This window comes from Sus scrofa, chromosome 14 (genome assembly GCF_054392235.1).
Source record: "Sus scrofa isolate SSC_HxYL_T2T_F1_AM1 chromosome 14, Sscrofa_HxYL_maternal_Yorkshire_Landrace_v2.0, whole genome shotgun sequence".
Lineage (NCBI taxonomy): Eukaryota > Metazoa > Chordata > Mammalia > Artiodactyla > Suidae > Sus > Sus scrofa.
The window spans coordinates 96285793-96418771 of NC_139396.1; the positions used below are offsets into that span (position 1 = coordinate 96285793).

Sequence of the window (132979 nt, forward strand, 5' to 3'; positions counted from 1 at the left end):
CTTCACTGTACCTCCCCTGCCTGTCCCCTACAGGAAGCCCTCTGAGAGCAGAATCTGTGTGTTTCTGTTTCGCCTCCTCCCTATCCAATCCCAGCAGGTTTCTGGCCCGGGTGCTGCCTACATGGCAGTAATGACCACTTGAGGCATTCATCCCATCCCATCAGCCTTGGCTTAGAATGTGCTTTCCTAGCTTTCCACGCCAATATCACACCTGCTTCCCGAACCACTAAAAAGTGTGGTGGGGAGAGGGAGGGAAAGAGGCTATTAGCAGCCCCATTTTACAGGTGAGGAAACTGATTAGCAAATGAGGTGTGGAATTAGAACTAAATACACTGTGACTGTGCCGTCCATAGGGGTGGGTTGTGGGACGCTCCCTGCCTGTTTGAGCATGAGAACTGAAAGGCAGGTCCTGCCTGGGTGGATGGGGGTTGCTGAGGTCTGGCCTGACCACAGGGCTTCAGAGAGGCAGCTCAGCGAGATGGGTAGAGCTGGCCTCCCGCTCCAACATCCCCTCTCGTCTCCTCCGTGGCCAGCCCTGCTCTCCTCCTGAGCCGCCGGGGGTCCTGTGGCCGGGAGGACCGGTGAGCAGGCTCTTGGCCAGGACCCAGCTCTGCATACATTAGGAGTAACACGATTGCGCAGAGAGCTGTAGAACATTATTGCCTGTGCATTATTGATAGTTATCGTAGCCAGCAAGCCATACATTATTGACGGGGCCGAGAGACTGGAGAGGCGGGGGGCTGCGGCCTGGGCCAAGGGGAGGGGGCTGGAACCAGAGCATGCAGGACATCTGCCAGGGACAGGGGCGGTGAGTTTGGGCAGGAGGACTCAAGCCGAGCAGGAGGGAACGCTATGCTCACCCACCCCCGGCCAGAGAGCGAGACCAGTGTTTCTCTTGCTCGCTCACCAGTCCTCAGTCTTTCCTCAACATCCTGCTCCCTAAAGGCCACTATTTCTTCTCTCCACCCCCTCCTTCCCCTTCCTCCTCCTGCTCTCTGACCCAGAAGAGGACCTCCTGGAGGACTGGTTTATCCAAAAGAGGTGTCAAGGGTGACTCAAGGGCCGACTGCCCAAGTGCTGGGGGTGCCATGTCCTGAGACAGGGGAAGCCAGGGGACAGACATTGGGTGGGGTGGACCCAAAAGTCCTGCTTTAAACCCGGGCAAATTGGAGAAAACTGTCCATCATCCAGGTGAAGGTGGGTAGGGTATTTTTTTTTTTTTTTTAAATCTAAACCGTGGCTAACATTCGGTGGGCACGCTCTGTGTGCCAAGAAATTTAGGCATGTTCATGTTGTCCTCACGACCATGCTAGGAGAGGAGTCCAGAGCGGTCAAGGCACTTGTCCAAGATCACACAGCTGGTTTTAGTGGCAGAATCATGATTCAAGCCCAGGTAGCTGGGCGCCCAGCTGGGGCTCTTAACCATCACACAGGGTGTGAGAGTGACCGTCCCTGAATGGGGAGATTAGGAGGGGTTTTATTTGCTTTTGGCACTTATCTCTCTTTTCCAAATTTTCTACAATGAATATGCATTGCCTTTGTAATCAGAAAAAACACACACAACAAATTACTTTTTTAATAGCATTTCCCCCGTCCCAGGTCCCTAGATGCATCTAACCCATCCCCTCCCCGACCTCTTGGTGGTCCCAGTGCCGTCCTCCAAGCCAGAGGGAGCCAGAGGAAGCCAAAGGGAGAAGGCATCCAGCCCCCTACATACACCCTCCTGCAGGCATCTGGGTGATGCCAACAAGGCTCTGCCTCTGCCGTCTACCTCGTCCACGTTCAGAGCTGTGACCACAGGCACGAGTGTGGGGCTCCCTCTGGCCTCTCTGCCCAGCCTGGCAGCTTCTCCTTTGGCTCCTCAGGACGGTGGGGGGGGGGGGTCGGCACCAAGCCATCCCCCACCTCAGCTCTATCTGCCCACAGCAGCTGGGCTGGCAACTGGGCCCAAGGCCAGGTCAGCACCCTGGAAGGGACCTTTCCACAAGCCATTCCCAGCCCTGCCTGTGCCTCCCGGAACACATCTCCATTCTTGGTCCCAAGTTCCCCTGGATTAATTAGTGTTTCCAGACTGGGCCTGCAGGGACACTGCTTTACTTTTTTCCCCATGGCTCTAGGTGAGAGCTTCTCCCATGGCTCTGCCCCTCGTGGCTCTGCCCTGCAAAGACTGGGGGGATCTAGGAAGGAGTCAGAGCCTGTGATACAAGCAGAGACTCAGGAGAAAGACTGGGGGCTGCCACAGTTCCACACCTTCCCAGCAGTGGGCAGAAGCCACCACACCCTCCACACTCCCACCACGCCCCAGCACCCCTGGAACTTATAACACCCATTCACAAGGCTGGTGGCAGGGAGATCAAGTGCAGCCAAGAGATGGCAGTTCCTGTCTTTCGAGGTCAACTGGCCTAGGTGGTCTCAAAGCATCATTTTTGTGCATGTGCACGCACAAATGCGCACACACACACACACACACACACACACACACCCCTACCTCTGAAAACAACTCAAGTGGCTATTGATGGATGGACCACAGGCTGACCAAATTATGATGCATCCATTTTTTTCTTTTTTTTTTTTTTTAGGGACACACCCGCAGCATATGGAGGTTCCCAGGCTAGGGGTTTAATTGGAGCTGTAGTTGCTGGCCTACACCACAGCCACAGCAATGCAGGATCCAAACCGTGTCTGCAACCTAAACCACAGCTCATGGCAACATCAGATCCTTAACGCACTGAGTAAGGGATTGAACCTACGTCCTCATAGATCATATTCAGATTCATTTCCACTGAGCCACGACGGAAACTCCAAGATGCATCCATTCTACAAGACACCATGTAAGCACAGAGGAGAGCGTTGGAGATCCTGGTGTGTTGACCACCAATAGCATCACAGGGATGTTTAAGGGAAAAGCAAGTTGCACCTCACAAAAAAACATAGAGTCCATTTTGTTTTTAAAATAGATATTTTAGCCAAGCTTATATAAACTGACATGTCTGTGTAATCTTAGGACCTGATGGAGACGTGCATCCTGAAGATTGTTAACAGAAATTAGGAGGTTGGTTAACTGTGGTGACTGGGTAAAGGTAGCCAGGAGGAAACTATCACATCTTATTGCCATAGTCCGAAAGAAGTGATGACATATGGGTTAATTTTTCCTACCCACAGTAAATAAATGTGGTGGGCACATTCAGACTCTAGCAACAACTAGCAATCCTGTGGCTGGAGAATAAGGGCCCTGGTGTTCCTGCTGAGAGCAGGGTCCCTCTCTAGGGAGTGTTGGGCACACCTTTGGTAACTGCTAGCCAGTGGTCACCATGGATAGGTAGCTCTGAGCTTATTTGCAGGACTGGCCTCGGCTCTGGGAAGATCCAATCGCTCAGTCACCTCCTATGTGCCAGGATCCTCCTATCCTGGATCCTTCTATCACATTTCCACCCCATGCCCTAAAGGATCCAGCTGACAAGGGTGACCTCTGACCCACTCAGCAGGGACTAAGTCTATATGTTCTTTCAACTCATCAAGCACCTGAGATGTGGCAGGTACTATGCTAAGTGCCTCCGTCTCCCCATCTTGATGTAATTGTATAATTATTGTCTGGGAGGAATTATGGGACGGATCTAAGAACAGCCAGGGACAGGGTAGACCTGTCCAATTTGGAAATGCATATGTTAACATAGCTACCGTTTTTGCAAACCAACTACAGAAAGTTAGGTCCAAAGAGATCTTGGCTGGTGGGAGCCATGGGAGACAGAGAGAAAGTGTGTGTGCTTCCTTGAAAGGGTTGGAGACCCCAATCCATTCAAAGTTTGGAGCTTGCAGGACACTAGCCAAGCTCATTGGCCAGAATGGGGCAAAGGTGTCCCAAGGGGAAGACACTGAGGGTCAGAGAGAGGTGGTTCTTCTTTGGATGGGAAATTGACAGTGGAGGAGCCAGCAGTGATATGGGGGCTCATGTGAAATAGGGGGCCTTGGATCCCATGTAGATTGAACGTGGCATCAATAGGAATAGGTGCTGGGCATGGCTGAGCAAAGCCTCAGGTGTCAATGGAGGCAGCCACAGGTGTGTGCTGGATTTGATGAGCCCACCCTGTTGTCCCCCTAGAGGTCACCATCTTCAAAGAATGAGGAGATCCCATTGGGCAGAGGAAAAAACTGCGGCTCTGAGAAGCAGGTGGACCCAGAGTGAGAATCAAGGCAGGAGCTGTCCTGGAATAACTACCCCTCCCTCCCTGACTGAGCCTCAGTGCCACGTGTGACCTCCATCTCCAACCCGAACTGCCCCTCTCCATGCTCCCAAGTTCAGCCTTCTGAGGAAGGGGAGCTAGGCTGTGTGGGCCCTCCCCATCCCACTAGCAAGGCCTCAGAGAAGGGAGCCAGTGAGGGCACAGAGCATCCTGGCTGCCTCTGCCTCCCTGCAGGGCTGGACCAGCTCCAGGAGGATGAGGGAGAAGGTGTGTGGGAAGAGAACTAGGAAAGGGGAAGGGTGAGTCTTGGTCCCAGCTCTGCAGCCAGCTTTCCATGGGGTGATAGATGGCCCCACAAGCTGTAGGGACAGGGAAAGAAAAGACCACAGTGAGAGTCAGGGACAATGGGGGGTGAGCCAGGTGGGGTCTGGGGAGGGGGCGGGGCTTAGAGGTGTGGGCAGGAGGAGAGCACACCTATGTGAATGGACCGAAAGGCACATAACCCGGTGAGTTCAGGAGCAGCCAGAGGGACAGGGCACGTGAGCATGAGGCTGGGGAGACATTCAAGACGTCATCTCTATCTGTGCTGTCCTGTGTGGTAGCCACGGGCCCCAAGTGCCCACGGAGTGCTTGACATGTGGCTGGAGTGACTAAGGAACTGAACGTTCTGTTTTGATTTTTACATTTTAATTCATTACAAGTTTTCATTTTAATTCATTTAAATTGAAAATTAAATTTTAATTTTAAAAGGGATATTTGACTCACTTATTGGAAAAACAGCGCGTTTAGAACAATATGAGTACTTTTCTGCCGTAAATTTTATGAAATGTAAATACTGATCAAGCATCTCTGATGAACATGTAGCTTCCCAGTTGAGATGTGCTTTCAATGTAAAATACACACCAGATTTTGAAGAATTAGGATTTTAAAAAAAGGAACATAATAACTACTAATAAATTTTATATTGATTACAAGGTTACATGTTGACATTATTTGGGGCATATTCAGTTAAATATAGTATATCAAAATTAATTCCACCTTTTTAAGCTTATGAATAGATTTTATTTTACTGATGTATAGTTGATTTAGAATGTGTTAATTTCTACTGTACGGCAAAGTGATTGTTACATATATACAGCAATAAATATGCATACATACACACATATATATATACATACACTCTTTTTCATATTCTTTTCCATTATGGTTTATCACCTTTTTTTTTTTTACTTTTTTAATGTAGCCGCTAGAAAATTTTAAATTACATATGTGACTTGAGTTATATTTCAACTAGACAGAGCTGAAGGTCTTGAACGCTGGCCTAAATTTAGCTTCAGAATATGCATTATCCATTAGGTGGCTCTGATGTCAGTGGCCCTGGGAAGTCTTCCTTGCTGCCCCGGAGTGAGCAGGGCCTCTTCTGTGTGCTTTCTGAGCACCCCGTGTTCATTTCAACATAAAAGAAAACCCTATGACTCCAAGGCTTTATGAATGTATTTTATTCAAGAGGCCCAGAGCTTGTGACTGGGGTGTGTGAGTTGGGGTTCGGCTTCTAGGTTCTGGTGCCCCCCACCTCCACCCTGAGCTGTCAGCCGGCCAGCGCCCAGAGTGTCCAAAATCCAGCCAGGCATGAAAGCAAGCCTCGCCTACCCCTCCCCGCTCCCTGCCATCAGCCTCATCGAAGCACAGACAGGCCCAGGGCAAGCGTTGTCAGCCCAGGCCTCTGCGGGCTTCCAGTGGCCAGAAGCTGGCAGAGGGCTCCCAGAGGGAGCACATTGCAATGTAAGTCAGACCTGTCAGCTCTGATGCTACAGAAGGGATAAGCAGACCAGTGAAATATGACCCCAGATGCTGCCTTGCATTGTCTGGGCTTGGGCCACCTGCACTGCACACAGGGCCCTCCCAGGCCTGCCAGAAACTCCCTAGCTGGAGGGAAAAGGAGGCTGGGGTCACATCCTCCCCAGGCCAGGAGGAACCCGATTAGCAGGTCTGGCCTGTTACTTTTCTCTCTCTTCTTTGTCACCTGCAAATTTTTTATAGGCAGATTGTCACCCAGTCCTTGAAATCACCTTCCACCTGATCTTCATCACAGGGAGAGAATTCTAGGGGCCAAAATTCCAGACAAAGCAGTTTCTAGGGGCCACTATGATAGATTGGAATTGCTGTGCTGCCTGGTTGAGGGTTACTTTGCTTCTCTGTGCTTGTTTGTCCAAGTGGGAAGACCCTGCTAGAATTCCCTCTGATGTCCCATGCCTGACATCAATCAAACCTTTGGGAGGGAAGGAGAGCTGGGACAAGTCCTATGTGAGCAAGCACACATAGCTAGCAGATCCAATCACAGACCCTGTCCCCACAAGGAAGTGGCTGCCCTGCAGAGAGTTGGGTTTGCAAGTCAGCTTCTTAAGTAAAGGCTGCAAACATCCTGCTTCTCCTTTCTCTTTGACAACTCCTTTCTCTCTGAACACTTAGGACAACTTACCTGCCTCTCTATAGAGGAATAGGCCCAATGTGTTCATTTATTCAGTCACCAAACCCCAAGTTAATATCTCTCATGAAGAATGCCTGGCACAACACTAAAACCCCACTGAAACATATTATCATTATTTTTTATTATTATCATTATTGTCTTTTTATAGCAGCACTCGCAGCATATGGAGGTTCCCAGGCTAGTGGTTGAATCGGAGCTACAGCCACTGGCCTACGCCACAGCCACAGCCACAGCAATGTGGGATCCCAGCCGTGTCTGCAACCTACACCGCAGCTCACAGCAACGCTGGATCTTTAACCCACTGAGCGAGTCCAGGGATCGAACCTGCATCCTCATGGATACTAGTCAGATTCTCATTTCCGCTGAGCTGCAATAGGACCTCCCTTATAATTATTTATTATAATCATCCTCCTCACCTTCCTCTATGCCAGGTGTTGAGCAGGTTCTTTCCCATAGACCAAGTTCTCCCCTGGGGACTATCACCTGCTGAATAGTCTCTCCCTGGACCAAACCATCCCAGAGGTGATGCAGGTGATGTCTGCACAGTCTCACGGTGGGGGGGGGGGTCTCCACTTCCTCCTCCATCTTTTCAAAATCTCCACCCACTCACACCCCTTACCCAGGATCACTGTGATTTCCAAACTTGTTTTCTTTCAGTAGTTAAACCTCTCCTTTAGACAGAAACCCAATGTGCACACCAGCTGCACTGGAGTTCCCGATGTGGTATAGTGGGTTAATGATCCAGCTTATCTCTGTGGACACACTGGTCCAATCCCTGACCCCGGCTCAGTGGGTTAATGATCCAGCCTTTCTGTGGTGTAGGTCACAACTCTGACCGGATTCCATCCCTGGCCTGGGAACTTCCATATGTGGCTGAAAAACAAAAATAAATACATGTGTACATACACATAAATACAAATAAATACAGCTACTACACTGAAGGAGCGGGGTGGAACTGTGTGAATCCTACTCAAAAGCCCTTCTGCCTCCTCATCCCACTCTGTGGCAGCCTCTTAGATGTCCACACAGAACCATGGGACTCCCTGGAGCACAGACTGAAAATCACCAAGGTGGAGAAAAGACTAGAAGTCGGCAGCATTGGGCTCTGAAGCACAGGCTGTTGTCTTGCTGTGTGACTTCAGGTGAGTTACTACTGTCTCTGGGCTTCAGATCCATTTTGGTTGAATGAGGGGAGTGAGATGGGCAAGATGGCCACAACCCTACATGGGGAGAAGGGGGAGGTCAGCATGAGCATAGGTGAGACAGTGGCTTACCCACCCCAAAAGAGGCAATCTGGGAGCAGCCACTTCTCTTCAGGTGGCAGTTTCCCTCTGGAGTAAGTCACTGCACACCAAGAAGGTTCTTAGGTCCTGCAAAGATGCTGACTGATCTCAAAATATGTCCCCACTAGTCTTTCACAATGTTAAAAATTCCACCATTAGCAATTCATTCCTTTGGATCCCCAGTACTTTATGTTCCACTCAGATCTCATGGAAATATAGGGATCTATATATGGGAAAGAGAAACAGCTCATCAGATAGACCATGGGGGAAGAGTTCCTGTCATGGCTCAGTGGTTAACAAATCTACTAGCACCCATAAGGATGCAGGTTCGATCCCTGGCCTTGCTCAGTGGGTTAAGAAACTGGCGTCACCATGAGCTGTGGTCTTGGTCACAGATGCAGCTTGGATCCTTGCTTGCTGTGGCTGTGGCTGTGGCTGTGGCCGGCAGCCATAGCTCCGATTTGACCCCTAGCCTGGGAACCTCCATATGCTGTGGTGAGGCCTTAAAAAGAAAGAGAAAAAGAAAAAGGCCGTGGGGCAATGAGCTGACATCTGGTAGGGGTGGGCTTGGGATGATAGTCAAAGGGGCCCAAGAACCAAAAACCAACTTCACCAGTGTCATCATTTTCACCCACAGATAGTCGGTAAATCAAGCTTGAGGGTTTAATTGAGTGCAGGACCAACCCAGCCCAACCAAGCTTCCCTGCAATCTCACCTTCCACCCAGCCCCATTTCTGCCTCACAACCAGCCGCCCTTCTGTGCCGGTTCAACTCCATCCACAGCCACTGCTTGAGCACCTATCATGCACTCTTCTCTGTGCTGGGACTCAGCCATGAGAGGACAGACCGGGTCTTTGCCCTCAGAGGAAGACACACAATAAACAAGAAAACAAGTCCCTAGCGGACTCTGCAAGTGGTATGATCTGACTTATGCTTTTAAAGGGTCACCGACTGCTGGATGGAGAAGGGATTTTTAGGGAAACAAGAATGAAGCCATTTGCCCAGGAAGCTGGAGAAAGGCCTAATAACCACCAGTCCAATCCTTCATTTCATAATTGGGAAAACTGGGACCAAGAAGGGCAAGTGGCAGCAGCGTGCTCTAGTGAGGACAATCCGGGCTGACGGGCCTCTCCTTAAACCCCAGCTTTGACTTTGGTCAGTGGGTGGCCTCATCAGAGTTTCTCAGTCTCTCAAGCCTCACCTCCCACATCCACTAGTGCAGACCCCATCCTGCCTTGTATAGGCCTATGAATGTGGATGAAATGACTTGTGCAAAGAGCCCAGAGCATAGTAGGTGTTCAGTAAACAGAGCCATTATTATTGCTGCCAACATTGGGGTGACCCAACTCCAAGTCACACAAGAAGCAAGCAGAGAAGCCACGAGCAGACCCCAGGCCTCCCACTGCCCTGTGCACCCCAGCTACCAATGCAGTTTTCAGGCCAACTGATGGAGGCTGGAAAAAATTAGTAGGGTATTATGAATTGACTAACATCAGACGTGATTTAAAAAAAAAAAAAAAAAAAAGGAAGGAAAATGCCTAAGAGGACATGCTGTCTTCACAAGCTGCTCTTCTGTTTCCTGGCATGTTTTTCCTTGAGGTGAGCCCAGCGGGAAACACAATAAATTAATGTTGAGTAGGAAAGATCACCCCAGCCCGGGGAAGCCCTTCTGCCCAACCAGAGTCGTGAGGAAGGGAACTTGCTTCTCTAGCGAGAATCCCCGAAGACTTCTGGGAGTCCTTCAGCCACCTGGCCAGGAGACCCTCAGGGAGGACAGAGGACCAGTGCAAAGAGGCAGGCTCTGCAGTGACCACTGGGCCTGATTCCTGACATACCCTCCCCCAGAGTCGGCTTTTTCCAGCGTTTTCCCAACTGCTACGAGCCTCGGACAGCACAGGGGCTCAGACAGCGCAGGGGCTGGCAGCGTCCTTCTGGTGGAGGCGGGGCTGCAAGAATCCCACAGGACCAGGAGCACAGGAGGGACATGAGATGCATTTGCCTCCCTCTGGGTCCAGATCCCTCCCCACTTTGGAGAGCAAGAGGAGAGGTGGCTCCTGGAAGATGGGAGCAGAGGCGGGAACTAGTAGCTTCTTTTCTGGGGGGGCAGGGGCAGTGGCAGCCCAGAGCCCCCCTTAGGAGGGATTCAGGAAAGGAACTCAGCTATTGAGGATGCTGGGAGAGGGGCAGAGGGAACACACTTGATTGTACACTAGGGTCGATTAAGGGTGCGTATTCATTTCCTAAGGCTGTGACGACAAAGTGCGGCAAACTCTGTTGGTTTCAGGCAACAGGCATTTGTTGTCTCATGGTTCCGGAGGCTAGAATGCTGAGAGGAGGGGTCAGCGGGCCCGGCTTCCTCTGAGACAGGGTAGAATCCCTCCTCGCCTCTTAGCTTCTTGGCTAGCAACCCTTGCATTTTTTGGCTTGCAGCTGCCTCACTCCTATCCTCCCTATGTATCTTCATGTGTCTTCCTCCTGTGTGTGTCTGTGTCCAAAGGTCCCCTTCTTGTAAGGACACCAGTCATACTGGGTTAGGGCGCACTTGAATGACGTAATCTGAGTATATTCTATGAGTTTTACTCATAGACATTTATTTATTTATTTATTTATTTTATGCCTGCACTTCATATGGAAGTTCCCAGGCTAGGGGTCCAATTGGAGCTGCAGCTGCCAGCCTACACCACAGCCATGGCAATGCAGGATCTGAGCCACCTCTGCAAGCTCCACTGCAGCTCAAGACGATGCTGATCCTTAACCCATTGAGCAAGACCAGGGATTGAAGCCGTATGCTCGTGGACACTATGTCAAGTTCTTAACCTGTTGAGCCACCATGGGAACTCCTGACTCACAGATTTTAAATCTGTGAATACCTCATTTCCAAATAAGGTCACATTCTAGGGTATTGGAAGTTAAGGTCTCAAAACATATTTGGGAGAGGGGGTAGGAGGACATAATCCAACCCAAACAATACTCTTAGACATACTTATATATGAGCTTGAGAAAAAATGCCAATTGTCCATATCAAGCAATATTATTTTAGGTGATAGCTTGGAGGAAGGAGAGATGGCAATCACAGGGAAACTAAAGCCCCTCCAAGGCCCCTTTTGCTATTACCACTGGTAAAAAATGGAGCTAAGGTAGCCCCTCCAGGGGACATAAGTACTCTGCCCTCAGACTGGAATAATGAAGGCTGAAAAGCAGGTCCTGGGCATCAGCACAGTCCTATTCACACCACTAGCTCCTCTAATTTCCTCCTCCCAACAACCCCAGGAGGACTCTTTTCCCAGATAGGAACTGAGGGTTAGACAGGCTAGGGGGTCATGTTCAAATTCACACAACTGCCAAGGAGAGGCACTCAGATCCCAGTCTTAGCAGTCTGACTCCACTGCCTCTGGCTTTCACCAGTAAGCTACATTTCCAGAGAGAGAGAGAGAGAGAGAGGGAATCATGTGGTGTGATGCCTTCCCTCAGCCCTTGAATTCCAAGGCCCTGCCAGAATAGAATCCAAAGGTCAACCAGAAGACCATCTGAAATTATAGCCAAACCCTTTCCCAGCTCAATAACAAGACTGAAAAACTGCTCACTGCACTTGAGGTTGCAGAGAGAGCTAATCATAGGTGACCTGATCTAATTAAAGCTGAAGCCCAACACTAATCAACTCAATCCAGGAAGAATCTGATTGATCTGCTCCTTACCACAAACAGAGGAAAGTGTTGTTACTCTCCATGAAAGACATAAGCAAAGAAAGCAGAATGACATTTCAGTCCTCATATTTTTTTCTAGATAGTAATCATGAAAATAAATTATACATACGAGGAAGGAGGAAAATGTGCAGTGGTGTGCTGGAGCTAGCTCTGGTCATGAGAGCCAATTGTGCACATCTGTTTATAATTCTGTGTTCAGTTATGTTATATTATGTTGGTAACTTGAACTCAGCTCCAGTGGGAGTATTTACACAATGGAAAGTGGCATACAGTACAAATCAAGGCCATTGCTGTTGCTGCTTCCTTTGCTTTCCTCTTCCCCTTCTTCTCTTCCTGCTCCTAGTTGTTAAACATTTATGACATATCACGACAAATATGACCCATAACCAAGAAAAAAGTCACTAGAAGCGGATCCATAGATGACCTAGTTATTAGAATAAGCAGAATGAGATGTTAAAAAAAGAACTGTTATAAATTCATTTCAGAGACTATATACAGGAAAAGATGGGCATAAAAGATGAAGAGATGGAGTATTTCAGGAAAGAAATAGTAACTCTAAAAGGAACTGAACAGAAATAATAGAAAAGGAAAAAGGATTATGTGAAATAAAGAATTCACTTATATGAAGTTCCCGTCATGGCTCAGCAGTTAGCCAACCCCTCATCTCCATGAAGATGAGGGTTTCATCCCTGGCCTCACTCAGTGGGTTGAGGATCCAGCATTGCCGTGAGCTGTGTTGTAGGTCGCAGATGTGGCTCAGATCCCACATTTCTGTGGCTGTGGTATAGGCTGGTGGCTACAGCTCGAATTGGACCCCTAGCCTGGGAACTCCACGTGCCACTGGAGTGGCCCTAAAAAGACAAAAAGACTTTAAAAAAAAAAGAATTTACTTGTGGACTTAACATTGGAAAAGAAGGCATAAGTGAAACTTGAAGGTAAGTCAATACAGTACCTAAGCAAGAGCAGAGGGATAAAATTTATATAAAAATAATAAATAGAGCATCGGTAACCTGTGGAATAATATTAAGCTGTCTGACATGTATTTGGAGTCCCAGAAGGAAATAGATAGATAGATAGACAGATAACGGGGCAATAAAATTTTTTGAAGAAATAATAACTAAATGATGAGAAATATTAACACAAAGATCTAAGATGTCAATGAATCCTAAGCAGAATAAGTATACAAATAAATAAAAAACTAAACTTCTACAACCTAGATATGCCATAGTCAAATTAATAAAAATTAAAATTGAAAAGTATGATAGTTTTATAACATGTCTACAGATTCTTTGATACCCTTTCCTTCAAGAGTTTACACCTAGTTTCCCTCCCCTTGAATGTAGGCTGGACCTAGTGCCTCCCTTCTAATGAAGAATATGATAGAAGGGACAGTGCATCTGTTAGGACTAAGTCATAAGAGGTGACACTCACTCACAGATCACTCCCTCTGGGGGAAGTCAGAGGTCATGCCATGAGGAGACTGCAGCAGACCCACAGTGAGGTCTCCATGGTGAGAAACTGGGGCCTCCTGCCAACAAGCAATAAGGAACGGTTTGCTCCTGCTAGTGGCCATGTGAGTGAAGCATCTTGGAAGTGTATCTTTGAATTTCAATCAAACCTTTAGATGACTGTAGCTCTAGTCAACATCTTGACTGTGACCTCATGAGAATTCTAAAGCAAAAACCATGAAATGAAGTTGCTCTCAAATTCCTGAGCCACAGAAGTTGTGAAATAACTACTGTTCAATGCTGTAAAACAGTAAGTTTGGGGGTAATTTGCTACATAGCAACAAATAATGGCAAAAATAATGCAAAAAGAAAATCTTAGAGCAGATGAAGAAAAATGACACATTATATTCAGAAGAACCATAACAACATTGACTTCTAAAAAGAAACAATGAAAGCTAGAGGATAATGGAACAAGATTTTGCTATGATTGAAAAAAAAATCCTGTCAACACCGAAGTCTATATTCAACAAAAATAGTCTTCAGAAATTACAGCAAAATAAAGCTTTTTCCAGATAAATAACATCTTAAAGAAGTTATAGCCTCTATATGCACACTAAAAGAAGTAGTAAGAGGACACTCTTTAGACTAATGGAAATGATGGTAGAAGGAAAGGCATTTGTACAAGAAATGAATCTATAAAAAGAAATGTAGAGATGTGAGTAAATATAAAATACTGGTTTTATTTTTTAATTAAAGAAATTAAGAGAAGTTTATAAATCCTATAAAATTTATAAATTTATAAATTCTTTCTTAAGAGAAAGTTGTAAATGCCGTTTTTAGGTTGAAGTAACAGGGGATGAATATATCCTCCCATGTGAAATAACAATAAACTAGTCATCAAATATAAGAAATATGGTTTTCAAGACATTGGACATCAAAAAATGGACAGTGATCCCTGAGATATGGGAAACAAAGGAGGTATAGCCAATGACTTCCCAGCTTACTGAGCTGAAAAAGTTTCTAGGATACCATGTGAGGAGGAGGGTTTCAGGTAGATCCTGGAAGATACCCTAAGTTGAGGTCACCCAGCTGAGAGTTCAGGGAGATCAAGTCTTCTAGAATTCACAAGACAGAGTGAGGAGAAGACGGTACAAAGTAAGAATTCCAGAAATCTGCAGAGTGCCCCTTGAGTATTCAGCAGAGTACTGATCAGCAAACTCATTTGAAGAAACTACCTGAGGCCAGGTAGTTTCAAGAGGATTGTGCCTAGATTTCACACAAGGCTGAGATCAGGAACAGGACAAGGGTGCCAATTCTCATCACTTGAATTTAACATTGTACTGAAAGTCCTAACCAGAGCAATCAGGTAAGAAAAAGAAATACAGGCAACCAAATCAGAAAGAAGTAAAATTGTCTTTGTTTGCAGATAAATATAACTTTCTATATAGAAAATCCTAAAGACTCCACCCAAAAAGAGTGGGTTTTTTGTTTATTTTTGTTTTGTTTTAGGGCTGCACCTGCAGCATGTGAAAATTCCCAGGCTAGGGGTGAAATCAGAGCTATAGCTACCGGCCTATGATACAGCCACAACAACACCATATCCAAGTAGCATTTGCAACCTACACCACAGCTCATAGAAGTGCTGGATCTTTAACCCACTGAGCAGAGCCAGGGATTGAACCCATATTCTCAGGGCTACTAATCAGTTTTGTTACTGCTGAGTCACAACAGAAACTCCCCCCAAAATAGTGTTAGAACTAAACAATGAATTCAGTAAAATTGCAGGATACAAAATCAACATACAGAAAACAGTTGCATTTCTGTGAACTAGTAATGAAATATCTGAAAAAGAACTAAACAATCCTATACACAATAGCATCTAAAACAATAAAATATTAGGAATAAACTTAGCCAAGGAGGTGAAAAATCTGTACGCTGGAAACTTGAAGACCTTGATGAAAGAAACTGAAGAAGACACAGACGAATAGAAAGATATCCCAAGTTCATGGATTGGAAGAATTAATATTGCTGAAATGCCTATACTTCCCAAAGCCATCTATAGGTTTAATGCAATCCCTACCAAAATTCTAACAACATTTTTCACAGAAATAGGAAGAGCAATCTAAAATTTGTACGAAGTCACAAACGATCCTGAATAGTCAAAGCGATCTTGAGAAAGAACAAAGCTGGAGGAATCACATTTCCTAATTTCAAACTATACTGCAAACCTCTAGTAATCAAAACAGCATAGTACTGACATAAAAACAGACCTATAGACGAAGGCAATAGAATCCCACAGCCCAGAAATAATCCTTACATCTATGGTCAACTGATATCTGATAAGGGAACCAAGAATACTCAATGGGGAAAGGACAGCTTCTTCAATAAATGGTTTTGGGAAAACTAGATAACTGTATGCAGAAGAATGAAATTAGACCTCTATCTTATACTACTCACAAAAATTATCTCAAAATGGATTAACACTTAAGAACCCAAACTGTAGAACTTCTAGAAGGAAACAGGGGAAGAGCTCCCTGGCATTGGTCTTGGCAATGATTTTTAGTTTATGACACCAAAAGCACAAGCAACAAAAACAAAAATTATAAGTGGGACTACATCAAATACATCAAACTAAAAATCTTCTGCTCAGCAAGAGAAATAACCAGCAAGCTAAATGAAAAGGCAACTTATGAAATGGGAGAACATATTTTTATTTTTTTATTTTTTTTAAAAGATACCTAATTTATTCATTTATTTATTTATTTTTATTTTTATTTTTTTTTTGTCTTTTTGCCATTTCTTGGGCCGCTCCTGCGGCATATGGAGTTTCCCAGGCTAGGGGTCTAATCGGAGCTGTAGCTGCCAGCCTATGCCAGAGCCACAGCAACGCGGGATCCGAGCCGCGTCTGCAACCTACACCACAGCTCACGGCAATGCCGGATTGTTAACCCACTGAGCAAGGGCAGGGATCGAACCCGCAACCTCATGGTTCCTAGTCGGATTCATTAACCACTGCGCCACGATGGGAACTCCAGAACATATTTTTAAGTCATACACCTGACAAGGGGTTAATATCCAAAATTTAAAAAGAACTCACACAACTCAATACAAAAAAAAAAAAAAATTCAAATTAAAAATGGGCAGAGGACCTGAATAGATAGTTTTCCAAAGACATACAAATGGTCAACATGTACCTAAAAAAAGTGTTCAAGATCTCTAATTATCAAGGAAATGCAAGTTAAAACACAAGGAGCTATCTATCACCCTACAGCTGTTAGAATGGCTATTACCAAAAAGACAAGATAACAAGTGCTGGCGATGATGTGGAGAAAAAGGAAATCTGTGTGTGTGTGTGTGTGTGTGTGTGTGTGTGTGTGTGTGTGAGAGAGAGAGAGAGAGAGAGAGAGAGAGAGAGAGAGATGGAATATTATTCAGCCTGAGAGGAAGGAAATCCTGGCATTTATGACAACATGGGTAAACCTTAAGAGCATTATGCTAAGTGAAATAAGACAAAGATAAATATTGTATGCTATCACTTATATGCGGAAACTTAAAAAGGCAAATTCATAGGAACAAAGTAGAGTGGTGGTTACCACAGGGTGTGGGGAAATAGGGAGATGATGGTCAAAGGGTACAATCTTCCAGTTATAAGATGAACAAGTTCTGGGGATCTAATACTATATTATATACTTGAAAGTTGCGAAGAAAGTGGTTTTAAAGGATCTTACCACATAAAAGAAATGGTAATTATGTGACACAATGGAGATAGTAATTATCTTGTAATATATAAATGTATCAAATCACTATGTTTTACAGCTTAAACTCATACAATGTTATGGATCAGTTATAACTTAATAAAGCTTGATGGGGAAAACATCACACAGGCTGTTGCCAGTACAATTAGGCAAGCAAAAAAAAAGGGGAATAAAATTGTCAAGCAATAAATAAAACTGTTTATTTGCAAACAACATGATGGTCTATGTAAAAAATCTGATAGCATCTCCAAAAATGCTAGAAGACTTGATAATTAACAAAGCTGGAGGATATTAGACCAACATAAAAAAAAAAATCAGTTGTATTCCTATATATAGACAATGAACAATAATAAATTGGCATTTTTAAAAATATTACTTACAATAGTATAAAAAATTAAATAATCAGGGATAAATATGATAAAATATGTGAAACACCTGAATATCAAAAATTGCAAAATGTGGCCAAGAGAAATTAAAGAAAAGCTAATGTTGTTAACACGGAATTTCTCCACAAATTGGTGTGTAGAGTCAATGAAATTCTAATCAAAATCCCAGCAGGGTTTTTAGTTGAAATTCACAAGCTGATTCTAAAATTTATACAGACATGCAAAGGACTTAAAATAGTAAGAACTCTTGTGAAAAACAAAAACAAAGTTGGAGAGCTAACATTACCTGATATCAAGAATTGTTATCAAGCTGGGCCAATCAGAACAATGTGGTCTTGATATAAAGAATAGATTTTTAAAACTCCAAAAATAAACCCACACGTAGATGGATAACTGATTTTTCACTAAAGTACAAGGGAAAATCAAGGGACACAACAAATGGTACTAGACAAATTTGATATCCATATGCAAAAAAAAAAAAAAAGAGAGAGAGAGTAAATGGACTTGGATCCCTACCCATTCCATGTTAAAAAAAAAAAAAAAACCCTCAAAATGGATCATAGACCTAAATGTAAAACCTAAAACTATAAAACTTCCAGAGGAAAACATGGAGGAAATTCTTTATAAAAAAGAAGCAAAGAAATTTTTTGATACACCACCCAAAACATAACCCATAAAATAACAAACTGATAAACTGGATTTTATCAAAATGAAAAACTCACACTCTTTAAAAGACACTGCTAAGAGACTGAAAACACAAGTCAGAGACTGGAGGGAAATATGTTCAAAGTGTATATCTGATAAAGGACTTTATCTAGAATATCAAATCTCAAAGATAAGAAATAAACAACTTAAAAATGGACAGAAGATTTAAACAGGTGCTTCATCAAAGAAGACACAAAAAGTACATGAAAAGATGCCCGACATCATTTGTCATCAGGGAAATGCCAATTAGACCCACAGGGGCCAAAATTCAAAAGACTGACCATACCAAACATCGGCAAGAACGTGGAGGAACTGGGACTCCCACGCACTACTGGTGGGAATGCAAAATGGTACAATCACTTTGGAAAACAGTTTGTCACTATTTTAAAAGTTTAAATATACATCTATTATATAACCCAGGTATTCTATTCCTAGATATTTACCCAAGAGAAATAAAAGTGTATATCCATATAAAGACTGGGACACAAATGTTCATTGCAATTTGTAATTATCCAAAACTGGAAATAGTCCAAGTGCCCATCCACAGGTGACTGGATAAATAATGTGTGGTAAATCCACACAGTACAGACCTCAGCAATAAAAAAGAATAAACTATTAACATACTCAACGACATGGATGAATCTTAAATATGTGGAGGGAAATAAACCAGATGATAGAAGAGTACATATTGTATGATTCCATGTTTATAAAACTGTAGACACCTCATCCTAACATGCAGTGACAGAAAGCAGATGAGTGTTTGCTTGGCAGGGATGGGGAGGACAGGGCGGGGTGGGGGAGAGAGATTACAAAGTCACATAAGAAAACTTTCAGGAATGATGAATGTGGTCACAATCTTGATTATTGTAAAGGTTGTATATATATACACATATGTGTGTGTATATACCCATACACATATATCTCCAAATTTATATTATATGTGTTAAATATATGCAGTTGGGTTTTTTTGTTTGTTTGTTTTTTTGGTTTTTTTGTCTTTTTTGCCATTTCTTGGGCCGCTCCTGCGGCACATGGAGGTTCCCAGGCTAGGGGTCTAATCGGAGCTATAGCCGCCGGCCTACGCCAGAGCCACAGCAACGCTATGCAGTTTTTTAAAATATAAAGTTTATTCTGTTAACTACTTTCCAGAAAAGCTGTCTAAATTTTTTAAAGTATATGCCAAGTTCTACAGATACAATAAATGTGTTCATATTGATTTATTTGATAGACTTATTTGCCTTTAATCTTATTGCTCAAATGTAACTATATTTTTATTATCGGATTTTTGCTATAACATATAGAACAAGTTTTTCATAATATCAGACTAGTAGCTTTCAAGACAAAAAAGTAGTTCCAGTGATGAAGAGGGATATTCTCTCATGATACATGGAAAATTCACCCAGAAGACTTGGTGTTCCTAAATGTCTGTGTTCTGAATAATGGAGCTTTGAAACACGTGAAGCAAATATTTACAAAGTTAAAGGAAGAAGTAGAGAAATTATATTAGACTATTTTAATACTATTCTATCAGCATTTGAAAGAATAAGTAGACTAAAAATTTAGAAGAATCAGCCAAAACTATCACTTTAAAAATTTTTTTATTAGAGTATAGTAGATTTACAATTTTGTGCCAATTTCTTCTGTACAGCAAAGTGACCCAGTCATACATATACATACATTCCCTTTCTTATCTTCCATCATGGTCTAGCCCAAGAGACTGGATATGGTTCCCTGTGCTGTACAGTAAAACAAAACTATCACTTTGCTAGCCATTTTCAACAAACAAACCACCGACACTTGTAAAATATTACACTTAAGATACAGGATATGCATTATTTTCATATGCATATAGAATGTTCATCAAGATAGAGCATATATGTTCATCCAGAAAACAAATTCTAATACATTTTAAAGAGTTGAAATTATGAAATTCGTTCTGTGACCACTCTTTGGTAAACTAAACATGAGTAACAGAAAGGTACCTGGAAAATGCCATGTATTTGGAAATTAAACCACACCCTTATGAATAATTCATGAGTCAAAGAATAATCCCATGGGAAATTAGACAATATTTTGAACTAAATGAAATTGATTCGAGATCCATTTTTTTTCCAAAACAAATATTCAGTGTTATAAATTTCCCTCTCAGCTCGGTTTAAGCTGAATTACACAAATTTATGTTGTATTTTCATTCTCACTTAGTTACAAGTATTTTAAAATTTCTTTTTGAAACTTCCTGATTGACTTAATTATTTAACTTCCAAGTATTAGGAGATTTTCCTGTTACTGATTTCCAGTCTGACTCCATTCATTGTCAGAGTACATACCCTTTAGGATTTTAATTCTTTTAATTAAGATTAATTTTTGTAGTCCAGGGTATGGCATATTTTTGTAAATTTCCCATAAACACTTGAAAGAATATGTATTCTGCTATTTGGGGTGGGGCATTTATAAGTATCTATCAGATCCTATTGGCTGATGGAATTATTATGATCTTGCTGATTTTCTGTCTAGTTCTCTTTTCAGTTTTATCAGGTTTTGCTTCTTATATTTTGAAACTCTGTTGTTTGGTGTATACACATGTAAGATTTCTATGTCTTCCCGTTTTTTGTCCCTTTTATAAATATTTATTGTCCCCCTTTGTCCCTGGTAATTATCTTTGCTCTGAAGTCTACTATATCTGGTATTATAGCCACTCCTGCTTTTATGAAATTAGTGTTTGCATGGTATATTTTTCCCTCTTTTCACTTTCAATCTACCTATATTGCTATATGTGAGATGAGTTTCTTAAAGACAGCACATAATTACTTTTATTCACTCTGCCAATCTCTGTCTTTTAATTGATGTATTTTGATTACTTGTATTTAAAGTAATTATTGATATACCATGGCTTAAGTCTGCCATTTTATTGTTTGTTGTGTCTGTTTATTCTGTTTTTTATTCCTTTGTTTCCTACTTTTTTTTGCCTTACTTGAATGAACAAAATATCAAAATGTATGGGATGCAACTAAAGTACTGCTAAAAAGAAAGCAGAGTTTTTGATGCTTACATTAGGAATAAAGACTTAACCTCAATGATCTAAGCATCTACATTAAAAAGTACAAAAAAGAAGGGTAAATTAACTCCACAGGAAGTAGAAGAAAAGAATTAATAAATAGTGGAAAACAATAATATAGAAAATAGAGAGGTAATAGAAAAATTCAGCAAAGACAAATTTTGTTGTTCGAAAGACTAATAAAATTGACAAAACTTTAGCTGGATTGAATAATAAAAAAGAAAGCACAAAACTCAAATTACCAACATCAGAAACAAAAGAGGGGATATTACTATAAGTTCCACAGACATATTAAAACCTTGTACAGGAGTTCCCGTCGTGGCATAGAGGGAACAAATCCGACTAGGAACTATGAGGTTGCAGGTTCAATCCCTGGCCTCAGTCAGTGGGTTAAGGATCCGGCATTGCCATGAGCTGTGATGTAGGTCTCAGATGTGGCTCAGATCTGATGCTGCTGTGGCTGTGACCTAAGCTGGCAGCTGTAGCTCTGATTGGACACCTAGCCTGGGAGCCTCCATGTGCCACAAGTGCAGCCCTAAAAAGCAAAAAAAAAAAAAAAAAAAAAAAACCACCACATACAAATAAATATCACAACTTCGACGAAACAGACAAATCTCATCAAAGTACAACTTATCAAACCTGGCCCAAGAAGAAATAGAAAATATTAAAAGTCCTAAGTGTGTCAAAGAATTGATCATTAAAACTCCTCAAGAATACATTAGTTACAAGTGGCTTCACTTGTAAATTCTATCGAATATGTAAGAAAGAAATAATACCAGTTTTACACAAACTCTTTTCAAAACTGGAAAAGGAGGCATTCCCACCATGGCACAATGGGTTAAGAATCCAACTGCAGGGGCTCAGGTTGCTGCAGAGGTGAGGGTTCGATTCCTGGCCCAGCACAACAGGTTAAGGATCTGGTGCTGCTCCAGCTGTGGCTTGGATTCAATCTCTGGCCCAGGAACTTCCATATGTCATGGGCACGGCCTTAAAAAAAAAAAAAAAAAAAACTGAAAAAGGAGGTAACACTTCTCTACTCATTGTGTGATACCGGCAGACCCTACATTTTAGCCTCAATAAAATATTACAAAATTTAAAATTAGAGACTAACATCCCTCAGGAATATCGGTGCAAACACACTTAACAAAATATTAGTAAACCAAATCCAGAAATATGTAAAAAGGATAATATACCATGACCACGTGTTGTTTCTTCCAGGAATAAAGGCTAGTTTCAGACTTGAAAATAAATCTACATAATTCACCACATTAAGAGAAAAAATATATGATCATCTCCATAAATGCAGAAAAAGCACTTGACAAAATCCAATACCCATTTATGATATTAAAAAAAAACCCTTAGTGAAGCAGGAATAGAAGAGAGTTCCCTCAATATGATAACAGATAACTATGAAAATCTGACAGTTAACATCATACTTAATGGTGAACTATGAATGCTTTCTCCCTAAGATCAAGAACAGGGGAAGAATGCCCATCTCACCACTTCTGTTCATCACTAAACTGCAGATTTTAGCCAGTACAATGAGGCAGGAGAAATAAATACAATTCATAACAATCGGAAAGAATGAGTAAAACATATTTTCCTCATAGACAATGTCTGTGTATCTATGGAATCCAAAGGAGCTGAGAATAAAACAACCAGTACCAATGACTGAATTCAGTAAGAAAAGAGGTCAATATACAATATTTATCTGAACAATTAGAATATGAAATAAAAATACCTTGGATAGTATAAAAACCCATGCAATGTATAGGAAGAAATTTAATAAAAATGTACAAGACCTCTACACTGAAAACTACAAAACAATGCTGAAAGAAATAAAGAAAACGGAGAGAGACATGCCTATTTGAGGATTGGAAAAGGCAGTTTCAAGTATCAAGATATCGGGAGTTTCCGTCGTGGCGCAGTGGAAACGAATCCAACTAGGAACCACGAGGTTACAGGTTCGATCCCTGGCCTCGCTCAGTGGGTTAGGGATCTGGTGTTGCTGTGGCTGTGGTGTAGGCCAGCAATCATAGCTCCAATTTGGCCCCTAGTCTGGGAACCTCCATATGCCACAGGTGTGGCCCTAAAGAAAGAAAAAAAAAATCAAGATATCAATTCTCCCTAAACTGATCTATACATTCAATGCCATCTTGTCAAAATCCCAATGGTTTTTGTGTGGAAATTAGCAAGACGGTTCTAAAGGTAATAGAACTGCGAATGACCTAGGAGATCCAAAATCGTATTGGAAAAGATGAACAGGGGTAGAGGGCTTAAAGATTAACTACAAACCTGTAGTAATAAAGACGGTTGGTATCAGGGGTAAGAATAGACTAATAGATTAATGACACAGAATAGAGTTTCCAAAAATAGATCCACACTTACACAATCCATTGATTTTGATAAAGGGGACAAAGCAATTCAATGAGGAAAAGAAAATCTTTTCAAAAAGATGGTGCTGGAACAACTGCATAGTCATATGGGAAAGAAAAAAGAACCCCAATCTTTACCTCACATCATACATTTTGAAAAATTGGAGATGGGTAGACTTAAACCTAAAGGCTAATTATTATAAAACTTCTGAAAGGAGATAGGACTTTTTTTTTTTTTTTTTTGCTTTTAAGGCCACACCCGTAGCATATGGAGGTTCCCAGGCTAGGGGTCCAGTCGGAGCTACAGCTAGAGCTTAGGCCACAGCCACAACAATGCCAGATCCGAACCGTGTCTGAGACCTACACCACAGCTCATGGCAATGCCAGATCCTTAACCCACTGAGCAAAGCCAGGCATCAAACCCATGACCTCATGGCTCCTAGTCAGATTCGTTTCTGCTGCACCATGATGGGAACTCCTGGAAACAGAACATCCTTATGACACAAAATGCCATAACCATAAAAGAAAAAAAACTATAGAATTGATCTTTATCAATTTAAAACACTGATTCTTTGAAACACATTTAACAAAATGAAAAAGCAAACTATAGTCTGGGGAAAAGTATTTACAACACATAGGTCTGACAAAGGGTGTGTCTTGAGAAAGTATGGGACTCTGACACATCAGTAATAAAAAGACAAAGAGCTCAATAAAAATTGGGCAAGAGGTTTGAACAGATCCTTCATGAAAGAGGATATCCAAATAGCTAGGAAGCCCATGAAGAGGTCATTATTAGCATTACTTGTCATCAGGGAAGTGCCAATTAAAACTAAACTGAAATAGCACTTCACACCCACTGGCTAACATGAAAAGGACAGTATCAAATGTTGGCGAAGAACAGCTGGAACTCTCATCCACGGAAGGCTGGGAGTATAAAATGTTATAATATCTTTGGCAAACGGCTTTGGCAGTTTTGTACGAAATGAAATGTATACCTACCTACCTGATGATCCAACAATTTCACTCCTATACATGTATTGCTGAAAAATGAAAACATGTCCACGAGAAAATTGTTTAAGAATATCTCTAGCAGCTCTACTCATCCTAGACCAAAACGGGAAACAATCCACATGTCCATCATAAGTGAATGGATAAACAAATTACAGAGTATTCAAATAATTACTCCTCTCCAACAATCACAAGGAATGAGTTTCCATTAGCACAACCACACACTGCACCCAGGAATGAATCTCAGTCATTATGCTGAGAGAAAGAAGCCAGTCACAGAAGATTACAATTATCTGATTCCACGTATGCGGCATGCAGTAATAAGCAAAGCTCATCTCCAGTGTCAGAAATCAGACCAGTGCCTGCCTCTGCAGGGTGAGGACTGACTGGAAAGGAACAGAAGTTTCTGAGATGATGGAAGTGTTGGTATCTTAACTGGGATCCTGGTTATGAGAGGTTTGGAACTATGTCATGGAATTTTATGCTTAAGACCTGCACCTTTTGCTGTATGTGAATTACACTTCGATAAAAAATTTTAAAAGGGAGGGGAGTTCTTGTTGTGGCTCAGCAGAAACAAATCTGACTGCTATCCATAAGGATGCAGGTTCAAGCCCAGGCCTCGATCAGTGAGTTAAGGAACCAGCATTGCCGTCAGCTGTGGTGTGGGTCGCAGATGTGGCCCAGATCCAAGTTGCTGTGGCTGTGGTACAGGCCAGCAGCTACAGCTCCTATTTGATTCATAGCCTGGGAACCTCCATATGCCGCGGGTGCAGCCCTAAAAAGACAAAAGGACAAAAAAAAAATTTTTTTTTTAACGGGAGAGAGAGAAGAGGAAGCACTGGGCAGGAACACGACTATGCTGGTTATTTACCTTTCTTTCCTGAAACTTGACCTTCTCCACCACTGGAGAAGTGGTTCCAGCAAGTGACCCCAGCCAGGTGACAGCTGTCTAAGTGCTGATTTCTGCACATCTTTGGGCTATGATATTCTGGGCAACAGCCATTGGAATTTTGGGATTTTCTTTTTTTTCTTTTTTTTTTTTTTTGGCCATGCCTTTGGCATGTGGAAGTTCCCGGGCCAGGGATCAAAACTGCCACAGCATCAACCTGAGCCACTGCAGGGACAATGCCAGATCCTTAACCCACTGAGCCACCATGGAGTTCCTGGACTTTTTTATAGCCTTTTTAATTTGGAGTTTTCAGTTGTTTAAAAATCTCTCACCATGCAACTTAACCAAACTCCTTGAAAGAAAAGGTAAAATTCTCCCAAAGCTCAGCCATGTTAAGAGACTATATATATCTGTGTATCCAGTCATACTGGTAGTCTCAAGTCCTGCAGAAAAAATGCCAGCAACGATAAAGAGGCATCAGGAATGGCAGCTCTAGGAGCAAGTAATGAAAAGCTAAATAGGTCCAACTCCCTGGTTCAGAGTGGAATTGATTTAATAGCAAAAATGCGAAACAGAGAACTAGATGAGTTGATGGCTGATAGTGCAGAAAGACAGAGCAGAGAATCAAAAGGTCTGACAAGGAGTGCTTCTGGAAAGGTCTTTGCTATCCCTCCCCTTACACTCTCTCTCTCTCTCTCTCTCTCTCTCTCTCTCTCTCTCTCTCTCTCTCTCTCTTTTTACTTTGGGGGTTATTTCCATTGCCTCTTCCTCCAATTAATATCTTTCTTGCTGATGCATCTAAGGAGACAGAGTTCAACAACTGAGGGACCTCTTCTTCCTTCTGCTTTGGCAGGAAGCTTGTATGATCAGCCTCAAGAACCCTTTCCACTGAAGGGTTTCTTTGACACATATCCTGAAAACAATCGTGAGTTATCTTCAGTGTCGACTCAGGCTTCAAAGGAACCTGCTCCTGAAAATCCAGAACATGACAAGAAACATGGGAATTCTGTCTCTCTTCCAAGTTAATTTTTAATTCTCTATAAGCCTTAATTTAAGGAACTGCTATAACCGAAGTCATCAGACTTTTGCCCAAATGAACGCTTTACAGAATTATAATTATCAAGATAGTGTTTTGTAATTAAAGTTGATTTAAATATTAATCTCAGTGAGTGAATTGTTCATATTATCTTGTACTCTCTGGATAGTTTACCTATTGTGTTTGATTAACTGTCCATTACTACATGAGCAATACTGGAAATGTCACATGAGCAATTCTGAAATTAGATGTGTTTGAAATGGCAAAAGGCATCTTTATATACCAAGTGCTGTATCACTGCCGTTTCAAGGCAAATATGAAGGGCTTTGATGTTTTTCTTACACAAAGTAACTTGAAGTTTACCTGAATACATTTAAATTGGATTGTTTATAATGACAGAGTATGAGAAAGTTCAAAAGGTCTGTCTTGGAGTTCCCATTGTGGCTCAGCTAGATAAGTACCCAACATAGTGTCTGTGAGGATGCCGGTTCGATCCCCGGCCTTGCTCACTGAGTTAAGGATCTGGCATTGCCAAAAGCTGTGGCGTAGGTTGCAGATGTGGCTCGGATCCAGTGTGGCTGTGGCTGTGACACAGGCCGGCAGCTACAGCTCCAGTTTGACCCCTAGCCTGGGAACTCCCGTATGCTGCAGGTGAAGCCATTGAAAAAAAGGGGGTCTATCTTTCTGGTTTAGAGTCTCCCTGTTAGGCTATATCCTCTCCTCTTCCTCTTAGCTCTGCACAGATGATTCCCCACTCAATTCCAGATGGGACCTGGAAGAGGCTGGTAGTGTGTACTTGTCATAAGAATGTAGGTATAAAGGTCACACTCAGTCCTCAACGGCGGTGCTTAGACAGATCCCTTTCCCCCTTGGAGCCTCCGTTTCTATTTTCATGGGTCCATGAAAAATGGAACTGAACAACCGGAAGTCACATTGTTAAGATAAAAAAAACTACACCCTAGGATATTTATCGGACATGCAGGCCCTGACACCAGGCTGCCTGAGCTTGAATCTGGCCTCTGTCTTTAGATAAGCAGGGAAACTTCAGTCACAGTTTTTCCATTTTTAAGATGGGGATGGAGTTCCCTGGTGGCCTAATGGGTTAAGGATCTGGCTGGCCCAGAAACGTCCGCATGCAGCAGGCATGGCCAAAATAAAAGGGAGGGGGGATAAATCATAGCATCCATTTCATTGTTTTGTTTTGTTTTGTTTTTTTTGCTCTTTTAGGGCCACACCCGTGGCATATGGAGGTTCCCAGGCTAGGGGTCGAATCGGAGCTGTAGCCACTGGCCTATACCACAACCACAGCAACACCAGATCTGAGCTGCATCTGCGACCTACACTACAGCTCACAGCAATGCGGGATCCTAGCCTTGTCTGCAACCTACACTACAGCTCACAGCAACGCCAGATCCTTAACCCACTGAGCGAGGCCAGGGATCGAACCTGCAACCTCATGGTTCCTAGTTGGGTTTGTTAACCACTGAGCCTCGAAGGGAATGCCTCCATTTCACTGTTTATCATGGAGACTGAAGAAGCTAATTCATGCAGGGACCTTGGCATGGGATCTGGCTTGCTGCAATGGTTTCATATACATTAGCTGGCTTTGTTATTTTTTAAAACGGTGACCACTCCTCTAAGCACTGGTCAGAACTGCGTTCACAGCTGTGAGCTGGGAAGTCCACAGGTCCCCCTGACTCACCATGTCAGAGCTGCCCGAAACCACGCCATCCACATTTCTGACCCTAGGCCATCCTCACAAAGTTCCCTCTGCCTGGAATGCAGTCCTCTTTCCTGTTTACAGTTTCCTTCTCACCTCTCGGTTTAGCCCCCAGTGCTCCCCCTTCAGAGCACTAAATAGCCCCTTCCCCCAGTGCAGGTAGGACTGAGGCATGGTGGCCCCCGTCTGCAGTCTGTCCCAACCCTGTCTCTGCATTTGCTGTGTCCCCTAACCCACAAGCAGGACCTGCTACATTATTTATGGGGCCTGGGGTAAAGTTATTTGAACTAGGGCTCCTTGTTCAAAAATTGTTAAGAACTTCAATTCAGACAAATCCCAGTTGAGGGTCATTCTACAAAATACCTGATGAATAATCTTCAGAACTTCCAAGATCACCCAAAACAAAGTCTGAGAAACTGTCAGAGCCAACAGAAGCCCTTAGAGTCCTGATTACTCGGTATAATGTGGGATCCTGGGACAGAAGAAAAACATTAGGTAAAAACAAAGGAAATCTGAGTGAATTTTAGTTCATAATAATATATCAATACTGGTTCATTAATTGTAGCAAATGCAGCACACTAATGTAAGATAATAATAGAGGAAATGGGGGTGAGGGGTATGTGAGAACTTTCTATATTATATTTGTGATTTTTCCATAAATCTAAAACTCTTCTAGGGAGTTCCCATCGTAGCTCAGGGGAAATGAGTCTGACTAGTATCCATGAGGACACACACAGTGTCCTCTCTCAGTGGGCTGAGGATATGGTGTTGCCCTGAGCTGTGGTGTAGGTCAAAGATGCAGTTCAGATCCCGCATTGCTGTGGCAGTGGCATAGGCCAGTGATTATAGCTCCGATTGGACCCCTGGCCTGGGAACCTCCATATGCCGTGGGTGCGGCGTGAAAAAGAGAAAAAAAAAAAAAACCTGTTCTAAAATTAGAAGTTTTTTAAAAATTAATAACAAAATTTGAAGGCAACAGTAGAGTGAATTGTCCAAGACAGAGCCAGGATTTGAACCCAGATCTGCCTGACCCCAAAGCTTTGGTGAATGACTGCTTATATGCTTTGAACCCGGGGAAGAAGGCCCTCCCCTGGGGGGGAGGAAAAAGATGTGAATGGGTGTGGGAGGAGGTGGAGGCTTGTCACAGTATTTAGTAGAGAGGTTGAGAGCACAATCTTGATGACTCAGGCCACATAGTGTGTGATTCCATTTATATGAAATTCCCAGAATAGGCAAATCCATAGAGACAGAAAGGAGATTCCTGGTTGCCAAGGGCAGGGCGAGGTGGGATGAGGGGGGGAGAATGGGGAGTGACTGCTTTACAGTATGAGGTTTCTTTTGGGGGTGATGAAATGTTACTGAATTAGTGTTGATGGTTGCACAAAACGTGACAATACTAAAAAAAACACTGCATTGTACACTTTTGAATAGTTAAAACTGTAAATTTTATGTTATGTGAATTTTATCTCAATTTTTAAAAAATGAGTACAAGCTTGAGATCCACTCTGCCTGGATTCGAATCTCCAGGGCACCGTTTACTAGCTGTATGTGACCTTGGGCAAGCTACCTCTCTGTGCCTCAGTTCCCTATCTGGTAAATTGGGAAGTAACAGCACCTATCTCATAACGTTGTTCTCAGCAAGGTCCAAACGTTTGGGGTCCATCCTGGAGTGGATGGGTAAAGGAAGGGATTATGAATTCTTCCCCAAACCTTCCCACCCAAGGATCCTGCACACCAAGTGATCCGAGAGTCCTCTCCCCGACAGCGTGGAGTAGAGACCCATTCCTGGCGCCCCCCAGGTGGAAGCCTGGGAGCGCTTCTTTTTTCGGAGCCACAGCTGTAAGACGCCGGCTGAAGCGGCCTCAGAGGAGGCGGGAGCTGCAGCGCGCCGCCTAGTGGCCCCTTCGAGCACACCAGTGTCGGCCGCCTGGGGAAGCGCCCACCAAAGCTGCCAGCCGCTCTGGGAATTCCAGCGGCACCTTGTTATACAATAGGTGGCTTGCATTCAGCCAGATTAGGGACTTTGTATATCCTTTAAAATCCTCCGAGCTAGTTATTGCTCCCATTTGACAACTGAGGAAACTGATGCTTGGAGGGGCTCAGCAGCCAGCAGGGAAGAGCAGCCCCAGGTCTGGTCAGCCATCAGTTCAACCCCAGATTCCGGCATTCTGTCTCCCACGCACTCTTCCGATTTGGGATAAATGAGGGTAGACCATGGAAGCACTGCCACCCCACGAAGGGTCAGAACTGTCTCTGAGACTGATTTCAAAGCAGCTATATTGCACAAAGCCTGCCCCATTTCCACCCCCTAGGAAATGGAGGGGAGGTGGGAGGCTCATCCTCTTTCCTAACTCACAGCAGGAGCGCTTTGCTGTGAGCCCGATGGCAATGGGTTTGGAAACACCCTAGTAAGTCTTAATCCAGCTATCCCAGTGCATCATTCATTCCCAGGCCAGGGCCTTACCCATCCTTTACCTATTCTGGGCAAAGGGGTGGGTTCAAGGCTGTCTGACCCCTTTTGAAGCCCTCTCCCTGGTCCCAGCAGGGGACTGGCACTTGGTGATGCCCAGGCTGGAGGGCAACCACAGCTGCAGTGGGGGGTGCTTAGCTGCAGGTGACTGGGGAAGGGGCATTCTTCCAGACACTGGGATGGCAGGGGAGGGGGTGCAGGGGAGTTATTCAGGGAGGGGCCCCTATGTGGTAAATCTCCCACCAGGATGTGGAAGGGGGGCAAACAGGGTCCAGGATTTCTCATGGGTGTATTTTTAGGGTGGAGGTTGGGGGATGAGACAGGGACCAGCAGAAGAGGGGAAATGGCCACTCTCCTTTTGCTTGCCTGCCTCTCTGTCCCCCTGTCAGGACTTAAAGTCATGAAACTTGACACCAGGACAAGAAGGGCCTACTCTGGAGCAATTACTGCCTAAACAGCAAAGTCCTGAGCACGGGAATTTTTTGGAAATATTTCCAATATCCCACCAGCCTTATGATGGAGAGAGGGAGTTGGAGGGAGGGAGAGAGAGAGAGAGAGAGAAAGAGCCTGCCCTGTGCTCCCACAAGCTGAATCTCTACCGAGGTCCCTGCTGAGTTATCCAGCCTAATGCCTTTGACCATGTGCCTCTGCCAGAAGTTGACAGTCAGGTGCTGGGCCTTGGTAACGTGTCCCTGTGTGTGTTTCCTGGAGACAGTTAAGTATCTAAATGTCTATTTGTCTTTGGCGTCATCTGCCTTAAACTGTTTTTGTGCTTTTGGATGTGTGTGCCCGTGTGTGTGTGTGTGTGTGTGTGTGTGTGTTGGTGTCTGTGAAGAGATGTATGTGTGCACTATTCTAAATCCTGTGTCTTAAGTAGGTGGGTGTCTCTCTGATGTTTCTGGGAGGGTCATTTTGCACCCATATATTTTTGTTGTATGTTTGCTCGTGTGTACCTTTATAGGTGTGTCTAGGGGTGGGTGTGTGTCTCTGTGCTCTTAGTTCTGTGGCTGGGTGGGGCTGGCTGGGGTGATGCACTGTGGACTCCCTCACCCACTGCTCTGGCCTGGGCGGGCCTGGGCCAAGCTAAAAATAACCCACCTATCTTTGTCCACAGGGGCCTTCCTCCATTGACCTAAGTCCTTTCCAGGAAGTCCTACTCACCCACATCTACCCTCCGGATCCTGGGTGCCCTGACAGAGAGGACTGAGGAGGTGGACCTTCTTTATGCATCCCCCCAACATGTTCCAGACCTCAGCCTGTGGGGGGAGTGTGTGTGGAGGGGGCTCCTGGGCAGTCGTGCCTTTCTCGCTCCCCTAGGGAACCGGCTGGGGCAGGGCAGACCCTCCTTGCTTCTCTGCCCGCTCCAGGAACCTTTCCAGCCTGCAGGTCTGGCCCCCAAGTCTTTTATCCACCAATCAAGGAAGCATCCCTGGGGACACTTGATCCTATTCCAGCCTATCCCCTTCTGGCTTCTGGCCCTGGCTGGACCTCTCTCTGCCTTCCTTTATCCCTTGCTGAATCAGCCATTGCATCGGTGCTTGAGAAGTGATCCTAGATCCCAGTTCTGGAAAAACCCCGAGTAGTGAACAGATCAGGGCTAGGGGAGGAGGCATCCTTGCTGGCTGCCAGTCCTTGCTCACCTGCCAGCCCCAGAGATGCTGTGAGGGTGGAGGCTCCCCAGGTCAGAGGGCTTCTTTCCAATCCTATCTCTCCTGCCCCTTTCACTCACCCACTCTTTCACCAAAGCTATGTGATCGTGGGCAGATGACTTCATGTCTCTGTGACTCAGTTCCTTCATCTGTGTAACAGGGATACAAACAGTACTTACCTCAGAGAGTTGCTGTGAGGATTAACTGAGGTGATGCGTATAAAGTGCCTTACTCCGTGCCTGGCACATAGAAGGACATCAGCAGTGTTAGCTGATCTGCAATGTCTGATGTCACTGGGTTTCAGTCTCAAGATACAGCGTGCCCCCAACTCCACCTGGTTCCATATGCTCTTTGGCTCACCCTTGGGTGGTGACGTTTTTCTACCAGGAATCAGATTGGCGGAGAGAGGAGATTTTAGAAAGCGAGATTACTGACATTTGTGCTGTAGTTTCCATACTTACTTTTAAAATCCAATTCTATACTCCCTTATAAAATTATTATTATCATCTTTGTCCATTTTGCAGATGATGACGAAGGGAGCATCATAATGGTTAAGTAATTTGTTCAAGGTCACGTAGCAAGTAAGGGGCAGAGCCCAAATTTACACCAAACCAAAAATGGCTACCCTCTACCCTGTGCCCCAGAGTCACTAGTTGGGGGCGGGGGACGACATCCTAGGACCTACCTGGGTGCTACAGGAGGTTCAGAGGGGTCTGATCAAACAGTTTTGCCCAAGGTTATACCGAAAAGTAGAGCCAACCAGTATAATCCGAATCTATACCCAAGTTCACAGAGAAGTAAGCCCCAGCTTGACCAGCACTTGAGTATTTGAGATTTTTCTCATTTGAGGAGCTATTTTTGGGAAAGACCCCCACATGTAAGAAGCAGAGAACATAGTTCAGACCAGGGAGCCAAAAATGACAGAGTCCTGAGTTTAATCAGAGGAGAATGGTGACACAGCCAAGCCGAAAGAAAGTACCAAAATACATTTCCTTAGTTTCTGGAAACGCAAATTGGGCAGACTCCGCTTCCAGCTACGATCCGGCTACCGCGTTTTCCAGCACGCCGTGCCCAGCGTCTCGCGAGGTCCCCCCTGAGGGGTCCCCAGCTCCGCCGAGACCGCGCCCAGATGGCCGTCGGTTCCCCCCCTAGAAAGGCCCTCCGCCGGCTCCGCCCTTGCCCGCCCAGGCCACGCCCCGGCTGCGCGCGGTCGCCCTCCGCTCGGGGACTCACTAGGGCGAACGAGCGGCAGCGCTTGGCATTGTAGAAGGCAGCGGTGGCCGGCGAGGGCGCCGGAGCCGCGGGCAGTGGCAGGGCGCGGGGAGGCACGCACCAAAGCTTGGATTGCGCGGCGTCCGCCGCTGCGAGCGCACTCACATTTAGTCGCGCAACTTCGGTGACTGGACGCCGGAGCCCGGAGAGCACTCGAGCCCAGGAGCCTGAGGAGCGCAGAGAGGGGCGCACCAAAGCCTGGCCGGAGAGGGGGCGCCGGGCACCCATCGCGCTTCGAGCGTCGGGCAGCCCTCTGCGAAGCGTGGCTGCCTCTGCCCCCACGGAGGGCACGGGCTGGCGCGGCCGGGCGCCGGGGAGGACGGCGAGGAGGAGGCGGCGGCGGCGGAGACGGCGGCGGCGAGACTGGGGCCAGGGAGAGAGCCCCGGGGGAGAGGCGCCTGAGCCGGGCCGCGGGAGCATGTGGACCCGGAGTGGAGCGCGAGGCGCGCTGTTGCTGGCGCTGCTGCTCTGCTGGGACCTGAGGCTGAGCCAAGCAGGTGAGGAACGAATGGGCCTGGGGGAGGGAGGGAGGACGAGGGGACCCTGGCGCCTCACTCTGCCCCAGAGTTGTGATGGTCCATCGCTCTGTCTGTGCGCGCAGGGAACCCGGCAAGGGCGCTCAAGTTAGAAGGTTGATTTCTGCCCCATCAAAGTGGGCGATGGCGCAGCCATCTCGGGGCGGGGGGTGGGGTGGGGTGCGGGGGGAGGGCGAGCAGGCTCTCTTGCTCCTGCCTGGAAGGGATCTCCTCCTTTCCCTGGGGTGCTGTACAAGTCCGGGTCTGCGCCTCCCGAAGGACCGACCTCCAGGAGACCCCTGATTCCGCGCGCGCCTCTCGGCGGTGCGGAAAAAACAGTCGCTGCACCGGCCAGGTGTGCGCTCTCTTACCGTTCGCGAGCAACTTCCTAGTAAAGATCCCGGCTTGTCCAGGCTCCTAGCGTTGACCCACCCGAATCTGCAGACGAGAGGGAGAGAGCGAGAAATCTGGGGAGCACGGGAAGCGTGGATCTGCTCCGCTAGCCAGATGTGGCTGGGGTGCATGCAGGGTTTTGGCTATCAAACGGGATAAGGCTGTCTTGTACGTACAGCTTTCCCCCAGATCTTGGGACCCGCAGGTCTGGAAGAATTCTTTTCTGGGTGTTGGTGTTGGGAGATGGGATGAGGGGAGGCGTATGTAGTGATTCTGCCGAGTTTCCTTTTAAATGAGTCACTGACATTCTCCCTATCCGGGAAGCCGACTAGGTGCTCTCGCCACCCTCCTGTTCTGGACCCAGCGAGATGCCTTAAGGGAGTTGGCGAGCTCCTAAAATAAAGTCCCTATTCTGCCTCTCCTGCCATAGATGTGTGTATGTCTCTGGTCTGTCGCTGACGGGGCTGCGTCTTCCTGGGTAGCGGGTGGACTCACGAGAGCCAACCAACCTCTTTCTGCCGCCGGAACCCGAGCAGGTGGGCTGGCCGCCGGATGCCGGGCTTCGAGGCGGGATGGGGGTGGGGCGCATCCTGCATCGAGTCCTCCGAGTTGAGGCTGAGAATGGGGCAGGAAAACTGGTGCAGAAAGTGGACGAGATGACGCAGCCCTCCCCGCTCCACCTTCCGCTGAGATGTTGACATCCGCCGTCCTCCTCCCCCTCACCTTCCCACGCCCCCCCCCCCCCCCGCACCGCCACAATTTATAGCCAGAGATTCCTCACTCTGGAACGAATGATTCCCACGGCCCCGGAGTGAGGGCTTGGTTTTAGCACAACCCCCACTTTTTTTTTTTTTTTTTTTGCCAGCCCTGTGTTGTAAAGTTACGACAGAATCATTTGATCCAAGTTAATTATGATTTGGGCAGACTCTGGTATTTAAAGCAGTGTTTTGAAGTTGGAAGGTAATGATGGGGGAGGGGGCAGGCTGCTGAATGACCAACTTTGTTTTAAAGAGTGCAGTTGGATGTGGGAGGTGCTGGGCCCTGGTGTTGGTTTCTGGTTTGGGAGTGTTTTGAGGGGAGGTGATTGAAGGGTTGGATGAAGTCTCTGTAACTGGCACTTTGGCAGGGTTGGGTCCTGGGAAGCTGTTTTTGGACCAACAGGGTAAGGGAATCAGGAGTCAATACTGAGATTACTGGGGTTGGGAGTAGGCAGGGGAAAGACAAGAAGGGTAAGCCTATCGTTCTCCAGAGCTGCAGAGTAGGCTCGGCTGGGGAGGCTGGGGGTGGCCTGCTTTGCCTGCTTAACAAAGCATCCGGCCCCCACCTTCCCCAGAAGAAACCCCAGGCCCAGGGCTTTGATGGATTTGGGCATGATCAGTGCCCAGCCAGAAATGGCCTCTAATACCGGGCTTTGGTTTCTCACCAGCGAGCAGAACTGGCGTTGGAATTGCGCTCATTACTTAGCACAGCAGGGGTTGTCTGCCCACCAGCCTGAAGAGGGGCCAACTGGTGGGGTCAGCCTGCTGCCTTCCCTTTGCCCTTAGAAACCTGCCTTCAGGAGAGAAAACATGCCCTTTCCTCCTACACAGCCCCCGTACTCTAATGCCACAGCCACAGAGCAGCTTTCAGAATGTTGTTTAGGTCTTCCTCAGCAGCTCCCTCAGGAACTCCATTGCACAGATGGGGAAAACCAAGGCCGGAGTGTTGGCTTTCCACCAGTCTTGGCTTCACTTAACTGCAGGTTTCAGATTTGTATCCAAGGCTCCTGTCCAGTAACTGGGCTGACTCACTTTGGTCTCGTCCACCCCTCTGTCATGAGCCTCATAGCAAGCTAAGACAGAGAAGGCTGTCCCCTCAGAGGGAGGGGGGCTCTTTCTTGGTGGCGTCCAAGCTCTCCTCAAGGAGCAGGCATCTCTCTCCTTTCCCCCACTCCTGTCCCCAGTGAATATGTAAATGAGTTCCCTTCACAGCTCGGAGAACCTTTTTTTTTTTTTTTTTTTTTTTAAGCCGTAAACTGTGAGAGTGGAGAAATCAAAAACGGGAACCATAAAACCCCAGACTCTTAGAAGATATCAGCAAGTGACTGGCCAGGAGAGAGACTTCAAAAGCCCAGAGAGAGACTGGCCCTGGGAATCTCCTCCCACCCACCCCTCAGCCTTTCCTAGAGTTTTAATGAGTCTTTCCTTGGCCTCTGGCTGGGACAGTTGAGAAGGACCCAAGGTGTTATGATAACACTTCTTTTTAAGGTGCAATTAAAACCAGGGTTTTCTGAGTGTCTCTGCTGTGTGTGTGTGTGTGTGTGTGTGTGTGTGTGTGTGTGTGTTCCTGTCCCTGTCTTCCCCTACTCTATAGCAAATGCCCACTTCATTTAAACAAATGGAAAATCAAGAGTGTCTTAATGGGTTTTCTCATTAAAGTGAAAGTACCACTGCAGAGGAGGAATTTCATATGTAATTTCTCTCCTCCCTCCTCTCCCCACCCCACAAACTGGGAATTCTGGAGGACAAAACAGTTCCCCACTCTTCCAAACCATTTATTAATTTAACTTTGGGACAGACCCTGACTTGCCCAGGACTACACTGGGACTTGGGGATAGAGCTGAGATTTGAACTCAGGCCTCAACTAACCTCATTCTACTCATGGCTCTTTTGTTCCACCCAGGCTGCACACTTAGCCTCCTGGGCCTGGGATTGAGATTCTAAAATCAGGGCCCCAGCTGAGGCAGGCATTTAAGATGAGGTTGGCCTGATAGCTGAGTTAGACTGGGACTTGTAGTGAGAGGGGGGAAAGGTGCTGGGAGCACGGACTGGGGAGAGGTGGGACAGGGCCGGGCCAAAGGTCAAGGTGAGATCCTGAGAGCAGGCAAATGCCCGAAGGTAGCTTCTCCCCTGGCCTTCCAACACTGATCCTCTCAGCTAAAGCCCCACCTGCCCTAGCTAGGCTCCCTTGGGCTGCAGGGCTACACCTTAGCATCTTAGAGTTCTATACCCATTTGTAGAGTTGGGGGCAGAATAGGTTTTTATTCTATTAAATGAATTCTGTGAAGCTTTGGGGAGCTCATCTCCTGCACCCGCTTTGTCGTTGAGTTTCTCCTGGACTGAGGTACTAGGGCCTGCTCCTGGCTGACAGTCCAAGCTGCCTCCGCCTACCACTTTCACCAGCTTTGTCTTCTAAGGAGGATCTGGGCTGCCTAGGACTGTGGGGATGAGGCTGGAGGGGAGGTGGACCTCTTAACACTCCAAGTCTTTAGAGAGCAAGGTTCGGGATTATGAATGGCCCGTTCTGGAACCTCCTCCTCCCGGGCCTGCTGGCTGAACGCACGGTCCTTTGAACCTTAGCGCTGGGGTCGGGGTACCCAGGAGGCACCTTGGAGCCCACAGAGGCCTAGAGGAAAGGAAGGAGAGGCGGGTCAGAGTTGGGATTGAGGGGTTGCCCCCGTGGGGTTGGGGAGGAGAAAAGCTGCTGCCTGGGCAGGATGGCCCCCAGCAGGAGAGGAGTCAGCGGGGCAGCTGAGGCCGGAGCTGGTACTTCTGGCCTCCTCCTCCTCCTCCCCAGTTTCCTAAACAGCTTCCACAAATGGAATCATTAAAGCTGTGAAGGCAAAATGAAACCAAACAAGTGCGTTCCGTGCTTTTCTGTTTCTTTCCTTTTTTTTTTTTTTTAAAGGAAAATTTGAAATACCGTAATTAGGGTAATACGAGGGAGGGCAGTTTCAGGAGGATGGAATGCGTGCCCTCCACCCTTCTGATTTGCTTCTGAAGTTGGGGCTGGGGCGCCACCTCCTGCCCCCTGAGGGCCTGTGCTCAGCCGCTTAGCGGGAGCCTCGAGACCTCGGGGAGTTTGTTCTCACCAGGCATTTTGGTGATCCAGGGCGTGAGTCCCTCCTCCTCTGGGCTTGGAGGAGACGCCTAGCCTCAGCTCCTTTCTGGGCAGTGGGTGGGTGCTCTGGTTCGAACTCCAGCCACATTGCCCTATCTGCTGGGCCTCGGCAGGGCAGGTGAGCCCTGCCAAGTCCCAGCCACAGGTCCCCGGGGCACCCCTTTCTCTCTGGTCCTCGGCTTCAGAGAGGCTAATGGCAGCCAAAACATTTGCTGAAGTGCTGGCATAAATCAGCCACCTCCCTGATGGCAGCCCTACCCCCTACCCCTTTTGTTTCATCTTCCTTCTCTCCCAAAGCCCTGGGTTGCTGGAAGCTCCTGAATCTACCCTTGCAGACAAAACGGCCTCATTAGCATCTCTGCCACTGGTGGGGCTGGTTTGGTGCGGGTACCTGAGGACTGCGTGCACCTTCGCACCCAGGCGCCTCAGCACTGGCAATGCCTGCTCCCCTTCCCTTCCTCTCCTGGGTCCCCTGGGCCCCCTTGCCAGCCCGCCCACCCTCTCACCTGCCAAGCTAAATCAGTTTGCAGGAGCCCGGAGCTCTCGTGCCACTGTTTAGGGGGTGAGCTCGCCCAGCCTCCCTCCCTCTCACCTCCCAGAACTGGCTGCTCCCAGCGCCTCACAACTTCCCTGCCACGGCACAGCCCTTTTCTCGAGGCAGGCAGGCTGTGGGTGTGAGAGCACGCGTGAAGGAGTGGGTGGGGTGGGGGTGAGACTGTACAGAGGAGCTGGGCGGAGGTGGGAGTGCTGCAGTGGGAGGCTAGGGTAGGTGTGGTGCTCGGCGTGTGCGGAGGTGATGTGTGTGGGAGGAATGGATGTGTGTGTTGAGTTGTGCCTTTTGCCTACGGGGTGTGTGATGTGGCTGGCTGGGTGTGTGTCTGGTCTGGGCATATGGGGGTGTGCAGTGTGCACATGTGTGGCTGTGGCGTGTTTGTGTATAAATAGGTAAGCGTCGTGTGGGGACCATGAGTCACCACTAGGCATGGGGAGCTCATCCGTTGTATTCTCTTAGGGGATGCCTGTTTGAGAGGGGGACCCAGGCAAGCAAGATTTCATCTGTTTATTCTGTATGCAGGTTGGCAGAGAGGGTAGGCAACTGGCTCTAGGACACACAGCCCGATGCTGATGGGCCTGGGATCCTCAGTGGATGCCATTGAAGGAGGACGTGCACACGCAGACACACACATGAGCCCTGGACCCCATTGCTCCTCCTTCCCTTGGTCACAAGGGCTTTCCGAGTCCCCTAGCCATCCTTAACTCTCGGATAAGGTGTGTTCTTTGGGGAGCAGAGAGACCTACAGGAAAATCACAGTCCCACTCGTGCATGTATTTTATGGAATGTAAAACCCTCTTATATGTAAGACCTTACTCTGTCCTTGTAAGAACCCCAGTGGGGAGGTGAATGCCACTTAGGAAGGCCACCTGGGACCTGGGTCAGAGTCAGAGCAGCCCTGGCCCCAGCCCTCAAGGTGGCCACCGTCTGTGAAGGATGCTGAGGTCCACTGCAAAAAAATGGTAAGTGACATCCCAAGAGCCACTGTGGCAAATGAGGGCAGTGACACCACAGGTTACCTTTGAGCAATGCAGGGGTTAGGGACGCCAACTCCCTAGAAGTTGAAAATCTTCTGTCTGCTACCTCGGCCTCAAAAATAGAGCAGTTGGTAAATTTACCCAGGGGCAGGAAGTGGAAATGGTTTGATGGAATTGGGACTCAAACCCTAGTGCCTTTGATTCCACATATTGTGATCTCTAATCAAATATAAACTCATTCCCACACTTAATTAGTTTGAAAGATCTGTAAAATGAAAATACTGGTATTATATGTATTGAAACAAATCTGCCTATAAGTGGACCCACAGAGTTCCAGACTGGTTGCTCAAGGGTCACTCTTCTATTCAGGGAAGAGTAGGGAACTCTAAGTCTTGGGGTTTCCTGGAGGGGGTGATGTGGGCCAGACCTTGACTCTCCTTTTCAGGTCTTTCTAAGAGCATTCCCCAAGAGAAGACGAGTTGGGGCAGGGTCGCTGGGCCCGAGGCTTCTCCCACTCTCGGGAAGCTGGCCCTGCCAGCATCTGCAAGGACCGTCCTGCATGGGCACCATTCCTTGGTGAGCCAGCCTTCAGCTGCATTCCCGATGCTGACCCTTTCAGGCTCAGCTGGAGGCCTGTGCGCCAGGGACCCACCCCTCTCAGCTACTTCTGAGGAGCTGGGACCTGGGCCTGGCACTTGAGAGGAACAGATTTCATATTCTTTGATTTGCTCTCTGCGGTTCTTGAAGATGGAGTGAGCACAGAAAGCACTCTCTAAGCAACGGAGGGGATTCTGTTGAGGATGGAGGCATGGGGTGTGTGTGTATGTCTTTGCCTTCTGCCATGCCCCCAGCAGAGAACACAGGGTGGGGAAGAAGGAAGGATGGAATTCTCCACTCAGCTACTCCCATGAGCCAGTTGGAGGAGGCAGGCCCACTTGTCATCACCGCCGCTAGGAGCCCCCCAGCCCCTCTACCCCCCAACACAGGGGCCCCTCCCCAGCTGCGGGTGCAGGGGGTGCCTGGCTTGGCCAACTGGGATCTTGAGGAGGTTAGTGTAGCCCCCCAGCATTGCCACTTATGAGCTCCATGGCCTTCAGCAGCTCACTGTGCTACACCTCGGTCTCCTCATCTATAAAATGGGCATGATAATAAGATTGTCCTCACGGGGTTGTTTTGAGGATCACGTGACCAGATAGATGATAAAGCACTTAGCACAGTGCCTGGCACACAGCTCAGGGAGCACTCAGGCACAGCCTCCTCAGGAGAGAGCCCTGCAGTGCCAAGGATGTCATCCTCCAGGGGAATCGGGGAAGTAGGAAGCAGGGAGGCTCCGGGCCTGGGGCCCCAGCAGCTCCTGGCTTGGGAGTTAAGAGACCCTGGTTTTTGTACTTTCTTTGCTGTGTGATCTTAACCAAGTACCTTTCCCTCTCTGGGTCCCATGTGTAAATGTGGGATGGAGGAAGGGTGGAAGGATGATCCTTAAGGGCTCTGGGTTTTTTGTCTGGCTCCTCTGAAGAGGCTCCAGTGGCCAGCAAGAGTCAGAGGTAACCACCTCCCAGAACCACTGTGTTTACACAGGCCCCTTCAGAAAGTCAATATATTGACTAGAATGCCCTTGTGAGCATAGTTATGCGGCCCTGGGTTGGTCTCTCTCTCTCTCTCTAGCTCTGAAGCTATAAATCACCCTCTGGGACCTTGGTCCCTTTTTCCTGTTCCATAAGCATCTCCTGCCTCACAGACTGAGAGGCCCAGGTGCCCACCAGGGCCTGGAAGGCAGAGAAGGACCCCATTGGCCAAGGCAGCCTGGGCGTGTGAGCCAAGAGGCACTTGCTCCCTCGACCCTGCCACCCTCACTAGGCTTAGGGTGGTCTGGTGGAGGGTGTGGTAGGACCACGCTGCCCAGACCTGACCATTCCATTCCCTGTTTCATTTCTCCAGGGTGGAGGGTGGTGAGCTTGGGCTGGGCCATGAGGGCTTCTGTCCCCACATCAGGTGTTGGAACACACCCAGCTCTCAGACTTGGTGCACATGGATATTCATTCAGTCTGAGCAAGTACTGGGCTCTGCGGTCAGAGGTGGGCAAGGCACCAGCCTGAACTTGATTTGTGCCACCTCTTGAAGCATGAGCCATGCGCCAGGCCTGTGATGCTGGGGCATAATGGGAGCGCATAATGGGCAACAGAGAGGAACCCTTTCAAGGATAAGCCAGGACGTGTTTGTATTGGGAGGGAATCTGAGGAGGTGCTTAGAGGGCCGGCGATGCTGTTGGACTACTTGGGTTCAAATCCTGCCTATGTCCACATCTGGCTGTGTGTCCTAGAGCAAGGTGCTTACCCTCTCTGAGCTTTATTTTCTTCATTTGTGAAGGGGAAATGGTAATAGCACCAATCTCATCGGATCCTTGTGGGGATGCATGAGATGATACCTCAAGTGCTCTGCACATTCTGAAGTGCTCAGTACCACTCGCCATCCTCCTCCTTGTCATTGTTATTGGTGCCAAGTTTGGGGTGGTACAACAAAAAATCCTTCAGCCATTGAGAGAAGGCTCCTGGGGGCCTGGGTGGTTGGTCAGGGAAGGCTTCCTAGAGGAGGGAAGGTTGGTGCTTGACTAGCCTTTGAAGGATGAGCACGGTTTGGGTGAACAGAAAGGACGTTCCTGGTAGGGGGTGTGTATGTGAAGGTGGGAGAGGTGGGAGTATCTGACCCAGCTGCCCAGGAACGGATTCAGAATTCAGCCATCTGATCATCTGGTACAAGTAGACTTTTGGAGCCAGGGGTCCCTTCTTTGTGCAAAGCGCCAAGTCTTTGGAATTGAAAGGCTTTGACTCTTATGAATGCCTGAGCCAGGTGGCTCAACCTCTCTCTCTCTACCTTACATCTCCATCTGTGGGGTGGGGGCGACCCCACTGCCTTCACCAGATGCTGATGTGATGGGCGATAGACATGTGCTCCTGGCACAGAGTAGGTTCCCTGGATTCCTACTGGCCTCCCTCCTGCCTGCCTCTCCCCCGCCTGCAGCCTGGCTGACCTCTGGCTGGGGCTGGGTCCTGCTTCTATCCCTGTACCTCTGGGAGTAGGAAGACAGGGGGACAGAGAGCTCCTGGTGGACCAGACAGCCAGGGAGAGGGGCATAAAGAAGATGGCTGCCTTTTCTGGCCTCTGATGCCCACCTGAGCCTGGCGGATACCAGGAGGTCCAGGAGGAACATCTTCTGCTGAGATTGCCCAGGAGCCTGCAACCCCCAGAGGCCCTGAGCAGCGTCTGGAGGCATTACTAGCGTGAGGAGACAGAGCCAAAGGCAGGCAGCTCTGTAATGCGATCAGAGGCGCCCGCCTGCTCAGCCTGGGGCTTGGGCACCCATGCAGGATGCAGAGCTTACAAGAAGTTGAGGTGGAAATTCCAGGAATATTGTTCCTGGCCCCCTCCCCCATCCCACCTTTGGTCCCTCCATGATGCAGCAGGACAGAGCGTGACTGATACAGAGTGAGCAGTGACCTGGGGTGGCCTGGAGCATGTCTTATGGAGCAGCTTCTATAAGACCCTTTTCTTCTCTTTCCTTCTCACCCTTCTCTTTCCTTCTCACCCAAGCCAGGGCCCTGAGCAGGGTCAGCAGGTGGAGACAGGATGGGATTGAAACAACTAGAAGACCAGAGAGCGTGACACTTGGTGACTAGGGAGACTGGGTTGGATGGTCCGATTTTGCTCACTCCTGTGTCCCTGGTGACCAGCACTGTACCTGGCACACAGAGGGTGCTTGATAAACACCTGTAGAATGGATGAATGATGAATTCACCATCAGGCCTTCCTCACCCAAGAGGTTGGCTGTGGCTCACTGCCTGCCATGCTTTGCACTTATGGCCATAGATGCCTAACCAAAGAGTTAGAAGATTCTCATTGCTTAGCTTACAGCTGCCACCCCTCCCCTGCTTTGCCTCCCTCTCTCCTTCATTCTCTCTGCTTTCTGTCCTTGATCTCTTGCTGTGCACTGGGTGCCATGGAAGGCACAGCCAAGTCTTCAGTGGTCAGAGACCCTGGGTAGCAAGGAATCCAGTGGAGCCACGAAGAATGAATCAAGGACTGCAGTCAAGTGCCCTCTGCCCTTTTGGGCAGAGAAGGCAGACTGGCAGACAGTTGCTGGGCTGGTCTTTGTACTTAATCTGCATGGTGGCCTTTTCAAAGCATAGCTGGTCCAAGCCCATTAAAGATGTTTGCTTCCTACCTGAGTCCCAAGTCCATTGATCCTTCCCCTCCACCTCGCCTTCTCGTGGCTCAAGAGAATGTCCACTGCAGGGACCCCGACCCTGAGGCCGGGGAGCAGGTCTGAGCTGAGAAGGTATGTCTGAAGGCTCACAGGCAGGGTCTGATCAAATGCCTCAGCCCTCCAGAGCAGTTGCCACCAGTGTCCTGGCAAGAGCTGGGTTTAAGGCAGGGGAGCAGTTTTGGCTGCAGAGTCTGGCTAAGCCAGGCTCTCCCTGGCACTTGTGTCCGCTATTAACATTCAGGGAGCATCCTTGGGAGATTAAACACCCCCAGGCCCTTAGCCGAGGCAGCAGTAGTCCTGGCCGCACTGTCAGCCCCCCACCTGGGCCCTCGCTGGCCCTTGCCAGGAGCCCCTAACACAGGCTGGTCTGGAACTCCTGCCTGGAAGCCCGAGACAGCCAGGGTTGATGGGCACAGCAGCCCCTGCTGCCAGTCTGATCTGGCTCCACATTTTCCTGTTAGTGCACCCCACTCTGTGCAGGCACCCCCCCCCACACACACACACAACCCACAAGACAACAGCAGAAAGAGCCCTGAGCTGAGGATCAAGAACCCTGGATTCTAATCCTAGCCATGCAGCTCATCTGCTGTGTGGTATTGAGCTAGTCCCTTTCCCTCTCTGGGCTCTAGTGTTCTCGTCTGTCCATTGGATCTGCCCTAGAATCAGGAAACCGGGTTCAAGTCCTGGCTCTGTCACTAACTGTAAACCCTTAGCTTGTTTCACCTCGTCAGAAAATGGAGGCCCTGATTAGTTGCAAGGGAGAAGGAACGAGATGGGACATGGTCAGTAAAGGTCAGCTCTCTTTTCTTTCTACCTTTGAGGAAATCAATCTGCAAATCTCTGGTTGCATCCCTTCTTTGTTTCCAATAATCCACTCTTGACCTGGGGAGTATTAGACATAGATTCAGGATGCCCATGGGGTGACTTGGTGACCTGCCTGGGGGTTCCATCAAGAGGAAAAGCCTGCATTGTCAAACACATTTGGAAAGAGCACTGGAGTAGGAGTCTAGAAGCTTCTGTGCTAAGGCCAATTCTATCTTTGTGTAATGAGCAACTCACTCCTCTTCTCTGAGCCTCGGTTTACCCATCAGCAAAAGGAAGAAGAGAAGCTGAAAGCTAGGTTGGGCCCAGGGAGGAGACGCCTGGATCAATGCTTTGGAAACTTTTCCAGACCCCAGGGGCCTCTGATCTGAGGAGGAAGGAGGCTGGCACCAGAGGGTCTATTCCCCCAGAGGCTGTGCAGGGCGTCCTGAGAGCTGCTGGCTGTGGGGTGGGGAGGGGAGGGCCCGCATTTCCGTTTCCCTGGCTGGACCTCTCTCTGGCAGGTGGGCCCTGGCTTGTCCCCGTTGCCTGGCCAGCCATGGCTGAGCTAGATGACAAGAGTTTGGGTCGCTTCCCATCCCCCTCGGCTCCACACCCCAGAGCAGAGGAGGCCCGGGGTGCCACGTCAGGGAAGGTTAGCGTCCGTGCTGGGTTGGAAGTGTCCGAGCCAGCACACCATCTGCCGTGCCCACCAGAAGTTACATAATCCCTCGGCTGGCTGCCCGTTCTTAGAAAACGGGGCCGGCAGGACCAGCTGGGAGTGGAGCTTTGGGTTTTCTTGCCTGCGCTTTGTTCCCTCCGAGCCCATCATCTCCCTGGACCCGTCTTGGTTCTCTGAGTTGTGCCTGCACTGTCCGGGGTCTGAGCCACAGATGCGGGGATTAAGCAGGGCTGAGATTATGAGGAGATGCCTCAGGCCTCCAGGATTGCTTGCTGCCTGGCCTTGGGGCATCCCATAGGCTGCTGGCTGACAGCACACTTGGTCGGCAGCCCTCACCAGCCCTTCCCATCCTTCCTCTGCTGAGCTCGGGTGGCATAGGCTGAGGAGGGCAGCTCAGGGTTCTGGAAAGTCAGGACAGACTCTCCACCCCTTCGAATACCTTATCCAATAATAAACATTTTTAGTATACCTGAATAACAGCTAAAGAATGCTGCCTATGTATTACTAAGGCCTTTGGAATCACTGAGACCCAGGATCCCATCCTGTTATTGGCCAGCCTGCTTCACCATTGTTAGTCTCAGTTTCCTCATCTGTGAAATGGGAATGATAAAGCCTGCTTCCTGTAGGTATCTTGAGGATTTAATCAGACCTTAATGCATGTGGAGGACAGAGAAAGTGTTCAGTCAAGGGTAGCTGTCATCATTGGTACCCAATTCCATCCCCCCCCTTTTTTGAAGAAAATAATATGTAGTGTCTAAATCGTATTTATTCTAGAAGAGCAAGGTTGGTTCACAATTAATCCATTAATATTACTGACCTATGCCAAATTAATGTCACATACCATATCAATGTATCTAAGGAAACAAAACCATGAAATTATATCTATAAGTGCTGAAAAAGTTTCAGACAAAATTCAATACATATTCATGGTATAAACATTTAAGAAAATGGGAATTAAGAAATACTTTTTAGTATGATAATATGCACACACACACACACACACACACACACACACACCCTGGTCCTAAAGCTAGTATCTTATTTAACAAGGAAACGGCTAAAGGCATTTCCATTAAGGTCGGTAATAAAGCACAGACACCCACCATCTCTCCTACCACCCAACACTGTGCCGGAAGCATTAGCCACTGTAATTAAATAAGAGAGCTCAATTAGAGGCACAGGAATGGGTAAAGAAGAAGTAAAACTATCCCCAGATATTAAAACATACTATAACGCTTCTATAATTAAGATAATGTGGAGCTGGTGCCTGAATTGGCTGATAGACCTGTTGATGATAAGACAAAGCCCAGAATCAGCCCCAAAGGCATGTGGAACTGCAGTATATGCAAGGGTGCTCTCCCAAATCACTGAAATAAAGACAGCCTTTCTAATAAACGGTGCCGGGACATCTGAGTAGCTATTTGGAAAATGATAGACTTTGATTCATATTTCACACCAAACAGAAAAATAAACTGTAAATGGATTAGGGACCTAAATGTAAACAGTGATGCCACGCAAGTAGAACTAGGTGGAAACTTGGGTGACTTTCTCTTTAATGTTGGGGTAGGGAGAGGCTTTCTAACTATGATTCAAAATTGTGAGACAATAAAATTAAGAGCAGATCCTTTTCATTACATAAAAACTTTACAGGAGTTCCCGGTGTGGCTCAGTGGGTTAAGAACCCACCACAGTGTCCGTGAGGATCCCTGGCCTCACTCAGTGGTTTAAGGATCCGTCATTGCTGCAGGCTGCTTCAGAGGTCACAGATGCGGTTCAGATCTGGCATTGCTGTGGCTGTGGTGTAGGCCGGCAGTGGAAGCTCGGATTCACCCCCTAACCTGGGAGCTTTCATAGGCCACAGGTGTGGCCTGAAAAAGAAAAAGAAATTTACATTCAGGCACCCTAAAGAAAGTCAAAAAGACAAAATATTTGACAAACTAGTAGAAAATGTTCATAACGTATGCCATAGACACAAGACTAATATCCCTAATACATAAAGTCCTATAAAATAGTGAAGGACAAAGGACCAAAAAAACCTGATTAAAAAGTGGGAAAAAGATATTAGCAGCCAATTCACAAAATAAGCTATAACAGTGACCCTCGAACACATGCAACAAATGTTAAAACTCACTCATAATTAGAAAGATGCAAATTAAAACAACTCTGAGATACCATTTCTCCCAAGACTAGAAAAAAATTAAAAATTGTGACCACACATTCCATTGGGGAGGCTATGGGGAACAGGCCCTTTCAGACACTGCTAATAGAAATGCAAATTGGCACAATCCTTTGGAGAGATAATATGACTCTACTGAACAAAACTGCATATACACTTTCTTTTTGGCCCAACAATCCTACTTCTAGAAATCTACCTTTAAGATATACTTTTAGGCTTTCCCGTTATGGCTCAGCAGTTAATGAACCTGACTAGCATTCATGAGGACTTGGGTTCGATCCCTGGCCTTGCTCACTGGGTTAAGAATCCTGCTTTGCCGTGAGCTGTGGTGTAGGTCGCAGATGTGGCTGGGATCCCGCATCGCTATGGCTCTGGCATAGGCTGGTGGCTACAGCTCTGATTGGACGCCTAGCCTGGGAACCTCAATGTGCTGCAGATGGACAAAAGACAAAAAGACCTGAAAAGACCAAAAAAAAAAAAAAAAAAGATATACTTTTACCCATACAAAAATGCTCTGCAGGTGGTGATTCATTGCAGCATTATTTGTAATTGCAAAATATTAGCAACAACCTGAATGCGCCAGTAGAATTGCGGAATAAATTATGATGCAGCCACACACTGGAGTACCATGCAGCTCTAAAAAGGATGCTAGGACTCTTCAAGAACTGATACAGTGAGGTTCCCCGGACATACTAACAAGTAGAAGCAGCAAAGCACAAAGTAGTACTATAGGATGCTATCTTTCATGGAAGAAAGAAATGGGTTTGAGACCAGGCTAGACTCAGACTTCTCCCTCTGTCTTCACAGCCTCTTGAATACCTTCTGCTTCCTCATCAGATGCCCTGTCCCACTCTGCTTATAGCTCCAATATCAGTGAGCCCTGTATGGGGGGATAGATTCCCTGTGCTGCCCCAAGGAAGATGGAGGGGAGAGGGGCAGGACCCACAAGTGCCATCCCTGCCCCGGCTTGAAGTGTGGCTCCTGCAGCCTCCTGGGCTTCGCTTTCCTCTTCAGTCAGATGGGGGACTATGAATCCCACACCAGTGGGCACACGGACAGGAGGTGGGACCAATGTCATAATTAGTCCATGTGCGCAAAGGACTTTGCATGCTATGGAATGTTATTTATTTTTGGCTTACAGGTGCTGCACATTGCTCCTTAGGGCTCAGCTAGGTCTTGGATCCTCCTTTTCCAGTTCTTTGCGATACACACATGTGCACACACACATGTGCGTGCGCACACACACACACACACACACTCTGTTCTCTACAGAGCTATGGAAGATGCTGAGGGGGTTGCTTCATTTGCTGTCTTCTTGACCTGCGAGGGCCCCATCCATATGCACTCCACCTACATGCCAGGCGAGTTACAGGCCCTCTGAGCTCCTGGCCTCCCTTCCTCGCTGGGCCTGTTCTCGTGCCCATTCTGGCCAATTTGTGTGTTGTATGTGTGTGTTTTAAGGTTTTTGAAGTATAGTTGATTTACAAGGTCGTGATCATTTCTGCTGTACAACAAAGTGATTCAGTCAGACATACACACATATCCATTCTCTTGCAGATTCGTTTCCCACATAGATTATCACAGAATATTGGGTAGAGTTCTGTGCTGTACAGCGGGTCACTGTGGGCCACTGCATTGGCCAGTTTTTTTTGTTTGTTTGTTTGTTTTTTTGTCTTTTTAGGGCTGCACCCACGGTATATGGAGGTTCCCAGACTAGGGGTCCAATCGGCGCTGTAGCCACCGGCCTACACCACAGCCACAGCAATGCCAGATCCGAGCCTTGTCTGCAACCTACACCACAGCTCACAGCAACGCTGGATCCCTAACCCACTGAGCGAGGCCAGGGATCGAACCCTCAACCTCATGGTTCCTAGTCGGATTCATTAACCACTGAGCCATCATGGGAACTCCATGCACTGGCCAGTTTTGAACACATTATCTCATTTAGTCTTTGTCGTGACTCTGGGAGGAAGGTCCTAGCCAAGGAGCAAAGTGGGGCTCTGGGAAATGAAGTGACCCCCTCTAACATCCCGGGGTCTAATTTAGGTATAACCCTGGCCTCTGGACTCCAGATTCATTGCTCCTTCTGGGAGCTCGCTTTACATCCACTCCCCGGGGCTGGGACCAGGTTTATCCCCTGTGTACTTCCCTGATGGCCCAGTAAGCACTGGCTGCTTGGTGATGATGCGTGGAATGATTGCATGGTGAGTGAACAGAGCCTGGAGCTGCTTTGTAAAATGCAGGATCCCCCACCGATGTGATTCTGGCCTCAATAAAGAGCTGTTGATTGTCGGCCAGAACTGGGCTTTTCCCACAGGCCCGTCACGGCCAGCGTCATCAGCCAGCTCCTCCCTGGCCTGTGCCAGTTTAAGGATTGGTCCGAGAGGGTGTGTGTTCTGGGGTGTGTGTTCCCACAGGCGCATGGGGAAGGACATTAGCAGCTGCAGGGGGTTGTCTGCCCCCCTCAGGCCCCCGCAGGTCCAGTGGTCTGGAGGGAAGGGGCTGGGCCAGACCTCAGTCTCCAAAGAGCGGGAGGGGCCTTGGGCAGGCGGTGGAGGGCATAATTGCTGGAAGGTCATGCTCCAGGCCCTGAGAACTCTTCTTGCCCGTCAATAAGTCATTTATTACACCCTTGACAGCATCCTCCTCTGCCCCACCCGGGCTCCTCGCAGCCTGCAGAGGGAAGGGCAGGGCCAGCTGAGGGGCTAGCCTCTCCAGGGAGAGGGGCCCCTGGGAGCCCAGAGGAAGCCATCCTCCCGGCCTCCATCACGGGCCGCCAGACCAGAGTGATGGCCCAAGCCTGCGGGGCCCTGACTCCTGCTAAAAAGAGCCGGCCAAACAGACCTTCCCAGGTGCTTGGGCATCTCTATGTCACTGTCCTGGTTTCCTTTCCAAGGCTCCACCAGGGAATCGTGGAGCTTGCTGGGGAGGGCATGGTCCTCAGGACCCACAGCCTGGCACACCTCATAAAGGGGCACATGAGAGCCCACGTCCCCTTCGCTTGAGTGAGAGCTGGTGCTGAGACTCAGCCCCCCTGCTGTTTCCGGCTCTCCCACCCACCACGCGTCAAGGTGGTGCCCATCACACTCAGGCAGGGAGCACTTCAGGCAAAATCACCTTCACGAGGGAAGCAGAGCTTCTTGGCAGCCCCAGGACATCGTCCGGCTGAGCGCTTGCACGCCCCTCTTACAGATGGGGACCCGAGGCAGGGGAGGGTGTTGGCTTGCCCACTGTCATCTCCAGACTTTGTCGCTGCCTGGTTTTCCATCCTTACCGGCCCCTCCGCTCTCACATGGCTGAGACAGACAGAGGAAGCATTCTAGGCTCTTCTAGATTGTCCTTCCAGGGCACTCTGTCTCACCTCCAGGTTTTACCCCAGGACACTCAGCGGGAGGTTAAGAGAAGCAGGCAGGGAGGGCTTTAGCTCTCACTGATCCCAGGGTAGGGGGTACACCTGTTGAGGGGACAGGAGCTCTCCTCACTCCATGGAAAGCTGCTGACCCTGGAACAAACAGCCTCCAGATCATGGTCAAAGGTCAAAATCAGGACTGGGCAGGAGCTGGCAGTGGCCCCTCTTGGTGGTCTGTCCACAGGGTGACCCGGTGACCCAGCTTGCCTCTCCTGGGCAGGGATATTCCTGAGTCAGCCAGCCACCTTTCTGCTCACTCTGCCCTCCCCTCCACATCAGGCCTCTGACCCTGGTACCTCTCCCCTCCCCGGAATGTGCCATACCTTCCCTCATGCTCACTGTGGGTGGACAGCCAGAACCAGCCTTCCACAAAAGGGAAATTCCAGATCCCACTAGATTCCAAATTCCACAGCCTTATCTGCCATCATTCTTTCTGACCTTTGATGGGCTTCCCAGTGTGGGAGGAAGGGCCACCCCACCTTCAGAGTGACACAGTGGGGAGGCCCCACTTTCCCACCACCCAAGCCCCCTGGGTGTGGCATGGCCTGGGAGCGGACCATGGCTGGAACACACAGGTTGTTGATTCAGAGAGAAAGGGCAGCGGGGATTCGGGGGGGAAGGGTGGACACTGGACCTGATAGTGACTCACAGTGGAGTCATGGTCCTGTTTAACCCTTTCAGAACTGAGGCGCCACTTCAAAGCGAATCACTGCCTCTTGCTGCACCTCAGTTTCCCCATCTGTTAACTGAGGCGGGTGGACCCAGGAAGTCAGAGGTCCCCGCCAGCTTTCAGGCGGACGCTTTCTAAAATGCCTTTAGTCCAGCTGCCTGTTGAGTTTCCTGAGGGCCCACAGGGCAATTGTGACACCACTGGCCTGTCCTCAGCATTTCCTGTCTAGCCAGGAACTGTAAACAGGGGGTTTTGACCAGAGTGTGGGTCTGCAGCTGACAGAAGGCCGTGGTTCCCGACAGTAAACACGTCTCTGTGCATGGTGCTCCCAGCTCTGACCTTGACGTGGCTGCCTCTTCCTGTCACCCCCGTCCTGGCTCACATGGCCCTTGCTGAGAGAGCCCTTCCCCGATCCCACTGCCTCGCTGACTTTTCTTCTAGCACTTGTTACCATCTGGAATCATGACTTGTGTATGTACTAACATGCTTGCTGGTTTACCGTCTGTCACCCCTCTAGCAGGACAGCTCCACAAGGGCAGGGCCATGTCACTCACCCAGTGACACCCCCCCCCCAGGTCTGGAACAGTGTCCAGCACACACTGGGCCCTCAATACACAGGTGCTCAGTGTATGAATAACCAGAGTCATGCATAAGATTCGCCTAGAGTTTTTTTTTCAGAATCCGCATGCCTGGCCTTTGTCCCTAGAGGCTCTGATTTGGGAAGTCTGGGCATCTGAATTTTGACAGAGCACCCCCAGGGATTCAGATACACACCTTTTGTTAAAAAGAGAAGAGCTTATAATGCCATTTGCAGCAACGTGAATGGAACTAGAGACTCTCATGCTGAGTGACATGTCAGAAAAAGAAAGACAAATATTATATGGTATCACTGATACCTGGAATCTAATGTATGGCACAGGAAAGAAACTCATGGGCTTAGCAAACAGACTTGTGGTTGCCAAGGGGGAGTGGGAGGGAGTGGGATGGACTGGGAATCTGGGGTTCATAGATGCAAACTATTGCCTCTGGAGTGGATAAGCAGTGAGATCCTGCCGTATAGCACTGGGAACTGTATCTAGTCACTTATGATGGAGCATGATCATGTGAGAAAAAAGAATGTATGCATGTATGTGTGACTGGGTCACCTTGCTGTACAGTAGAAAATTGACAGAACACTGTAAACCAGCTATAATGGAAAAAATAAAAAGGAGAGAAGAGCTTGGTGGTTCTCAGCCTTGGCTGGTCAGTGGGACCACCTCTGCCTGGGTCCCATCCTGAGATTCTGATTTAACCGGGCTTAAGGTCTGGCGGGGCCACTGGGAGTTTTACAAGCAACTCAGGTGGGTTTTTTTTGTGCCGCTAAGGTAGAGGCCCCAGGACCCAACCTCCCCACGGTCCAAAGGTCTGCCTTTCTTGGAAAGCCCTGCAAGGTTAAGCCACTTTCTGTTCCAGACCTCCAGCGGGGGTCAGTTCCTTGCCCTCGCCTCCTGCACAGATAGGGAAAGTGATACCCTGTTCGACCCTAGGTGAGCTGGGAGCATTGCCCAGGGCCCCGCAGCCCATCTCTGGTGACTTCCCAGGAGTGGCTGATGGCTCCCTGCGCTGGCCCAGCACCCCCTTTTCCTGGCAGGGCAACTGAGCTGTGTTGGAACCTGTCTCTTCCTCTCCCCTGATAGCACACAGTTTTAAATAAGATCTTCATTTACCAGAAGTTCACACCACAGCTTATGTGTTATATGAGAAGCAGCAATCTTGTGTTCGCGGGGGAGATGCTCTGGGACGAGATTGGGGGGGCGGGGGCTGGAGGAGAAGTGACAGCAGAGGAGGTACGGGAGGAAGGAGGAACCCACAGAATCCGAGCTGGCGCCCGCCCCGGCCCTGGCAGTGCCATGCTCCTCTTGGCTCAGCGAGTGGTGGATGGGGGAGGTGCCACCGCTCTGCAAGCTGACCTCACAGCTACTAGAAGCCTTGGAGCTGGGGGCAGCGGGGACGACGGTAAGGTCCACACCCTCTGAGCCAACTTGTGTCCGAGTGCTGCTCCAGCTCATTAACACGTCTTTAGTTGGTTAAGTGGGTGCTCTGGCTCTTGATCTGTCCATTGCCTTGCCCCAGAGGTTGGGGTAAGAAAAGGGTTTGGTGGCCAGGGACAGACACCACCCCTCCCCCACGGCCATCCTGCCTCCCTTCTTCCCACCGCAGCCTATGCAGCATCTAAATCAATAAGCAAATTCCAGTTGTACAGCATTTGCCCATGTCCAGGATTTTTTTCCAGCCACTCTGTGAGGTGGGTCTGATCACCTCGCTCATACAGAGGAAGAAACTAAGGCTCAGCGGTGGGGAGAGGGGAGGAGAGGTTGAGTAGCTTGTAAAAGCCTCCTGTGGCAAAGCTGCGACCTCGTGCCAAGATTCCTCTGCTCTGCCTGCACCTGGTCGGGGACTAGAGGGCAGGTCGCTGTCGCATCTCACTCTGTGGTCTGCGGTATTTTTACTCCAGCAGCGTTTGTCTGTTCTGGTGGCCTGTAAACTGAGGGATCAGGGATCAGGTTCCAGGGCACCCCGTGACCTTGAGCAAGGCTGCTTCTCCCTCTGGCCTCAGTTTCCCCGAAGTGAATCAAGAAAGTCGGGCTAGGTGGTCTTTCGGAAAGGCGTTGCCTCCCAGCTCCTCCTTGCAGATGTTCAAATGCCCTGGCAGGGAGGAGATGGTGGGAGAGGGTCCTGCGGTGGCCCTGTCACGGGGTCTGTGGTACAAGGCCAGTGTGCTTGTAATAAATATTGAGCTGACAGATGCTAAGCTGCATCCCCAGCCTCTGAATAAATAAAAAGTTGCCCAGAATAACAGCCCGGAAAATGCTAGGGCTCCAGCCAGCTCTCACCTTCGCCCCTCCCACTGGCCATGCCTTTGCGCCTCCTCCTCCCCCTCCCTCCCCTCCCTCCCATTCCCGTCCCCCTCCCCTGTCCATCACTCACTCCAGCCCCAGAGGCGGGCACTGTCCCAGACTAGCTTTAGTTCATGGCTGCCTCCGACCTCCCCAACTGCCTTAGCAGCTATTAAGGACTAGACCCTGCAGACAACAGCTGGGGGACAGGCCAGCCAGGCCCTTGTGGACTGGGCAAGGGGGCGGGGGAAGGGTGGCAAAGGGGAGCATGACTTGCATCCCCAGTGCCAGCCAGAGCCTTTCTTTGTGGACGCTCCCTGGCATTTCCGGCCCCCTCCCTAGGAAATGAACTAGCCCAAACCCAGCAGGAGGCTGGGCCACTCTGACTTTTCCTGGGGGAGGCTACCAGGAAATTCGGACCAAGGTACACATAGGTGGCCCCAGGGTGTTACCAGATAGAGCTCACACTTAGCTTGATGTTTCTCTGATGTGTGGATGGGAGTGTGTTTCCTGGGCCCCAACTGTTCGGTCAAGGGTGAAGTCACAGAATGTCAGAGCAGAAAAGACATCTCCCTCATTTTTCAGAGAAGGAAATTGAGGCCCCAGGGTGGGGATAGGGGGCCCCAGAGTCCCCCAGCCAGAAAGCGGCAGAGCCTGGATTTGCACCCACATCTAGGCCCTGTGTCTTTAACCCCAACTGACATCACCTTTCTCTGGGGGCCTTTTTTGGAGCACCACAAAGATGATCCCTCATCCTTGGGGTTTAGCCCAGCCCCAGAGGAGAAGGCCAGGCCAGGGCATCAAGTCTCCTTGGTCCTATTCTTGGGAAAATATGGTACCATCAGAGAACCTGCTTTCCACTCTGTGAGAGGGACCACTGCACTTGGGGGGGGCCAGTGCCAAGGAGCAAAACCCTCGCATGGTCTTCCTTCCAAGCTGGTGATAACCAGCGGGGAGGCCTCCTGAGCAGGGAGCACTGGGCAGAATACAGCTCCCACTTGCATGGCCCTTGCTGGTTTCCACAGACATCTCTATGGAGGATCCTAGTAGTTCAGTGCAGGAGGAGTGGGGTTGTAATCCCCATTGTACATGTGTGAGCTCTGAGGCATGGCCAGTGAGGACCTTGCCAGAGTCTTTGTGGCCCAAACAGTTCAGGGCCGCAGGGTCCAGGGTCTCACCTCGGCCTCCCTCGCCCATTCTCTTGGGGAGGTCCCAGGGCCAGCCTGAACAAATAGGGGGAGATTTGGTGTCTAGGCCCCCCTCCTAGGCCAGGCCAGATTCCCATTGGTCCTCAGGCTCCGCTGGCCCAGAACAGACCATCCAGGCCCCTTCCCTCCCCAGTGCCCAGGGCCAGTCCCCTCCCCCTCCCCCTCCGGGCTGCAGATACAGGGCCTCTCCTACAGCAGGACTCCTGCCCTGCTGCCGCTGTCTCTGACATTCCGCCCCAGGAGATAAGGATCCTGTCTGGCGCCTGAGTGCTTTTTTTTCTCCTACTTTCTGAATCTGTTCCCTGATTATCTGCAGACAGACCCTCACTGGGGGGGCCCCTGGGGAGGGGGCTCAAAGCACAGAGAAAGGCATGGGGGGGTACCAGGAGGCTGGCAGTCACCCATCTGGGGTCTCGACGGCCATTTACTAAGCTCCCACTGCAGCTTGAGCCCCCAGCTCATCAGAGAGTGCTTCCCAGGTGGACTGACCCACATCAGTGAGAAGGAGCCTATGGATTGGGGACTGGGGTGGGGGACAGAGGGTGGGGTCACTTCCGTGGTCAGCGTCCCTCAGCATTGGCCTGGACAGTGCCCAGAGGGGATGTGGTAGAGGCTGCAGCCAGCCAGACGGCCACATCCTGTGGGAGACATTGGCCCTTCCCAGGCCAGACAGAGGCTGAGGACACTTTGGGACAGGGGTGGGGGTGCTCGAAGGCTCCCAGAGCCCCGACTGCAGCTCTGGGGACTGGTCTCAGAGGATGGCCAGGGCTCGTATGGCCTCCTGGCCTCAGTCTGAAAAGGAAGGGCATCCCCACCACCCAGGCCAGGACTAGACACTGTCCTAGAACCCTGGCCTTAGCTACCCCAAGAGAGCGCGTGGTCACATTCAGGCAGAGGACAGACAAGGAGCCCATTCATAATGAGAAGGGGTCATGCCCATCTCACCCGCTTGTGCTTGCGGGGCAGATGCTCTTCCATCCTCCGGGGTTAGGGGTCTGCGTCATGGGCCCTACTTAACAGGGAGTTGGGAGCCCTAGATTCAAGTCTGTGCTTTACCACTAACATACTGTGTGACTTTGGGCACAGTCCTATCCCTCTCTGGGCTTTACAGTCTTCAGCTGTTAACTTGGGAGGCAGCCCACATAGAATGAGGACACACAACCTTCTGTCAGCAGGGCAGAAGGGAGCAGTAGAGACCTGAGCCATGACAGATGCCACCTTTCCAAACCTTTTCAGACCTCCCAGGGTTGTGGTGAAGATTAAAGATTAGGAGATATCACCCTGGCTTGGAGCAGGTGTGTCATAAATATAGGGTGGCCCACTGTTAGCAGCATGGACTAGGGACCCCAAGACTGGCAAAGCTGCTGCAGGAACCTGGGCAGCAGAGTGTCAGGAGGCTGAGTGGAGGCCCGGGAAAAGGCCTTACACCTTCCCTGCCCCAAGCCTCCCATTGCCATCCCCTCCCCCACAGTCCTAAACCATTTGGGGGAAGGGAAGCTAGGCAAGATCATTTTTTATGGCTTCCTGGCCCCGGAGCCAGAGGCCTGAAGATCGGGTGGTGTGGGCTGGATTCCTGAGCCTCCCCCTCAGAGCCTTCAGCTCATAAATATGAAGCCTGGGCTGGGAGGAGCTGGCCTTTAAGCTGTCAGCAAAGCGCCCACTTAGAAAGTCATAAAGCGTTTCTTGGAGCTTCTCGGAGCTGGGCCCAGGGCTCTCCCACCTTACCCTGACTGGCCACTGGCCACTGGCCCCCTCGTTCATGTGTGCTGGGCTCCCTCTACCCAAGCCAGTCCCTCGTGCATCCATTGCATTCCCACCGCCATGCCTTGGTTTCTCCTCTGCAGAGCAAGTCTGGGGGAATGGATGCCAAGGCCCAAGTTCAGGGGTGTCTGGAGCTCTTTGAAGGCCAGCAGAGGTTTCAAGAGGCCACAGAGGGACCTGTCCCTGGGTTTCTCCTCCTGGGAGCAGTGAAGGCCCATGTTAGTTCTGATTCACTTTTCTTTTCTTTTTTTTTTTCCCTTTTTTTTAGGACCACACTCTTGGCATATGGAGGTTCTAGGGGTCCAATCGGAGCTACAGCCGTCAGCCTACACCTAAGCCACAGCAACGCGGGATCTGAGCTGTGTCTGCAACCTACACCACAGCTCATGGTATTGCCAGATCCTTAACCCACTGAGCGAGGTCAGGGATCGAACCCTCATCCTCGTGGATACCAGTCAGGTTCATTTCCACTGTGCCACAACGGGAACTCCCTGATTCACTTTTCTATGCCTCACCTAAGGGGACCCAGACCCTGCCCCGAGAAGCTCACAAATTTGTGTTTAGGAAGAGAAGATGCATGCTTCTGAAGAGAGAGCTCACACTTTCTAGCTCGGAGGAGAGGGGCTCTCCAGGCTGGGATGAAGGAAGGCTTCCTGGAGGAGGCCGGAATGTGGGGGCAGGTGGGCCTGCCTGGGGTGGAAGACAGCTTGGAACTCAGGGTGGGTATGGAGTGGCAGAGGCCAAAGAGCCAGGACCTGAACTTGGGGGCTGTGAGAGCCTCAGGGACTTCTGTCTCTACGTCACCTAGACTCTTGCTTATGTGGACAGACTCTGGCAACAGACCAGGTTCAAATGCCACCTTCCCCACTCCTTAGCCATGTGTCCTGCAACAAGTTAGCCTCTCGGAGACTATCTTCAACCTCGGGATGGAATTCATAGCAATCCACCCCATACCACCCATGGTCCTTCAGTTTAAATGAGAGCATGTAGACGAGGGAATACCACTTTGTGGTTTGGGGGTCTTTGGACTCTGATCCAAACATGTGACCTTGGGTGGTTCTTTGACCTCTCAAGGGCCCAGTTCTCTCATCTGTAAGATGGGGGGAAGAGTAGTGAACACTCGATGTTAGCTATTAACTTGTGACTTGCACTCATATGTGAGGCTGGCCCCGAGCAGGTGCAGGGTCAAGTGTGTCTTAGGAGGCTCCTGATTCCACCCTCACCCAGCCCGTGGCCTCTGTAGGTTGGGGAAGGGGCAGCTTTATCGGGAGCCTTGATCATCTTTATTAGGGCTTCTTAAGTCCTTTCTCTGTCTTAAGAAACATTTAGTGCTTACTCTCAGGCAAGTGAAAACAGTAAACCTCCAGCCAGTCCATTTTCCTCCTCTGTGGAGAGCCAGTGGGTTGTGGGGGAGGGCCGGTAACCTGAGCTGGGCAGGCTGAGGAAGGTGGGGCGAGGCCCCTGGCCCACAGGTAATTGGGGATGGAGGGGCCTCCTCTGTCTTCTCACAGGGGGGTGGGAGAGAGGGGGTGTCCACTGCACTGTCGCCTCATTAACTTCACCACAAATAGCCTGACTGCCTGAAACTCCCTCAGGCAGAAATCAGGGGCCCTTCAGAAACGAAATACATAGGAGTGTGATCATTAAAAATAAGACAGCACTGGTGGCCCCTACCCCAGGTGGAAGGTCTGCTTCCTGCTGGAAACACCAGTCTCAGGTGAAGGGACTGCTCAGGGCCCCCCAGGGGTAGGCTGTTCTGGAGAGTTCTGACTGCTACTGAAGGGGGTGGACCCCTCCCTGCCCAGGGTCAAGGGTTCCTTCCTCGGGGTTACTCTTGTCTTCTTTGGGCTTCCAGAGACCCGAGCTTTGCAGCTCTTGAGTAGAGCTGGTCCCCTGTCCTCACCACCTGCCTCCACCTTGCTGCTCCTGTGCCTTGTGGAGCCCTGTGCTCCCCGCCCCACTGCATCTGCAGTCTCTCCTGCTGGGCCTCCTCCGGCTCAGACTTAGAAACTGGTACCAGGAGTTCCTGTTGTGGCTCAGCAGAAACGAATCTGACTAGCATCCATGAGGACATAGGTTCAATCCCTGGCCTTGCTCAGTAGGTTAAGGATCCAGGGTTGCTGTGAGCTGTGGTGTAGGTCACAGACCCCGCATTGCTGTGGCTGTGCTGTGGGCCAGCAGCTACAGTTCCAATTTGACCCCTAGCCTGGGAACCTCATATGCCACGGGTGCGGCCCTAAAAAGACCAAAAAAAAAAAGAGAGAGAGAAAGAGAGAAAGAAAGAAAGGGAAAGAAACTGGTACCTGATAACTTATTTCCCTGTCCTTGAGCACCTTGGATGGTGGATGGTGGGGGAAGGGGTGGGTTCAGGTTTGAGTGGCCTGTTCTCCCACCACCCCAACCCCCCACCTCTGTCCCAGGGTACCTGTGGTCCAGGAGAGGCTGACTTACCTCCCCCATGCACCTTGCAGTCCCCTAGCATTCCAGGCTTCACATGGCAGTGATGACTCTGGGGGCAAGGAGGTGGGTTTTAGCAGCAGCCTGGGAAGGCGAACTATCTTCCATAATGTGGGATCTACAGAGACCCCTTCCCCAGGGGACCCTGGTCATGAGGAAGGGGGTGGCTGAAGCAGCAGCAGGTGCAGGGAACAAACAAGGCTGACAGTAGCCATCTCATTAGTGGGGGTGGGTGGGACAAAGGATGCAGACTGTGGTTCCCCATCCTGAGGAGCAGTCAGGAGCCCCCCTCCACTGCCGTACGTCAGGGGGCTGCCCTATGCTCTGTTTCACCTGTGTTCTGTTTTCCCCTCACCCCTTTTCCTACTGCATGGGAGGCTGTGAGGGTCCATTGTGGGACCCCCAAGAAGTGTCCGGCTCAGGGCTGGTAAATTGTTAGTGCCTCTCCCTCTGCTAATATTAGTATTTGGTGCTAAGCTGGACACCACCCCACCCCATCCCCATTCTCTGTTCAGCAGTGCCAGAGCAGAGCGTCCCCAGGTGGGCAGCAGGCCCCTGGGCCGTGAGTGGCAGCCAGTACTGGAGGGTTCCTGGCTGAGCCCGAAGCCCAGATTTCTCAGGTCAGCTTGATAGGGTTCTGTCCTGTATCTGCAGGTGCACCCTTTACATAGAAACCACCAGGCCTGCCCTCAGGGAGCTGCCTGCTCTGTGGAGAGACCAGCCTTGGGCTCCTGGAGAAATAGACAGGTGTTCCCTGTGGGGTACATGGAGGTGGGAAGGACTGGGCTCTGGGGGCTTCAGACAAGGTGAGAGAGCAGCACAGTAGATGCTGGCCCTGCCTCCCTGCCCCCACCTCCTTCCCCAAGGTCTCTCCTACCCCCGAGAACCTTTGCCCCCAAAGAGCCCCAGAGCTTGTGGGCCATCCTTCTCACAAGCCAACCTCTGCTCCTCACCCCGAGTGGCCCTGTCCTTCTGTGCCAGCAGCCTGCACCATTTGGGGCTGACTTGGACAGCTGTTGATATCCAGCCTACATCGGCCTTCTCTGACTCCCACCACTGGCCCTGGGCCAGCCACTTGCCACTAAGGAAACAGCAATTCCTCTGCTGATGCAACCTCCTGAGTCTTAATGTCACCTTCCCGCAGGACCCCAATAACCCCAGAAAGGAAAGAAGGCTCGTAAGGCATGGGCAGTACCCCCATGCACCGGCCATGGAGGTGAGGGGGATGCGTGTGGCCTGCCTCTGGTCAGCTCCAGCGTGGGTGGCAAGGCCTGGAAGTTCCAGTCTCCATCCCTCGTCCTGCCTTCTGCTCTCTCAGACTCCAGCCTTCCCAGGGGTCCACGCAATCACTTCCTGTCAGGGTCACAGCTAAGCAGAGGCCAGCAGCAATGATTTCCTCCCTGCCAGCCAGATGCCTCCCTGCCTCCTCTCTGACCAAGACAGAGCCCTGCCCCCACCCGACCCTCTGAACATCCCCCACTACCCCTCCAGTGGCAGAGGAAAGCAGAAGGCATATTTTATACTTTTGGCCGTTCTTCTAACCTGAGGACACCTGTGACTGAGGAAACTGAAGAAGGTTCCTTTGACAGCCCTTAGAAATGAGAAGAGGCAGCTCTTTGGTACCAGTCCCCAAGGGCCAGAGGAGACTTTAGCGGGAATTCCTGCCTGGAGGGAAGTTCAGGATGGCCTGCCTACAGCTTCTTTTCATTTAACAGCCCGGGAGTCCAGGATTCTTTGATTTCTTTCTTTCTTTTTTTTTTTTTTTGTTTTTTCCTCCCTTTTTTTGGCTTTTGGGCTTCATTTTTCTAAAAGTCCTTCATCATGGTGGCCTCCATGTATGCCAGGAACTGTTCTGGGCACTCTGTGTAGATTGACCCTCTTAATCCCGAAAGCCTCCCCAGGCAGGAACGCTATCCCCGTCTTCCAGAGAAGCCAGGCAACTAGCTGGGGTGTCATACGCTGGCTGTGCACCTCTTACCTCCACAGCCACGATCACGCGCTCCTACCATCGCCTCCAGTGTGCCTGGCTGGCTTTTACAGCTTTCAGGCTTAGATGGTGAGGCTTGGGGGAGAGGTTACCTAGGCATCCCTGAGAAGCCTGGAGGGGGTCACAGATGCTCCAGGGGCCCCTAGAGAGACAAACAACAACATGGCTGTAGGAGGAGCTTCCCACACATGGCCTAGACGTTGCCTTGCAGAGGCATTCAAAGGCTTCCTGAGACACTTCACGTCTGGACTGCAGCTCAGCCCTCTGGAGTCAAAGACCCAAGTGGCGTCATGGAAGCAGGTGACTGACCATATCCAAGGTTCATGCTGGCTCCAGTGGCCCTGGTCTGCTCAGGGAATGAACCAAAGGCCACAGTGGGTGCGTGAGCCCTAGGGCCGAGAGGTACCCTTCAGAATGGCCTTGCTGTCCTTCCCCACCCCCCACTGTCCCCTGCTGAGTGCTGCACAGGTAGCCCTGTGTTATCTGAGTTGGGGGAGGGTCGGGAGGGAGGGGAAATGTGCTTATGGGGCATAGCTCGCTTTGTCCCTGGGAGCATAGGCTGGACCCGAACAATAACAGCAGTAACTGGCACCAAGACAGAAGGCTCGTCTTTTTCTTGGCCTGGCACTTCCCCAGGAGATCTCTATCTTTAAATCACAGGCTGTCAGAGCTGGAAGAAGCCTCCCATTCCCATTGCCCAAGTCCAGACCCAGAGCCTCTAAGTGCCGCCCAAGGACACAAGTCATCAGGGTGCTCCCGGGCCGTTAGAGTGGGTGAAGGCCAGGCTCATCTTAATAATAAACTTCTAACAAGAGGGCTAATCGCAGCCCAGGCTGCCCTGTTATCCTGTCATCACCCCTGATGAGTGGTGATGTGGGGCTGGCTTGGAGTCCCAGAGCGAGGAGGTGAGGGTGTGCCTGGGAGTCCTGGCATTCAGGAAATGCTCGCACGTGGCCTGGTGCTCTAAGATGCTGCCAAGAGGCACATTCGTGCTTATCTGCTGTGCTGGGCCTAGGGCCCTTCTTTCCCGGCCGTGCCGTAGAAAGTGGGAAGGGGGCGGGGAAGGGGGAGTGGGGTTCAGGAGCCCTCGCTGTCTCCCTGCCTGTATGGCCTCCCACCCACAGGCCAGGCCCTGTGCTTGGTGCTAACACACAGGAGCTCACCTGATCCTGCCACGGGTGAGGTGATCGCCTTCATGCCGATGAGGAAGCAGAGGCTCTGGTGCTCAAAGCGACAAGGCTGGAGAGGAATGAGGTTGATGGAGAGGTGCCCTGAGGTCCCCCCAAAGAGGGAAGCCCACTGAGGGAGGGGGAGGCTGCCTTGGGCTCCTGAGGGGCAGCAGTGCCTTCCATGGGGGCTATCGGCTGCCTTTCCAAACTTCTGAGAGCAGAAGCCTGGGCACCAACTTTCTAGGAGGAACACTTGGCAGCTGGAATGTGGCGAGGCTACTGCTCAGGTCCTTTGTATCATTCTCTCCTGTGAGATTCGGCTGTCCCTGCAGAGGGTTGGGGTCTTAGGCTGCAGGGGAAGAGCACCCACTGCCCCTCATGCTGTGTCTCTTCCCTGCAGACCCCTGGGTCTGAGTTCTTGGTGGGGGGCTCCCAGAATCTCACATACTCACACACACGCACACACACAAGCCTGTAGGAGGCACCTCAGTGAGGCGTGGGGGAGGGAGAGCTGGCCACGCATGCCACCCACTGTGTCCTGAGCCTGGCCTTGCCAGCATCAGAGCAGCAGGTGGGACCGTGGAACCCATGATGAGGACGCAGTCTTTCTACTGAGGAGCTTTGGGGCCGAGTAGAAAGAGCCGGGGCTGCAGGCTAGGTTGCCCCCATCCATGCTGGGGGTCATCGCTCGCTCCTCTGGAGCAGCGCTGTCCCGTATGGGAGCACTAGCGGTGTGTGGCCACTGAGCACTGAAAATAAGGTTATGCACCTATTCATTTTAATTAATTCAAGATTAAATAGCCACATGTGGCTAGTGGCAACCGTGTTGGACAGCACAGCTCTGAAGCTTCTGGGAAGATGCCATCCATCACGTGGCCAGCAGTAGGCCCTCAGCCAGGGCTAGTCCATGTCTCTGCTCCCTCAAGGGACTCCTCGCAGACCACCCTCCAGGCCACCCCACCCGAATGGCCAAGGCAAGAGGACCAGAGAGTCCAGGGCTGGCAGGCTCTCTGCATGTCTCAAGGTCTCTTCTGCAACACAGAAGAAAATAACAACTATAGCAGCACTAATCTCACACAGCGGCAACTGCTTTTAAAATCCCTCCTGTGCCTTGGAATGATAACATTTGCTGAGTGCTAACCAAGCACCAGGCACTGTGTGAAGAGCCTGACATGTCACGCTCCCTAATCCTTGGAGCTAAGCCTTATTCTCCCCAGTCCAGAGTTGAGGTCACCGAGGCCCAGAGAGGTGAAGCTCCTTGCCCAAGGTCACCCAGCTAGTGCAACCAGGATCTGCACCCAGGTGTGTCTGTCTCCAGAGTCTGTGCCCTTTTCACAACTCCGTGTTTATTTACATTCTGTCTCTTCTGTTGTGGTCAGTACTAGGCCAGGCACCTTTGGGAACATGGAATTGCACAGGCAAGGTCCCCGCCCTCCAATTCTCCTTCACACAGCTCTCCCCATACAGAAATGGTAAAGGGGACCCCAGTGCCCCATGTCTCTGAGCCCCAGCCTTCACAGCATGCAGCAGGTCCATCCCTGCAGCCTGGCTTCCCGCCCTGGGACCACTCAAGCATTATTGCTACACCCTAAACCTGGATGCTGAGGTTTGACTCATAATCTCTTAAAACGACACCCAGCACCTGGCAGTTTTCTGGCACTGCAGAAGGCGTGCAGTAAATATCAGCTGGATGGCTGTTCTCCAGGCTTCATTCTCCAGTAAGCCAGGAAGGAGACTCACATCTCGCTTTTCAGAGGAGGAGACTGAGACCTCGGAGGCGCCCCAAGAGGCTTCCCAGATCATTCTCGGGCTTCCCACCCCAGGGCTCTGACCCCTGCTCCAGGGCTCTCTCTGCTTCCCCATGGCTGCTTTTCTAGGATAACTAGGGAGCAGGTGGAAGGAAAACACTCAGCTTGCGTACTCAGAGGGGCAAGTCATAAATAACATCCAAGAGGAGGGGAAGGAGGAGGGGAGGCGGATGCTGAGAGCAAGGATGTCCGCTTCCGAGAACCTGTGTTCTCCAGCCCCACTGTGAGCAAAGATGCTGCCAGGGCCCTGGGACTGCCCGAGCAGGCGCGTGCGCGTGTGGGCACGTGCATGCTCCACACTGGCTGGCGGGCGTGGGGCTTGCCGCCGTGGCAGCGCACGTCTGTGAGTGACCACGGCACTTGGGGCCGTCTCCAGCTCCCTCGGCCCTCCCCAGCCCGCTTCCCCATTCTCCAGCAGCCAGATGTCTCCCAGATGTTTCTCACTTCCTGCCTGGCTCCGTGCAGTGCGTGCGTGTGTTTATTTTGGACGGGCCACTAAATAATAACCATTTTAAGAAAAGCTTTTCATAACCCCGTTCCCACGAGGAGTCAGAGTTCAGGAAATAATCCCAACTCTATTCACTATTGTCCCCAGGCTCTCTTCTTGCTGACCTCCACTCCCCCCGCCCTTGGCGACCCCTTTTGAAAAGATTTCTTTCTATCCTGCATGACGTGTCCTCTCTCCTTGATGCTGGCTCTCTGGGAAGCTGGGGCTGGGTGTTTTTGAAGAGCAGGGTGAATGCAGCTGGAGCTGAGCAGGAAACCCGTTAGAGCTCTGCCACTCAGAGTGTGGTCCCCGGATCAGCATCGCCTGGTAGCTTGTTAGAAAAGTAAGGTCTCAGAGTTCCCTTCGTGGTGCAGTGGTTAATGAATCCAACTAGGAAACATGAGGTTGCGGGTTCGATCCCTGGCCTTGCTCATTGGGTTAAGGATCCAGCATTGCCGTGAGCTGTGGTGTAGGTTGCAGACACAGCTCGGATCCCACATTGCTATGTCTCTAGGGTAAGCTGGTGGCTAGAGCTCCGATTCGACCCCTAGCCTGGGAACCTCCATTTGCCGCGAGAGCGGCCCTAGAAAAGGTAAAAAGATAAAAAAGACAAAAAAAGAAAAAGTAAAGTCTCAGCCCTACCCCAAAGCTCCTGCATCAGAGTCTCCATTTCCACAAGATCCCAGCTGATTCATACCTACTTCAGGGTTGAGAAGTGCTGATCTGGGCCTAGATCTGCCCATTGATGAGGAATGAGGGCTGACTCTGGGGGTGGAGGCCCTGCCAGCAGGCCTTCCTTAGCAGAACCCAGGTAGGGTCTGGTGGGATGGATCAAGAGGCCCTGAACCCCCAGTGGCTGGAGCCTGGGTGGGCTGGGGGAAGAGGCAGCCCAGTGAGCCCGCAGTGGGGAGGGCCAAGGACATAGACTCATCCTCCAAATGTCATCCCAGCCCTGGCAGCCAGTAGGGCAGCAGGCGAAGTGCACAGGAAAGAGGTTTATGGCCAGCCCTACCTTCTGCTTCTTGGGTCCTTATTCATCCCTGCTCTGTCCCCAGGTGACCTGGACTCTCAGGTGGGGTGCCACAGAGTTTGTGGTCTCCTGTCCCCATGTGACCCAGCCTGTGGTCCTGCCTTCTACGAACACAGCGAGTAAGGTCAGCTCTGCTCACCTCACGGGGACCTGCGGAGCCTGGCCCTGTGACTGCCCCATAACCCTTCAGACCTGCCCCCTGCCCCCGGGGTTTATGTCCCCCCTCCACTCCCTTTCAGCAAGGGTTTGTAGAAGGCATGGCACACCTGGCTCAGGGTGGACTCAGTAGATGCCCAGAGGCCTGAGACCCAGGCTTGGGCTTGGCCTCGGCTGGTTATAATACTCCCCTTTTTGGAAGGTTAAGGAAAAATCAGACGTGAGGGTAGGGGACCGCCAGCCAGCAAAGGACAGAGCTCTTCAAGCAAGGACAGAGCTGACAGGGGTTCCTCACAGATGAGGTGGAGAGGGGGTGCTGCAGGCTCGGGGCTGGGGGTAAGATTCTGAGGGGGGTGAGGGGACAGGGAGAGGTCCCAGCAAGGTGAGGACGCCAGGGGGAAAGGATCCCAGAGGCCTGAGGATTCCCTGAGGAATGGTTCTGTGGGTCTCCAAGCAGAGAAGGTCCTCATGGGGTGGGGGTCGGGGTGGTAGAAGAGCCCTCCCCAAGGGAAGTGGAGTCCAGGCAGGGAATGCCCTCGTGGGTGCTCAACTCCTTTGCTACGGAAGGTGACCACGTCACATGTCAGAGTAGGTATACAATAAATATTTCCTCACTGGCAATCCGTAGATGAATGCTTAGGCGAGTGACAGGATGGAGTGAGGGAGGGAGGGGAGAGGGGAGGGGTGGGTGGGTGGCTAGATGGATAGATGGAGTGAATACAACCATCCTATCATAATGCATGTGTCAAAACCCTTTCACATCCAGCACGCTTTTGATCCCACACTTGCCTTCCAAGGGAGAAAAAGCCACATGTATTAATACTGGGACCCAGACCCAGAGAGGGGAGGCCAGCAGCCAGCCGACCAGCAGCGGCCTCCCAGGAAGAGGGCCTCCTTCCACTCCCGTTTGCCCACGCTCCCCGCAGCAGGGCAGGCTTGGCACCGACTCACCACACTCCCTTGCCTATTCCCTGTGCCACCAGGGACCCACCCTGCAGGCCATCCAGGACCCGTCTGATCATGCCCCTGCTGCTTGGAGCACGCTGGCACCAGCCTTTGCCCAGATGCCAGCACAAACCAAATGAGAAAGTTGATGGCCCCGATGGTCCACCCGAGGCATGTCCGGGCCCAGCGGGGCTGTCCGGGAATCTCTTCGCTGCACATTTCTTGAGCAGCAGCTTTTGGGCGGTGATTCCTTGAGACAGGAAGGACGCTAAAGGTCTGTCTGTTCCTACGGCAGAGGTGTGCGTGGTCCCTGAGAACAGAGAGGTCACGCACAGGTGGTGCAGCTCAGGCTGTGACGTGAATGTCCCTGGCACATTGGAAAGGCTTCTGGGAGCTGGGCCCGACAGAGGGTGGGGCCCCGTGGAGAAGGCAGTGTCCCAGCTGGCCAGCCCATCCCGCGGTTCCCCCCAACCCCAGATGAGGAGAGGAAAGGAGAGGCCTGGCCTTACGCACTGAGGGCTCCGCTCCTGGATGAGCTCTCAGACATTGCCGACACTGTCAGCTGGGAGACTCGCCCTCTGATCCCCCCAGACCCGAGCCTCTGCACGTCTCCCCTGATCCCTGCTCCACAGCCCAGTGAGACTGTTTCGGGGACCTGAGCCCAGGCCTTCCTCCCCTCTGCATCCCAGCTTCCCAGGCCCTGGCAAGTGTGAGCAATGCCCACATTCCCGCAGCTGGAACCAGGGCAGGTCAGGAGTTCTGTGCCCAGGGGTCTGTGGAAAACCAGGCAGCAAAGTCCATAGATGTCAGACAGACATGCTGCCTTTGGTGTGCCCTGGAATCTGGTGCCAGGGGAAGTGAGGCTTCCTAATGATTTGAGGACTGACATAGCTGGGAGACCCCTTCCAAGACCTTAGGGAATAGGAGAAGGGACAGGGAACACCTCCTATGCTGTTGCCTAGCCATGATTGCCCTCCTCCTCCATGGCTTTATCTTCCTCCTCTGTGAGATGAGGGGTGGACTCAGTGACCTCCCCACCACCACCTAAGCCCTTTTCTAGTGCTTCCTTGCCACCTGTGTCACATCTCAGGGATGGAGATGCTGGCTTCACCCCGGGAACTTGTCTGAGGGTCCCAGGTCCCTGGCTCAGTTCGCATTCTTGATAGCAGAGCCTTTGAGAAGCAGAACATCGTTAGGCTCCCCCAGCCACTCGCCTTGGGCAGGCAGCCTTGCTGCTGGCCTCAGCAGTGCTTACCCAGCAGGAATGCCCTGGGAGGCTGCAGCTGGAGGGGAGGGACATGAGGGAGGCAGACAGTACAGACAGAGCCCAGGAAGAGGAGTCCTAGAGCAGGGAGGGGGGGGCCCCCCTGCTCCGCTCCCCTTCCGGGGCTCCTTCCAGGGCTCCTCCTAGGGGGGGGCGCAGCCTCACCCCCATCCAGGAGGGGCAAAGCTGCGGTAGTCCTCTCCCTCTTCCCCGGAGGGGGCACTTTTTCCTCTGGGCGTTAAACTTAGCTCTTCCTTTTTCTCCCATTCCTGACTGCCTGTTAAATAATTTAAATATTTGGGCCTAAAGGGCTTCAATTATCCTTTAATTTACATTAGTAATTTATGTATTAGGCGGAATGGACACGCGGTTAGCGTAACAGCCCCCAGTGGACCGGCTAGGATCTGCTGCACTCGCTGTTCTTAAGAATCTCATCATTTTCCTTTGCAACCCAGGGTCTTTGTTTCAAAGTAGCTGCTGTACATGTGCGTTTACAGAGACCTGTGCACAAGCACGTGCACACGGGAGGATGCCTGAACTCATGGACATGCCCCCTCTTACTCACATGCGCACCGAGGCAGAGGACACAGGTTTTACACACCTGCGTGCACAGAAAGGTGTAAAACCCATACCCAGTTGACCTGCTGTCTCCACGCCCACCTATACACCTTTCCTTATCCCTCCAGGCAGTGCCGTATGCATAGGTCTGTATATGCCGGGTGGTCCCTAACATAGCTCCTTCTGGCAGAGAGGCTGAGGCACCACAGATGGCGTTCAGGTGAGCCATTCTGTGTCCTGGTTTTCTGTCCCCCCATGTGTAGCCCTGCACAGGTGCCTGAGTGACCCCGGGGTGGAGCACACACACAAGGACATGACCGTGGCCACGTCTTCAGCCCACTAACGTGCCACAGGCTGGCACCAGCTCCAGTCTCCTCCTGGGCATCTGAGGCTTGCTGCCCACCCGGCCTTGGCACCAGAGCCTGGCAGCATGGGCACCGGCAGCCTGAGCTCTTGCCCTGACACAGCCAGGCTGCCAAGGGGAGCCCATTCAGGATCGCCAGCTCCCAGCTGCCCTCGAATCCCGACCCAGCTGCCCAGTACCAGCTTGCAAGGGCTGAGGGCTTCCTAGGGAGTGGGGACAGTAGTGACAGAGAGTGATATTCCTGTATTCAGTGGTAGCTGAGATGGATCCCTAGCCCCTTAGGAAGGCACCCTGCAGCTCGGCAGAGATCATGATTTCCAGGCCAGGCGCTGGAATTCAGAGCTGTCCTTGAGGATGTGGCTTCTCAGTTGTCATCCCTACCTCCAGGCGAGCCCCAAGGCAGGGGGCCTGGCCCCTCTCTTTTTATCACCCTTCCTGTCTCCCCCAGGGCCCCCGGAGCACAAGGTGGCTAGGAGGCGGGTAGCCGGTAGGCACTGCACACATAGAGTTGGTGGAATAGCTCATTATGCAGAGGTAGAAGCCAAGGCTTCAGGAGGTGAGGCTGCAGGACAGAAGATTTAGAAAGGCCTCTGCAAGGGTCCCTCACCAGATACTGGCCACATATCACAGTGGGGCCTTTTGGAGCCTGGGTTTCTTTCTTTGCACCCTGGCACTCAGGCTGTGGCCCTGCTGCTGGAAGGGAAGTGGTTCCAAACCTTCCTTGAGCACCTGTCCAGGCTCAGAAGAACAGATTCCCAGGGAAGCGAGGCAGAAAATGTGTGGGCCACAGGTTTCCATCTCCCTGCCCCCTCAGGTGTCTACCATGGCCTAAGCACCTCCACGCCTGAGCAAGGCAGGGCCACTGGGAGCCCTCTCTGCACCCCACAGGGCCAGGGCCTCCTGGCTATAGAAGACCTCTTACCATGTGAGGGTCCAGGCCCTGCTCCCCAGGGTGCCTTTAATCAGGGGGCAGTGCCAGTGAGGCAGATTCCAGAGCCCCTTTTACCTGGTCCCCAGGGATGATCCTCACCCTCCAGCTGTTCTACTGGATGCAGACAGGATGCTCCCTGCCTTGGCCGGCATACTCTTGAGTCCTCCAGGAATCCCTGCCATGGCCCCTCTCCCAGCTCTAGCCTCTCCCTCTTCCTCAGTCTGGTCTTGCGTGGATGTTTGGGTGCTTCCTCAAGTCCCAGTTTAATTCTTCCCTCTCCCAAGAATGTCTTCCCTGAGGGAGTTCCCTGGTGGCTCAGTGGGTTAAGGATCTGGCATTGTCACTGCTGTGACATGGGTTCAAACCTTGGCTTGGGAATGTCTGCATTTCGAGGGTGCAGCGGGGGGAAAAAAAAGAAGCCTTCCCTGATAACCGCAGCCTCCTATATGGCCCGTGTTTCAAAATCTAGGGCAGCAGTAGCAAAAACGAACACAGTGGTTCTTCTCAGGTGGCTGTTTTGAAAGCCTGAGGGTGACTACCTGGTGTGTTACATTGAATTCTGGGGCCACATCTGGACTCATTTATGAAGGGCAACATCAGTCAGTAAAGTCTACTGTGGGCCCAGGGTTGAAATGTGGTGGCACTTATGCCAGGTATTTGCCATCTCTGACCCACAGCTAAATCCCAAAGTCTTGTTATCGCTCTCTAGAGGTTTCACAAAGAGTTATCCCCCTCCTGACTCCCAGCACCCCAGTATAGATTATAACTTCATGTGAGCAGAACTTACTGTATTTCCCACAGATTCTAACATAGGTCCAGAGACCTATGGAAACAGAAGAAGGGAGTACTTACAGCATTGTAGGGGTGGATGCAACTCCAGAGTCCATCAAGTTCAGGGCCGGTAAATAGGTCTCCTCTTGCCTACCAACTCTGAACAAGCAGTAATGACTTCCAGGAGCTGTGCTGGTTCACAGACAAAGATCAGGCTCCATCGAAAGTGTGCAATCATCAATTGGTGATGTCTGTCATGAACTCAGCCGTGGCAGCGGTCATACCACAGTATTGCTGTCTCTGTTTGTTTTTTTTGTTTTGTTTTGTTTTGTTTTTTCGGTCTTTCAAATATATTGATGTGGAAACTAGGGCCCAGAGAGGGATAATCTGTCATTTCATTGCTTGATGGAATGATTAGGGAATCCTGGCTCCTACTAAGGGAGTCAAGGTAAGGAAAGCAGGAACTTTTCCAGCACGTGCTCATCAATTTCCATTTGTGCTTCCATACTCACACTGTCCCTGAAACACATACGCTCACATACACACATACTCCCAAGTGTATAGACATCCGTATACAGAAACACATACAAATACACACATACGCACTCTGTCTTCTCCCCTGGCAGGCCTCATCCTTTTTCGGCTGGTGAGTGGGACACAGGGACAGCTCAAGGAAGTCTGGACAGACAGCCTGGACACAGGTGTGTGTCTCTCTGAGGCCAGTCCCTACAACTGCAGACATAAGTCTTTCTGCAATTTTTAGACTTTTGAACTTTTCCCTTTTCTCCCTTAAGATCGTAGGTGATTGGTGTGATAGAAGCACTCTGTAAATGACATTTAAAGGTGAATTGGATTTTCATCTGGCAGTTGCCCTGGGCTTCAGACTCACGAGCCACTGAGTCCCTCCCTATATGCGAGAGCGATTTTCTGTTTGCCCTGCGATGGGAATGAGACTCTGTCATGTGCCAGGCTGTGGTGAGGGGGGTCTACCCTTTAAGAAGTTTGCTTTTAAATATTGTCTGTCTCTCCAGATTGTTGCATTCATGCCCACAAAGTGATTGAAGCTGCACAGTATGCATAGTCTCTATACCAGCTCCATCCCCATCTGAACCCACTGCCCCACAGCCAGTCCTGGGCATATAAGGGAATGAATGAACCAATAAACAACTCCTGTCTGGGGAGAGTCTCACAGCTGCACACTGGTACACAGGCAGGGGGGAAGTGGGGGCTCTTCTTCTTTAAGGTTTTTCTTTTCTTTTCTAAAAAATCCACAGGCGAGGGATGTATATTTCAGGCCAGCAATTTCATTTGCTCTCAGATTGTCCTTACTTTCTGAGACTTTGCATCTTTAAGATACCAGGTGTACCAGTTTTATAAGTGAAGGGAGATGTGGTGCTTTTTTTTTTTTCCTCCTTCAACAAAAAAGTGACATCAGATCTGAGTTAAAGTAAGTATCATATATGTTACAATATTTTTCCAGTGTCTGTACTCTCTAATGCTCTCTTCAGTGGTGTCTGAACCTTGAGTTTCATCTCTCTGGGTCTAGTTCCTTCGGAGTTGCTCACTGACTGTGCTGTGTGACTGTAGGCTGGTCTGTTGCCCTCTCTGGGCCTCAGTTTTTTGTATCCATCCAGTGGACGTCTTTGCACTTGGGGCAGCAGAGATGGTGATAGAACACCAGACTACAGCAGGCAACTCCCTTTTGTGGCTCTGTACCAGGGCAGGGCAGGGTTTGACCTACTGCCTACAAGGTGTCCAGCATCAGTCTCAGAAGGCTGATAACAGCAGCTTCACGCCCACGGCCTCACCCAGTCCTATTTACAGAGTGTATTCATGTCTGTCATCTCTTCCTTCCTTCCTTCTTTCTCTTTTTCCCTTTCTTTCTTTCTTTCCCTATGCCCATGGCATGCAGAAGTTCCCAGACTAGGGATCAAGCCTGCATCACAGCAGCAACTCAAGTCACAGCAATGACAGCTGCCTGATCCTTAACCCACTAAGCCACCAGGGAACTCCTCCTATCTCTTTCTAATCTCACAATCCTGCTGTGAAGTTGGGAATTGTATCACATTGTACCAAAGAGGAAACCAAGGCTCCAAGAGGTTGCTAATAATAACAATCACTAGCAATTTTCCAGCTCTTATTATGTGCCCGGCACTGTGCTGAGCTTGTATTAAGTTGCCTCCATTTAATCCTCAGAACAATGCAAGAGGTAGGCGTCATCTTTCCCATTTTGCAGTGGAGGAAACAGGCTCAGGGGGGTGAAGTGACTTGCCTGAGGCCAGACCCCTTCATGGTGACTTGCCTCAATAGACAGCACCTGTGGGCACTGGCGGCTTTAAAGGACACCCAGAGAGGGGAGGAAGTGGCTGAGGGCTCTAGAGACAACCAGCAGTCTGTTCTGCCCAAGGGAGTAGCGGGCAGCTGGGGAAGGGGGTGGGGTCGGGGGAGCAGAGAGGGTTTTTCTGGAGATGTCAGAAGGGGGAGAGGAGGGCAGGGCACAAGCTCCAGGGCCCCAGGGTCTAAGCCAACCCTGCCCCCCTCAGCTCTTGGCTGCTCAGAACTCTAACCCCTCCCCTGTCCCCTCCCCACCTATCCCTCATCAACTGGGCTCTGGGCCTGTGCCCTCTGCTCACTGGATTCCAGCCTTGCAGGACCCCCAAAGGCCCAGCCGTCCCCAGCACTGAGTATCAGAAGGACGACCCTCCCACCCCCACCCCCAGTGTGGCCATACTAGACACCAACCGCGCAAGGCCAGGCACCAGAATACATGGTTCCCTGAGTTTCGGCGTCCTGCCCTTCCCCAGAGATCCTGATGCAAGGAGAAGCAATGGCTGAGCTTCCCAGGAATGAGGTTTTCTTGCCACCACCTCTTTTCCATCGGCCAGGAAATACCTGCGGCAGGTGGACAGGCTTGCAGGGAAGGCCAGGGTGGCAGATGTCAGGAGTAGCACTGTTTTGGTCCAGGCTCCAGGGGTGGCAGTGGCGTATGTGTGTGTGTTCCTGTGTTCTGAGAGCCCTCAGTCCCTGGACAGCCTGGCACTTTGCCTCCCTCTCCCTGGGGCCCTGCCTAGCTCCCTGGCACCTGGCTCAAAGCATTTCCAGAGTGTCAGAAGCTCTTGGCTTCCCAAAGGATGCCAAGGGGAGAAGGGGGAGGAGAGCTGGGCTGGGCCATGAGCAGGTTCCCTCTCCAGCGACCCCTCAGCCTGGGAATGGAGGGGGTAGAAGGGTGAGCAGGAGGCCAGAGCAGCTGCCTCAGGGATGTCTTTCAGGTATTCGGGGAGCACCTGTCCTAGGTAGGGGTCCCTGCTACGGAAAGGGAGGTCCCAGGGATCTCCTCCCACCACCCCATGACAGGCATGTGTGTCCTTTCAGCCCACCATGCCCCGTCAACTTACAGACAAGCAGTGGAGCCCCCAGTTTAGCAGATGGGAGACTGATGCCTGGAGAGGACAGGAATTTGTTCAAGGTCACATTGAGTCCATAGTAGTGTTGGGACTAGACTCCACATTTCTGACTCTTGGTTCAATGCTCTTTCCACTATAGCAGGTGGTTATGCAAATTAATGTAAATTATATGTAAATGCCCGTGGCTCTCTACACCTAGCATGGGGGGGTGCATAGCCTGGGGAGCTGATGGGATCTCCTCTCTTCACCGACAATCAGATCTGATAAGGCCCAAGGAGATCATCTTACTCGCCCCAAGGCCTGGGACCCAGTGGGCTGGGGTGGTAGGGGAGGTGTGCAGGTGGGCCCTGGGACTGTGGGCGCCTGGTATTCTCTGACTGTGGGGCTGACAACGCCAGGAAACAGCCAGAGGACGCCTCCAGGATGGGCCCCCAGAGTCTGCAAGATGCCGTGGGGCTCAGCCCAGGGAAGTTTTCTCATGTATCCTGGGAAGGCGGTTCCCTCTCCCCAGGCCCCCTGGGTCCCCATCGATAAAGCAGCCTGAATGGAGAGGCTGGGTTGTGGGAGCAGATTTATTTCCTGGCTTTGGAACCAGCCATTCTCCCTGCCCCCCACCTTCTTCCTGGTCAGAGAACAATGGGGCATCCCCAGAGAGGCCTTCCTGGGGCGACAGGTGCACCGAGCAGGGTGGATAGCCAGCAGCCTCCACAAGCTCCCACCACCCGCCCCCCAAGGCTATTAAGCATTTGATGAGCCTAGACAGTTCTCTCTGCTTCTAGAACTGCAGCCTGCAGGTCACTTGCTAGAATTTCTGGGGCCCTTTGAAAGAACCCCAGGCTCTGGCCCTCTCCCCAGTATGCATGGGTCTGAGAAGCATTTGTTTATAGAGGCCAAATACCATTGTTTATTGCCCCAAATAACAATGGGAAACAAAGGTCTGAAAAATAATCAGCCCTGATCCCACCACCCAGACCCAACTACTCCTTGCCTATTAGTGTGTTTCAGGCTCAGGCCCAGGCTTATTTCAGGGTGGAATCTAAGTTAATGCCTCCCTTCACGCTCTGGGCTCTTTACTTAACGTGGTTCCCTGGACCTTTCTCATGTGATCACGTAGACTTCGTATGTAGCACTGTTAATACCTGAGAATCATCCACGCTGGGGACATACTTTAATTTAGTTAACCTGTTGCTCGTCCTCCGTTGGATATTTTACGATGGTAAATAACACTGCAGGGAACATCTCCACACCTGCTGCTTGGTTGAGCTCCCCGGCGGGGGCACGTGGGGGCGGGCATCTCAGGAGTGAAATTTGCAGTGAGAAGACATCCCCTCCTTGACACATGTGTTTGTGTGGCTCTGTGAATGTGGAGCAATAATTATCCTCAGTTAGTCCTTCAGGCCCAGAAGATGTGCCAAGGGCGCAGGAGACGGTAACGGGTGTTTCCCAGACAGCACAGACTGCCAGGTTCACCAGGTGCCCCTCAGTATGGGGGAAGGGACGATGGACCGAAGACAAAAGGAGCTCAGGGTTCTCACTTCCAAAGTCCCCACTTAGAAACAGGGGCCCCCAGGGACCTGCCTTACGTTGTGGTAATTAGCGCCATCCATCTGCAGTGAAATCTGCCGTGAGCGGAAGCCCTTTAAAGCAATTTGCTCCTTTAATATCGCCCCTGCGATCTCATTTAATTTTCTCCACCAAACTTGGTTCGCTGAGGATGCCAAAGGCTCCTGTGCTTTAGCATCCCGGCCTGAGTTCTCACCCTTCCTAAACAGCAGGTCTCACTCCACAGGCACTGCTGAGAATTATTTTGCCTCTGGCGTTTGGATTCCAAGCAAAAGAGCCATCCTGTCCAGCTATAGAAGGGAAGAGTGGAGTGTAAAAGATGTGGCTTTAGGAGTTCCCTTGTGGTACAACGAAATGAATCTGACTAGTATCCATGAGGACGAGAGTTCAATCTGTGGCCTCACTCAATGGGTTGGGGATCCAGCATTGCCATGACCTGTGGTGTAGATTGCAGACGTGGCTCGGATCCCTTGTCGCATGCCTGTGGTGTAGGCCAGCAGCTGTAGCTCCAATTCGACCCCTGGCCTGGGAATTTCTTTATGCCATAGGGATGGCCCTAAAAAGCAAAAAAAAAAAAAGATGGTAGCTTTAAACATAGGCAAGCAGACCACCACTCCCCATTCTAAGCCCCCACAGCGGGAAGGCAAGTGATTATTTACTGCGTTCTATCTGTGGCATTTCATGTATGTGTGAATGGGTCTTAGGTGATCCTCTCATGAGCTCCAGGGGGTTGGTGTATGATCAGCCCATTTTACAGACCAGGAAACTGAGGCTCTGGGTCACGAGCTGACTTGCCACAGTCCTTACCATGTCCCCCTCCTTGAGTGATCACCAGCTGATACTCCCTAGGGACCTGGAGTGCTGTTATCCTAATGTCACACCCCAGAAGTGACAGGGCGAGTGGCTGTGTGCCTGCCACACCCTTGTGCCACGGCCCCTCACACAGCCAACTCCGGGCCTGGTCCCAGCCCTTCTAGGAAGGGAGATCAGCTGAGCCAGCAGAGCTTCCAGGCTGTCAGCAGCCTGGCTGGGAGAGAGGGAGCCGAGGTGATTTATGGCTGCCTCAGCCCCCAGTGCCCTGCCTGGGCCTGGTGTACTTACTGGCTAATGGACACCCGGTACAGAGGGAAATAATTCTGCCAGGAGCTGGCTCCAGTGACGGGTCAACCCCCATTGCCACAGGGCGAGGACAGAATAGGGAACAGAGGGAACGCGGGCAGAGGCCAGAAACAGAGGCACGTTGAAGGCTCTGAGAAAGCAGATGGAGCCCAGGCAGGGACTCCGGGGCACAGAGGGTGGTACCACCTGGCAGCCCAGTCCCTGGACCAGCTTCTCCAGGGTCCCAGTGGGAAGCCCAGAGGTGAGCCAGGAGCCCTAGTTCCTAGTTGCCCTCCAGCACCCCCAGTCTGATCATGGCGTGGTTTTTTGATATTCATGGAACATGAGAACGTGTCACCTAAGCCTTCCATGACAGCTGAGCAAGCTGGGGCCCAGAGAGGGTCAGGGACTTATCCAAGGTCACACAGTAGTTGATTACTGGCCTGAGCCAAGAGCCCAGGTTCCCTGCTTCCTTGAACACTCCAGCCAGTGTGGAACCTAGTGGAGTGGAAATGAAGACCATGAAGGCAGAGAGGATGCGGCAAAGCAGAGAATAGGTGCTGGAGGGTGGTCCGGGTCCAGTGAGAAGGAGGGGCATGGCGATTAAGGAAGTGTAGTAAGAAGGAGAATTGGGACAGCCCCAGGAGGGAGGGGTGGGCAGTCTCGTGACCCCATCCTGGCAGGGGCAGATTAAGGGGGGGACCCTGGAAAGCGGCTCCGCAGTGATTCCCTCTGTTAAGTAGCAGGTGCTCCCTGAGGTTCTTTGCTGAACACTGAGGGGTGAATTGGGAGAGAGGCAGCAGCACCCCAAGATCTCACCTTGCTCCTCTCCACTGGCGTCTGCCCGCCCATGTGCCCATACTCACGGTCGGAAGAGAAAAGCCCTGGGGTCAAACCCCAGCTTCGCCACCAGCTCAGCCTGTGAGCCAGACCTGCCGTTCGCCTCTCTTGAGCCTCTATTTAGTTGTCTGTTAAATGGGACCCTTCTGACCACCTACCAAAGAGAGAGTGAATCAGGCAGTTTGGGCTGAGAGGAAATCTAAGCGAAGCGGAGGCGCTGGCCTCAGGGCAGGGGTCTAAGGATCCCCGTTCCCCTCTTGGACCACTTCCCCACACCAGGTTTACCCACACCAGTCACATAGGTGGCTGGTGCCTCTGTGATGGGTCCCGTCTGTGAAATGGGCAGAATCAGGCCACCTCCCTGGGCTCTTGGGCTCCTCTCCAGCCCCTGGCAGGAAAGCATCCCCGGCTGGCCAAGGAGCTCCCGCCTCCTCATGCCAGGTGCTACAGAGGTGCTGCGTGGGTTTGGAAGGTGTTGCCCCTGGCTGGAGGCCCAACAGCCATCTGGGGCCTGACAACCAGGGCTGAGAAAACAACCCGCGCCTGTTGCAGGGCTGAGACAAGGCTCGGTCCCCTCCCTGGGATGGGGGCGGCCTGTGGCCAGGTGTGTGGGGGAGGCCAGGTCACCTGGTCACAGATGCTTCTGTGGGCATCTAGCATGCCTGCTTCATACCAGGCCTGTGCCGAAGCCTCTCATCCATGTGATCTGTCGGAGGTCCCAATACCCACTTAACAGATAAGAAAACAGAGCCCCAGGGATTTGAAGCCACACGCCCAAGGACAGCATTGCTTTACTGGGGAATTGTGATCGTACTGAGTATTCCACACATGAGCCCACTCATTCCTAGTTATCCTCTAGGCTAGAGGCTGATACAGGTGAAAGAAACAATGCCCAGAAAAGTCAAGTCTCATGTGCCTAAAATCCCACTGCTGTCAATGCTGTGTCTCTGCTGGGTGTGTCTAGTTCCTTCCACTGAGAGAGAGGGCTTCGCCCCAATCCAGGCAAGGCATACCCCTCTCTGTTTAGGCTGGAATAGTCTGCGTTGCCTTGTGCTGGTCTCTGGCCCCCACTAGGGCTGGGGTACAGCCCTGGTGGGCTCAACCACTCTTGCTTCTGCAATGTCCAGAGGCCACCCCATGTCCCTCTGAACCCAGCCCTCTAGGACACCCAACCTCTCGCTGAGCACTGAGCTATGGGGAGGGGCTGGCTTCTTTGTGATTTTTTTCTTTTTTTTGTTTGCTTTTTAGGGCTGTACCCTCAGCATATGGAGGTTCCCAGGCTAGGGGTCGAATCAGAGCTGCAGCTGACAGCCTGCACCACAGCCACAGCAACACGGGACCCGAGCCATGTATGCGACCCACTGTACAGCTCACGGCAATGCCAGATCCTTAACCCACTGAGCAGAGGCATGTCCTCATGGATACCTCGGAGCCCAGCAGCCATCTGGGACCTGACAACCAGAGCTGAGAAAACAACCCGCGCCTGTTGCAGGGCTGAGACAAGGCTCGGTCCCCTCCCTGGGATGGGGGCGTCCTGTGGCCAGGTGTGTGGGGGAGGCTGCAGGTTACCTGGTCGCAGATGCTTCTGTGGGCATCTAGCACGCCTGCTTCATGCCAGGCCTGTGCCAAAGCCTCTCATCCATGTGATCTGTTGGACCCACGTCCTCATGGATACCTCGGAGCTACAGCAGGAACTCCCTTCCCTCGTGCTTTGCTAGAACCCTCCACTCCTGCCAACCCAAGGGCAGTGGGACAAGCCATGTACTTGGAGGGCATCCTTTCAGAGGACAAAGTGGTTCCAAAGAGAGGAAGGGATTTGCTCAAAGTTGCGCAGCTTGGGGCGTCCCAGTGAACCTTTCGGGAGCTGCCTCAGAGAAAGGACAGGAGGCACCAGGGATGGGCTTGGCCCACCTGGCTGCCACCCATACCTGTCCGCCCTGGGTCCCCACTGCAGTCCTGACCCCAACATTGCCTTTTCTCTTGGGGTTGATGCCCAGAGGTCGGGGGAGGATTCACCTGTCGGGTGAAGACTTCTTCCCCCGAGAACTAAGCATCCACAGCCCCTCTCCCTCCTCCCTGCCCAGGGACCCTCTAGTCACCTCCCTGGCAGATAACAAAGATTAGGCTGAGCCTCAGGGCGGGAGGCTGTGTGGGACCATATGAGCCAGAGGGCACCAGATTCGTATAGGTGAGCTGGGTTAGAAACAGGCGCAGGGTAGAGGGAGGGTAAGCATAGCTGTTGGATCAAAAAATCACAATGACTAATCGTAGACTTGGACAGCCTGCATAGGTCAAAAGGCACCTTCGCATCTATAAGATGTTCACCCCATGTGAAGATTAAGAAACCAAGGCCCAGGGAGGTGATGTTAGCATAAGGGCAGAACATCAACCTCAGCCAAGTTCAACGTGACTTTTCTGAGCAGCCCAGCCAGACGCTGTGCTGATAACTCATTTACATTTGTGACTCTGTTTACCTGAACAATGGGCCAGGGAGATTTACGCGGGTGCCCCAGTAACTCAGGGCACAGAGGAGACCTGTGGACACAGGATCTTGGCCACAGCCACACTCAGCTAGGGCAGACAACCCTGGGCCGCTCCCAGGCTGCCCATCTTAGATGTGGGAGAACACTGTCTGCTGGGGAAGGATGCCTGGAACAGCATGGTTTGGGTTTAAGCCGCAGCCTCTAAGAGACACACAAACCTTTGTCATTGTCCCTGCTAGTGGCACACAAGGTCAGGGGTGGAGGCTCTGGCACCCAGTCCCTTTTGTGGCCCAGCCGAGGGTGGCCTCTACTCCGTGCTTCCTGCCTGAGGATGGCTTCTTCAATTTAGCCAGCCCTCTTCTGTGCCCCTGTTTTCATGCCCTCGAGCCAAACCTCAGCTTGAGAAACCACACCGGACACATCTGGTGTTCCTTTCTAGGGTCCCGCCACGGGGGCGGCAAACAGAGGTGTTTAGGTAGCTCCCCTCCCTGCAGTCCTAGGGCAGAGGTGGCAGTAGGTGGAGGCAAGAGAGGAAGGCTGGGCCTGGGAGTTTAGAGGCCTCTGATGGCTCCGGGTGTGGCCTGTAATCCCGCTGGCTGGCTGCCCTGTTCCCTAATTAAAGTGTCCTTTTGAAAATGCCCTGCAGTCCAGGCCTGGCACTACCAGGTGAGGCAGAGGCACCTCCCAGAAAGCTTAGCGGCTTTCACACCTTCCCTGGAGGGCCTCTGAGCTCAGGACCTTTGGTCATCCTGGGGAGGCTGGGGGCGTGAAGTGGGGGGGTCCCATGAAAGTGAGGACCGCAGGGGGGGTGCCTGTCCTATCATGGTCACTGTTCTCCCAGACCCACCTCCTTCTAACACCCCTTGCCAAAGGCAGCAGGCCGTCCTTGTTTAAGAAGTTGGAGAGCCTGGATCAAAGACACTATTGAAGAGGCTTGTCAGAGCTGGGGGACGCTGGGGGCAGAGATGGGGGGGTAGGGGCGTGGGGAGCAGGGGCAGGTAACAAGGAGACTGAGTCACCGCAGGCCAATTGTGGTGAGTGGGCAGTAGGTGGGGGAGCCAGCTTCTGGGGCTGGAAGGAGAGCCCGGCCAGGAAGCCCAGGAAGGGGCACGTGGGCAGCTCGGGGCCAGGTGGAGAGATTGCCACTGCTACATCTGGGGCACCTGCACCAGTGAGCAAACCTGTTCCCCCACAGTCCCTTGCAAAAGCCGCCTTCTGGTCAGGCCAGCAGGCCAGCCAGCTGGGTCAGTATTATAGGGCCTGGGGGGAGCCTCTCCCACCCCAGAAGCCCAGAGTTGAAGAGTTGACAGGGCTGGCAATGGGAGTGGCAGGTTCACACTCACAAAGGCTGGTCATTAATAAGAGTCACTCTGTTCATGGGGCAAGTCACTCAACTCTCTGGGCTCCGTTTTCCCCTTGGGTACATGAAGATGAGTGGGAACTAATCAGATCGGGGATGGTGAAATCTCTTACTCATTACTTGATTGGTATGGCTGTGTGGTCCTGCCATGATTGATGATCCATTGGTGATGTCTGCCACAGCTTTGGGATGGGACAGGCTGGTGTGTATGTGCCCTTGAACTAGATTTTCTCCATAGCCCTTACATATTAACGTCCTGAGATTCTGAAGCCAACAGGCTGCTCACATGCTAGCTCTGCCTCTGGATCCTGGAATGCCAGTCGAAATCAGAGTCTCGAATTCCTCTATCTCTAAAAAGGAGAGGAGGACTCAGCTGGACCTCTTGGGGATTCAATGAGCCCTTCCTTGTACCCTGCCCCATGTCCAGTGCAGTGAGGGGACACAAGATGGAAGGTTCCCACACTCCAGAACTTTCTCCCTGTGTGGGCCTGGCTCAAGCCCCAGGTCTGCCTCTTGCTGGCTTTGTGATTTGGGGCCAGTTAGTTAAGTGCTGAACAGCAAACACAGGGGTGATGTTGGCTGTGCCCTTGAAATACGACTGTGCAGAGCCATTAACAGGGTCTGGCAGAGCTCAGCCCTGAGACAGGGGCGCTGCTGAAAGGATTGGAAGAGCAGCTTCAGCTGGTTTCTTTGCCCATATTCCTGACCTCAGCGCTGGATGGGAATTTTGACGAGGGTGGGGCCGGGGGAGGTGCAAGGACAGTTTCAAAGCAACACAGGCCAGACTTTCGGCTCGGCTCTCCTGGGCTCTCCCACTCTGCCGAAACCGCAGCTCCAGCCTGAGCTGGCTTCTCTGTAAACTCCCTGGTCCCTCCCTCTAACCAGCCCCATAAAAAGGGAGCCGGGCAGGAGGGAGTCCGGCAGCAGACTTTGTAATTTGGCTTGGGGGCGGCTCCTGTTCGTTTTAACCAGGCTGTAATTACAGCTGGCACCCAACACCCCTCATTACTGGAGCCTGGAAGGAGGACTCTAATTATAGCGTGCTGGGTCCCGGCTTGGGGGAGAGGGGCAGAGCGGGGGGCTGTGAGGCCAGCAAACAGCCCTCTGGGGTGGGACCACCTTGGGCCAGGGGTGCCTTCCCCAAGGCTCCTTATTTCTCCTGCTTCCAGAGCCATCCAAGGGAAGGGTGGGACATAGGTCCAGTCGCGGTTCCTCCCTTAGGGAGAAGAGGAACCGGAGGAGCCCAGAAGGTTCATTCATTCATGCAAGAAGCATTTATTGAACATCTGCCGTGTCCCAAGCTGGCACCCAGGGGGTCCGCCGTAGGCACAAACGTGCCGTCCAGCCAGGGATGGTGTCCAGGCAAAAAGTGCCATCCTGCTGCTGAAGATGGCTGAACACGTTGACGGTCCTGAGCCTGGAGGGCCCCCAGTCGCTCCCCTGGGACCCCCAGGCTCTCTGGGTACAGCGGGTGCTCTAGGACCCTGCCCCGGGGCCCACACAGGTTGTTACATGTTGTGTCTGCCCCTGGGACCCCAGGATCTGGTGGAAACTTGGCATTAAAGAAGGAAACACACAAATGAGTATATAAGTTAAAAAGGTGATGAGGGCAATAAGGAAAGAAATACCAGAGGAAAAGCCAGGGCCCCAGTGTAGTTGGGAGGGTGCAGTCAGGTCCGGGTTCCCTGAGGAGGTGACCTTCGAGTTGAGCCCTGAGCATAGGGACTCAGCCAGGTAAAGGGTGAGGGGAAGGGCAGCATTCCAGGTGTCTCCACTGGAGGCTGAGAATGGGAGGCCACAGTCTGGGATCGCAGGTTCTGAGGTGTCCCCACGCCAGGTGGAAGCCTAGATAGCAGTGGAATTTCTCCTGCACCTGGTACCCAGAGCACTGGACCATGCATCTGTAGACTTACAGTCTAAGTCCACTTCTGCCAGAATGCTGTGTGACCTTAGGCCAGTCACAGGCTCTCTGGGCCTTGGCCTCCCCATCTGTCCATGGGAAGCTCCTTCAGGCCACAAGCCCTCCCTCTCCGTGTCCACCCCTGAGGAGCTGAGGAGACTGACCAGCAGGTCCTCTTTCAGTGCCACATTTTGAGAAGACCTGACGGAGAAGCCAGGGGCATGCAGCTGGGGTGGGGATGGGAGCCTGAGAGCTCAGGCTGAGGGCTCCAGGCTGTCCCCGTGAGTTATTAAGAGCCACCCGGAAGCAGACACAAAGGGAATTGTCCTGAGCTGGAGTCAGCCCGTAGCCCCCCAGACGAGAACAATCAGGGAGGAAAACCTAGGCCATTTGTCCAGCACAGAGTGCGGCCGGGACGGCGGCTGGGAAAATGCCGAGTGTTTCTCAGCTAAAATTAGCCACCTACTAAACCTTACATCAAGGGCGACCTGAAGCCTCCATTGTTTTGAACTGGGGATCCCAGAGGGCGTGGGGGCAGGGAATCTCAGGAGAAGCAAGTGACTGTCCCCTTTCCCAGGACCTTGACCAGCCCATGCCAAGCCAGCCCTCACACCTTGAAGATGCCCAGTAAGGAAGAACAGGCAGGGGTCAGACAGCAGATAGACACAGGGCCAGGGGTCTGGTCGCCCAAGGTCACCAAGTGTGCATGGCTGACACAGCCTCTGCTTCCCTACGAGAGACATTCTCCCTTCACTGTGACACTCTTGGGACCCGGGGCTAAGCTTGGTCTCAAGGGAATCACAGGAAACATAAGTTAGAAAATAACCCTTCATCCTTTCCGCAGGAAGCGGCCAGAATGGCCTTCTCTCTTTGCTCGTGGTGGACAGTTTCTACCACTGGAGTCCCACACCCGGCTGGGAATCTTTCCTTGGCCACTTAGCGACTATGTGACTTGGGCTGAGTGACTGTAGGTAAACAGCGGAGGTGGATATCGATATCAGCCTTGGAGGGTTGTTGGAAAGATAATCCAGATGAAGTAGATAAAAAACAATGGTAATTGAAAAAACAACAATGCAGCATATACTCAGGAAGCCCTTTTGATGTGCCAGGCACCACTCTAAGCAATTTGTGCGTGGAATGTGTTTCCTACAAATGTTATTACTCCCATTTGGCAGATAAGGAAACTGAGGCCCAAAGAGGCTAATTGACAAGAAGGCAGGTGCCAGCGATGGCTATCAGACTCTTTATTACCACGCATCGGGGCCTGATTCAAGCTGCACCGGGGCCTGATTTAAGCTGCATCAGGGCCTGATTCAAGCTGCAACAGCCGGCACCATGCTGCCATGGAATTCCTTTAGTTCCTCTTGAAAGATCTCCAGCTGAATTATAGAAGTAAGTGCTCAGGCAAAGGAGCTGACCTGCATTAAGCACCATTGTGTGTGCTAAGTGTTTTATATTTCTGTTGGGAGGCAAGAGGGCCCGGAACAGTGGACTCGTGGCAGCATCTGGGAGCTTGTTAGCTGAGTGTGTTGTCAACTCCTGCCACAGACCTGCTAAGTGGGAACCTCCGGCTGGTGGCGGGAGGCTGGGGCCCACTGGATTTTCCCAAGCCTCCAGCTGATCTAGGACATGCAACAGTTTGAGAACCACTGTCCTCGAGGTTAACAGTATGGTCTTAGAGTCAGGGAGATCCAGATTCAAGGGCTGACGACCTTGTTCTGTGATGTTAGGCAAGTTACTTTGTGTTTCTCAGTTTCCTCACCTGCAAAATGGGGATCGTGATAAGAGTACCTGCCTGGGGGAGTTCCCGTTGTGGCTCAGTGGTTAAAGAACCTGACTAGTATCCACGAGGACTTGGATTTGATCCCTGGCCTCGCTTAGTGGGTTAAGGATCTGGAGTTGCCATGAGCTGTGGTGTAGGTTGCAGACGAGGCTCGGATCCCGCATTGCTGTGGCTGTGGTGTAGGCCGGTGGCTGCAGCTCCAATTCAACCCCTAGCCTGGAAACCTCTGTATACCATGAGTGCAGCCCTAAAAAGACAAAAAAAGTACCTGCCTAGAAGGCTGTTGGGAGGATTCAGGTAGCTCTTGTTGGCTGACCATAGGACCTGCCAGATCTCAAGGCTGTGCTAAAGGAAAGAGGTCCTTGTGGCCAGGGAAGCCGGTGAATCCCAGCTGGAGTGCAATGCCTCCTCCACAGCAAATGGAGGGCCCAATTACTAGAGGTAACCCCTCTCTCCCAGGCTGAAGATGGGGGATGGCTGAGATGGACAGCTCCTCCCCACCTCAGCTGGTCCCTGTCTTTTTTTTTTTTTTTTTTTTTTTGCCTCCCCACAGCATATGGAGCTCCCAGGGATCAGATCCAAGCTGCAGTTGGGTCCTAAGCCACAGCTGCAGCAACACCAGATCCTAACCCACTGTGCCAGGCCAGAGATTGAACCCGCGTCCCAGTGCTCCCAAGACACCGCCAATCCCATTGCGCCACAGCGGGAGCTTCGGGTCCCTATCTTTTTGCCTTCATTGTTAACCAAAGAGACCTGGAACCACGTGAGGCTTTTCCCCCCACCCCACCCTTTCTGAGGGAAAGAGCAAAGGCGTCCCCAGGGAAACCAGCTTTGAGAATTATGGTCTGGAGACAGGGCAGACCCCATGGGCTCTTGGGGTCAGGGGCGCTCAGCTGCGTGCACTTGGCCTGGCACTTTCTAGGAGTGGATCTTGGCTCTTGTTTTCATCACCTGCAAGTATTTGATGGTTCCTTAGAGGCCTCTGGGGCTGGGCCAGGCAGAACACAGCCAACAGCCCCACTTCCGTCGCGCAGCTCCTGGGAGCCCCAGGCTTCTGGCAAGAACCACCCCCAATTGTCCCCAGGTCCCCTGAACTATCCACATGCTTTAGCATCATGTCACACTTTCACACCTCTGATCCCAAGTGTCTCTGTGAGGTGGCCACGGTGACAGTGTACCCATTTTACAGATAAACAAACCTGAGCTGGTGAGCTGGTGGCCAGCCCAGGACTGTTCTGGTGTTTTCCTTCCATGGAGCCATGCTTCCATCCTTTCTCTTTGACCCTCTCAGACGTCCTTATGCCTCTTGAGACATCCCTAGGAGGGAGTGACAATTTGAGTGCCTGTTAGGTCCAGGCTCAGAGACATGGACGACACCCCTGAAGTGACACAGTTGCAGAACTGGGGTTGACTCAGGTCCTGCTTACCTCAGAGCCGTGCTCTTTCTCAGGCTGTTTTTCTGGCTCTTTCCTCCTCTTTGCCCTTGCTGGAGCCCAGCCACCCCGCTTTGGAGAAGAGCCCTTTCGTGGTGCACGTGGCTGTGACCTCACACCCTTCCTCTGGCTTTGAAGGCGAGGTGAGCCAGCCGAGAGCCCTGAACCAAAGAGGCCCAGCGATTACATCAGCAGGCGCAAACAAGCAGGCAGGGGCTGGGCCCCGTGTCCCACGGGGCTGGAGGTGGAGCTCCATCCACCCCACTCAAGTCTGTTTCATTCCCTTCTTCCAGCTTGCATCAGCCTTTTGCAGCTCTGTGTCATCACGGAGTGGGCTGGGCAGCAGTTGGGAGGCCAGGGCAGGGCGGGAGCTAGGAGTAGGGCACCTGGCCGGCACCTCAAACCCAGAGGAAAACCCTGGAGCTGTAGGTTGAGATGTCAGCCAGTGCCCCTGGCAGCCCCAGAAAGGCACGCCCACTCTTTCTCGCTGTGAAAAGTGTTAATAAAACTTAGCAAGTGCCCAGGGCAGTCCAGCTGGCAAAACAATTTCATACTTCTGGCTTTGATGTTCCCCACAACCCTGGAGGGTGAAGCAAGTCAAAGTGGCCCCATTTCCCAGAAGGGAAGATTGGAGTCCAGAGGGAAGTAGCTTGCCCAAGGTCACTTCAGGAGCCAATGGCAGCACCAGTGTGCTTCAGCCCAAGAAAGAGGAGGGATTTTCAGGAGCCTGGAGAATGAGAAATCCCTACAGTTGTCAAGGTGGAAGTAATCAAACCCTACTTCCTGGAGGAGGTGGGCTCACTCCTTGACTGAGAAGGACAGAGCTACAAAGTTGTAGATTTATTTCTGCACTGATGGTGGGTCAACAGGCAGAGGAATCATCACATGACCATGGGACTAGGCTGGAGGCAGACTGAGCAGGAGTCTGAGAGTCAGGATGTCTGGATCCTTAACCCTGAGCCTTTGTTGGGAGCTTCCTGTTGGTGGGACTGAAGCTTGGTCATTGCTCTGCAGGCTCTACCATAGGCATGGTCGAGGGGAAGCTCTCGGGAAATGTTTGATGAATGACTGGAAGAATGGGGATTGAATACCTGCTTACCCCCCTGCCTCCCTTGGGGTGCCCCTGTGCAGCCATCTAGGCCTTCTGCTGGACCCGTGTCACTTGTCTACCCACGTCTCCACCCCAACAGCTCAGCTGCTCCCCCAAGGTCAAGGCTAAGGTTTTCCCCACTCTTGGAACCAGAGAAAGGCAAAGGCAAGGGCAAGAGCATTGGGCTGAGTGCCCAGATGTCCGCACTCCAGTGATTCCAGCTGGTTTGCTTCCAACCCCGCTGTGTGACCTGGGACCAGTTACTCCCCCATTCTGGTCCATAAGGAGTTCCTGGGAGCCTGGTCTAAAGGTCTGCCTTCTCAAGGGCCTGTGAAGCCATAGCCCAGGGCTAGCCTCATGGAAGAGGCAGAGCAGAGTGTGGAGGAAGGCCAGCGATGGATGGCCACCTTCTTTTCTTGCTCCCAGCGCCTGAGCAGGAACGCAGGTAGATTCTAGGTTCAAAAGAGTACAGGAAACCCCTACACAGCCCCGCTCACTCCCCCACTGCCAGGCGCGCTCATGTTTCTCCTTCTCTGTCCTTCTCACCATGACTCCATCACCACCTCTCTGTTCCCCTTTCGTGGTCCGTTCCATGTCCCATCCCACAGATTGGCAAAGGCCAGAGTCCAAGCACCCCCTTTTCTCTCTCCCTGCTGTGATTCTCTTAATGCCAGTGTGATGCCAAGATGCCAGGGGTCCTGCAGCCGCTGACCGGGCACTTGGACTTGAACAAGCCATCATTGCTTTCTGGACTCAGGGGCCCCCTCTGGAAGTGAAGGTCTTGGACTTAGTCCTAAGAGCCGTGCAACCCAGGGTCTGAGCCACCTCCTGGAGCCTGCCAGGGGGCCCACAGTTGGCACTGGGGCAGGGCCTGGCCAGGCGTGGTGATGGCACTGACGGCAGTGGGCAACGATCACACCATTTTTCCACTTTGCAGTGTGTTGGCAGTCAACTCCCCTTTGCCAGGAGGGGTGGTTTGGTCCTAGAGCAGGACGCTGGGAAGGCAGGGGAAGTTTCTGCCTCAGGGTGCTCTAAGAACAGCCCTGACCTTGAATTTTCCAAGACAGTATTGGGGCACCTCACCTGGAAGGGCATCAGGGATGCAACGCGTCAGGCAGACAGCCCCAGCCAGAGGCTGTACCCTTGGGCGATTTGACTTTTCCAGGAGATGGGAACAGGACACTGGCGTCTTTCTGCCCAGCACCCAAACGTGCAAAGAGACCCTGATGTCATTGCCCAGTGGCTCCTGCAACAGCTGTGCATCCTGTGGCTCCTCCAAGGGCCCCCAATGCCACACAGGGGCAGTCAGCCCAGCTGGCATGTGCCCACCTGATGTGTGTGACTGAGAGAGCACGGGAGCTGCCTGGTGCCTTTTGCTTGTGGTTTAAAATCCTTGAAAGGAAACATAGGACACACAGACTGTAGGGTGAGATCCCGTAAATAACAAACTATGTGTGCATCTGAAAAAGTCGGGACTGGAAGTTCCCATTGTGCTCAGCAGGTTACTAGTGTCCATGAGTTCAATCCCTGGCCTCACTCAGTGGGTTAAGGATCCAGTATTGCTGCACGCTGTGGTGTAGTTTGCAGACACGGCTCAGATCTGATTTTGCTGTGGCTATGGTGTAGGCTGGCAGCTGCAGCTCTGATTCGACCCCTAGTCTGCAAAGTTCCACATGCTGCAAGTGTGGCCTGGAAAAAAATTCATTTTTTTTTTTTAAAAAGTCAGGACCAGTGTCCAGTGTCAATTCTGGTCAGCTAGAGGGTGGGAATGGGTGATTTTTATCTTTCTCCCCATTTTTTCCTAAATGGAAATCAGAAAAGGACAAGAAAAAAGTATTTTTGTTAGGGAAAAAAAAAAAAAAAGGAGGCTTTTAAAATAAAACCCCACTCCCCCAGGAGTCTAGAGCCCAGTTTCTTCTATTGGCTCTGCTGCTCAGGTGCTGTGTGATCTAGGCTAGCCCACACCGTCTCTGGTCTCCGCCCTAGAGGATAGTAATCAGATAGTCTCTGAGGTTCCCTCCATTGGTGGTTTCTCACAGGATGGAGTTTCCAAAAGGATTCCTCCCATGGCTCAGCTCAGCCCATCCTGTGCCCACCTCCTCCAGCTGCTTTGTCCCACCCCTACCTGCCACCCCAGGAGAGGCTAGGTGGCATAGCTGGAGAAAGTCGTGTGTCCTCAGTGGGCCCAGCAAACAAGCAAATGGGTCTTCTAGGCTCTCAAGGAGCTTGCCTTCCAGAGAGTATACCTGTCCAGACAGACAGCAAACAATCAAACAAATAGACAAAGAAGGTAATTCTAGAGAGAGACGAGTACTGTTAAGGAAAAACAAAACAAAAACAGTGGAGTTCCCGTCGTGGCACAGCGGAAACTAATCCGACTAGGAACCATGAGGTTGCAGGTTGGATCCCTAGCCTCGCTCAGTGGGTTCAGGATCCAGTGTTGCCGTGAGCTGTGGTGTAGGTCGCGGACGTGGCTCAGATCTGGCGTTGCTGTGGCTGTGGCTGTGGTGTAGGCTGGCAGCTGTAGCTCTGATTAGACCCTTAGCCTGGGAACCTCCATGTGCCACAGGTGTGACCCTAAAAAGCAAAAACAAAACAAAACCAAAAAACCCCAGGACAATGTAGAAATAGCACCAGGGAGAATAGATGATGGTAAATTTACATTGGGTGGTCGGTCAGGGAGGGCCTCACCAGGGAGGTGGCCGGTGGCACTTGGGCTGAGATCTCAGTGACAGAGTGTCAGCCACAGGGATGTAAGGAGGCAGGCAGGGAGGGGTGCATTCCAAAAAGAAAGAACAGCAAAGGCCCTGAGCTGAAAATAAGCCAGGGCATGGGTGGGTCTGCCAGTGTGAGTGTGTGTGACTGAGTGTGACGTCTCGAGGGCTGCACCAGGCTACCAGCAGGTCCTCCCAGGCTAGGATGAATCTCTGTTTGGCTGGGGCATCCCAAACTAGCCCAGAACTTGTCAGACCCACAGAGGAAGGGTGGTGACTGGTGGGGTTAGGAAGCTTAGATCCCCTGCTTCCCAGTAAACTCTGCAGACACTTCATCTGCTCACCTGCAAAACCAGAAGAAGAGCTGCTCCCTGCTGATCCCTCCGGGGTACCGTGAGCCAGAGGAAGCCTCAGGGTTTAACGGGAAGAGCTTTGTTTCCTGGCAGTTGAGAGCCTGGGCATGTCTTTCCCCTTCTTTGGGCCTCAGTTTCCTCATCTGTGAAATAGAACGCCAGCTTGACAGGATTATTGTATTGACAATGATGTTTATTATCACATCATGTGCTGGATCCGTGGTTATTATCTGGAGGGTGATGGATGAGAGGGCTTTGTGCTCCTTGACTGGGAGAGGAAGGGGAAGCAAAATGCCCCCTCCCCGGGGCCCACGCCTCCAAGCCCGTGGCTTGGACTTGGAAGGAGAGCTAAAACTTAGCTCTAGAGGGACCCGCGCCCAGGCTGAGGGAGCCCAATGGTCAGAGGAAGGGATCTGAGCCTGGCTGTGGAAGGCAGCCTCCCTAGGTACCACTGAGCGCCCAAGAATCCCAGGACCTGCAGTGTCCCCTCTGTTTTGTAAACAGTGTGGCCCCTACCAAATGGGGCCCGGGCTTCATGCTAAGATGCCAGGGGTGCTGCAGCCAATGACCAGGCGTGTGCACTTGGACAAGCCATCACTGCTTTCTGAACTCAGGGTCCCCCTCATCTCCAGCCTCCCATCAGATCCCATCCTTGCCCCCAAGTCCTTCCAGGGGAGAGATTTCTCGGGATCAGCTAGACACCCCTTCAGGATGCAAGCTCCTGGTCATCTTGGGGCAGCCACTTCCGGTGGCCAGCATGGGAAGTGATATCATGGACTCAGGCCAGTCTGCAGAGGGTATGGGAAAAGGGCTGTGCAAGGGGCCTCCTTTGTTTGGAAGAACTCGGTGCCCCCCCCCCCAAGCCCACCAGCCCCCATTTGTCATCAGTAACGGCCATTGTAACTACCTCTGAGGGGGGCCCCAGGCCAAACCCCACAGCCGCCTGAAGCCCCGGCCAGATGGAAGAAGGGCTTTGTGTCCAGGGAGGGGTCCTTCCACTGGGGGTTTGTGAGTTTTTAAAACATAATAATAAGCGGGCTCCTCTCCCCCCACTCTCCCCACTCCCCACTGAGCACATCCACCTCGCAGTGAATGGGAGAGATTTTCCATGCAGTGGGAGGTCAAGTCTGGTGAGAATTAGCCAGTGTCCAGGGGCTAGAGAAAGACCGTGATTGCTGGTGATAAATGTGCCCAGCGTGGCGCATTTCTCTCCCCCCACCCTCTACCTGCCCCCCTTCTCCTCTCCCAGTTCTGCCCCGCAGTGTGGGTACCACCGTGCACCAGCCAGCCCTGCTCTGCCGCAGAGACCTGCCCCCTGCTGCTGAGCTGGGGGTCCCAGGCCTGGGTTCGTTGTCCACCTGGGGGCACAGACCAGGGGGCAGGGGTCTCAAGGCCCTCTCTCCTAGATCACTGCAGCCTCTGAGGTCTCTACCCTGTTGGCCAGGGTGGCCCTGGCTGAAATGGTTGGTAGTGAGTTTCCATCCCAGGCAGGGGAAATACAGAGCCCAGGCTTTTCCCCATAGCCATGCCCATGCTGTGCCATCTCCCTCCTCAGCCCTGCATCCGAAACAGGGCTCTGGTCCAGCTGGACTGTTTATCTGCTGTGTGATGCTGCTTTGGTCACTATCCCTCTCTGAGCTGGTGGAACAGGGCTCCAGGCCCCTCTGCTCTCGACCTGCCGGGCTTACAGCCAGCAGGGGCTCAGGTATCCACAGGGCAAGGACTCTGTCAGCATGGGGGTTCAGGACTCCCCACACGTGGCTCAGCCAGAGAATATTTCCTGCCTGGTGCCTTTCCCTGGAGCACAGGCCCTACGCAGTTCATAGAGCACATTTGCCTCTGTTTTCTCCACCGACCTTCGCAGCAACACTTCACAGCGGCCAGGGCAGCAGCTGTTAGCTCCTTTTTCATAGATGGGGAAACCGAGGCCTTCCCAAGGTCTCAGTGGCAGAATGAGGATTGGCCGGATCTGCTGGCTCTCAGGCCAGTGCATTCCACTCTGTGCCTGTCTAGCCTGGAGGCCGGGCCCAGGGTCTTCCATCCAAGGATGCCTGACGCTGTAGTTTTAACCTCTCCCTCCTCTCAGGGGTAGCTCTGGGAAATATAGTTTCTTTCTTTCTTTTTCTTCTTCTTCTTTTTTTTTTTTTTTTTTTTTTTTTTTTTTTTTTTTTTTTTTTTTGACCTCTCTGCAACATGTGGAGTTCCCAGGCCAGGGATCAGATCAGATCAAAACCGCAGTTGTGACCTATGCTGCAAGTGCAGCAATGCTAGATCCTTAGCCCATTGTGCCAGGCCCGGAATCCAGCCTGCACCTCAGCGCTGTAGAGATGCCACGGATTCCATAGTGCCACAGCAGGAATTCCAGAAATACAGTTTCTTTACCTTTGTCCTGAAGTCACTTCCTGCATATCCAAGGACCCTGGCTTCTATTTATTCTAATGGCTTAGATTCTTGTACCTCTTAAACAAGTCTGTGGAATGACTTCCTCCCCACCAGGACCTCCCACCTGCCAGGTGTGCCTCCACATCTGGGACTGCCCAGGCCCAGCCCCTGGGAAGGTGCGTGCAGGTCCTGTTGTCAGGTGGAGACTGGGCTCTGACTCCCTACTCTGCTCTGAAGGCTCCACTCCCTTCCCAGGGGACAGGTATCCTGTCCTGGACACCTGGACACCTAGAAGCAGCTGCCACAACTACCATGGAGCCTTCAAGCCTCCAGAAGCAGGAAGGTACTGTCAGACCCCATCTGGTCACCTCCCCTCCCAACATTTTAAAGTGGTTTGTGAGCAGAATGGAACTAGCCCATGAAGAAGCCAGCCTGGTGGTGAGGGAAGGCAAAACTGTCTTGTGAATATTCAAAAGAAAGACAACAAGGCCATGGTGGGCAGGCTGCGACCTCAGGCTGGGACGCTCTCATGGGGAAGAGAAAACATACTGTCTTGCATAACCACAGAGGTTAAACCTCTAGCACTGGCTGGAAACTGTGAGAGCAAATTTCAGCTGAAAAGTAAGGAAGACTTTCTGTTAGAGTTGCCTAGAGGAGAACCTGGGTGAGAAATGCAGTGGTGAGCTCCCTGTCCCCAGAGGTATGCAAGTCAAGTTTGGATACGGAGTTGATAGGGGATGTTGTATGAGATGACCCTTCAGGTAACCTCTATCTCTGTGAATCAGTGCATCCGAGTGAGACCTGCAGACAAGAGACCCCATACAGGCAGGTAAATGAGAAGCGAGGGTTTGAGTGGAGCCCCCCAGAGACACCGGTGGTCATTTTGATCTGAGGCCAGAGTGGGTGGGCTGTGGCACGGTTGGGAGAGCTCCACAGCAAATAGTTCTTCCCCCTCCCTCCTCGGCCTTCCTCTATCCTGTGCCTTAGAACACCAGTAGGTGCTGGGCCTTTGAGCCAGGAATGACAATGGCAAGAACAGTGACCCCACTTTAAGCAAGTTCATTTCAAGAGGGAAACCTTTACCCATCAGGGACCTGTCCTACATCAACCAATTCCCCATCAGGCATCGTCAGATCTCACAGTATGAGAACCAGGGGAGGGCTCGAGAGATTGACTTGACCAGCTTCCTGATTTGGCAGGTGGGGGGCCTGAGGCCTGAGAGGACAGCCACATGGCGATGCCAGGCCCAGCTGGCGTGCAGACCCAGGGCTCCTGACCTCAGTTCTTTTCTCATTTTGGACCATCTTTTGTTACATCCGTGTAGGGATATGTCCCCTTTCATAGCTTTATCTTGAAGCTGGGCCTTCTGAGGATGCAGCTGTAAAGGCAGGTTGCATATTTGCAGCCATAGGTTCAAATGAATTCTGCTATTGGAAAAGATACACTTTCTGTGGGCCATTTCCCCACCAGGAGGAAATCCACACCTGGCCCAGCAGTGGCAAAGGCTCCTCCTGGGGGACGTTTTCTGAGGTGTTTATTTTCCTCCCTGAGGTTGGAGCAGTGGGGAAAGGTAGTGAAGCCAGGGAGACAGGGTGGCCGAGAGATAAGACCCCAAGCCTGGCTTCCTCCCACTAACCCAGTGACCTCAGACAAGTCCCTTGATGCCCCATGTCTTTATCTGTAACATGAGCAGATAATGCTCACCTTGGGGATTGAGAGGAATAAATGAGGTGAAATATTGGAAGCGCCTGGCAGATAGTGGACATAAATGCCAGTTTCCAGTTCAGAAGTCAGATCCAGGTATCCAGCTGCCCGGATGTGCTCCCCAGCTCTGCTGTGTTCAGGCTTTTTAGCCCTGCACCAGCGACTTAAACTCCCTTGGCCTCAGTTCTCCTCATCTCTAGGATGGGGGCAAGAATAGTACCTAACTCATAGGGATGTGGTTCCCAAACTGTGTGCCTCAGCACCCTGGGGTGCTGCTGCCAATTCACAGGGGTGCTGTGGGTTATTTTTAATCTTCAAGGAAACACAGCCATACTGGACAACTGCCAGATACCATGACAACTACGAGCTCAAGATAGGTGACAATTTCAATATAACATCACACTTCCTGCCTTCAGATGGCCTCTGTCTGCAAAGCTGGGATTTTGGCATTTGGGAGTGCCAGAGACAAGCTATAAGGGTGGCAGTGTTCACTATGATTCCAAGATTTGATTTGCAGGACCCAACAGGGGCACACTTCCCCTTCATAAGTCATTGCGGCTTTTTAGGAATGGAATACAAATAGTATTTTTTGCTTTCAATTTATGTGTATTATTTTTCCAAATGACTGCTAAGGTGTTAGGACACACACACACGTAAGCTGGTTGTATCTAACTACTTAATAAACAGAACCACTAGGAATTTCTTTTGACCTTGGGATAAAATTATCAAGAAAAAGTACTGGGTAAAAATTACTGAGACACAAAAGACCAAAAAAGTTTGGAAACTTCTGTCTAGGATTGTTGCAAGGCTTGGTGAATTAATATAAAATGCCCTCGATCTGGCAGAGGAAGCTCCCAGGAACCCCAAGATTTTATTGTCCTTCTCCCTCCAAACTGGAGAGGACAGGCTCAGGTGGCCCTCCTCCTGGACACCTGTGGAGCCACCAAGGCCCAAGCCAGGGCCCGGGAGGAGGGGACGTGTCCACTGGTCAGGGCAGGGGCCCAACGCACCCACACAGTCTGCCCATGGTGTCTCTGGAGAGGGATCTCAGGTCGGGCCTTGGTTCTTCCTCAGCTTCTGTAGGTCACCTGGGGGAGGGGGGACATTGGCAAGTGGGTAGTGACTGCATGGCACTGCCCTGAATGACAGGGAGGCACTGATGAGAACGCCCAGCTGCACTCCTGCCAGGACCAGAGCTGAGCTTTGTGCCAAGGCTGCGCGCAGGGGTGGGGCAGGGAGGGCAGGGCCCCGGGGCCACCAGACTCAGGCCTGCTCACTAATGGATGCTGAATGTTTACTTTCCTCAGTTGAGTCTGTGCCTGCTTTATAAATGAGCCGCATTAGGGTTATAAAATAAAGTCGTAAATACAGCCCGCAGTGCCGCAGAAAGCCAGGGTGGCTGTCACCTGGAGGCCGGGGGCCGTGTGGTTAGAAGGTAAGGCAAGCCTGCAGCTGCACCCACGGGCTCTCAGGCACCAGCCCTCGTGGCCACCACCCCCAGAGGGGGACCCAGTCCCCTCATTTCATAGGTGAGGTCCCCGAGGCCAGGAGGGCCTGGTCCAGACCCAGGGGCTCCTGAAACTGAAGCAGGATGCTGACGGCAGGAGGTGGGCAAGGTGCCCTCCTGGCTCCATCCTGCTCTCTAGAACTGCCCAGCTTGGTGAGCAGCTCTCAGGCCACCAGGAGACCAAGGTCCAACCCCCTGGACACTTATGTCATTTCACTATCAACTGCCCACACTCTCAGACCATAGGGGCTGCCAGTTTACCTATAGAAGTATCCCCTTACATGGCAGAGGGAAGCAGGTGTGGGGGAGGCTTGGCCTCAGGAATCCTCAGCGCTGTTCTCTGTTTAGGTGCACCCTAAGGGGGTGACCTTGCATCAGTTTGGATGAACTTCAGTTTCCCAACTTCGAAACAAGAAAAACGGTCCCAGCCTCGCCTGGCCCTTTGACGAGAGAGCTCCCATCGTTGTAGAGAGCCGGCCAGTGTCAGGGTCTATTGGATTCTCAGGTGTGGGGACACAGTGTTCAGGGGCAGTGTACTCCAGGGAAGCGCAGAACCCGGGACAACGTCCTAAATGCTGCTGTCTGGTTTTTTGGGTTCAAACCTTGGCTCTGCCTCTTGCAAGCTGTGTGTCCTTGGGCAAGTTGCTTAACTGCTCTGAGCCTCAGTTTCCCCATCAGGAAACTGGGGACCAGTATAATAGACCCTACAAAGCTGTTGCAAGAATTAGGCAAATTAACTATGTGACTGAAAACATAGCAGCTGATTCAAGGGAAGCATCAGTTGCTATTTTGACACAGCCACGTGTACCTACAATGCCAGGCCCCTCCTAGGCTCTGATGCATGTTTATCTCATATGATCCTCAAAAGATCCCAGAGAGAGGAGAGTGTTCACATCTCTGTCCTCTTCAGAGCCCTTAATGGGGTCAGAATTAAGGGCTCTCCATGGGTCACACAGAACATGCTGGATGGAGCTGAATTCAACGCCCTTCTTGCTTGGCTTCCCCTTCAGCCCCCACACCCCACCCAGGGCCCAGAGCCTGAGGCCAGTGTCAACCGAGGTATTTTCTCAGAGCCCCCATCTTAGCAGGAGCTCCTGGTCCATGTGGCTTAAGCATGTCAGGCATGTTTTGTTCATTCTACTCTTGAAGAACTGGGCATCCCATTCCTCCCTTCGCCCAGAGTGGGACTCCTTGGCTCTGGCATGTCCCACCCTTGGCCTTCTGGGAACCATGCTCCACCTGAAGGGCTGGAGCACTGAGACAGTGACAAGGCCATAGCAGGCTGGCGAGGGGCTGGGCAGACGTGCACCCCTGCAGCTTAATTCATGGTTTCCTCTGGAGCCGTTAGCAGAGGAGGACAAGCCCCCTGCTGCTGTCGGCCCCAGCCACCTGATTGTTTGGCACTTGCCATTGGAAAGTCAATTTTCCTAAGTGGATTGTGAACCAGTAGCCTGGCTCGGCCTGGTTTCCCTCCCTCCCTGCGCTGGTGGTGGCCAGGCCCCCCTCCCTTCCTGTTTGTCTCACCTCCCGAGGCGCTGTTCTTTCCAGGGAGGCAGCGGGGGCCAGGGTTTCCATTTGGCCCCTTTGGGGGAGGAGATGGCCGTGGGCACAACCTCCCGAGTGTCCTCATCCATCGGCCAAGCGTGTGGATCTGGCTGGAGTGGGAAGGGCGAAGGGGCGAATCAGAGCCCCAGTCCAGAGGAGGGGAGGCTCTGGGTAGAGGCTGCAGGGAAGGTGGTCTCCCCTCCATGCTGCCACCTGCTGTGGGCTTCCTGGAGGAGGAGGCTCTCTGGGAACAAGCACCAGGAAGCCGAGAGCACTGCCCCTCCACCTCAGCCCACTTCGGCTCACCCCTCACCCCCGCAGGCCCTGGCTCACTTCCCTACTTGCATCAGTGGCTGGCTGGGGCTGCAAAGGGCAGCTGTGGCCTCGAGGCAGAGCTGGCCTGGTTTGAGCTCCATTTCCAGCTCTTCACAGACTGTGGCATCACCGTGGGAAACCAGAAGGAGGCCCAGGGGGCCAGTGCCTGCAACACTGGGGAGAATGGGAGAGGGGTGTCCTTGCCCTGACGGACTGCCTCACCTCCCCCAGGGCCACCCCGACTCCTCCATTTGCGAAGATCTCAAATCACTCAGCATAGAGCTGGAACTGGCTCCACAACACGGCCTCTTCAGGGCAGGGTGGAGTGGGGAACTGAGGCCCCGGGATGCCAGGCCTTGCCCAGGTCTCAGAGGACATCCCAGCCAGGCTCCTGCAGCTGCCCACCTCTCCGCCTCCCCCTGCCTCCATTCTTGGCTGCGGCCCCCCAGGGGATCGAGGGGACCCAGGGCCCCCCAGCCTGCGGCCTCACGGAGCCCTTCCCTCTCCCCTCCGTAGGCACTGACCCAGGCAGCGAGGTGCTCCCCGACTCCTTCCCATCAGCGCCAGCGGAGCGGCTGCCCCTCTTCCTGCAGGAGCCGCAGGATGCCTACATCGTGAAGAACAAGCCCGTGGAGCTGCGCTGCCGCGCCTTTCCCGCCACGCAAATCTACTTCAAGTGCAACGGCGAGTGGGTCAGCCAGAACAACCACGTCACACAGGAGGGCCTGGACGAGGCCACCGGTAAGCTCGCCCCACTCGCTTGGTACCCCCAGGGCCCTGGGCCTGGCTCTACGCTTCTCCCTGGGAGACCATACCCAGCCACGGCACCCCTGGGCCTCAGTTTCCCCTCTGGGGTTCACCCAAGATCCGTACTTCCCCCAGTGGTCGACTGTGTGCCCCATCTGACTTTGGGTGACCAGGTGAAACAGCAGCAAATCCCTTGCTGAGCTCCAGCTCCCTTTTCCAGTTTCCTTCCATCCTCTGCTCACATCAGAGAGCAAGTCCAGTCGGGGACCAGCGTTATTCTGTTTTCCCCCAGCACCCAGCCAGCATTCTAGACCATTGCTACTTTGGGCTCTGTGTACCAGCAGTGAAACTGTTTCTATTCACAGTAATGATGAAAAGGCTTCCTTTATAGAAATCAGTTGTTTTACCTTCAAATATGATAGCTTCCATATGAAAGAGCTTTGATAGAGAACCCCAAATTAGATAATGTTTCCCCAAATTTATAAGCTATTACCAAAAATGAGTTTTGAAGATAAAAGAAATTCTCGGTGATAAAGCTATCAATAATAAAAGCAAATTTTGATAAATCGGCTAGCAGAGACTAAATTATCTTTCTGGTATCTCCAGAGAAAATGATTTTACAGAATTGTGGTCATATTAAGAGGTGAATGAAAGATTGTGGCTAGAAATGTAGGGGGAAAAAATAGACATGTGTAGGCAGCTCCTTATTAGCCATAATTCTAAATATTATGATTTTGTGGTATGTGCGATCCTTTTAATACCTATGATGTTTTGGTTTCCTTTTTCGTTCGCAGTAGAAATTCATGTTCACATCCTTAAAAGAAAAAGAAATAAATTGTTTTAGGTTTGGAAAAAAAGCAGATATATTAAGTCAACTTGTGGAGTTGGTATTAGGATGTAGCTCAAGTCCCGAGGGAGAAAGGAGAGCGGCAGAGGCGTGGAAAACTAAGACGAAGCCTAAGGTCCCATAGGTGTGTTCAGGGTCCTGGGTGCCCCCACCCAGCCAGGAGGCAGAGCCCCCCGGCCCCTCCCATCTCCCAGAGCTCAGCCCCTCTTTATAAGTGCAGGACCCTCAGGGGTGAAAAGCCTTTCCCAGATTCAGGCCAGGGAGGGGACCGCTCACTCGGCTCACCTGCAGGTGGCAGCACTGGGCAGCCCTGCCAACCCCAGGTTCATGGTGGCAGAGCCCTGCCAGCCCTGGAAATCGAGGCATTGTTGTTCTGTTAGCCACAAAGAACGGACAGTGGTCCCATGGGCCGTACGCTTGGCAGCAGCATGGCCGGTTCCTCCTGCTCACAACCCCAAGCCCTCGCTGGCACTCCCCGAGGCTGTGAAAACATAGGGGATGACAGCTGTGGGCCAGGAGAGGCAGGGCAAGCCCACCCTCTAGCTCATGCCAGGTCGGGGCAGGCAGCCCAGGCCTGGGTGTCCTAGTCCAGGCACTGCCTGCCACATGGCCATCGTGCCAGGGAAACATCTAGTCTGGGCCCCAAGTCTGGAAGACCTGAGGCCTCTGTCCTCCTCTGTGCTTCCTGGTGACCATCGCGCGCTGGGTTGTCTGGCTGTTGGGTGCTCCTGAAACCTTCTGGATGGATGACCCCCTTTGAGAGGGGCCACACCTCTAGGCTCCCAGTCCAGTAAGTAAGGGGCAGGGCCCTGCTCTCCAGTCCCAGGCCATGCAGCATCACTGGTGGAGCAAGCACTTGGCAGCCACACCAGCAGGCAGAGCCAACTCCACCAAAGAAGTTCCCGCCTGGTGCTCCTCTACAGCCGGCCCCCAGCCCCCTCCCATTTGGATCCCTGGCTATTAGGACGGGGTGCCCCACTGTTCCAGTCTCCCAATGCAAGGGCCCCTCCCTCAGCGTACAGGAGAGTTAAGGCAGTGACCTCACTGGGAGGGGTCCAGAGAGATGCCACTGTTACTGGACAGAGCTCTACCCCCGGGCAATCCAGATAGCTGATCCTGGCTCTGCTGGCCACTTGCTGTGGGACTTTGGGCTGCCAGCTACCCTCTCTGAGCCTCAGTTTCTCCGCATGTATAAGCACGGGGATCCAGAGGAGCTGCCAGAGTAGATTCGTGTCCAGTCTGGGTTGGGTGCTCAGATTGCCATGACTCATGTCAAGTTTACCCTGAGTATTTTACTCTCTGAGTGTTTTACTCAGAGAGGCTGACCGAGCAAAGGTCATACAGCTGGGGAGTGAGGGTGGGGCCAGGATTCAAATCTGTCTAGCCATCCAGCCCTCTACTTAACCACCATTCCATGGTAGCGCAATGAACAGTCCTGCCCTCGAGGGGCTTATCAACCCACATGCAACCATGGGAGGTGAGCTGAGATACCTGAGGGCAAGGGGAAGCAGCTTTAGGAAGTCTGCAGCTAGGGGGCAATCAGGCAGGGGGTGGTGCTTCCTGGAGGAGGCCTCACAGTCCACCCACAAGCTTTGGGAAGGAGGTTCAGATGGGTGCCCACATCTCTTTCCTGAGTGTAGAGGGCTTTATCAAGGGAGGGCTGGCAGAAGATTGAGAGATTCCCTCTCTGTCGGTTGGTGGAGCCAGTTTTCCAGGAAGGCCCTCAGGCCCTGACAGGGAGCCATTGAGAGGTTGGGGGTTTCCAGGAAGAGGGGCCTCCCCCCAGCCCCAGCCCTACAGGCTCCTGAGCCATAACCGGAGAGAGGCCACATGCTCACCTCGTGTTTGTTGAGCCCATTGTCTGTGCCAGGCCCTGGGCCACAGGAGTGGACAGGGCAACGCCCCACCTCATTGCCCTGCAGGAGGTAGGCAGTTAACACATGAACACTTCAGTGAATAATACAGTGCCAGGTAATGATCAATGCCTTGAGGGAGTCAGGCTGGGTGGGGAATGGTAACTGCACAGACCAATGTCAAGCACAGTGGGAGTGCTGCGGTCCTTTGAAAGCGGGTGGGGTGTGCCAGCCTCAGGGCGGCTTCTTTCCAAAGCCCAACCCAAACAGATCGTAACTAGGACTTCAGTGGACACAGAAAGGACAGAAGAAATTTCCAGGAAGGGGACTGGATATGCAAAATTCCTGTAGCTAGGGAGGCAGGGGGACGTGAAGGCCTGGAAGACGCCCAGTGAGGCTACAGTGGGTAGATTGTGCAGGGCCTGGAGGCCACATGGAGGGCCTGTGTCTTTACACCAAGATGACTGAAGACATAGCCAGGGCAATGACATGCCATTTGTGCCTTTTTAAGAGCACACACTGGCTGTAGGGTAGAAAGTGGGTTGGGAGTTCCCATTGTGGCTCAGCAGGTTATGAACCCGACTAGTATCCATGAAGACACGGGTTCGATCCCTGGCCTCAGTGGGTTAAGGATCTGGCATTGCCACAAGCTGCAGATGCAGTTTGGATCTGGCATTGCTGTGGCTGTGGTGTAGGCCAGCAGCTGCAGCTTCGATTCAATCCCTAGCCTGGGAATGTCCATATGCCGCAGGTACAGCCCTAAAAAGGGGGAAAAAAAATAAGTGGATTGCATGGGAATAGAGGGCTTGGTTAGCCATTGCAGTTTCCACGTGAGCTGTGGTGGTGGCTTGGGCCAGGCTTGAGACAGAAAAGATGAGAAAAATAGATAGAAATGGGGGGGGGCACTTGGGAGGAGCCAGCGGAACTCGGGAGGCAGGGGTTGGAAAGGAGAGAGGTCGTGGTCCTATGTCCTAGGTCTCCTGTCCCCAGACCTGTCCCCGATGACCCCTCTCTCTCCTCCTCCCAGGCCTGCAGGTGCGAGAGGTACAGATCGAGGTGTCACGGCAGCAGGTGGAAGAGCTGTTCGGGCTGGAGGATTACTGGTGCCAGTGCGTGGCCTGGAGCTCTGCGGGCACCACCAAGAGTCGCCGGGCCTATGTCCGCATTGCATGTACGCCTTCCTGACATCCCCACCCCCCATTCCCCAGGTCCTTTCCCCTTCCCTGTGGGTCCTGGAGAGGGACTTACACACACACAGGCATCGGGGCACAGGGATGCCAGCTCAGAAGGATCTGAGGAGTTAGCTTGTGGGGCAGCAGCCGGTGTTGTCACTGCATTGGCATGGGTCACTACTGTGGCTTGGGTTCTGTCTCTGCCCCGCAAAAAAGAAACCAAAAAAAAAAAAACAAGAAGGCTCCACTATCCAGAACCTGTGGTACCTTTGGTCCCAGGATTTCTAATGGCCCCTTTTCAACTACTTTTATATGAGGAAGCTATCAACTTCCTTACTGTCCCAGGCCACTATGTGCTTAGGATTCCAGAGTCATGGAATGAATCCTGCTCCCCCAAGTCCACCTTTTGAGGCCCCTACTTTGGAAAAGAAATTCCCCAGGTAAAAGGCCAGGTGGCCCTGTGAATGTTCCCTTGATGTGCACTGCCACCTAGTGGCTAGAGTGGGGCACTTCAGGATCCAGCTCTGCCAGGCTGGCCTCCTCCCTGCCCCCGTCTGACTGTACCTGGGAACTCTTTCCCTTCTCCCAGACCTGCGTAAGAACTTCGATCAGGAGCCTCTGGGCAAGGAAGTGCCCCTGGATCACGAGGTTCTCCTTCAATGCCGCCCACCAGAGGGGGTACCTGTGGCTGAGGTGAGTGGGGACAAAGGGAAGGAACTCTGGGCAAGGCAGAAGCCAGCCAGGCATAATATTTACCACCAGCTGCAATGCCTCAGCCTCCCAGAGCTCTCCCATTTCACAGATGGGGATGTCAAGGCTAGAGACAGAGAAAGGGACTGCCAGCTCTGTAGAACTCAGCATGTACCAGACCCCAGCTGGGCCCTCCACAGCATAAATAACCCCATGGGATAGGGCAGAGCTGGGGCAGGAACCTCCAGGCCTCCTAGGAGTGACCATACACACTGTCTCCCTGACCCCAGTACCCAGGCGCCAGCTTTACGGACATCAAAGGGTCTCATAATGCTGTGTGTGAGCTGATCACGCCTTCCTGTACCACGTGGCCCGTGCATCCTGGGTAGGGCCCACCTGGCCCCTCACTGGCCCCCTCCCCATCTCCTGCTCCCAGCACTCGTGGTCCTGGAGTCAAGGCAGGGCATGGGGGACCATCATAGCTTTGCTGCCAGGGACCCTGGATTGGCAAGATGGGAGGACCCTGTGCTTCCAGCTCAGGAGCAGACCTCAGAACCTTGCTCTGATTACTTAGCCTTCTCCCTGCCCAGGCCACTGACTAGGAATGGGCTCAGACAGCTCTGTGATAGCTCCGACTTGTGGGACTCCCATACGTGCCCAGCACTCGGCACACTGGGCCTCATAGCAACCCTATAGGGTGCGGACGCAGCACTGGGACAGGTGAAGTGGTCGCCCAGGGTGATCTGGCTAGTGAGTGGCTGAGCTGGGATTTGCTAGGTAATCACTGCCGGGCCTCTCGCCCTGGCTAAGAGAGTCTGTTTGCAGAGTTGATGATGAAGACGTGTACTATTTAGTACTTACCATGAGCCAGGCATATTCTCTGCACTTTCTGAACACTAACTTGTTTCATCGCACCGCAGCTCTGTGGGTAGGTGCTATTAAATTCCATCTTAGGAGATCCTGTTGTGCCTCTGCAGGTCAAGAACCCAACATAGGTCCATGAGGATGCGGGGCCGATCCCTGGCCCCACTCAGTGGGTTAAGGATCCAGCGTTGCCATGAGCTGCAGTGTAGGCAGTCAGCTGCAGCTCCGATTTGACCCCTAGCATGGGAACTTCCATATGCCGCAAGTGCAACCCTAAAAAGAAAAAAAAAAAAAAATTCCATCTTAGATTTGATGGCATTGTAGACTTGATGAAATTGAGGCCAAGTGTAAGTCCCTTCCCAAGGCTGCCCAGCAGGTGGGTGATCGTCTCAACCATTGCATTCCGGCCCTTGGAGACCCTGTCCCCAGTGTTCCCGCAGGGTGGACCTGGATCCAATAGCTGTCCTGTCTATGATCAGGCCTCCCTTCCCCTCTAGAGACGTCACAGCCCTTGGGGTACAGGGGGGCAGGCACTGGGCCCTCACACCCCCAACCCTGCCCTTGCAGGTGGAATGGCTCAAGAACGAAGACATCATTGACCCCACCCAGGACACCAACTTCCTGCTCACCATTGACCACAACCTCATCATCCGCCAGGCCCGCCTGTCAGATACGGCCAACTACACCTGCGTGGCCAAGAACATCGTGGCCAAGCGCCGCAGCACCACGGCCACCATCATCGTCTATGGTGCGGCGCTGGGTGGGGGTGGGGAGAGAGGGCCTGGGGCCATAAGGCTCACCCGACCCTGCCTCCCCCGGGAGGCCAGCAGGGCCCTGGTGAACAGTAGGGGAGGAGGAGACCACAGAGGGGAGGTACCTTCTCCAAGATCACACAGCAAAGCTAGCGGTGACGTCAGGTCGTCCGGGGTCCCCATCCAGGAGCACTGTTCCCTTCTCAGGCCCTTTGCTTATCCCTGAAGAAGCCCCAGTTCTCTGGGAGTCGGGGCTGGGCAAGGCCCAGTCGGTATCCCCACACCTGAGCTGGTTGTTCTAGCAAAGTTAAGGACCGCCGCCCAGGCCCACAGGCTGTTCCTTGCTGTCCCCTTGGTAGCAGGGCCAGAGCCACAGCTGATTTGAGTGTTGGAGAAAGAGCCCTCTACTGGGTTCCAGTTCCGGGCCCTCGTCAATCACGGGGAGACACTGCCTAAGGGTCAGCTCCCTCTGGGCCTTCATTTGCCATCGTACCGTGGGGTAGGAATAGACCGTGACCTCCTGGCTGAGTCCCCTCTGGTGCTAACAGGTGCGGCCCAGGTATGCCCGCTGGTGTCTGAGTCCCCAGCCACATAGGCAGGAGGGGTCCAGCTCAGAGGGGCCTGGTCAGAGCTGGGGGTGGGACTTGGGAGTCCAAGGGGTGAAGAGCCAGCCCAACCACGTAACACCCTCTATTCTCACAGTGAATGGCGGATGGTCCAGCTGGGCAGAGTGGTCGCCCTGCTCCAACCGCTGTGGCCGAGGCTGGCAGAAGCGCACACGGACCTGCACCAACCCCGCCCCACTCAATGGAGGTGCCTTCTGTGAGGGCCAGGCCTTCCAGAAGACTGCCTGCACCACCGTGTGCCCAGGTAAGGCCACTGGCAGGGTGGCACCTTGCCCAGGCCCATCCCCTGCCACCGCCCTGTGTGCTGTGGTGTCTGCCAGTCAGGACAGTGCTCTCTCTCCCCACTGGGGATGGAGCAGAAGGTGCTTGTCGGGGGCACAGCTGAATGCTATGACCTCTGACCTCTAATTCTGTCCTGGGCTGTGGGAGAGATGAGGCAGAGGCTCTGAGCTACGTTTTGAGGGCTCTTCTGCCCTCCAAACCGATGGTTCTCAGCCTCATCCCCCCAGACCAAGGGCCCCGAGGTGCCCAGGGTCAGAGGACCTGTGCTCCGGCCCCTGACCGCCAGGCACACGCTGCTGCGACCCCCACCCTGCCTCGGTCCTCTTCTCTTTGTGTCTTACACTGAGTCCCCGATGGTTGGTCTGTGTTCTGTCTCTTTCAGATGTGGTTGCGTGAATGATGGGGTGTTTTCCACCTGTGTTTGTGTCCGTGTGACCACTTGTGCCCCAGGCCGTATCTGTGTGTGACCTTATGTGCCTGTTGGTGCTCTTTCCCCTGGTACCTGACTGCAGTGGCGTGTTGCGTGGATTTCTCTGGAAGGCCTGTGTGTACATCTTGGGTGCCTCTTTCCCTGCCATGCTGTATGTGTGTGTGTGCATGAGCGAGCATGTGCACTGCGGTGTTTTGCGCACGTGGCCCTGTGTGCATGTGTCTGTGCAATGGCGTGTTGCGTGGATTTCTCCAGAAGGCCGCCTGTGTGTGTCTTGGGTTTCTCTTTCCCTGCCACGCTGTGTGTGTGTGTTTGTGTGTGTGTGCACACGCATGTGCGAGAGCACGTGCACTGTTGTGTCCTCCACACATGTCTGTGTGTGCACGTGTCCCCACGCACCACGTGCTTTGCCCCCACAGTCGACGGCGCCTGGACCGAGTGGAGCAAGTGGTCAGCCTGTAGCACCGAGTGCGCCCACTGGCGCAGCCGCGAGTGCATGGCACCCCCTCCCCAGAACGGAGGCCGGGACTGCAGCGGGACCCTGCTCGACTCCAAGAACTGCACTGACGGGCTGTGCGTGCAGAGTGAGTCCTCGGGAGGTGGGGACTCTGGAGGCACCCCCAGTCCCCACTGCCCAGTCTGCAGTGGAACAGCCCCTCGGGGCCCCTGCACCCACCACATCCACGCCGTCTTCGCATCCCCGCGTCTTCCCGTCACCTGCTCCACCACCCTCCCCTGCCACCTGTGTCATTTCTTTCCTTTATTTCCCTCAACAGATAAGAAAACTCTAAGTGACCCCAAAAGCCACCGTAAGTCCCATTTCATGGCTGTCCTCTTTCCAAGGGGGGGATCCCGGGTTCCACTTGGCTGGCTTTTCTAGGAAGTGGGGTCCAGGGCAGGGCCAAGGGCAGGGAGAATTGAAGGTCTGGCCCACCAGCCCTCGGTGACACTGCACATGGCGTGGTCTCCCTCACGGTCAGGCAGGCAGCCCCTCAGCTGACAGAGGCCCTAGGACGCCCTCCTGACCCTCCTGTTGTAGAGAAGAAACTCAGTCTTAGAGAGAAGGGACGTCCCAAGGACCCAGCCAGGATTCGAGCCTGAATATCTGGCCCAAGCTGCTGACCTCAGCCCCGTCCCCTTTGTTTTCTGCTCTGGGACAGGCCAACAGGCAGGTCCCCACCTGTCCCTCCCAGGGCCCCTCACTGTACCCCCAGCAGCCTTCTAGGTTTCCTGGGACGCCCACTGCCCTGCTCAGCCCTGAGGGGCTCATCATCCAGCCCCTGGGGGCTGCGCTGTGTTAACGTTTGGGCAGATGGGCCTGTGGTAATTGACCCACAATTTCCGAATAATTCCAGAATTATAAAATCAGTGCTGAGGCCCTCAGTGCAGCTCCCGGGGGCAGTGGTGACTGATTAGATGGTGTAAATCACCAGATAAGTGGCCCCTGTGATTAGCAAAGCCATCAGGAGGCAGAGTCAGAGCCAGAGGCCAGAGCCCCCAGAGACGGGAGGACCCAGCCCTGGGGACCCTCACTGGCAGCTTTCTTGGGGAGCCCAAGAATGAGGGCTGCTGAGGAGAGATGGGAAGCCAGAGCAGGCAGACACCAGAGCTGAGAGCCATGCCCAACCTTGCTGAAGGCTTGGGCCTTCACAGGCCATGGGAATCGGAGGAGTCCAGGCAGGGAAAGTGGGCCTCCCCCTGCAGGGGCCCCCCGGGAGGGAGAGAGTGGTCAGGGGCTTCCTGGACCCCCCCAAAGGAAGCAAGGCCAGGGGTTGGGGGGTGCTGGCCAGTGTGGTAGCCACTAGCCATGTGTGCCTTTAAACTTATATTCATCTTCACTAAAAATAAATATATTTAAAAACTCAGTTCCACAGTCAAACTAGCCCCATTTTAATTGTTTAAGAGCCACACATGGCTGTGGTTATCTTGGGGAACAGCAGGGACATGGGAGATGCCCTCGTCGTAGAAAGTTCTGTTGGACAGCTCCACTTTAGACCCTGCCTCTAGACCCCAACGCCTCCCAGCCTGGCCGTGTGCAGTTATTTCTAGCCTTTCTGCAGCCTGCCCTGCCCCCCACCCAGAGCTGGGTGTCCTCCAGCCCAGCAGCCTGTCTGGGGTGGGGAGGGTGGCCATGGGTTGGCTCCCCGAGCCCCTTCTTCTCCCCCCACCTGCTCCCCCTTCTCCATCCATCACCATGCATCTCATTCCTTCTCTTGCTCCCCCGCCCCCTCCGCCTCCCACCCTCAGTGCAGAGTGGAAGGTGAGCGCAGAGCGGCTCCTTGCAGAGGTTTCTGGGAACCAGGACCTTGGGTCCTAAAGAGATTGCCACAGGCTGCAAGTGAGGCCCTGGGCGTAGATCTCAGCTTGAGCAGGACATTCAGTGGCCCCCGTGGCTGAGCCGCAGGCCCTGTCACCTCCTGGGCAGAGAGCAATGAATTAACTCCTGGGTGACCCAGAGTCCCTTTGCGTCTCTTTGCCACATCGAGAGGGAAGCAGGGCCCGGGTGATGGGAGTGTTTATAGACCATTTTATTTACAGAGACGATGCTCAGAGAGGTTCAAGTTTTGCCTGGCAGGCCTCAGACTAGAACCTAGCACAGCACCAGTCTGTCCCAGGCCCTGGCTCTCCCCAGGGACCGTGGGCCGCTCTGGCTCCCCCAGGGCCTGGGTCTCTGCCCCCCAGCCCTCACGCGGCCCTCCTGTCCCCGCAGTCCTGGAGCCCTCGGGGGACGTGGCGCTGTACGCGGGCCTTGTGGTGTCCATCTTCGTGGTGGTGGCCGTCCTCATGGTGGTGGCGGTGGTGGTGTACCGCCGCAACTGCCGGGACTTCGACACCGACATCACCGACTCATCCGCTGCCCTCACCGGCGGCTTCCACCCGGTCAACTTCAAGACGGCGAGGCCCAGTAAGGACCTGGGAGCACCCAGGGTGGCGGGTGCGGGCGGAGTACCCAGGGGCTGTGACAGCCAGACCAGAGCAGAGGCTCCGGACTCTTCTAGAGTTTGCTCCAAAGAGAACCGGATACGTGTGGATTAGAGAGATGCAGGAAAAGAAAGAAGTAACCCAGGAGCAATGGAGAGGGATTTTTGAAGGAGGGGAGCAGAGGGTAGGACGGGGCCGGTGAGGCACATCCAGGTCTAACTGCACCCCCACCCCCGGCAGCCAACCCGCAGCTCCTGCACCCGTCTGTGCCTCCGGACCTCACCGCCAGTGCTGGCATCTACCGCGGGCCCATGTACGCCCTCCAGAACTCAGCCGACAAGATCCCCATGACCAACTCACCCCTGCTGGACCCCCTGCCCAGCCTCAAGATCAAGGTCTACAGTTCTAGCACCACCGGCTCCGGGCCAGGCCTGGCAGACGGGGCTGACCTGATGGGGGTCCTGCCGGCTGGCACATATCCTGGTGATTTGGCCCGGGACGCCCACTTCCTGCACCTGCGCAGTGCCAGCCTCGGCTCCCAGCAGCTACTGGGCCTGCCCCGTGACCCGGGGAGCAGCGTCAGCGGCACCTTCGGCTGCCTGGGCGGGAGGCTCAGCATCCCTGGCACAGGTAGGTCCCTGCTCTGCTCGCCCATCAGCCTGGCCTCAGCATGTCTCCTAGACAGCCCCAGCCCTCACCCCGCAGAAGATAGGGCTTCCCTGATCCCATTTCACAGATAAGGAAAGCAAGGCCCAGGGAGGAGAAGTGATTATAAGATAGGAGACCTGGGGTCCAGGCCTGCCTCTGCCTTACTCTCTAAGCCTCAGTTTCACCATCTGTGAAGTGGGAAAGAATACCCTTCTGTTGTTCAGCAAACTCACAGAGTGCTGTTGAAAAGGCAGGCCTGCCCACCCCGGGTTGCAAAGCCAGCAGTTGACAAGTTCCCAGTGTCATACACGGAGCCAGCGCTGGAGCTGGCATTGGCACCTTCAGACTCTAGGTCTTTGCCTCATCTCCATACCTCATGGCAATGCCTATGGTATGGACAGCCCCTCTGTGGGCAGTGACCTGGCCTTTCCTTGCACCCTGTCCCCTCTCCCACTCCTTGCTGGTGACCATTGGGAGCTCAGCAGATGTCTTTCTCTTCCTGCTGGGGGCCAATTCCCCATGCCCTGTTCTAAGCCCCTGGACTCCCGCCCTCTCCTCCTGCTGACCTCCCTCTCTGCTTAGGGGTCAGCCTGCTGGTACCCAATGGAGCCATCCCCCAGGGCAAGTTCTACGAGATGTACCTCCTCATCAACAAGGCAGAAAACACCCTGTGAGTAGAGACCCTGGCCCCAGCCCAGCTGCCCCCTCCTCTACCTCTCTCTCTCTGCTGCTTGCCCACCTGGGGCTTCTAAGCCTGACCCTAAGGCCAGAAGTAGTTCTTCAGGGAAGACATTGATAGATCTTACTACGTCCACATTTAAGCCATGCAAAACCAGCTCAACAAACCCTAAAACTGAAAGCCAGTTGACTTGCTGGCTACAATATGGCAAAGGGCTAATATCCTCATGATGGAAAGAGGCTTTAGAGACCAGTTGGAAAAACAGAACGTGGCAGTTCAAAAATGGGCAGAGGGAGTTTCCGTTGTGGCTCAGTGATGAACAAATCTGATTAGTGGCCGCGAGAATGCGGGTTCGATCCCTGGCCTCGCTCAGTGGGTTAATGATCCAGCATTGCCAGGAGCTGTGGTATAGGTTGCAGACATGGCTTGGATCCTGCATTGCTGTGGCTGTGGTGTAGGCCAGCGGCTACTGTTCTGATTTGACCCCTAGCTTGGGAACCACCATATGCCACAGATTCGGTTCTAAAAAGTAAAATCAAAAACAAAAATGGGCAAAGGATGCGAACAAGTGATTCATACATACTGTCTCATACACATGGATACACACACTAGGTTATGTATGAGAAAATGTTTGAGTTAATTTGTTGTCGTAGAAATAGTAATTCAAACACCCATGAGACACTGGAAGTTTCTGTGCTCCGTGAACTGGCAGAGATATTTTCAGAAGTCATAATGCCCTCATACTGGCAAGAGTGTAGGCGTGCAGCCCTCCCATGGCGTGTTGGTGGAGGCATGGCTGGGCACCAGCTTTCCAGAGGGCATTTTAGCAACACCTCACCACAACATCCCAAGAGGGCAGAACCTTTGAAAATGGAAGCAAAGATTTGGCTGTGAGAATGTTGCGGTGTAATGGCAAAAATCTAACAGCCGCCTCAAAGCCATTTTTCTTTCATCTGTGGCCTCTGGGAGTGCAGGGGTGCAGACCTGCCTTCTGTCACCCCAGGAGCCGAGCCGGGGGGCAGGAGCCAGGGCACAGGAGCTGGGCACCATTCCCTCACGGCCTCCCTCCCACCCTCCACCCTGCCCCAGCCCGCTTTCGGAAGGGACCCAGACAGTATTGAGCCCCTCGGTGACCTGCGGGCCCACGGGCCTCCTGCTGTGCCGCCCCGTCATCCTCACGGTGCCCCACTGCGCCGAAGTCAGTGCTGGCGACTGGATCTTCCAGCTCAAGACCCAGACCCACCAGGGCCACTGGGAGGTGAGGAGCCATGGCTGGGGGCTGGGTCTTCTACCCCAACCTGGCCCAGGAGGCTCGGGAGCTGAGAGAAAGCCCCTTTCCTCCTGGCCCAACCTGGATAGCCCCTTCTAGGGCCTTGCCAGCGCATCCCCTTCACCCCCACTGTCACTCTGCAGGAGGTGGTGACCCTGGACGAGGAGACCCTGAACACCCCCTGCTACTGCCAGCTGGAGGCCAGGTCCTGCCACATCCTGCTGGACCAGCTGGGCACCTATGTGTTCACGGGTGAGTCCTACTCCCGCTCGGCCATCAAGCGGCTCCAGCTGGCCATCTTCGCCCCTGCCCTCTGCACCTCTCTGGAGTACAGCCTCAGGGTCTACTGCCTGGAGGATACACCCGTGGCGCTGAAGGTAAGGCCAGGCCATGGGTCCCCACACATGGGGACTTAGAGGCGCCTCCTCCCCAGCCAGCCAGCTGCCTGGTACCTTCCAGTGTCCCCCTCCCCGGGATCACGGTACCTTGCAGGCACCCTCTGCCACCATCAGCCTCATGCAGTCCTCCCTTCACTCATTCCTCAAACATTCAGATGGTGTCAGACCCTCAAGATAGATGAATCAGGCACAGCTCTGCCCTCTCCAAGCGGCAGGCTAGAGATGGGAGACAGATCACTGATGGAAGGCTGAAGGGACATCAGCCTGAGAGAGGCTCACAGGGCCTGGTTGTTGGGGAGGGGGTCTGAGAAGTTTTCACAGCAGAGCCGACCTTCGACCTGAGCTCCACAGGACAGGTGGGCGTTCCGGGCAGAGAAGGGAGAAGGGTGTTCCAGGAGCCAAAGCGGCTTACGCAAAGACAGGTGTGTTGTTCTCTGTGCCAAAGCATGCAGGGGTGTGAGAGATGGGACTCAGCCTCCCAGCAGCCTGGAGGCCATGCCAAGGAATTTGGAATCTATCCACTGGGTGGGGCCAGGGACCTAGTGGCACCTGTTCACAGATGCTCACTTGAAAACTCTGCTGCGGGGATGGGTAGACAAGAGGGAGGGAGACCAACTGGGAGGCTGCAGCTGGACCCTGAGTTAGACTGTGGACATCAGGCAGTGACAGCCACGAGGAGAGAGAACTAGACTGTGTGTTGAGTCAGTAGAATGGATGGAAGCTGTGATTGATGGATAGAGCCAAGGGAGAGGGGCAGGGTCAGGGCTGACATCCAGGCTCCTACCGGGTGCAAAACAGATGGGCAACGCCCCTAAGCGACGGGGGCCATGATGGATGGTGGCAGGTGCTGTACCACCCTGTCCCTCCAGAGGCCCTGTCCATCCTCTGCCCGGTCCTCTCACCAGTTCCCAGGAGCTCTGTCTCATCATGACCAACACTGGAATAGCACAGACCCTTGGCCCTGTTCAAACCCCTTTTCCTTCTTCACCCTCCCATCCCCTGCCTCTTCAAAGCCGCCTTCCTTTCCTGTAGCACCAGGCCTCCTCCCGCCCATGGTCTGTGGGCTCTTCCAGCTCCTTTGCCTCCCAGTCTCAGGGGACTTGTCTCCAGCTCCAAGTTGCCGACTGATGCAACACAGGCGAAAAGGCCTCATGGGAGAGCGAGTGTCTCCTGCTGGGACCAGGCTGGCCTGAAATTCCAGGAGGCCCATAATGGGTTAGAATCTTCTGGGAAATGCTCTTGCAGCCTGGATCTCTTGGTGCCAGGGCGCTAGCTAACCTCTAGTTATGATCAGAGACTAGAATGGAGAACAAGACAGAAGTTGCCACATTTTGGCTTGACAGCATTCCATGTTTAGTCATTCCCCATCCTTCCTTCCATCCATCCATTCATCCCTCCATCCAACTTGCTGCCCATCCGTCCATATACTCGTTCAGTCTATAATCCATCTGTCCATCCAGCCATCACTCATTCATCCGTTTATCTTTCCTTCCCTCTGTCCTTCTATTTATATACCTATCCATTTGTATATTCATCGGCACATTGTTTTCTCTGTCTGTCTCTATTTATCTATCCATCCATCAGCCCATTTATTTATCCATCTATCTACCCATTCATCCATCAGTCCGTCTATCTATTCAGTCATCTATAAATCTGTTCATTCATCCACCTGTCCCACTATCTGTCCGTTTATCCATCCATCCATCCATCCACATGGTACATCTTCTATGAGCACTTACCAAATGCCCAGCCTTGTGGCTCAGATGGATCCCCGCCTCCATGTTACACACTATTCCCTTTGCCCATAGGTGTCCCCAAACCCCAGAGTTGCAGCAGGAAAGGGCCCATTGGCCAGATATGGTGAGCTCCCCCTTCTTCCCCACAGGAAGTGCTGGAGCTGGAGCGGACCCTGGGTGGCTACCTAGTGGAGGAGCCCAAACCCCTGCTGTTTAAGGACAGTTACCATAACCTGCGCCTCTCCCTCCACGACATCCCCCACGCCCACTGGAGGAGCAAGCTGCTGGCCAAGTACCAGGTGAGCGCTGGGCCAGAGGATGGGGAGGGGGCACCCTTGGGCGGCTGCCTGGGAAGACCAATCCCCCCTCCCTGCCTCCTCCCTCCGTCCTGCAGCCTTGGTCCCCGTGGCCACCCCCAAGTCTCTGTCTCCCTACCATTCCTACCCGTGTCACACACTCCCCCGCATAAATGTCTGTAGACATCACTGTCACAGAGGCCTTACCATCTCCAAGAGCGTTCACGCCTGGCGGATTGTCCAGACTAATCTCTCATGGTCCATCCCTCTGTCCACGCCCATCTGTGTGACATCATTGAGTCCACAAGGCTTCAAGTCCCAGACACATGCATGCCCACATTCACATATTCAGACTTGTGTCTTCTCCCCCGATACACTCCCCTTCTCAGCTGAAGGGCCCCTGCCCAGCTCTTCCGCCTCAGCCCATCTGGATGGAGAGGCCCCCTCCCTTCCTGAGGCTGGCCCCCTTACCAGCCTCCGCCTCCATTCCCCTGGGATGGGGCCGGCTGGCCTCACCTCCTTGACCCTGCCCCCCTTCCTGCCTCCCCCAGGAGATCCCCTTCTATCACATTTGGAGTGGCAGCCAGAAGGCCCTGCACTGCACCTTCACCCTGGAGAGGCACAGCCTGGCCTCCACCGAGCTCAGCTGCAAGATCTGTGTGCGGCAGGTGGAGGGGGAGGGCCAGATATTCCAGCTGCACACCGTGCTGGCAGAGGTGAGGGCCGGGCACCAACACCGCATAGGGCTGAGGGCTGTAGACTCCAGGCTCCCCCTCCTCTGGGAGAAGTACCATCTCCCGCAGAGATGTGTCCCTGACCTCCCAGGTCTGAGCTGGGACTTGGTCCCTCTTTGCCCAGCTACAACTGTACTTGGCCTGTACCAGGCAGCTTAGGTTATCTACCAGATCTCCATAGCCACCAGGGAGGCAGCTGTGAGCATCCCCACCAGGGAGATGAGAAAGCAGGTTTTAGGGAGGGTGGGTATCACGGACTCTATATCAGGTCAAAGCTTGGCCCAGGCCTGTGGCTCTCCACCACTGTAATCCGGATTGAGGTTTATGAAACCTTCGCCACCCAGGGGGACAGCGCTAGGCCCTCCTTGCAGTGCAGGGTAAACAGCACTGAATAAAGGTCTAGACCCAGCTCTGCCACTGATTAGACATGTGACCATGGATAAGTCATTTCCCCTTTCTAGACTTTATTTTCCTTTGTGTAAAAGTGGGCCCATGTAGATTAGACCGTGGCTGAAGCCCCTGGTGGCTTCATAATCACAGATGGCACAGCATTAGCCCGGGCCGTGCATTAGCATGTGCACCCTGAGGGCGGGCAGGGGCCCTCTGCCCCTCTCACCCTTGCCCCCTGCCCTTCCAGACACCTGCTGGCTCCCTGGACGCCCTCTGCTCCGCCCCCAGCAGCACAGTCACCACCCAGCTGGGACCCTATGCCTTCAAGATCCCGCTGTCCATCCGCCAGAAGATATGCAACAGCCTGGATGCCCCCAACTCGCGCGGCAACGACTGGCGGCTGCTGGCGCAAAAGCTATCCATGGACCGGTGAGTGTCAGGGTGGCCTGCTCTGCTGAGACCACAGCCACCTCCCTCCCTTTGTCCCCAGTGGACAGGTGAGACAGGCAGCCTGACAGTCTAGGAGTGGGCCCACCCTTTGTGGTAGATCAGGACCTCAGGGTTGGCTCTGCTAAATCTAGAAGCCAGTTCCTTGAGGAGCATTGTGCTCAGAGCACTGGCCTGTGAGAATCAGGTCAAGCCAGAATACCAGCCAGGCATGATCACATCAGCAGCCCTGTGCCCAGGACAGAGCAGGTGTTCTAGAAATGCTTTCTGAGTGACACAGTACACCCTGGTGCCAAAACTTTTCCGGAGAGCTTAAAATGCTGGATAAATCTAATGGCAGTGGTCACCATTACAGTTATGGTATGCTTGCTTATTGAGAAATCATTTGATAAGCCTGCAGGGGGAGTTCCCATTGTGGCTCAGTAGGTTACAGGCCCACATAATCTCCATAAGGATGCAGGTTCAATTTCTGGCCTTGCTCAGTGGGTTAAGGATCTGGTGTTGCTGCAAGCTGCAGTGTAGGTCACAGATGCGGCTCAGATCCCGTGTTGCTGTGGCTGTGGTGTAGGCCTCAGCTGCAGCTCTGATTCAGCCCCTAGCCTAGGAACTTCCATATGTCATAGGTGCAGCCCTAAAAAGGAAAAGAAAAATAAATAAATACACCTGCAGGGGACAGGTACCATATATAAGACATCTTACCAGAAATAGGTGGGATTTATAAGGATGTCTGTGGCTTTGTTCCTACTATAGGGGAGTGCCTGGGGTGGGCAGAGACCAGGCAGAGAAGGAATGCGGAGGGAACGAGTGATGACTGATGATAAGCAGGACAGTTTCCGTTTTAGAGATGAGACTGAGGCTCAGAGAGGAGCAGTGATTTGCCTAGGGCCACACAGCCTGGGATTCAGACCCAGGATGGTGGGAGCCCAGACCCACAGTCCCAGGGCTCCTGGGAGGTACTCCCAGTGCCCCTCCACCCCAGGCTCCTGGGCAGTGCCGAGCATCTGGGGAGCCCAGTGTCCTCCTTTCCTCTCTCAGGTACCTGAACTACTTTGCCACCAAAGCGAGCCCCACGGGTGTGATCCTGGACCTCTGGGAGGCTCTGCAGCAGGACGACGGGGACCTCAACAGCCTGGCAAGTGCCTTGGAGGAGATGGGCAAGAGCGAGATGCTGGTGGCCATGACCACGGATGGGGACTGCTGAGCCGCCCCAACCCTGTGCATGCTGGGAGAGACCAGCAGGGGGCGGGCACAGGCCGCCGGGGCAGCCTCTTGTGGGGCAGTTGGGCCTCCTCACAGCCAGAATGGCCCCCCTCCTCCTCCCCCTGCCCCGCCCCCAGACCACGACCAGCCTTAGGAAATCCCTGGACTTTGCTGCTGGGAGGACCCAGCGTTCCTTCTCCACCCCCTGCTGACTTTCCTGACATCAGACCTCTGTGCAGGAACTGGGACGGGGCTGAGGCCTCTGGAGGCAGCTAGGGGAGCAGGGAGGTGGCCCTCCCACCCTCAGCCCCCGGGCCCTCGAGGGGGCCTCTGTTTGAGCTGCGTTCTTCATTTTCCTCCCCGGTTATTAATTTCTCCCTCCTCCCTAAGCCCCTTTCTCCTTTCATGCCATTTTCCTCTTTGAAGAGTCAAGTACAATTCAGGCGAGCTGCTTTCTCCTGTCCACAAACAAAAAGGAAGAGGAAAAAAAAGAAGGAAAGACAGAAAGCTTCAGACCACTAGTCAGGCTCAAAAGAGAAGAAAAACACCAAAACCATAAGGGAAAAGAAAAAACCCAGTTTCTTAGGAAACGCCAATGATTTATTATCCAGATATTTGGATAAGTCCTTTTTAAGAAAAAAGAAAGAAAATGAAAAAAACAACACACACAAAAAATAGGAAACACTTTTCTTGAGTGTGGATGAGTGTGGGCATGCTTGTGGTTCTGGCCAGGAGCGTGTGTGTGTGTGTGCGTGTGTGTGTGTGTGTGTGTGTGTGTGTGTGTCTCTGTGTGTGTCAGAGAGAGAGAGAGAGACTAAACAGGGAACACTTTGCTGCTAGTGATTCCATCTTCGACTGCATTCTAACAAGGCCCCAGCTTCCCCTTCCCCAGGGTCAGATGGGGTTTGAGCCATGGTCCCCTGTTTCCCTCCAAAATCTTAAGTGAATGCTGATCGGGAAAGCCATGGAGCCCTGAGGCCGGAGTGGAGCGAGGTCTTCCCTCCCTCTCACAGCCCCAGGTGGACCCCTCAAGGCTCCTCTGGGCTCCCAGGGATCCAGATTCAGAGGCCCCGGCAGGGAAATAGGAGAGCCAGCCCAGCTTGGAGCCAGAGAGAATTTCCAGTACTGTGGTCTCGTGGCTCCTGCAGAGGGGAGACGGCCCAGGAGGGGGGCCCTAGCAGAGAAAGAAGTCAAGGATGAGAATTCCCCACAGACACCTCTCTCCCTCACCCAAGGTCGGAGTGGGGTGCAGCCGGAATCCGCCCCCCCAGCAGCCCCCAGACCAGGAGGGCTGCCATAGGTTGGCATCTTCTTAATGCCCAGGAATCCAGGATCTGTCCTTTTTCAGCCTCGATTTCTCCTTCTGTAAAACCGAAGGGGTGGATGGGAGGGCCTCTAGCTGCAGAAGCCTGAGCTTCTGGGGTTGGTGTGGCTTTGAGGATGGGCTAGCAGGCAGCCCTGCAGCACGGGAGGCTGGGAGGTAGGCTGCCTGGCCGCGCTTCACGTGCCAGCCCGCCGTGGAGGAGGGAGGGTGGAGGGCTGTCTTCCCAGAGCTCATCTCCACAGGCACCTCCCTTCCACCCTCTTCTCACCCCTCCTCTGCCGTCTGGGACTGTTTGAAGTCAGCTTTGATAAGCAAAGTTGGTGGCGTGGAGGATTTCCAAGGGCCCATCAGGGTCCCTCTTTGGCCGTCTGCTGGTGGCTGAGACCAGAATCTTGAGCCAGCACAGAGGCTTCACATCAAAGGGACTCTCTTCCTTGGCGCCCAGGGCAAAGCAAGTGCCAGCTCTAGGCACTGACCCCAGGGCTTGCCCCAGCATGTCCTCGAGCCGCTCCTGGGACTGGCCTGGGCATATCCTGGCATTTGAAAGTCTGGTCTCCTGGGAGGAAAGCAGTGGGGTAGTGCCAGCCAGTGTCCCTAGCATGGCTTCCCTGCTGTGTACTCGGGGGCTTATGGGAATGAGGGGGTCTCACCACCCAGCAGCCCCCCCTGGGGAATGGCCTGGCTCTGGACAGTCAAGGGCCTGCTGGTGTGAGAGAGGCTTCCTTTTTATCAGGGCTGCTAAAGAGGCCAGGCCCGCATCAAGTTTGGGCCCCTGAGGCTGCAGGCCCAGCCTCCCTGCTCGCCTCTGGTCTGGGCTGTGTGGTCCATGGCCTTGAGGGCAGCTTCACCAGTGCCGTGAGGGGCTTTCCTGGTGCTCTTCTCAGGCCCTAAAATGCCCACAGGCAGCCTGGGGTCCAAAGACCGGCCCTGATGCTCCAGCTTTGCCATTACACTGCTGTGTGACTTCAGGCATATGACTGCCTTCTTGGGGCCTCTTTTGCTTTTTATATCTAGACGGCTCCACAGCTGCTATCTGAGGGCCCTTGGGGTTTGGACACATGGCCATTCTGGGCTGCTGATGAGAACCCTGGTGGGTTGAAGTTGACCGTGGTCTGCCACGCCCCTTCTCCCTGCCCACCCTCGCCCCTCCCGCCAGAAGTCGGCTTCCTCAGTGCCCAGACCCAGTTCTTGGTGGGTGAGGCCAGACCAGCCACCCAGGTGCCATTTCTAATCTGGTTTCCAGAAACTGTGTACCAGGGCCTGGAGCACAGAACCAATTGACTGAAGCCTCCTGGGAGGGTTCAAACTGTTCAGCTATATAAGAAAAGCCTGGACAGGATTTGCGGGCCCCATCCATCTGCTGCGGCAGCCGTGACTTAGTCTGCACGCTACCCATCTCCAGGTGGGATGGAGGTTCTCCCTTCATTCGGGCCTGAGAGGCAGCCGCACGCAACCTGAGTGCCTTGGGAGCGACAGATTAAGTGCCGCTTCAGGGCCCTCGCGGTGTTTCCCTCTCATCTCTGGGGTGTGCTTGCGCGTGCGTGCGTGTGTGCGGGTGCTCTTATCTGTGGGCACATCAGCGTGCCCCACCCGGAACTCGTCCCCACCTGTGTGTGAGTGTGTGTCCTCCTCACGTCCATGCTGGGCCACCTGGAGGTCGGCGTGCCTGTTTTTGCCTCTCTGAGTCCACAGGGTCCGTCAGTGTATCTTCTATGTGCCTCTCCCTCCACCTTCTCCTGCAGTGCCCCAGGCTCCGGAGGGACCCTCCCCATCTTCGGGATGATCCAGGGCCCTCTAGTCCCCTTTCCCTAGCAACCAGGCAGCTGAGCCAGGTCCCTTAGCAGACGCTTTGAGGAGAGGTGACCAGGAGCCTGGGTACAGGGAGCACCTCCCCTCGGGGCAAAGGGCTGGACCACCTGCTTGGGCCGTGGATGTGGTTATATGCCTGGCGCCGCAGGGCTGCAGGGCTGGCCCCAATCCCACCTCTGTTCATTCTGTAAACTACAGCCTGTAAATAACACTTAGCATTCCTATTGTAACAAAATTAATTTTTATGAAATAAATTATATTTCCTAGTCTAATAAAAAAAAATCAGGTTGTATTCTGCTATCTTCTTGACTGTCTTTCTGTCTGCAGTTGGGAATGACCTGCCTGCTTTTCTCCATATTCCATGAGTTTGGAGCAGGCGGTCATCGTCCGAGCTCTCTGAGCTCCTGGAAATGATCAAGTTCAACTGCCTAATTTTGCAGAAGGGAACACTGGCCCAGAGAAGAGTAAGAACTTCCCTGTGGTCACACAGCAAATGAGAGCCCATGCTGGCTCCAGATCCCAGTCCCTGCTCCCCAGATCTCAGTGTATAAGTGTTCCTGGAATGTGTTTGGGGGCAGTCCTTTGAGCCTACTATAGCCTATGTCATGGGCAGGAGGGGTGGCAGAGGTGACGCCCTCAGTGTTCCTGTCTGCCTGTGAGAAGTTCAAAAAGGTGTTTCCCAGCTGGAGCTGAGGCTGAGGTCATTTGAGAGCATTCACCTGAAACATAAGTAAATTGTGCTGGCAGAAAGGGCATGATGGGCAGGCTGGGGTTGTGTGACTTTGGACCCAAGGTGGCCACGCACGGTTGGGCAGGTTACACACTGGACAAGAGTGCTGTATCTAAGGGGGAGGGTGGTGCCATTCCCACACAGATCGTAGACTTTACTTTTTATCCAGAGAAATCATTTTAATTAAATCTACCCAACACAAACCCATCTGATAGGTCTTTAACCCTAAAAACAATGAAAGAAAAGCAGACCCTCAATAACTAAAAGATGCAATAGAAATTTTACACTCCCAAACATGACACATTTTGATCTTTCTTCAGGTTTTTGTTCAGTCTTTTTGTTCAAGTAACATACAGTGGGTTTTGTTTCTTATCCAGTCAGAAAGGCTTTGACTTCTGTTGAAATATCAGATATTAGCATAACAGTGTAAATCAACTATACTATAATTTTTTTTTTCTTTTTTGTCTTTTTGCCATTTCTAGGGCTGCTCCCACGGCATATGGAGGTTCCCAGGCTAGGGGTCGAATCGGAGCTGTAGCCACCGGCCTACTCCACAGCCACAGCAATGTGGGATCCGAGCTGCATCTGCAACCTACACCACAGTTCATGACAACGCCGGATCCTTAACCCACTGTGCAATGCCAGGGATCGAACCCACAACCTCATGTTCCTAGTCGGATTCGTTAACCACTGAGCCACAACGGGAACTCCAACTATGCTATACTTTAAAAAAAGAAATGTTTAATCCTCCCATATTTAATTACCAATAGTTGGGTTTAAACAGATTGTAGACTGGTATATTTACTATGAGATGTTCCCAGCAGGTGGCAGTAAGAGGGTCTTGTTCTAAGAACATCAACATCTTGGTGTTAATTTTCCTTGGTGTCTTGAGGTGATGGTTTTTTGGGTTTTGGTTTGTTGTTTTAATTTACTTGTCAGCAGCCCTGGTCCACTCTGCCCTGTGGACCTCTGGTCCCCTGCATGAGCTGAGTGTGTTCCCGGCATTTTCCAGCAGACACTGCCTACTCTGGGTGGATTCTGTGATCTCTAAAATTTGTAGTGAGGGAGTTCCTGCCGTGGCTCGGTGGTCCGAACCCGACTAGTATCCATGAGGATGTGGGTTCAATCCCTGGCCTCGCTCAGTGGGTTAAGGATCCGGCATTCCTGTGAGCTGTGGTGTGGGTCACAGACACCGCTCAGATCCCATGTTGCTGTGGCTGTGGTGTAGGCCAGTGGCTACAGCTCCAATTTGACCCCTAACACAGGAACTTCCATGTGCCTCAGGCACGGGCCTAAAAAGACAAAGATAAAAAATAAAATAAATAAAATTAAGTTTGGAGTGAGAGCACACACTGGCTCGGGAATAGAGTCATAGCACATTAAAGGCTCTGAGAAGGCCTGTGGAAGAAGCTGATTTATAATACTGGTGTCCCAGATGTTTTTGGTCATGGAGTGCTTTTTTAACCCTTTCATGCCCAGAAAGTCCCTGCCAGCTCTGACTTTCAGGGATCTGTGGCTCTAGGGCAGGTGCCAGTTATTGTCTGGCTGTCCCCCTGGGGGTAGGGAGCAGCTGCAGTCTGGGTCCTCTGGGAGTTTATGGCCTAGTGGGGGAGGCAGGATAAGCAAGGTACATACATGCACACAGACCCGCCACTCAGACTGTCATTGGTTCCTGGAACCAGAGTACCGGGGGCCATCACATTCCTCTGTGTGTGTGTGTGAAGGGAAAGGAGGTTTAGCCTGAGATGGGGCAGCAGCCCAGGGAGCAGTGGGTAGAGTCAGGTGTGGGGCAATCATTTCATATAAGTAGCCCCCACAGGCAGGTAGATTATCTGGGGTCCCCTCGCCCTCTGCCCACCACCCAAGAAGGAGGGCCCCACTTGCTACCTTCTCCTTGATGGCGTGCAGAGTTCAGGCTGAAAAGCAGGGGACCTGGGTTCCAGTCATGCTGTGGGGGCCACTGTCCCTTCCCAAGCCTTAGTCTTCCCATCCATGCAATGGGGGCCTTAGACCTGCTGTTCTGTATGTTTCCTCTGGCTGGTCTGGTTCTAGAATTTGGGGGGAGGGTCCTTATTCTAGGCAGGGGTGTGACAGCCCCACCCCTTGGCCCCTCTGTCACCGTCCCAGGGTGGATGAGGGGAAACTAGGAGCAGTAGGCAGAAGATGGGTTGGTTCCAACCCTGTGACCACGTGGCTGCCCAGGGAGGCGCCCGAGAGCAGGGTGGTGAGGTGACAAGGCTGCCACACAAACCGGCCAAACTGACACAACCAGCAATCTTCAAGTCACTGCTGTTGCCCCTGAGGGTTGCTGGGTGTGGGCGGCCACAGGCTGCCCCTTCCTCCACGGAGGGCCACAGGGACAGAAAAATCCATTCCAGCTCCACCAATGGCCTGAGATCCGACTCAGGAAGACCTCGTCCAGTTCTGTTTAGCAAATTTTCAAAAATTCAGCCTATTTGAATTCAAAATATGATACATGCTTATGGTTTAAAAAAAAAAGATACAAAAGAATAGGTGAAAAGTAGATCCCCTCCTTCTCCTGTCTCATCCCCTTCCCTCCCCCATAGAGGCAATTACGACTTTTCTTATATATCCTCTCAGGAAGATCTATGCATATACAAACATATCTTTGTTCTTGTAAATATTTAAATACAGTGGGTTTGATCCAAGAGTCTCAACCCCTCAAGGTATAAACATGAAATAGTTTTATTTTTTCCAATAACTGCTCGGAAATTCATTTTGTCGACACCATCTTTCCCTCTGGATAGCAGCCTCCCTTAACGATGTCTCCGTGGAGATCTCTAACTTTTCCCTCCCTTGCTGTTATTAAGATAGATTCATTTTGGAGGCTGAGGCTCAGCCCATCCATCTTGGAACTCCAGCCTCATCTTTAACTAAGGCCCCGGGAGCGCCCTCTACAGGCCACTTGGGGTGGTACTGCCTGCTCTCCAGGCCTCCCGAACCCACATCTCTTTATAGCCCCAGCCAGCCACTCCCTTCTCCCAACAGAGGGACCTCTTCCACCCTCCCGGCTTTCTCCCTGTCCTTTCGTAGGAAAAGCTGCCATGAAGCTGGTTGTCGCCTCCTGCACCAGGTACATGCATGTCACACCAAGACCCCAGCCTTCTCCAAGGTGGGCACAGAAAATTCTAGGGAACTTCCTCAGCAGGTTGCTATTTGTAACCTTGATCCTTGCCCTGGACCAACATTCCAGGGACAGGAGGCACTCAGATTAGGGACTCCCAGGCCCTGATATTTCCAAACCCAAACCAGTGGCACAGGGAGCGGCAGCACATCTGACATGGCCCACCCCTGGGTATCAAGCCCAGGTAGCACACTCTGCCCTCGGAGCCGCGGCCAAGGGGGAGACTGGGAAACAAAGGGGCAAGGGGACTGAGGAAACTCAGAGAGGCTCTGACCAAGCCTGGGGGTCCACAGAGGCCTTATGGAACAGCAATGTTTTAGGACACTGGGGTTGGTTTCCCTGAGGCAGTTTCTCAATCATGCCTTTTTGTGGGAGATGCTTTCAGGCAAAAGTCAGCAGCAACTTTCTTTTATGAAACTTCTTACGAAGAGGCTGATGTCCTTTGAACAGGTGATGGACCAGATGTGAAGGCCATTGTGTGCCAGAAGTGCTGAAGTGGCCTCAGGGTCCTACCTGGGTGGGTGTTTGGGTGTGAGCTGGTGTCCTCTCAACCACCCTAACCTGGGAGATGGGGGGCGGGGGCGGAGGGAAATCCAGGAGAGGGGGCACTAGTGAGTCTGTGCTGGTCCAGCAGCCTCAAGGCACCAGCACAGACCTCACTGTGGGTGATTTGAATCTGTCCATCCCGGTTCCTCCGCCTAAGCAGCTTCCTCAGGAGAGGGTCTGGGATGCCTGGAAATTCAATCAATAGTTATTGATCTCATCCATAGACCGGCACAGCCTGGTGAATCAGACCTGGACTCGGCACTCGGGCAGTTCATGGCAGGATAAAAAGCAAGTTCCCACAGCTGGTACATCAGAGCTGCAGTTAGCCGGTAGGAAGCACCGACAGAGCACCAGGGAGCAAGAGGAAAGGAGGGGTCATCCAGCTGCTGCTTTGAAAGGCGTGGTATGTAGGCAGGTGGAGAGCAGAGGGCCGGGTCCAAGGGCCCACCAGGTGGAGGGAAGAGTAGGATTGCAAGTGCCTGATCACAAGTACAGAGGCGAGGACACCCACGGTGGAGGAGGGGCCTCATGGAGTCAGAGAAGCAGGGGATCAGCCTGGGAGTCTGGGAAGGACACACCTGTGTCCGACACACCTGTCCCAGGAGCATGGCTCCCCATAAGGTCACCCTTTCTAGGTTCCCAGCCCGCTGACAATGGAGTCAGCCTCAGGGCTTTGTCTGTGGGTCAGGGGGGTCTCCTGGATCCACACTGCTAGGTCACGGGAAAAAGAGAAGCAGCCTCATCAACACTCCACAAAGAGGAGTTTCCATCGTGGCTCAGTGGTTAGCGAATCCAACAAGGAACCATGAGGTTGCAGGTTCGATCCCTGGCCTTGCTCAGTGGGTTAGGATCTGGTGTTGCCATAAGCTGTGGTGTAGGTCACAGACGCAGCTCGGATCCCGTGTTGCTGTGGCTCTGGTGTAGGAGGGCATCAAATCAGCCCCCACAGGAGTTCCCATCATGGCTCAATGGTTAATGAATCTGACTAGGAACCATGAGGTTGTGGATTAGATCCCTGGCCTTGCTGTGGTATAGGTTGCAGATGCGGCTAGGATCCCGCGTTGCAGTGGCTGTGGTGTAGGCCGGCGGATACAGCTCTGATTATACCGCTAGCCTAGGAACCTCCATATGCTGCGGGAGCGGCCCTAGAAATGGCAAAAAAGACAAAAAACAAAACAAAACAAAAAAAACACTCCACAAAGAAAGGTGCCCTCTGGTCTGTCTGTTGGAGCATAAGCTGTCTCAGCATATTGTCCACTTTCCACTTTCTTAGCAATGAGGCTCTCCACCCAAGAGAAACAGGAGGATAACTGTTCAGTTAACTGGCCTCTCTCATTTGGCCTCGGTACCACAGGAAGGCGATAGGGGGAAGGGGCGACTCTGGCTCCCTGGAGCCCACACAGCCCACTGGGAGGGGTCAGCCCTCCCTGCTATGGCTCAGACCATGGCTGCCAGGACTGCTCCCTCCTCCTGCTCTTAGAAACCAGAAATCAGGATTTGTAGGTGAAATGGTTCCACTTGTAATTATTGGCTCAAATTTCTTTAAATATTATGTAGGTCAAATAAGACCCACCTGGTTTGTGCCCTACTGGGCCGTGGGGAACTGGGGAGAGGTTTTGAAGCAGTGGAGGGTTAGGCTCAGAGCTTCTCTGGTTCCAGGCTCTGCTGCCTGGGATGGGGTCCCGAGCCCCTGGCCCTCTCTGCAGATTGCCAAGAGCCCCCTGCCTGGGCACTGCTTTCCCCAGGTTGCATCACAGGGACAGTGGCACCTGCCCCAGAAACCCCTCCTGCATCTCTCCATGGGATGGCAGCCTCGGCTGGTCCTCTTCCCAGGAGCTTCTCGTCTGCCTGATGAAACCCAGGGCAGGGCTAAGCTGCCAGCCCTCAGGTCCCAGCAATTCCCAGATGACCAGGTGCTCAGGGACAGATGCCCTGTGCTCACACCAGTAAATACTGTGATTACCCAGGGGGCTTATACTGGGCAGAGGCTGCCCCTGAGAACTGCAGGGCTGCACTGGGATCCATTTCCCAGAATTATAGGAGGGCAGAGGTGGGGGGGGGGGTCCTTGGCCATTACCTAATTTACCCTCACTGGATGCCAAAATTCCCTCCACAATGGCCCATGCAGGCACTTAACCAGTCTCTACTTAAATACCTCCAGAGACGGAGAACTCACAACTTATTAACAGTAATAATAACAGCTGGCATTTATTGAATGCTAATTTATTTTCGCTGTAGGGGCTGATTGTGTGTGTGTGTGTGTGTGTGTGTGTGTGTGTGTGTGTGTTTGCCTTTTCTAGGGCCACTCCTGTGGCATATGGAGGTTCCCAGGCTAGGGGTCTAATCGGAGCTGTAGCCACCGGCCTACACTAGAGCCACAGCAACGCAAGATCTGAGCCGCATCTGCGACCTACACCACAGCTCATGGCAATGCCAGATCCTTAGCCCACTGAGCAAGGCCAGGGATGGAACCCACAACCTCATGGTTCCTAGTCAGATTCATTAACCACTGAGCCACGATGGGAACTCCTGTAGGGACTGATTTGACCCTCAGGAGCCAATAGGAATAAGCCTAAGTCTTCTACTTTCTGAGAGCTTTTCAAATATTTGAAAATTTGAAAGCAGCGCTCATGGTCCACCCTAGAGCCATTTCTCCCCCAATCAAATGCTCCCAGATCCTCATGTGGCGTGGCTCAGCGTCAGGTGAGGTTTTGTGCTCCCCCAGGGTCCTGGTGGCCTGCCTCTCTTTCTTCTACTCCCACAGGTGAATAATGATGGTGCCCATGTCGCAGGGTGTGGGAGGCATAAAAGCCACCAACAACTGGGAGGTACTAAGCACGAGGCTTGATACTGAGGAGGCTCAGTAAATAGAGGCTAACATTATCCGCAGCCCCAGCTAAGCCGCAGGTTTAAGGGGACAAGCTCAGGGGTCTGCCTGCCCTGGGCTTGAACCCAGACTCCATCATCTGCTTTCCATGTGATCTTGAGCAACGTGCTGAAACCAAATTCCTGAGCCACAGAATCTGTAACATAAAAAAAATTTTTTAAGAGTTCTCATCATGGCTCAGTGGTTAACAAACCCGACTAGCATCCATGAAGACACAGGTTCAAACCCTGGCCTCGCTCGGTGGGTTAAGGATCAGTGTTGCCATGAGCTGTGGTGTAGGTCACAGACGCAGCTCAGATCCTGCATTGCTGTGACTGTGGCATAGGCCGGCAGCTATAGCTCCAATTCGATCCCTAGCCTGGCAAATTCCTATGCTTCAGGTGCAGTCCTAAAAAGACAAAAGACCAAAAAAAAAAAAAAAAAATATATATATATATATATATATATATAAAATTTATGGCTGCACCCACAGCATATGGAAGTTCCCAGGTCAGGGACTGAATTCAAGCAACAGCTTCAAGTGCAACAACACCAGATCCTTTAACCCACTGTGCCTAGCCAGGGGTTGAACCTGCACCTCCCCAGCGACCCAAATCTCCACAGTCAGATTCTTAACCCACTGCACTACAGTGGGAACTCCAAAAATGGTTGTTTCATACCACTGTATTTTGGGGTCATTCGTTTTGTAGCCATGGTAACCAGAACAGAGCAGTTTCTGGGATTCTAGTATCACCAACATTGTTCTTAGACTCTAATCAATAGAAATTGATGAGGCCAGATAAGGCATTCCCAAAAGGCTTTACTGGGACTCCTGGACACAAGGGACCGAGAACAAGTAACAGGTGTCCTTGCTGGCTCTCTGACTCAGAAGGTAGGCTGATCCTGTCAGTGAGGGTGAGGGCAGGGGTGGATCAGTAGGTGGGACTAGGGGCATGGCTTAGGTGGTGTGCCCACCCTCTTGGTGGTTCTGTGTGCAGGGATCATGCACCATATACCCTGTTTTGTTCCTTGCACCTCAGAAATGACAGTTGAGTTTTGGCCTTTTTATATCTCGTTGCTCATAATTTGCCCCAACTGGGCATCGCATGCAGTTATTTTTAGTCCCTTATAGTTTCTTTGTATTCTGTTGCTCCAGGAAGGAGGCAGTTTGTCCAGCTGTGTCACTGCAGTAGTATCTCAGGTCCCAGTCTGTCTCACTAGTAATGCTCCACTGCTCGCTCCAGGTGCTGGTGGCATGGATGCTTCCATTGTGCGGTTATTCATAAATCCTACATTGTGATTTGTACACTGAGTTATACTTCCTTAAGAAAACACCAAACAAGGGAGTTCCTGTCTCATGGCTCAGTGGTAATGAACCCGAGTCGTATCCATGAGGACACGGGTTTGATCGCTGGCTTTGCTGAGTGGATTAAGGATCTGGCGTTGCCATGAGCTGCAGTATAGGTTGCAGATGCGGCAGAGATCTGCCATTGCTGTGGCTGTGGTATAGGCCAGCTGCTGTAGCTCTGATTGGACTCATATGCTATGGGTGTGGCTCTAAAAAAGAAAAAAAAAAAAAAACAAACCACCAAGCAACAAAACAAAAATCATGAAAAGAATGCTTTTAGAGCATCTTAAGGTTGAAATTGTGAGAAGGAGGGATTGATCCTCAAAGGCTCCAGAGCTAGCGGGAGGGGAGGGGTTGGGATCTGGAGCGGGGGGGGGGGGGGCAGACCTAGAACAGAGGGGGCAACTTCCCTATTATAATTGGACAGAGAGAGAAAGAAACAGGAGCTGATGGGGGAAGATTTTGTGCTGAGAAATAAGGAAGTTTCTCGTTAGCGGCTTCTGATTTCTCCATCAAGTAGGAGGCAGGAGACAAGGCTGTCTCAGGATGGGGTGTGTTCAGGGTTTGAGGTGAGTGGAGGAGGAAGCTGGCGGCCGTTCCTGCAGAAAGCAGCAGCTAAGATGTGTCCAGGGACTGCGGAATCCTCGAGGCCCACTTCAGGTTGGTCACAGGAATTCAGAGTGGAGCCACTGGCCTCCTGGGGACTTTCCCAGCCAGGCTTATTTGCTCAGGTATAGGTGGGTCACCCAGGGTTGGTCAGCAGAACCACTAGGACACGAGGGGCAAGGGAGTTCAGGGTACTGCCAAGACGTTACTGGACCGATGGCCCATGGGACCTAAGCTGGATCTGGGCGGGAGGAAGATGCCTGATTCATGGACGGGAGAGAGAGGGGACAGGGGCTGGAGTCTGCAGGAGGTCTGGAACCTTCCCCACGGAGCGAGCCCAGCCTGCGAGTGCAGCAGTGACAGAGAAGGGCCACTAGATGGCAGCATCAGCCTAATGGAGGCCTCAGCGTCCACCTGGAGGACTTCTGCGCTGAAGTTGTGAGACTAAATCAGGCTCTTCTCAAGACTTAATTGCCTACAGGTTAGCAGGCTTTGCATAAAATGGGAGTTTAGGTGGCCAGTCAGCACCCACACCCAGCCACCTTTGATGGAACCCCTTACTGAGCTCTGGAGACAGAAAGGCATTGATTTGAACCTTGGCTCTGCCGCTTACCGCTGTGTGACTCCAAGCATGATTCTAACCTCTCAATACCCCAGCTTCCTCACATATAAAAATGAGGCTAACTAGAGTACCCACAGCATGGGCTGCACAAGGGACTCAAGGGGATGGTCTCTGGGGGCGGGAGGGCAGCCAGGGTTTCCTTGAGAGCCGTCAGTACCACTTAGAAGGCTCCCACTCTGGGCTTCTCAGAAGGCTGTTAGGTCAGAATGCTCAGATGCGGGAACCAAGGCTTGTCTGCCTAGGGCTACCTGACCAGCATCCCAGCCCGGGGGCCAGCGGGCTCCAGTTCTGTCCTCCACACCAGGTGGGCTCCCTGGCTGGTCCTTGACCTCACATCCTAGCTCCCTGGGGCCAGGAGCGAGTCCCTTTGTAATAGTGAGAGGGCTTCGGACAGCACTCAAAACTTTCAGAGCATTTCCAAGCCAAGGAGTGACAGCACGCTTTTCTTATAGGGCTGAGAGCGGTGAAATATCCACCCCATGGAGGGCGCTTTGGGTGTTTCTCGAGTTTACCATCCCTCTGCTTTCTTCCTTCTCTTCCTGGCCCTCCTCCTCCTTTCTCTCTCCTCTTCTTTTCTTCTTCACAGCACGTCGGAACAATGGTGATGCCCAGCCGCTGTGCAGCACGGGATCATTTATAAACATTGTCCCAACATTCTCTGCTGCTCCTGCAAGCAGGTGGTTGTTGGCATCATCTCTGCCCAGTGCCCAGTGGCAATGCCTCTGCTCCTCACCTCTGCCCCAGACACTGGGCGCGGGGTGGGGTGGGGGGGCTCAAAGCAGAAAATTGTGGCCTCTCCATTCCCAGGCCTTATTAAAAGGGGCCTCCTGAGCCAGCCCACGACCGTCGCAGGGCCTGCCCACCTGCCCTGACATTCCCATCCCTCCCTGCTCCTGGAATCGGTCTGTTCTCCAGTCAGCTTTGTAAAAACACTTGGGTCTCCTCTCCTTCCCCCATTTGGACCCTGTCCATCTCAGAAAAAGATGTTTTCCTGATAACGTGTCACAGAAACAGATGCTTTTATTACCTCATCACTGAAAGGCCCTTGGGGGAGAGACTTGCTCAGGGTCACTCAGCTGGTCAGAGACGGGGCCAGAATCAGAGCCCAGGGCTTCTGACCCCCACTTGACTCCCTTCCCTGATCCCCCACAGCCTCGAACATTCCCTGAGAAGCCGAGGGTGCCCCAAGCTACATCTTGCCAGGAAGCCACCCAGTGGGTGCATGAGCAACTGGTTTCCTCATGTTTCTTTCTGCCTGGAAGATGGAGGCCATCCGCAGCCCCTTTGGAGGCCCAGCCCCAGGAAGAAGCTAATCCCTGGGTGGCTGGCACCTCCTACATTTGGAGAAAGCCTCCAGCTTTAGGACACTGGAGGGGGGCTGCTGGGGACTCTGGCTCTGTCAGCAGGTGTCCTCAACTCCCATTCCATCTCACACACTCATCCTCCAAAAATACAGATGAAAAGGACTGTGGGCCACTCAAGCCTTTACACGTCAAGTGACAAAGCACTGAAGCACCAAGGAGATGGGACCATGATCTGGGCAGAGGACCAGGAATACCCCTGGATTTGCTGCCACCTGGGCAGGGACCCCAGGGGCCTGGAAGCTTCCTGCTTCCTTACAGGGAACCCTCTGCTATCCATCTGAGCAGAGATGCAGCAGACTGAGAGCAGGTGGGAAGGTCAGAGTTGCTCACCCCCATCCCCAAGAGGCCAAGTTCAGCCTGGGCGTGTGGTCTGACTCCACCTCTGCACCCTGCCTGCGCTCCCCGAATGTTGGAGGGGGTCTGTGTGCTCCCCGTGGGAAGGTGGCAGGGCCCAGGATGGTGGTCAGCCTGCAGGTAGACCTTCGGGGAAGGTCTTCAGTCTCTGCCACAGTCTCCAGCTCCAAGCCTCCCCTTTGGGCTCCTGTCATTTTGCTGTGGACAGTGGCTGTTTTCTTGCCGTGTGTAAAATGTGAAAAGGAGTGGAGTTCCCGTCGTGGCTCAGTGGTTAATGAATCCAACTAGGAACCATG

General features: G+C 52.3%; 1 protein-coding gene across 4 annotated transcripts; it reads left to right on the forward strand.

The window, feature by feature from the left end:
* Positions 1-33409: 33409 nt before the first annotated feature.
* Positions 33410-121394, forward strand: UNC5B (unc-5 netrin receptor B). 4 transcript variants are annotated; one of them, XM_084993222.1, is made up of 18 exons: positions 51494-51645; positions 52043-52211; positions 99503-99727; positions 103461-103604; positions 104195-104298; positions 105727-105907; positions 106614-106781; positions 107669-107833; positions 108026-108058; positions 109960-110154; positions 110412-110801; positions 111402-111489; positions 112588-112756; positions 112912-113145; positions 115052-115201; positions 115750-115914; positions 116570-116751; positions 117805-121394. In XM_084993222.1, the coding sequence occupies exons 8-18, from the start codon at positions 107746-107748 to the stop codon at positions 117968-117970; spliced, it is 1860 nt and encodes a 619-aa protein (XP_084849348.1). In that variant the 5' UTR covers positions 51494-51645; positions 52043-52211; positions 99503-99727; positions 103461-103604; positions 104195-104298; positions 105727-105907; positions 106614-106781; positions 107669-107745; the 3' UTR covers positions 117971-121394.
* Positions 121395-132979: the final 11585 nt, after the last annotated feature.

Coding starts and splice junctions, on each gene's coding strand:
- UNC5B (XM_005671044.4), top strand. CDS start 33,843: ATGTGGACCCGGAGTGGAGCGCGAGGCGCGCTGTTGCTGGCGCTGCTG. Junction 106,782..107,668: donor CTGCACCACCGTGTGCCCAG/GTAAGGCCACTG, acceptor TTGCCCCCACAG/TCGACGGCGCCTGGACCGAG. Junction 115,202..115,749: donor AGCTGCTGGCCAAGTACCAG/GTGAGCGCTGGG, acceptor TGCCTCCCCCAG/GAGATCCCCTTCTATCACAT.